Consider the following 144,179-nt stretch of genomic DNA (forward strand, 5'->3'; position numbering starts at 1 on the left):
TCCACTTTCAGCTCATCATGCAACATCACCAAAAGCAGATGTGTGACCCACAGTCCAAAGACGATTTTTAGGGACAGGGATTTGATCAGTAGGACTTGAACGCCACTCCATGTAAAGATGAGTATGCAGTGCACATTTTTCTATCCATTTTCTGTACCAATTATCCTTATCAGGGTCAGTGGAGTCTATCCCAGTTGACTTTAGATGAGAGGCAAAAGTCAATGACAAACAAAGTTAGACTTTAAATTAAGGGTTTTCAAGAGAGGTGGGCAGATACTGCCACATATTGACAGTACTGATACCTATGGTAGTATCAGTATTGGGTCATCAGTTCTCTAATTATAGTACGGTCTCGGGCTGATACTGGCACACAGGGGCATGATACTGTGCCTGATACCAGACAAACCATGTGATGATCTTATTATCACATACTATTTAATCATGAGCTTTTTATAACGTACTATTTAATCAAAAGACCATTTTGTTTATTACATATATTATATCTAAACAGTGTAAACACAATTATTGCAAAATATTTCAACAATAATATTTTATCAACAGTCTTATCTTATCAATGTCTGACAATTAAAGTTCCATTAATCAAGTTTGGGTTTTTTGGTGACTGGAAAAGCACTAGGCACTAAGCACTCATGCGCTGTTCTCTGATTGGTTGTTTCACGGGCACAATACCAGAGCAGCGCGCTCTGAGTGGACAGCTACGGGGGCTGATACTGGACATGGTATATTTTATCAGTATCACTGCCCTGGGCTTTGACACAGTATAATTTCGGCCTTTTCCCGTATCATTCATGGGCGGTTTCTAGGGTACAGGGCCAATTAATACTGTAGTATGTGATAATCTATGGTTCCACATTTCTGTAATGTCAAAAGTTCAACAGATTCACCTCAACCATTTAGGAGATGCCCATCTCTCTTGTTCCATCAATAAAAATGTGAAATTACCCATCGGACTCTGAAATCTGATGAGAAACTGGCTTAATTTGCCTAGTGTGGACCGAACTAACATGAACACTGTAATAGATGTAAATTAGTGAGGCGTTACCAAGCAGAATCAATAAAGCTCGCTGTGCTTGTTTGATTACCTCTTCAGCCAAAGAGCTGCTGTGAGCCAGATTATTGTACATGGGCCAAAAACATTTTTTTCCAATATTTTCAGAGCTTCATCTGCCATGGACAGCTGTTAATGCCATGCAGGCTCAGAATAATCCAGAGAGATGTTTCTAAGAAAGGGTCATCGGCATTATCTGTCATGCAAAGGTCACAAGCTTCAGCTCTTTTCCTCATTGACATAAATGTAAAATTAAATGCACTGAATCACCAAAATACTCCAAACAGTCACTTCTATTATGCAGTCTCTTTTTGTTATTAGCAGATCCTAGGCCTGGTGGTGCCATCAAATTGATAAAAAAGTGGTCTTTACATTCAACACAAAAAGTTGATTTGTATTTCATTGACTTTCATTCATTACATTGTTTGATAAAGCTCATAAGTTTCACATAAAACAACAAAAACAGTTGTCAATGTGTAGGTAATCTGCTTACATTAGAATCATAATTTATTTACATAAAAGATTTATGTCACACTTGTTGTGTGTCACTCTCTTATGATGGCTGTTATTTAAAAGTGAAAGAAGAAGGTTATATGCCTCAAATAGATGCATTCAAAGACACAACAAAGACAACAGCTCTGCCATGTTCAGGTGCTGCGAATCAAAATATTGACCTTGTGGCCAATAGACGATAGATTTATCCCATGGAAGGCATCTTTAAAAAGTAATTTTCTGAAAATTTCAGCGAAACTATGTACCTATAAACAAATAGAAAGCTGGGGGAACAACTGATGATTAGTTTAAATGCAGGGGCAGGTACGTAGATCCCACTCAAATTCCATGGAACTATTGATACAACCTTTGAGCCAACTTCATGACTCACTGGTAATTACCTTCGGGGCACAGTCAACAACCGCAAATTTTATGGCAAGGCAGTCTGTTGTCTCTAAATATCCTGCCAACATCCACCACTACCACACCTTAACTGCACGCAGAGTTGTTAAATTAGATAATAAACATGTTATCACACTCTTTTTTACTACTCAGTAATCCGGTTTCGGGTTTGTTACCAATGGTGCCAATTATGTCACGTGAAACTGAAAACAGGAGACCTGAGGAGCCAACAATGTTATCAGTACAAAGATGTCATTCTTCCTACATGTAGGATGAGGGAAAAATTACTTCCCTGCCTGAAGCTCATAATGTTGGCTTTTGTGCAATCAAATTAACAGGTTGCTACTTTAGTACAAAATGCTAATTTTAGTTTGGAGCCTAAAGTGACCTAATTTAGACAACATATGTCTTACATATAGTACAGGTCCTTTCATATATTATCTTGATTATACAAACTATGAAGATAATTGTGGGTTCATGTCAGCTGGGATAGGCTCCAGTATACCTCTGCAACCCAAGTGAGGGTAGGAAAATGAATGAATGAATGAACCATTGTTATCTAGCACTACCATAATCCTCTTGAATGCAATTCACCAATGTTTCCCTCAATGAATATAATCACTTTTGTGAGATATACAGTATACAGTACTGTATGAAAACAACACAAGAAAATGTGTCATCTTCATTTCCACATAATCCAGCTGAGCTAGAATGTAGCACAGCTGAAGCACAGTCTAGCGTTCGAACAGCCTGTATAGGTTATCATCTTCTCATTGATTGCCCATGATGTTAGAGGCCATAAAAACCCAAGTCAAAGCAAGTCGACTAGCACCTGTCTAATCCTGCTGAGCATAGCAGCATTGTCATTATCTATGGGTGCTTACTTGCGACGGTAATTACAACAGACCAGGATGATCCCAAACACAGATGGTGTTTGGAGACTGGGCAAATGGCAGAAAGGTAATCAGTTGGGCCCTGAAGGAGGAGAGAAGTATTTTAAAGACTGGCGCTGACTCAAGCTAAAAACACTGTACCAGTCAATGTAGTTGCCACTTTGTCAACATAGGCGAGTGTTTCTGTAGTACTGTTTGTGAGCTAGGAATAGTACTGCATTGATGCTCAGATTATTTTTGCTTGTTTACACTAAAATTATATTCAAGGCTTTTGTTCCATAATCAGATGTTTGTGCCTATCCAGACCTACTTTTACAGTATTTCGTGAATAAACAACCTGTATGCACACAAGCCTAAACAACAGGCGTACAGCTACACACTGATACAGTGTACCTCCTTTACCTCACCCATTAAGTTTTTCTGTGGTTTTGATTTACGATGGGTGTGTTGTATTGTTTGTGTAAACATTTATACGGTAGCAATAAAACTAATGTCATCAAATCAATCTCCAAACACAATTGAAAAGCCACCATAACCAGTCCAGCTTTTGCCCAAAGTCAGCTGGGATAGGATCCAGCATACACTGAGAAAACCTGAGGAGTATAAGCAGCATAGAAAATGGATGGATGGAAAAGGCAGCATTTCGAGAAATGCTGCAAACATAACACAGTAGGAATTGCCTGTGGAAAAAATTAATTCTGTGAAAGTGAAGTGTGTTCGATTCCACCCTTGGCCATCTCTGTGTGGAGTTTGCATGTTCTCCCTGTGCATGTGTGGGTTTTCTCCGGGTACTCCGGTTTCCTCCCATATTCCAAAAACATGCTAGGTTAATTGGCGACTCCAAATTGTCCATAGGTATGAATGTGAGTGTGAATGGTTGTTTGTCTATATGTGCCCTGTGATTGGCTGGCAACCAGTCCAGGGTGTACCTCGCCCGAAGACAGCTGGGATAGGCTCCAGCTCCCCCGCGACCCTCGTGAGGAAAAAGCGGTAGAAAATGAATGAATGAAAGTGAAATGTGTTACTGCAGTGCTAACTATTTTAACAAACAGTGTTGCACAAAGTTTCAAGGGGGAAGGGGTGGGGGTCCATCCACTGATACATGCAAGATAAGTCGACATTTCCGCGCTTTTTGGTACACCATTCAGGAGACTGACCCCCCATGCAAACTATCCGCATACCCTCCCATTCCAAACTGATTTCAATCCACATATGGTCAAAACCTGCTCAGGATCTGAGGACATCATAAAGTATTTTCCGCTAACTCTGTCATAACCTCCATTCAGAAAATGTTAATACACTATGTACATGTTACATTGCTAGTAAGGATCATGAAGTTTCAATCCAAACAAGCCACAATCTATGAGATCCTCTCTTGAGCTACATACTGTACACATGAATTCCATCCAAAAGCTAAAGCCCATTAGTCTGGCTCTGCTTATGTACCGAAGCTGTGCAAATTACATGATGTCAAAGTGTTGCTTCACATACACACACAGGGTAGGGTTTGTCTGGAAGACTGTTGATACAAAAACTGCCATGAGCATTTTACCTTAATGACACTTCACAAATGTTGCTGTTTAAAATAGAAAAAATGCTGATTAGAATTAAGCAGAGACACTCCCTCCCCCGTGGCACATTGAGTAAGTCTAATTTGGCCAAGAGTTTGCTGATGAAGACCATGTGATAAAATTACAAAGCCAATTCTATGTCATTTCATGTAGTGTTTTGCCCTCCAACCACTTCATACATCAATTTGATGTGTCAATGCGCCCACTGGATGTTTTATTTGGCATTCCAGCAGCATCCCCAGTGCGTCATCCAACAGGGGCCGATGCCAAGAGTTCTCCAGGTGTGGTGAAGCTGCGCATGGAGTCACAGTATATAAAAGGAATTAAATGAGAAATGCAACACAGGCGCCACCCTTCTTCTTCTTCTTCTTCTTATGCCTGAATGGGTGTGGTGGGTGTAGCAGGCAGCCCGCACAGCAGCAAGCAACATTGTTTGTAAATATTTACGCCAGATTCATTGCAGTGCTATGTTTTCTTTTCCAGCTGAGTTACAGCAACCGACCTACATACAGCATTGCCATGTCAGAGCTTAGAATGAGCCTGCAGACTCCCTCCCCTCTCCCTCCAGAGCTACACAGCTAGGTTCTGGGTTTTATGAGGGGGTGAGGGAGTGGGTTGTGCTATTTGGTCTCTACATTAGTTCACCTATATAATCTTGGTGCACTGCAGACACAAATTAGCGCTTATAATTCGTTAGTGCTAGTGACTTGTTTAATAACACTTACAGGTCGTGTTCACATGAGCTGTAAGACACCCAGACAGACGTTGGAGCACGACTGCCCTGTTTTATAAGCATGTTTTTTTTGTTGTTTTGGGAGGAGGATTCGTGGCTGGCACGGATCGAGACTCCGTTGCGTGTGGAGCAGCGCGGCAGTTGGGTGACGCAAGGCGAGCTATTAATAACTCATGAACGGGATGTTCTCGACTGAGCATTGTGGGGTCATTCGAGGACAAAACAGCGTACGTTGCCCCTCTCCACACTACGTCGTGTCGTATGCTTACGTTTTTTTAAAGGGAGACGCTGCTGCTTCAAAATCAACCCCCACTGTAGGATGGCGCGCTTCCCTGTGATTACTTCCTGCTTCTAGTGGCGGGCTTTGGGAAGCCATGCCCACACGTGAACCCGATGACATTAGAAGCACCCTCCTTCCTAGTCTGTGTCAACATACGTGACGTAAGACCACTTCATTTGCTTTTACATGTACTGAAATACAAATACATACACATACTGAAATAAAACATTGAAGTTAGGATATAAACGTTGAAACTACAAGATATAAAAGACAAGCATCCAACAAAGAAGAGTAACAAAACCAAAACAATAGCATTGCTCCAACAAAAGCTAGCAACACACGCAATAGACAGAACTCAAATTAGCAACAGGTTTGTGATGTTATTGGTTTAATTAAACACTATAAACAGATAGTAAGTGTGTCCCTGATATTGTACTTCTATAAATTTGTTCCATATAGGCAATGGCTGGCCATTATTTTTTGGCATATTTCTCAAGTGGTCAGCATCAAGCACTGTGCTTCCACCAACCAAATGTAATGGCATCTTTGTTGAATGGTCTTAGAAATGATGCCCCGACCCTTATAGCATCAGCACAACGAGTTAATGCAGCGCCTGCGGTCGTGGCGATCTAGTGAATAGCGGCCCCCTCGCCAGTGCCTGTGAGGGCTCATCCCTCCCCAGCCAGTGCAGTGATCAATGCATCCTGAATAGGGTCACCACTGACCAGTAAATGAGTGCAAAAACAAAACTGTGTCCGCTTCACTTTGCTCTTTTAGGCTGTATTGTCTGGACTGGACAAAGCCAACATGCTGTGATGAGAGGGAACAATGATGGCTGAACATAGTCTTGGCTCAGTCAGCCTCAGGTCAAGGGAATGACGTGGATTTGATCTATATGGTTCATGAACATAACTTCATGTGTACATAGTTACAGAGAGATGGCTCATCTAGTTGTTTTCTATCTATTTATGCAACATTCTCTCAATGAGTGCAGGCTACCACTTTGTTCTTTGTGGTGGCGCGCCAGAGAGGCGGTATCAAGGCGGGGGGAGGCAGGCTGGATTAACATAGGGGTGAAAAAGGCTGCCTCTGTTGTGTGGCTCAACATGGACAGCCTGGAGGCGCAGGCCGAGGGAGGATGACCACATTGAACTCGCATCTGAGAACATCACCTCCCACCAGTATGCCAACTGACCTTCATTTAGCTATGCCACGCACAACTTTTGATAGGTCGTTTCTGTCCTCATACCAGCCATCCATTTTCCATCCCTGATCCCGTCAGGAGGAAGCTGAGGCCTGTCCCAGCGGACTCCTACCAAAAGACAGAAGACGTCACACCGAAGGTCACATTAACGGCATGGTTTCTGCCGGAAAGTTTACCATATGAGCCACAACATCACCAATGACCCGTACTTGCCAGTTGTCCAACACTTCTACCAGTAGAGTTTGGAACCCTCATCTGAGCTATTCCACTGTAGAGTGTGTAGGTGGAATGACAATGCTGTTACATCTTACCAGTGCAACATATACGCCTATTCCGCTACACAGTACCTCATGTCAGCATGGCTAGTGTTAGCTGTCAAGTGTATTTGGCCAATCCGAAATCTGTAGCTCAACTATTTGTCAATATAGAGCCACAATAGACGCATACATTAGACCTATGTAAAATCAACACTCATCTACATGTAGCCTTATTATTGCATTATTGCACAAAATTAGTACACGCATGTAGAGAAACAACTCCAAATGCTTATGACACCAAAACACATTATGACTTGACTTCTACTTTATACAAAGTGTCACATTAAGCACATTTCAATAAGTTACAGACTTTGTTTGACTTTAGAAAGGTAGCAAGGATCTGTCATGATTCTCCACTAGTTGCCTGACAACACCACAAAAGAGCAACAAGTCCAGCATCATATAATACTGTATCCTGTATATATGCTAATTAGACAGCTTTAGAGTGGTAGGTGTTTTTGGACAAAGACTGGGTTACCACTCCTGGTGCTTTTTTAATTGTAATCCTTCAATGAATTCATCAATACTGAGACCTACTGAGACAATTGTTAAAAAGAAAGAAAAAAGAAAAGATTTATAATAAATCAGTAATCAGTAATTTATGTCTCAAAACTCAAAACATGTTCACTGAACCTTGTCTGTTCTTGTAGCCAGACGTTCAATGTTGTCCCAGTCAATCATCTTTGTTTGTAGGTCATGTTACGTGAGCAGAGTTTGCTGATAAGTGCTCAATCATTTTTTTTTGTAACCAGTAGATCTTGCTAGAAGGCAGCCAGACCAGACTTTGTGTCAGTAACATGTAGTTTCAACTTGTCTCAGCTCCGCGTGAGTGACTCATTGAAGACACTCAGATGACTGCTGTCGTCAACGACGCTTGATCCGGAGTTTGTTCCTCATAATCAATATGCCACCTGTGGTCAGTGAAACTTCATATGAATGGAGTTATTTGTGCTCCAAAGGTGGGCGAACGACAGGAACACGTCTCTTGTTTAATGCCGGTGCAACACAAACATCTGACTAATCCTCTTTTCTTCTTCACAGGTGAAATAGCAACTTGCTTTGTCATCATTAGTCATGGGGCCCATTGTTGGGGTGTCACTCACGATGAGTAAGCTTTGCTGAACAACAAAAGAGAGACGATGGGATAGATAAGTTACAAGATTGTAGTTTCATTGAGTCTGTAACGTCCTTATCACTGAAATAACTTGTTTCCTTTAGTTGTGTTGTATTTCTGCAAATAGAGTTACATGCAGAATAATCTTTTAAAACTATAGCTAGCTTCAGATAGAAAGCAAAGGAAATAAGAGTCAAGCCGCTGTGGCTTACATGTAACTGTACTATTGGGTCATTTTCTGTTCATAGTGATTGTGAAGTAGTATACCTAGGCTAGAAATGTCCAGGTAGAGGCAAGTACTCTCAACGCCATGTTGTCCTCAGTTCACGGTTGGGTCCACTTAAACACACACACACAAAAAAAACAGTGTATTTCTCTAAATGAGATACTTCGGTCTAACTCTGTCTTATCCTAACCCTAATTCATATCCTACCATCACAGCCAGATTCTTACAAAATACAAAGTATTAACTTTTTAAAAACCAGGCAACTCTAAAAACAATATGTCTCATCCACAAGGTTGTCTTGCACTTCTTCCATTGATGGACTTTGTTAAAGGCGATGCATTTTGGGCCCTTTTATTGAGTTGTGGACTCTTATCAAGCAGCTACAAACGATAACACACACACACACATAAAGCTTTCTAGATCTTCCAGAATCTGCACCTAATCCAGCTGTATTTCCTTGAATTTCCAAAACGGTCTGTATTAATTTATTCCACCCATGGCACGCCCACAGTGTTATTGGTCACACTCCCAAGCGCTCCGGACTACTATTGGGCTACTGCCAAACCCCACTTTCTAATTTTGTCTGTATAGGAGTTGATAATAAATGAATGAGACCTTTGGGGAGTTACTTGAAAAGAGTGGCAACGTAGGCACCGCTGGTGCTCTGGTGGTCAGGAGAACGGAGACATTAGCACTCATTGTCGGACACACTTTGTCAAAGGCACTGCTGGAGCTGTGGAGCTCAGAGTGACAAAGCTTACACTGATCATTCTTAGTTTCTATTCTTGTATTGTCCCTTAAGAAGATATATTACAATGGGTGCCAAAACGTGAGGGGTGTACTCACTTTTGTGAGATATTGTATTTCTGTAAGCAAAAGAAGACATGTAGAAGGTAATTGGTGGTCTATACCTTTAATGTCAAATCTGTTGAAGATTCTGCCAACATCTTTGGCATGTTGACAGTGTTTGTTCAGGGTTTTTTTTGTGTGTGGGTCGGCGTTTGAGTGGAAATAACTACCTTCTGTTGTGTCTATTGACCTGACTTTTCAGAAGTTACAATATATTTGTTTGGTGACCCCGGCTGTAAAAGTTGTGTTTGCGTGGTATGTAAGCGGGAAAGGATTTTATTTGTCATTGTCCACTGACTGCAGCCGTAATACTGAGCAAGCCAGCACTCTTGTACTATAGGCTAGTAAAGTGTGATTGTATGATTCTGTCGCTGCTGTTGTTTTACAGAAAGTGTCTGACCACCTACTCCAAAAAAACAAAACAACAAATTGCATTGACATTGGATAGTTGTCAGGCTGTCCTGCGCTTCAAGAAGATCTCTACCATTCCAGTGTCAGGAGGCCAATCTCCCTAAGACCTGGGTGTCACTGCCAGACAGTACTTGGATGTCAGAGAGTACAAAAGGTCCCTGGAGCCATCACAAAAACTTCAGGATTTGAAATCATCAAAAAAAAAACCAAACTTCTTCTCTGCGGTTGTATAACTGCAGTGGATTTCCTTACTCAAGTCTTTTGGTGGTGCTGCGTTCGGGAGTTGATTAACACTCAAGCAATTTCGACACAGCTCACATAACGCCCTGAGAAAGAGGAAATATACCCTTCTTGCACATGAAACACGAGAGCACCATGTTTTTTTGTGGCCAAAGAATATGTAAAATAATACAGCCAGATGGCCTTCTGAATGGCACGTCGCCTTGCTCCGGCTGAACACTGGGAACATTCTAGTACTCTGCTTTTGTGCACCGTGCTGAAAGTGTGCATTCATTCTCACAGGAGAACATCAGCTGCAGCAGAGGGGCAGGTCTGATACTCACTTTATTTGCTCCTACCTCACAAGTCTTTATATTTCCTTCAAATGAACACCGAAAGAACATTGTGTACTTTTTTAAGGTCCCTAGTCCAGACATGCTGAAATGAAAACATATTTGATAAGTGGATGGCTGTGAGTGCATGTTGCACATGGGGGTCATTTATGTGAGACCTTGCATTAGCATGAGTGATTTTATTTCCTGTCTTTGCAGCTGGTGTGGTCCTTTAAGGTTGAAACTCTGCAGTCCGATTACCTTTTGCATACGTAGACGACCTGCAAGATGTGTGATGCAATAATGACAAGATCTCACACTGCTCTGTATGTTGACTGCCTCCTCCCCCACAGTGTGCCACTTGTCTCCTCCCTGAGGATCTTCTGAAGAAGATTTTGCCTGTGCAGGCTGGCAGGCTGCATGTCAACTGGCAGAGACCCCAGAGTGTCACACAGAAAGGTCCACTGCAAGGTGGAAGAAAACAAGGTGCATAATGAACACAATATCTCACCTTGGTTTATACCAACATGAACTCCTGAATACAATATGGTGGAATTTTTACTTTTGTAGGTAAAACTACACATTGTAAGTTATTGTAAGTTATGATTATACCAGTCATCGTGTTATATGAAAGATTATTTGGTCCAGTTGCTATTGGAACCTGTTGAATTGATCCAAAGGCTGCTCAACTTCACCAAACTTTAGCTAAATCAAGAAGTAGTGTGATGTTGTTGTAGTACATTTTGTCTTTTGACTTCCTGTTCATCTTCTTTTGACTACCACCTCCTGCAAGTACGGAGATTAATCTTAAACATGAAGCTAGCAAACCCATTTATAATATTTCATGTTTGGAATTGTGTAAAATTTGCTGTCATATGTCTAGCTTTTCACAATTGCAATGTGCCATTTTGCTGAATCAGCACTTGTAGCAAATCTTACTTAGATTTCTTATGTTGTATAATTTCTGGGGATTGCTATGATATGTTGTGATGTGCTACAGACACCGTCTACAGGCATATAGTTTAAAATAACAGTTCTCTGCATCACATTTTTGCAAGAATACTCTTCTCACTGACTCACTCACTCTGACTCTTATCTCTTTTGCGACCAGCAAAAAGACCTGCGCAATAAATGGGCATGCCTTTTCTCCAATAGTGTGACACCAAAGGCACCAGTGGCAACCTGTGGTGACACTTTTAAGTTGTGCTTATGTGTGTGTGTCTGTAGGAGCCATTGGGGGGCTAAGCTGCACCCAATGAGCGCGCTGCGCGGTGACGATACAGCAGAGCAGTGCCGGTGCAGGACACGCCCCCAGCATGGAAACAGGACACGCCCCCAGCATGGATACAGGCTGCAGGGACTGGCGGTCCGAGACGCACTCACTATGCTGGAGAGAGTCTGAAGCAGCCATGGGAATTCATACTTTCAACTTTAAAGAGTTGGCGCAGTAAACGAAGACTTTTGAGTTTTTTTAATCTCTATTTCTATGGCGACGTATGCGCGTTTTTGACAGTGTCGTCTCTCACGCAGGATGTTATTCCTGATGAAACTTGGAAAGCCGGGTAAGAAGACCGCAAAGTCTCTCTGATGAGAACCACCTCCTTCTATCAGGCACACAAAGGGAACCACGGAGCAAGTTATTTTCTTCCCGCACACCCACGCCATTGTTTTCTTTTTGGATGCCATAGTGGGGGGGCTCTTTGAAAGACATCATGGATCACTTTGCAGCGGAGTGCCTTGTCTCAATGTCCAGCCGTGCGGTTGTCCACAACAGCGAGATGAAGTCGGAGAACCCCTCACCTTCCTCCAGGAACCCAGAGGACATGAAAGAACCTGTGGTGAAGGACAACTCGTCTTTGTACGTGGTGGCCAGGATCCTGGCGGATTTTAACCAGCAGACTCCCAACGATGTGCATGGCGAGCAGTCAAAAAGCAAGGAGGAGAACACGGCGAGCCTGGCGGAGGATGGGAACTGTGCCACACCTACCACCATCTCGGATCCATCGCTCAAACAAAGGGGCAAAAGATCGAGAGGTCGCAGCGAGCCAGAGTCCCCCCAGAAAAAGCACAAATGCCACTATTCTGGTTGTGAAAAAGTTTATGGCAAATCGTCGCACCTCAAGGCGCACCTCAGGACGCACACAGGTCAGTAGCACATGTGTTAAACAGTTCTTGCATTTAAGCCTGGTATCGCCGCTGTAACATTGTTCATAATTGTGTTTTGGAATTGCGTGCGCGGCCAACAAACGTACTCGATTGCTTTAATTGTTCCCTTCAAGTTGTGTGAACTTTCCTTTTTAATTTGCGCGGACGGTGGGAGCTGAAAATAGTGCCACTCCCACTCTCACAGCTCAGCTCTCCACTTGCAGCCCTCCCCTGCAAAGCCCAAGCTGCAGCGCCACTGCACACACAATGCAGACTTCCGGTCCTTGTTTTTTGTCTTGTTGTTGTGCGTATTCAGTATAAAGGCAAACTTGCGATGCGACTAGATGGTGAAAACGAGTTCATGTTACGATTATAACAGAGTACAAAAAAGTTTTGCAAGTACAATACGGATCGAGTATGACCTTGCTGCAGAAGTAGCCCCAAATGTTTGCTTTGCATTCCGCTGGATAAGCAGGGCAGGTGGTTAGAAGGGGGGCAAAGATGGAAACGGACTCGAATTGTGGGGGTTGATAAGAGATGTGTCTACCCAAAAGCTCTTTGTTGTGATGTGCCACACCCCCGCTAGACAGGCTGCCAGCTGATCTGGCCAGCAACAGACTCTACTAGCTGAGCCCAGACTGAGGAGGCTCTCCTTCCCTCCCAGCTCCTCCAAGCCCTTCCCTTTCTTTGCACACACTCCTGGAAAAAAAGGACACGTAACCCTCTGCAGCACACACTTGATGTAAAGCTGACTTATGATCCTGGCTCACAAAGGGAATTGTATTGAAAGGAAACAGCTCATTTTCACAGTCTTCTAACCCCGCCTTGCTTTGTGATCATGAATGCCAAATTGCATTTCACATGACAGCTCATGACATAGGATGTATGCAACAATAAAAAAGGCAAACATAAATAATAGTCGTTTATAGGACTAACATACCTTCACAATATCACTGATATGTGACACCAGCTCTCCTATTAATTCCCTAATCCACACGTTGTGTTTGGATCCACTCCCACAACTAGCTCTGCAATTGGCGTGTGTCTCATAATCTGTGACAATAACGAGCCTTTCCGCTCATTGGATTGGATGGTCCCAGAATGTGGGTCATCTGAGTTCAGCCTAGCAGCCTCAGCCAACCTTGCAGTGCTTTTCACACAACCAGACTCTGGCTGAGCATTCGCTCTCTCACTCACTCACTCCCCCTCACCCCCACAGGCCGGACTAGTCGAGCAAAGAGCGCATGGATGACCGTGGAGTCAGATCCAGCCTCTAATTGCAGGGAGGGGGGACACTTTTATAGCCTCTAACAAAGAGAGCCAAGTACCAGACGTTCCTACTTGTGCAAAGCGTCATTACATCTTTTGCGGTCTTTGTTTGTGTGAGTTGGCATGATGACAGGAGATGAAACCTGATCTATACTGTATGTCTCGTGCTGAAAAACTAACATTGTTCTCTGGAAATACTTAGGGTTTACACACTTTAAAGCATCTTATTTGTTAAAAGGAGCACTTGTTCAGTATTGTCAGTATTAACAGTTGTTGCAATGGCCTTTTCCCAACTACTTAGATGCGGTTTCTTAGTTTGCTGGATGACAACAAACGCCACTTAACTGACTGCCACCAAAGTTTATTAAAGGGTAGGTCATGAGCCAAGGAAGATTATGCCCTATTATAATTATGTGTAAATACAAATACAGATGCCCCGCTCGACATTGCCATGACAGGATTCAAGCATAAGCAGGTGCTGGGTATCAATGGATGTATACAGTGTGGTGCCTTTTAGGATTGTTTGGCTTTGGAGGAGGTCTATTCTATAGTGTCATCCTTCTTTGTGTGCGGCATAGTTGATTTTTGAAAAGCTTACTCTTACATATTGATCCTGTAATACTGTATAAAGTATATTGTTTCATCCTCTTGGGGTATATTAATGCTGTAGTGGCACCAGTTATACAGATAGGCTCCAAATTATGAAATTAAAGTGGCTTAGTTCGGTCTTTTAGAACTTTCTTGTGTCATTTCCAGCAAAAATATACCCCTTTAGTTAAGAAAATTAAGTTTACAGTGCCTATAAATCCCCCAACCCCCATCACTGCATCAAACACATCACTGTATGGATGCAAAAACATTCTCCATCTAAACTCAGACAAAACTAAATAATTGTCTTCAGCCCACAGAAACAAAGAGAAGGTGCCATCAGTCACCTTGAGACTCTTTCTCTAAAAGCTCATCATCAGGTTAGAAATCTAAGGGTCATAATGGACTCAGATCTGAACTTTAAATCAATCACTTAAAAACATTTGCCAAAATCACAGGAAGACTGTCCACACCAGATTTAGAGAGATGAATCCATGCTTTTGTCTCCAGCTGGCTAGAAGACTAATGGCCTTATCACTGGTCTCACTAGAAGTACAGAACATCCAGAATGCTGCTGCTCAAGTCCTGACTAGAACCAGAAAATTTGACCATATTCAACCAGTACTCAGGTCTCTGCACTGGCTTCCTCTCGCTCCGAGAATAGACTTTAAAACAGCAAATTTCATGGTCTTGCTCAAAAGTACATCTCTGATATGTTAGAGCCACGTAAACCATCTCGGGCTCTGAGAAGCTCAGGTAGTGGTCTCCTGCATGTGCCCTGAGTCAGGACTAAACATGGTGATACTGCGTTTCAGTTTTAAGCTGGCAAAATCTGGCTGCTACAATCCTCAACCTCAATCAACATTTCTATTCAACTGTGCATATGGCAATGATATGGAATTATTTATGGAATTTTGTCTCATGATTTTAGATTGATTCTGTTTTTATGGGATGATTAGTGTGAATGTGAGTGTGAATGGTTGTTTGTCTATATGTGCCCTGTGTTTGGCTGACGACCAGTCCAGGGTGTACCCTGCCTCTCGCCCAAAGACAGCTGGGATAGGCTCCAGCATGCCCGTGACCCTAGTGAGGATAAGCGGTACAGAAAATGGATGGATGAATTTTATGAAGTGCAGGGCTCTACATTAAAAACCAAAATAACTTGCCCATAGGGAATCCTTAAGGTGAGAACTACTTGCCCGAACTTGCCCCATGTAAAATGAAAAGACTGCCATAATATCATGTAATTTTTTGTGGCATCACATGAGAATCTCAAATAAATAAAATAATAAAATAAACAATACCTTACACATCGTAGTCGTAGTAAGCAGTGATATTTATAAGTTGTGCACCACAATGAAACATTATTGAATAGACACATTTGTGTACTAGTAAAGTGTTTTTAATCCAGAAAAAAATGTTCAATGGTCAAACAATAATTTGTGAAGCAAAGGTGAGAAAAATCCACAGAGAAATGGAACCGCTAGATTTTGTAGCTTGTGCAAAATCAGCACTTGGTATTGGATCTAATGGGTGGTGTTTCATTGTGACCACTTCAAATTGTCACAGCAATGTGATTCACTCACCTGTGCCATCATTTGATTTGCTGCCGCTAATAAAATACTTGTTTAGGAGGCACTGGTTCATCACTTTTTGCTGTTTCCTTCAGAATTAGACGATGTTGGCAGCGACGCCATGATTGATGTTTTCGTAGTCAAACGATCGCTGATTGGTTGATCGCGAACAATGGGTGTGGGTACAACGCGGACTGTGGATTACGGACCGCTGTCTAAATAAACGATTCTGATTGGTCCATTGCAAGGATTGCTTTGCAAATTACCACCGGAATTACGCAGTCCGTGTTTTACCAACACCCAACAAGAACCGCTTTAAAAAAAACTCTTGGCAGTATGGCATGCCAAAGTACACTTGCCCGACGGGAATATCACTGATTAGATTTACTTGCCCGAATTTTGTTTTAACTTGCCCCGGGCCATCGGTACATCGTTATTGTCGAGCCCTGAAGTGATTTTACCCGTCTTTTCTGTAAAGCACTATGAATTACCTTGCCTTGCATTGGATATTTAAACCTTTTATTACCATGAAATCATGGTATGAAGGCAACAAATGTACAGGACTTGAGGGGGTCCAAGGTTACCAGATAACATTTGTCTGATCCCCTGGTGTGGAAGGCGGGGCTTGTGTGCATCACATCCTGTAGTATATGAATCAGTCTTGTAAAGTAATCTGTTGGCATTATGATGGTAAGAAATACAGTCAGAGAACCTATGATGCTATATTGAGCTGTGTGGCTCTTTTAAGAGCAGAACATTGGCGTCTTGTGGTTGGCAAGTACACGCTGGACTCCACAAATGCCTTGTTACCATGCTCTGATTATGTCATGCAGTCCGCTGTACTACAAACAAGACGTGACCCCTGACAAGCTCATTACAAGTCAGTTCTTATTCATAAAACAACAGGCCAAGCCTTCTGCGCCCCAGCTACTAAGTGGGCTTCACAAAAGGCCATCTTGTCAGTGTGTAAGACCTCCTCAAAAGTGGTTGGCATAACTGCAGAGGAATAGGGTCAATATACCTCAAAGACAAAGTGCCTAATGGCATATTTTACAGCTGGTTTGAGGTTTTGTCTATCTGGGCCTCTTTTGTGTTCTGCTGGGGGTTCCTCTTATACAGTGCAGTGCTTGTAAAGCCTTTTTTTGGGTCCGCCCTAAAAAAAAAATAAGTGGCGCCACCTGGCAGCAGAGAATCACTGCCATTTAAAAGCATATATTCATGCTTTCTGTCTATTTCTGTACACGTGTGAAACTGTGATTAGTGGAACCTTTTCTTCTTTTTTTTTTTTTTTTACAATTCTAACAATTTCCACACAGGAAAAGGAGCAGTAAGAGATTAAATGTACTGCTTCTCTTCCAGCGGTTTTAACATTTGGCCTGTGCTGCAACACAGAGTGCACAGTGTTCCTATGTGGCCGGGATGAGGTAGCAGGGTGGAGATGGGGTTTTCCTGCACTTGCCCCAGTCTGCCCTCGTCATAAGTCAGATCTTTACTAGGGCACAAGAGGTCAGTGTATGTACCTGCCACATGGCAGGATTTCCAGCAGCCCTCCCAGCTGACCGATATTTTTCCCAAATGTTGTTGTTGGTGGCAGGCGGCAGAAGAAGTTTAGTAGTTTCCCTTTTCCTGCAAACGAGAGGCTTTAAGCAATGCCAACTATGTGGCTAAAAATAAAGACTCTCTTGCATTTATTAAAATCTGACCTATGAATTGAAATGTCACAGTGAACCAGTGCTGGTTGGGGGGTTTAAACCTGTTGACCTTCCGTTATAGACCTCTTTTTTTTACACACTTACCCCCCAAAATATCCTATTGCCAATTTGTCATACCTTAGGTTCTGCATATGACAATGAGTGGATGACCGTCATTTTCAATGGTGGTCATTAGAAAACTGGAATGACCTCATTGACCCTGAGAGATACCCGCAGCAAGGAGTAAATCACCACAGTACAGTCTGTACCAGTAACGTCTGCAAAATAATGTGACATGATAGAAGAGAAGTGCCACATATAACAATGGCACGTGTTAAAATGACCTGAAATTGAGCAAGTCAATGACAAAGAGTCATTGGACAAGAGTGTCTTCAGCTCCACATCACGTCACAGTTACACTCTCCTATTCTTTGTCAACTCGGCTGGTTTGTTGGGTTTGCAACACTGAATGTGGAACTAAACATGATTCATACGAAAATAATATTCATTCATTCATTCATTTTCCACACGAGGGTCGCGGGGAGTGCTGGAGCCTATCCCAGCTGTCTTTAGGCGAGAGTCGGGGTACACCCTGGACTGGTCGCCAGCCAATCACAGGGCACATATAGACAAACAACCATTCACACTCACATTCATACCTATGGACAATTTGGATTCGGCAATTAACCTAGCAATATTTTTGGAATGTGGGAGGAAACCTGAGTACCCGGGGAAAACCCACGCATGCACGGGGAGAACATGCAAACTCCACACAGAAATGGCCAGGGTGGAATTGAACCCTGGTCTCGAAAAGAATATATAACATTAAATTCTTAATCATCAGTATTAAGTTCTGATTCTCTACTCTGTGGGGGGCCTTTTCAACTGCATTAAATGAGTCCAAAGCCAATAGTTGCCGATGGTGCCAACTCAAATACACTGAAATTGAATAAAATGTTGGCTCATGAATGCCGTGCAGATGGATAGTATGTGTCCAGTGGAAACAAGGTGTTAGTTAATCCACTTGATGCCCAGGATGTAAATAACACCAAAGTGGAGCCGCAATTGTGCCTCTTCTAATCATGTGTTGTACAGTAAGGCATGTGTTACATGTGACATCCATATTCTAACCAGGATGTGCATTTTGGAGCTAACAGGATAGTTCTTGGCTAATGTTGGAACATAAACCCGATTTAGCTGTGATTAAGCGGCCAAGCACGCATGATGACTGCTCCTAACACAGAAAGGCCACTGTCATTCACTTGCATGGCCGTGCTGCTTTCAATTGGCTCATGTATTCTGTAGGTACTGTAGCACTCAATTATTCCTATAAAAGACACTCTGTTCTTCCCACCCAGCGGCCCCTTCCTCCAGCCTTCAGGCTGCAAAGGAAAATAGGTGCTGGGGCATGATTCCTTGTGGTGGCGAAAATACGGATGCATGCAAAAGAGCTAGGGTGGGGGTGGGGTTAGTTGTGGCATATATTCACTGTCAATGCCCCTCCACTCATGTAGGTTATTTATTCAGATGCTAATCTGATTAGCGTTTGAAGGGATGAGACCTCTGACCCAGAGGGCACCCCTGTTAGGCAATCACGGGGTCCCATCTGTGGGTTCCAGGTTCTGACTGTGTCCATTCTGTTGTATTCACAGTTACAGAAGAATGTCAAAGAGGGTATTTAGTCTTTTACATGGCTGTGTATGTTCTCTATGGAATGTAAGGTGTGTCCCCTTAATGTTGTGGTTCTAAGTCAGACCATGGCAAGGGTGTGTGTGTTTGTATGACACATTGGGGCGTGGCCTTCAGCACAAGGTGAGGAAAATTCTAGCTGCGGTTGAAGAAAGGCATTATAATTATCATTTTGCTCTTTCTGTTATAAGACTATAAATAGTGGATTTTTCTGATGCAGGATAATTATTAGAGAAAATGGACATATAAATGCATGAATATATGCTAAATATGCCAGTTGTTGGTGATATTGATATGTAAAGAACCCCTAACAGTGGGAGCGTGTAAACTCTATCAAACTTTTCTTCCACTATGAATTCCATCATGAAGGAACGTTTATAGTGAGCACTATCTCCATCTGTATCTCGTCTTATCGAGCAACGGCGAGGTCTTTCAGGGTTTCTGTGGACTCCAAGGGTGTCTGTCTCATACAAGCTCTAATGTCAGGCTCACTGCAGCGGAACGAGCCGGCTTTATGCTGCGGGCCTGGCGTTAACGGTTAATGGGGCATCCCTGCACCTGCCTCTGCGGACACACTGTAAACACGTAATAATGGTTGTAGCTGTTTGCATGTCCTTAGTTAACCAGGGTTTAAAAGAGAAACAGACTGCAGGTTGTTTCAGTATGCACTCAAGGCTGAAAGAGAGTGGCCACTCTACCTAATTGAGGCAAATTTGATGAGCTGGTCAATGCAGGCGAGGCATCCCTGACGCTCCCTTATGAGTTAAAGGCATGAAGTAATGCATAACGGCTAAGTGTATGCAGGAATCGGACGGTCGCATCGCTTTACACTGAATGTCAATATCCCCGTGCAGTACGGCTCGTGGGGAAGAGACTTACGGTTAGTACGCACAGACTGTCTGATTGAAATGCATTACAGGAGCGCTCCTCCTGCTGGGAGCCAGACTGCCGCTATTGTTCACAACCTGACAGCTATAAGGCCCACAAGGGCTGGCAGACTATTCAATGGTCCCTCTCAATAAAAGACAAAAGATAATAGATTCTCATGTTTTGGAGTCCTTGAGGTTAAGCCGTCACAAGGACCTGACCTTTTGACTCTTTGACTCTCCTGTTTGATACTGTTACTGTCACAAATATGGGCACAAGAACAGAATTAGGTTGTGATTGGCTGGCGACCAGTCCAGGGTATACACCGGCTCTTGCCCAAAGTCAACTGGGATAGGCTCCAGCATACCCCCACCATCCAAGTGAGGATAAGCGGCATAGAAAATGGATGGATGGAAAAGAATAAGGGGTGTGGAATTGAGCCACAAGGTACCACAGGGATGCAGTTCTAGCTACATTTCCACCAAGCAGTACAGTTCAGTTGGCCAGGGTATGGTAGGTGCTGATATGACCTTGCCTTTATCTTCTCCTGGTGGTGTCGTCAATCTCACAAACACTATGACATAAGCAGTGAGCACTATTTGCATAAGCAGTCCAGTCACCCCCCTTGTTTATAGCATGAATTGGTCCTAGACCCGACCGCAAGCGGTAAATTTACACGAAGTAGGATTCAATATAAAAGAAATATTTTTGTAGTTAGAACATAGAAAACATTTTATGACTGTCTAAGTGTGAGTTGTAACATTATTAAAATAACTGACTAGTTACCTTCTCCAAAAGGGGACCTATTTTTTTCCCCCACTTTTCTGACCTATAAAAGATCTCTTGGAACCCATTACAGTCAAAACACAATTTATGTGACACAGCTGTCCAGATGTCCTTTGATATTTAGAATTAAAACATCCATCCATCCATTTTGCATACACTCCACAATGTTATGACAAGCAATAAGACGCTTGGCAATTGAGCCCAAAACAACATTTGTGCTGCATTTCAGCCCAGCCACAAAATGACCAACTGACGTCATATTAGGGATGCTCTGGTTAATATAGGTGACAATGTCTTAGTAAGAATAACAGATCAGAAACTTTAAAAGAGGGGGCGTCATGCTTCAAATCTTTGTTTTTCCTCTGTTAACCAAGTCATCATTGCTTAGCACAAAAAGGTCTTCACAGGCAAGAAAGGATACTGCTGCTAGTATGCTGCCACCTAAACCAACCATTTATGACATCATGAAGAATTTATATATACATATATATTAGCATGTCTTCTAAAGTATTTTGTTTACAATCCATAGGGGTGCCACAGACGTCATTTATCTTCCCAAAGGGGTATCCAACATTTTTTACCTGGCTGTAGATGTGTGATGAGATTTTGTTTTTCACAGGCGCCCACCCGCTTCTCTTATGGCTCTGGTACTACATCTGAAACAGTAAAAATTGCTGTCGTTTACAGCAGTGTAAAAGACACTAAAGTCAGGGACCACGGTCCCAAAAGCAGTACCTTTGGAGCATAGCACTGCAGTCACAAGCCATTGGTATGTAACAAAATACAGTGATATTTTAGAGAGCTGCAAATCAAGCATTGTTGTTCCGTGTTCCACCAGTCCTTTCATCTTGCATACAGCCTGCACTTTATTAACAAAGACCTTGAGTCATTTATAAGGGAGTCACAATACACAATATTGAGTTCATGACACCGAGATAAAATTATACTTTAACATTACTTTTAAGAAATATACAATAACATGACATAGGGCTGGACAGACCTCTATCCATGCATTTTCTATCCCGCTTATTTTCACTCGGATCTCTGGTATGCTGGAGCCTATCCCAGCTGTCTTTTGGGCGAGAGGTGGGCTACACCCTGGACTGTTCGCCAGCCAATCACAGGGCACATATAGACAAACAACCATTCATACCTCTGAACAATTTGGAGCTGTTCAACTCCAAGGTAGGATGGATTGCAAGGTTTACAGTGTGCGTAAAGCACTATATGTGCATTTCCAATCCTGTCTCGCGCACTGCTACTATATTATGTGTATTATCATCATTCACAGTAGCAAGTCCATAGTTCACATTCTGATGCTGCCCTGTTCTCATGAGACAGCTTTTGTCTATCGTCACGTTTTAATCTTGCAACATCTCGTGATACCGCTAGTAATTTATTTGTTTTTATTTACCCTCAAAGGTTAGCATCTTGAGGGGTTTTGCGGTCTGAGTCAGTCATTTTAATAGATGCTTTAATAGATGGTTGTTGCCTGCTGGCAGAGTACAGTAGCTGGTTGGTCATAGTCTGCTGTGGAAGGTGCCAAGCCAGCCCCTCCACTAGAGGCAGTCTGTTATTTCTGGTTGCCTTGCTGGCTGACCATTAAAGCGCTGTGATGGGACTGAAATGCTAATGGTCTTTGGACTAACCAGTGTGGTGTCCCATCCTTCAGCTGTTTGCGTGTTAAAGTCCACGTAGGTTTAGTCTGAACCTTCCTTTGAATCTCAGATCCACTAAGAGATACTTTGTGTTGTACTCCGAGTTGATGTCATGCATTCAAGGGAACCTTTCTCTCACCCCATAAGATGTTTGCTCTCCCATGTTGGCCTCACGTGGTTGCTTTCAGCTGTGCATAGTGTGGTCTATGCCTGAGGACACTCTAGGAATGTTATCAGCTACTATTTGATATGCTGGAACGCTTTGTTGGACTAGACTGGGTTGCCGTGTTGTCGCAGAGTTCTTGTGATTGGATCTTGCACGTTTGCTTTCAAGGCTCACAGTTAACTCTTTGTGCTGCAAACCAAGGAAGGCCCGATGTCTTAAATGTAAATGCTGTGGAGGAGGGTCAGAGATAAGCTGTTTATTTACTGACCTATTGGCCTCAAAGGGAACACTTATATAACTGGAGCACCTGTGACATAATCGCATCACTTGGAGCACAAGTGTCCCCCCTTGGTAGAGGTACAGTCGGTGTGCATGATGTAACTCTTTTTACGGGTAACTGGGTCACTGTGTTCGTTTGGCAAATCTTTCCTCTGTGCTGACCCCCCCTCACCACCCCGCCCGTTAGAGCTGACACATTCTGAGAAAAACCAACCACACCCTGGATGTGGCAAACAGCCAGGGATGGGACAACAAATCAGTATGAGGCCTCTTCTACTAAGAGAAACTAGCTTCTTCTGTGCCACATTTTAATTGAAATAATATAAAATTCATCGCTAGATTAAAAAAAAATCTCTCTGCAAGAATACAAAAGTAAACCCCAAAACACCACCTGTTCTTTTGTTTAAAAAAATACACAATGGAGCTTGAAAGGAGAGAGATTTGTGTATATTCACATTGAAAGCTGTGTCATTTTCAAAAACATTAATAAAGGATTCTTGTGAATCAGAAGAAAAGTGTCCATAAAAAAGTGCCAACTATGTTGTTGTGACCTATCATGTTCATTTTCTGCGCTTTGTATTGAGTTGCGGACTCCTATAGAACAGTTACACACAATAACCTGCACAGAAAACTTTATAGATCTTCCAGATTCTGCACCGCTTTCTGTAGTGTTTGCACGGACGTCCTACTTCTAACCCAAACTGTTTCATTTACCACACCACCGGCTCTCCGCTGGGTACGCCTACTCCACTCTGATTGATCACACTCCCAAGCGCTTCCAAGGACTTCTGGATTAGTACAGGCAATCTGCAGCCCGTATAAAGAAATCTGTTTCGCATTGACGTCAGTAGAACTCAGTGGAAAACTCAGTAAACCAAGCATGCAGAACAAAAAGGCAAAACGTGTAAAAAAAATTGATTATTTTGCATATATTTTCACATAATCATGAGACAAATTGTCAGCGACTTAGGGGAAGTTAGTTACTAAGTCTTTCCTGTGCTCCTGTAATGTTTTGCTTCATAGCGGCCATGTTTTTCCAAGCAACTTTTACAGACATGTGCTTGTCAGTCGCCTAAAGGTGTGTACCACCTTTTGTGGCGATTTGGTTAAACACCCTAAAGTTACATAAAGTGGGTGTTTTTCAAAATGCTTTGAGCTGTCAATCTGGTTTGCAGGGGCCAAATTATGGGGTTTAATAACGTGCAATCATGTGGTGTATTTGTATAAAAGTAGTAGTAGTCATGTTGTCTTGTCAGGACAAGGCTTAAGTGAATATAGCTTGTTGTGACCAGTAGACCGGTAGAGTTTATAACTTCCTTTATTACCACTAAAGAGCAAAGTCAATGTTCCCTTCATCTCCCTAATGTTCCTGCCATCCCAAATTCAGTCTGAACAATGATTCATTTTCTTTCGTGGCTCACATTAAAGTTATTTTACTACTTGGCGTGAGGTGATAAAAGTGCATCAATCCTCACAAGTGACGGAGCTTTAAATAATTTGAAGCGTCACAGCAGGTTGCGTTGGATACCTGATGCTTCCACCATTGCTGCATCATGGCTGTGTAGGACTGGGCGACATCTCAGCTTAGCTCTCTGGTGTCTGCTTAAATATTAATACTATTGGATCTGTTACACTGGTTATTGAGCCTTAAGCAGCCTGCCGAGCTTAGCTCCACTTTTTAGCCACTAAGTCATTTTGTGTAGTGCCAGGTGGCGGCGCCGGCTGTTCTTCTTGCTAATAAGGTATGAAATCAGACCATCATGAGCTTCATCAATGCAAGTAGTGCCGTAAAAGCGACACTCGCTCTTACTCAGACTCAAACAACCCGTGATTATTTATTGCTTTCAATTACACACACAGAAGAGATGCTCCTATATATTGCAATGGCTGCAAATATTTGAGTGGAAATATAGACGTGAATTAGCCATCTGAGAAGTGGGAAAGGATCGAGTGGGTTCCTCTAGAGCTGAGGTGAGGCGTCAGAGGCATGGAACACAGACCGGGCTGTCTAGACTTGCTCTGTCTGTCTGCATGTTTTGTAACGATGCAGTATTATAGGGGTGGGGGTGGGTGGGAGGCTGCAGGGGGGCATGTGAACCTACTCGTGCACCAACTTCTTGTTATTCTGTAAGACCGGACTGGAATCAGGTAGCATGTGAGCAGTGTTTGATGCTGAGCAGCGACTGTTTCCATTGTGGCCTTAAGGGAAACCGCAGAAGAAAGAAAGCATTTTGGCATGCCTACTTGCATGCTCTCATTTGTCATTTTATCTTGTACACACTTCTTTGCAACTTAGCTGGCTCAAATCAGGTAAAAGAGGCAACACATGACTACTATTGTCTAATAGTGTTGGCCAGGCTGCATTCAGGCTCCATACACAATGTTTCCACATTAGAATGGAAGGAAACCACAAGATATATGGTACCATCTGGCTTTCAGTAGATTTGTGTCAAAGCCCACTTTTATTGCCCGATGAAGAAGGGGGAGGAGGGTGTCATTTTCCCATGCGCCGACTTGTAGATAGTTACGTGCTGGAAAACGGGCGGGGCGACCATCTGGAGCTGACAGGATAACAGCAATTTTTTAAAGTCACTTTTTTGCAGCCTTTTCAATTTTAGATCTTCCACAAATGCATTTGATGTTTCACCTTTTAAACACATTAAAATAAAGTGGAACTGCAAAAGATTCAACACAATCCATTCGGATTTTAAAAGAAAACAAAAAACTGTCAATTCATAAAACTTTTACGACCGTACAGGCAAATCTTTATAAAATGTTAACATTTTTAACAGTCAAACTAAAAATAAAAATATATTAATCGTCGTGTTTGTAAATCAAGAACCTCAGTTGAAGGCATCATGTGACAACTATATGCTGCTTCTGCCATTCAGTGATGAGGAATGAGATCGGGAACTTGGTGAACTTGCTTGAGTCTCTGGCTTGATACTGTATGTTAAGCTAACTTATTCAGCCATGTTCTTCATGCTATTGTGTAGTTGAATAACTGTTATTGTGTTATGTAAACAGACGCCTATTCAGCCCCTTGTTCCGTGTTTTATTGTATAGTTGAATAACTTGGCTTTCCAGGTTAAATGTCTGCTCTTGGGTCTTGAATTTTGTGAAATAGATTGCTAGATAAATGTCCAGTGCATTTTTTTTAATTAATCTGGAGTCGTTTATAGTCTGGAAAATACGGTACTGTCGTTTACTGCATGTAATTTCCTGTGTAGATTCTGTTAACACTTCCTGTTGAAGTCTGCCCTTCTTTTCAATAAGTTGTTGTGAGATATGCTGAAATCTCACGTGATGTTATGCATGACAGTGTGAATTCCAAAATTGTATGAGCTAAGGTGTCGTCTGAGAGTCTATCAGCATATCATTAGACATATGTTGGCCGTGTGTGGTCGTGCTCATGAGATTTTAACCCACAACCCTGCTATAAGTCACAATGCTGACCTGTTTGCTATAAGGAGAACACACCATTTCATAATCAGAAAGAAACATGAAGACACATCAGATAGGAACTTGCAGAGAAACAGATGGATTGTGTGTATTTGTGCTGGAATGCAAAATAAGCTGATTGTGCACATCATGTTTTGAGATCTTCTAGTTTTTGCGACTTGGGTTGTCTGTCCTTGCATCTTCAGGCTGCCATGTACTACTGTAGATACTGAAGATAAGGTTATTGCTAACTCATTTGGACAAAGGTAGATAAACCACAAGCATAAACTCTTGTTGTCAGCATTGTTTTACCTGCATGAAGTCAGCTGAGACTTTCCTGTACTTAATATTTAAAACAGAGTTGTGGTGAAATTGTAGAAATGTGTCTCATAGTCCCATAGCAGGGATTGCGGCTTATTTTCATAGCTCATTTCAATGTTATTGTAATGCTTAGTGAGACACACACGGACCAGAATTTTATTGCAGGTTTGAATTATCTCACAACACACACAATAATCCTGAAAAAAAATCCTGAAGAAAAACATGCCTTTTTATGGCTGTAACCCACATCAAGCTAAAACTCAACTCTGAACTTCCTGTCCGCCTGCCACTCAGCTTCCATAGGAACACTATGTAGCAGCACATATGAGCACAAATGGTATTTTGGGCGTGCTGGAGCCTATCCCAGCTGTCTTTGGTCGAGAGGTGGGGTACACCCTAGACTGGTCGCCAGCCAATCACAGGGCACATATAGACAAACAACCATTCACACTCACATTCATACCTATGGACAATTTGGAGTCGCCAATTAACCTAGCATGTTTTTGGAATGTGGGAGGAAACCGGAGTACCCGGAGAAAACCCACGCATGCACGGGGAGAACATGCAAACTCCACACAGAGATAGCTGAGGGTGGAATTGAACTCGGGTCTCCAAGCTGTGAGGCCTGCGCGCTAACCACTCGTCCACCATGCAGTCTTTCTTTACTCATATTATGTCTAATATATTGGTAATACGAGTATAAAGGGGACTATAGGGGTGTTATTTCATGTCTAAAGGGCTCTAATAATGTTAAGAACTGTATTTAGAAGGTTTTAATATTCAATTTGTGAATAAGGAATACTGCTTTACGGAAACTGGAACTATATTATTTCTATTTCTTTGGTGAGCTACTGGTTAGAGACCCCTGCCTTAAACTATTGTCGGATCTACTGTTTAGCCTTACTGCCTTTGTGATGTGGTCAAAAGAATATGACAGTAAACTACGATGAAATAATAGCACAGTGAAATGATGGACACATGCAGGAATATATTCATGCACAAGGACATGTTAGAAGACAAAGTGAAGTTCTTAATGCAACACATCATGCACACTCACACAATTGGGGGAAATAATTTCAATGGTATGCACCGTTATTGGCACTCATTGTGTAGAGATGCTGAGTTTGGTCAGTTGATCACAACTCAGGGGTCACGGGATTGCAACTCAGCAATTGAGGCACAATTTGGAATTTAAAACATGCTATGCATGCTAAAACATGCATCTGAGAGCAGCCACTGATATACGATATTTTGTCTGTGTCCTACAGGAGAGCGTCCGTTCCCTTGTACCTGGCCCGACTGCAGTAAGAAGTTTGCCCGTTCGGACGAGCTGGCCCGCCACTACCGCACCCACACGGGAGAAAAGAAATTTGGCTGCCCGCTTTGCGACAAGCGCTTCATGCGCAGCGATCACCTGATGAAGCACGCCCGCCGCCACTCAGATTTCCAACCCGGCATGCTCAAGAGGCCCCACAGCGGTGGAGTCGGTATCAGCCACACTGCTCGTCCCAGCTCTCTCAGCGACTACAGCCGCTCGGATGCCTCCAGCCCCACCCTCAGCCCCGCCCTCAGTCCCGCCAATTCGCCTTAAACTGAAAAAAATGAAAAAAATCGCACTTTCAGCCTCCAATGCGGCGGGTTTTTTTTTTAATCATAGTGACACTTGTGTTGCACACTTCTGTCAGCAGCAACCCTCCTTATGCTCCACCCCCTTCTTTGCTATCCCCGTGCTTGCTGTGGTATACCATACTGTACAGAACTGCTTATTGTAGTGCAATGACTTGTGTAATCTTATAAGAAGGTAATGCCTTTCCCAGATGGCAATATTTACATTCTCTACCATATGTCTGTACTTCTCTTCTAGTCAAGGCTGTAGGCTGTCTTTGCAACAACAAAACACCATTTCAAAGAAAACAACACAGCCCTGATGAGTCTTATCAAAAATCTTTCATTTTGTTTTTTATTGTTTTGTTTTGTTTTTTTAAAAAAACGGGTGAAGACAAAGCATACACACTCTTAAACAAACAAACACACACGCACACCTCAGGATTGAAGACAGTTTCTCTAATACCACAATACTTCACAAACAGACTGCACAATATACTCATCACTTTACTCCAAAGTTCAACCAGTGGTTGGATTTTTGGCCCTGCTCAGGGATGGCCTTGTTAGCTTGAACGAATGGAGAGAAACAGTCAGTCCACCTTCATATGCGTCTAGAAGTATATACGGTATATCAGCCTTACACTCAACACACTTTTGCACTCTTTGTTTTTGTCTGTAAAACATCATGTATCATCCATCCGAGCAACAATTAGTGTTTTTATTCTCATTTCAAAGCAGCCGTTCATGCAAAAAATTAACATAAAAGGGATCCCTCGCTGAAGCACACTGGAACAAAACTACCAAGTCAAGAATTTAACAAAATGAGGCCTGGAGATGATGTTTGACCTGAAAACATCCAGGAGTTCCTCCAGCATGACACCCGTCTTGCTATACGTGTCCTGTCAAGGCTGCGAGCGTGTCAGTGGAAGATATCTGCAACTTTCAGACGGGAGACATCTTGTCCTGATAGTAAAGAAAGACGAGAGGTTTATTTTATCATGACTTGAGCAGAGGAGGCTACACCCTCTTTTCCTGTTTATGCAAATGATCCAAACTGGAGGCAGTAACAGAACCTCTTTTATACCGAGATGTATAACAGGCACAGCATCAAATTCAGATATAAGACACACAAGTTGTCTTATATTTGGAGTGTAGACTGATGCAAACCAACCGTGAGGCTAAACGCTAGCTTTCAGAGCTAATGTGCTTCACTAGCAAACAACAGAGGAGGAGATCAATGAAGCAGAGTCATCAAAGAAAATGTTTCCTCAAAAAATGTTACGTAATTTTGTAGGATATTGTTGCATTGCATTTCATACAGAACATGGACACTTCAGACAGGCTGTGTGAAAGGGACATGTGCAGCAAATGTGGAGTATTCAACAAAAAACAGCTGCTTTCTAACTTCTCCAAGCAAAAACAAACATATCAGCCGGTTGTAACCCCCCCCCCCCCCACCTCGTGAGAAAGTCCACTGGTGTTTCTACACATTTCTCGATAAGTCAGGCAAAAAAAAAAAATACTTCATGCATCCATCCACGTGATCCCTTCACATCCATCCAGACTGTTGCCATGGCCACTGCCATGTCGTCCCCGCCTCGCCATGTGCATGTTAACAACTCTGGCAGGTGTATGTCCATGAATTGGGGGCCTTGTCCCTTGAGAGACAAAAACAGCCCTTACTTAGACCCACACTTAATAGACAAACCACTGAGGAGGGTGTGGGGGGGGACTTAAGTTGTGCAAGTCTGAAATTTGTGCATCAAATGAAAAAAAACTGAAGCAGGTTTGCATGCTTTCGTAATCCATACTCGGCACAAATGACCTCAGGTTCCATGTGAGTGTTTGTGGCAAACCTCTCACTGGTGTTATTACTGCTGGTCAGTGAACACCCCCTCGATACACACACACACACACACACACACACAAACCCCTACAGGCCCACCCGCCTCCTCTGATGTCTTGAAAACATCCTGCCTCACAATGTAGACTCCATCTCCCCACCCAAGGCTTTTTTTTTATAGGTGTCCTGCCCCTTTAAGAAAGCCATCCATCCATCCATCCATGTTCTCACTGTAATGAAACTACTTGAACAATTCAACGCAGAAGGCCATTGAACACCTTGTTTTCTTTTCTTGATGGGTATTTTTTAAATTTCATCTTCAGGTCATTTGTTGATTTTATTTGTATTTTTTTCCAGCGTGAATGCTGTTGATGTCAGGGTTGACAGGCGTTCCCACCTGTTTTCCCAAATTCTACTCGTGGAACGTTCTAATTGTGAGTGAAAGTTAGAAAATACAATTTGGGGAAAATTCCAGAAAATTAGTCTGTATGGTTAGCACACAGGCCTCACAGCTAGGAAACCCGAGTTTGATTCCACCCTCGGGCCTCTCTGTGAGGAGTTTGCATGTTCTCCCCGTGTGTGGGTGGGTTTTCTCCGGGTACTCCGGTTTCCTCCCACATTCCAAAAACATGCTAGGTTAATTGGTGACTCCAAATTGTCCATAGGTATGAATGTGAGTGTGAATGGTTGTTTGTCTATATGTGCCCTGTGATTGGCTGGCGACCAGTCCAGGGTGTACCCCGCCTCTCGCCCGAAGACAGCTGGGATAGGCTCCAGCACCCCCTCACCACCCTTGTGTGGATAAGCGATAGAAAATGAATGAACGAATGAGTCTGTATTTCATCCTCCAATTGGAGGGGAGTGCATATTACTGAGTTTTTTGTCTGGCATATAAAAAGCGTGTATTTTTTCTGATCATACCTCTTAAACTTTTTTTTTTGCTTTTTCCAAACACCCACGGTGTACAGTAGTTTTATGAGTAGTAGCACAAATAATCTGTGGCTTATTTGTTTCTACTTGAATGACAAAATGACAAAGAGAGTTTTTTTCTTTTTAATCTGTAAATAAATCACTGGGTTGTGTTTCATATATATATATAAAAAAAACAAAAATCACACCATGTTGTCAGAGTCCTTCACAAAAATATTGCAAAAATGAGCCACACACGATTGTGATGGTTGAAACATGCAAGGGTGATGTCAGCATCGATGAACTAACTGGTTATTATTATTATTTCCCCCCCTAAAAAAAAGGACTTGCTTCATTTTTGTACTGGCTATTAAATTGAACTGACTGATGCCTTGTGGTGTTCAAACATGAAATGACGCATTTGGAATATTCATGTCAAAAAGTACAGGGTTTGATGGATGCAACTGTGTGCCAAAACTCTGCAGACAAACATACAAGTGATAAGAGTAAATATCACACATTGTACAGTTTTTGTGTGTGTTGTGTACAGGATTTATTGTGCATATTTGATATGCTAGGTGAACTATTCTCTGCTTTTTTTTCGTTGTGTTGCTTCTTTTTTTTTTTTTTTTTTTAAATCTTATTTAATTATGATTTTAAAAGTGTTTTGTTGCTGTACATTACACAAGCGATGTTTTTCATGCTAATGAACGTCGAAGAAGCCCAACCATTCCAAAGGATTTAAAGTTGCTATCAATTTTGCTGCTTTTATGGACCCCATATTTTTTTTTTTATGTGTCGAGTTTTTAAACGTTGTGAGTCGTGCGTAAGGTACGTTCCTCATTGTTTCCCAGGTCATTCGGGCCCTCTGTGTAGCCAACTGGAAAAAGAGTCAAGGATATACAGTACAGTGGCGTTAAGACTAGTTAGTGGCGTTTGAGAGGCAGCCATTATGGGATGGCGAGAAGGAGTGTGTTACCAAAGGCTAATGAAGGGAAATGTGAATGTTGCAGTAATGCTGGGCTTGATAATGGACCTTTTTTTGTTAAATAATAATAAAAAAAAATCGTAAATATTGAGCAAAGAGGCGTGCTGCAGCATCGCCCCTTGTCTGTCCTCAGTGCAATGTCGCTCTCTTGATACCTCTTGTGCGTTTCTCCGCTGTCCATCACCATCAGTTGCCTGTTGTAGTGACTCCAAGATGCCACCCCCCCTCCCCCCTCGGCATCGCTCTAATGTAATGTGTAAATAATAACTCTTGACTCAGCTATGGCCAGTACATTCTACTATGACCTCACAGTTAACTTTCAGGTGTCTTTTTCTCGTTTGTCTATCTTTATATATATATATATATATATATATATATATGTGTGTGTGTGTGTGTGTGTTCTCTGAGCAAACCAAACCAATCACTACACTCACCAAGTATTACAGTTGTACAGTTGTACCTTGGATTCCAACCACATGTAATGTAATGTGCTGGTCTTAGCTGCTCTGCTGTACCTTTTTTATTACGGCATTATTATTTTTTTTGTACATGTTTAGACAATTCTATTGTGACCATGTCCTATGCAAATATGAAAAATAACAAGATTGTCGAATTAATGTATGTTGTCATAACTCGTATGCATGGAATAGTGAAGTTTACATTTGGAAATAAATTCATAAAATATTGCAGCTCCAACTTGTTTAGTGTCGTTTTTGTATGCATACAGAATAATGAATTACTAATTAGTACAAAAAAAACATTGGAATACATATTCTGGTCGCTAGGCATCAGTACTTTGTAAATATATGAGAAAATAAATTGCCTGAGACAGCTATGAAAAGTGGGGATTTATGTGACCTTTGGCCTCAAAGTCAGGCTCAAAGTGCACTGATTGATAGTTGAGTCAAGCTCCCTTCAAGCGAGAGGCGGGGTACACCCTGGACTGGTCGCCAGCCAATCACAGGGCACATAGTATAGACAAACAACCATTCACACTCACATTCATACCTATGGACAATTTGGAGTCGCCAATTAACCTAGCATGTTTTTGGAATGTGGGAGGAAACCGGAGTACCCGGAGAAAACCCACGCATGCACGGGGAGAACATGCAAACTCCACACAGAGATGGCCGAGGTTGGAATTGAACTCGGGTCTCCAAGCTGTGAGGCCTGCTTGCTAACCACTCGTCCACCATGCAGCCTTTCTTTACTCATATTATGTCTATTCATTTATTCATTCATTCATTTTCTACCGCTTTTTCCTCACGAGGGTCGCGGGGGTGCTGGAGCCTATCCCAGCTGTCTTCGGGCGAGAGGCGGGGTATATTATGTCTAATATATTGGTAATACGAGTATAAAGGGGACTATAGGGGTGTTATTTCATGTCTAAAGGGCTCTAATAATGTTAGGAACTGTATTTAGAAGGTTTTAATATACAATTTGTGAATCTGTGCAGTAACCACTCTTCCGGTGTGCAGCCTGAAACCTTAATCCTGATTCAATTCCTACCCTAACCCTAACTGGAAATCGAACTCTAACCCTGAAGACTAACCATAACACAAACTATAGTCCTAACACGAGCCTAAACCCTGACCTGACACTTATCCAAAGCCTTATCCCAACCTAAACCGAAGACTCAACCAGTCCCCAACCGAGTCCTAACCGAAAACCCTAACCGAAACCCTAACTCTACTCCAAAACTCTTGACCCCTGACCCCAACCTTGACCCAAAATGCCACCCTCCCACCCCTTGTGGATGATGGGGTCCTCGGCTAAGCACTTGTTCTCTGTGTTGAGAGGGGCGGTTGTGACTGTGCCAATTCGCCCCCAACTGTTGTGTTGTGTCTGCAGTGGCCCGGGAGATTTAGTTACCGTAGTTACCAAGGCAAGGCGCAGCAATAAACATATAAATAAATAAACAGCTGTCAATCGGCCCATCGGGAAAACTCCTGATGGCCACCCCTTGGATCTACACAACATTGCATTGCATTGCACCTTTGGGGGAGCACAAGATCAATGGAAAATGTTAAAAAAAAAGGATAAGTTGTTTTTGCTCTGAAATAAGGTCAGGTTGTGTACTTCCTCTTGAAAGTTGTAAAACCTGAATGTGTAAGTTGCTCTTCTAATCATTTTTCATCTCACTTATTCTGTCATTTGCTTTAAGGCTTTGTTTTCTTTCCTCTGGGGACCAACTTTGGGGGTGCTACTGCTGTCCAAATAAATATATATCGCCTCCCATTCCTCATTCAGGGTTAGATTTCATTGGTTCAAGCCGCCTTTTAGAATGATAGGAGAGAAGGGTGGCGTCCTCTCCTCCTCCGAGAAACCACGGTATTATTGTTACAACAGGAAGTACACCTTGTTCCCTCATTGCACCCATGCAAATATTTACAGTAACTGCGGGGGTATCAACAACAGGCGGGGCACCACATTGCTCTTCCTTCCTTATTGTGTTTCACACCAGACTTTGGTATTACAGCATACCACGCAGCTAAAGAAAAAGTGTGTAAGGGATCGAAGTTTGGTCCGACTGCTGCAAAATAGTGAGACAGGAAGGAAGAGGAACATTTCAAATTGTGCTTGATGAGTGTGGTGTTCACCCAGCTTGTCTCCAGGCAAGTTGGACGAGGAGACGCACGCACAAGCTGCCACAATTGGCAGCGAAGCACCATTTGGTGGGCCATCATAGCCAGGCCAATAGAGCCGTGGTCCTCAATAGGCGTCCCGCGAGCCAGAAGATTTTTCATCACTGAGCATTATCAAACTCCATACTGGAAGAGGACATTGACACAGTACTTCCTCCGCTCCCTTTGTATTGAGTTGTAGACTCCTATAGAGCAGCTACACACAATAAACCACACTGAAAGATCTTCCAGAATCTGCACCTATTTACTTGGATTTCCAAAACGGACAGTTTTAATTTATTCCACCCGCGTCCACTCCGCTGTGATTGGTCACACTTCCAAGAGCTTTTGGAATTCCAAAGTCATGACTTGCACTTGACTTTGATTAAAGTAAGGGAGACTTGTGCAGCGTCAGCCTCACTCTCCCGTCCCTCCCCATCTTAGTCCAGTGGCATGACAGTCAAGTCAAGATGGGTCGGAATGTGGTGGGTGGCCATCAACGTTTTACACTATGCTACTACCACTACTGATAATCCGACTTGTATGGTGTGTGGGTGAGGCCCATTCTCTCAGGGTCTCTTCCAGTCACGTGATGATGACACACTTTCTCCTCCGCCGTTATGTGAGCAGCAGCAGTGAGAGCATCTCCTGCAGACAGGATGTGGGGGTGGAGGAGGAGGAGGAGGAGGAGGTGGTGGTTGGACTGATTTATGTCCTCACTCACACCTTTTTGGTTCTATCTGCATCTACTACAGGCGAGGTATAACATGTGTAGATAGTTGCAGCAGTGTGGGTAGCACGAGTGCTTCTCTTGGGGTGAGTGGGCAGCAAACACACATAGAGGCTGTGTGTGTATGTGTGTATATATGTGTGTGTGTGTGTGTCCTCTCCCACCATGCCACTAGGCCACCCACTCTCAAAAGCTTAGATTTTGGAGCTTGGCACCGGCTGAGAGCGAGGCTTAGCTCTCCAAAAGGTCACGGGGGCCAGCCTGCAATGAGAAGAGAGAAGAAGGGGAGGGGTTTGGAAAAAGTGCTTCCTGTTTTAATGTCTGATAGAGCTCTTTGTTGCTCAACAGATAAGGGTCCCTCATGTGAAGGACAAGAAGATGGGAGGAGGGGAGATCGGTCCATGGTGGAAGACAATGTGCTCTGTCTCGTTTATGACACACAGACAGACAAGGATCCCGCCCACTCTCCCTCGTGTGCTAGTGTGTGACATCACGTGGATGCTTCAGTCCTTTACTGTTATTATAACAAGCTGGAGACCACAGCGTTGATCTGAGGCCCCCCTCACCACCAACCCATGACAGGAGAGTTGAACCAATGCTGTTGTCCGGTCACAAGACACTCATCACACACACACACACACACACACACACACACTGAATAGTCTCTTCTTTCTCACTACACCAACTCATCCCTGCTGTTTTTGATCATTTAAATAATAAACAGTTGACTTATTGCGGTATAAGCAATGAAGGGTATGAAAGTACACGACATACATATAAATACTGTGAAAAAAAGATTACAAATTCAATGAAAGAGTACAACTCCTTACTTTTATCCCTGTGACTGTCTTGTACACTGTAAGGGAAGTTGCAAGGGTGGGTGAAACAGGCTTATGGGGACATACTGGGATATACTGGGATATACTGGGATATAATCTGCAGAAGGTGCTGAGGTAGCGGGTACAAGATCACTTGCAGAACTAAAAAGATTGTCCCTCCCAGATCTCCCTGTAACCGTGCACACAGATCCAGGAGAACTTTGGCATTCAGTAATCTTTATCCGTTAAGACCAAAAGCGCCAATATTGGTGGGCGATGTTCAGTTTTCATTTCCGTGGTATTGACTTTTCTTTTCTTTGGTGGATTGCCGCTCGGAGAGAAAATGGAGTGTAAAAAGTGAAATAATAGGTGCTGTTATGTATAGCTGCACAGACACACTGTGTTCTTGTTCCTAATATGGTAAAGCGAGGACCACATGTATATATTAGTGGAATATGGTGCAGATAGAATTTGTTATTGACCGTGTGGAGCATCGTTTTTAATGATATGATCACCTGAATTTAGACCACTTATTTTCTAAAAAGAACATACATCACGCGTGAAACATCCAGAGATTGAGACGCCTTCTTTCAGGAGATAGTGGCAAACCTGATGTCTTCCACCAATCATTTTTCAGGTTATCATCGTAGTCGTCTGACTGCCATGCACATATGGGTGAGTATTGTTCTTCAAATGCCGTATTAAAGCTTTTTAACTGATTTTGTGGCAGTAGTTAGCAGTTTCATGTTAGCAGTTAGGTTCCACACGGCAGACGTGCTTGTTTTTTTTCTGAAGGAAAGTCATGCATGTTTCATTGTTTTACTGTTTTCTTAAATGCAATTGTGTGCAAATTTGAAACAAACCTTCTGAATCTGAAAAGTGTGACGACCACACTGTTCAAAAATGTAGCAATGTTACATTTTCTCATTTGTAAAATCAACTCAACTGTGATTAAGTCTGATTAAGCATGACTTGAACTTTAACTTGATACCTCATTCACTCATCTACTCCAAATATTAAATAAGTTAGAGCAGGGATGGGCAAACTACGGCCCGGGGGCCACATGTGGCCCACCAAGCGTTTTGAATATTTTAACTTTTAACATACAAACTGGCAACATAACTTGCAAGTCGGATGTCTTATTTAGAAAAAAAAAAAAAAAAAGAACTGTAAAATTAAATGACATAGTTTGATGTGGTCGGATGTTTAAAGTGCTCCTGAAAAAAAGGGAACAGCTGAGAACAAACAGCTGATAGTATAACACTTTTATAGATAAAATTAGACAAATAATTCAAGAAAATTTCTAAGCATAAAATAATGTGTGTGTGTGTGTGTTAAATATATGTTCTGGCCCTCTGGACAAGTTTGTTAACTGTGCCAAAATATTTGCCCACCCCTGAGTTACAGCATATTTTATCCCGTAAAATGTGCCTTCGGTCGCTATTGCTTTAACATTGAGACAAAACGGAACAAGACACTAGAGTCACTGCATTGTTAGTGAGTTAGAAAAGTCACAACCCACAGTTGAAAAACAGAAGACAGAGACACATGATGTTTGTAACAATAAACTATTATTTTTGTCATATATACATCTGTACCTAATGTGCAAATCAATAATTTAAAGTTGTGTAAAAGTCTTAAAGGAATACAAAATCATATCTTACAGTCCTAACATGGTGGGCATCCAGGAAGGGGGCTCGGGCAGGAAACAAAGAGGAGAAGGAGCGACACCGCAGTGTGGACAGGAGGAGACACAAGCGAACCTCAGTGGACATCCTTGGCCAGGACACACTTTTGTTAAGGACAGCATGGTACATTGTTATCAGCAAACAGCATCACCAGAACAAACGGCAACACAAACACGTCTTCTTTACAGTCGTCATGTTCAAATGAGCAGAAAGCACTTGGAGGCCCACTGATTGGTTAAAGCACTGATGATCACAAAAGGCTTGAGGTGCTCTGATAGCAGCAGGTGCTTCTTGAAAACATGTGGACGAAAGGACGGACACTGTCAGACCGGACAGGAACGTTTAGTGAAAGCATGACTGCGAGGCGCGTGGGAGACAGACGGGTAGGCGGGCCTACAGGGGCGGACACGTAGAAATCACACTCGGGACAAATACGCATCGGCTCTTGCTCTTACTACCCACAATTCTTCTCAGCTAAGACATTGACCAATTAGGATTATTTAACAGGCAACTGAGAGGGACACACCACAAACACTGCATATTTGAGAAGAGCTCCATTGTTCAGTGTTTGGCACAGGAAAATCTTGGAGGAAAAAAAAAAAGACACTTTTGAGAGTCTAATCGTGACTCCATCGCGGAACAGAGATACACTCAACAAATGTCACATGGCAACCTAATCCGACATTGACCTATATTGCGTATACATTAGAATTCCTGTGGTGGAAATTAGCTCCCACTGTGACAATCGTTGACAATTTACAGGACACGGTTAACCTACAGTATCTATATATTATTGGTGCATAGACAAAATTGGGAGAGAGTGGAGCAGGGAATCACCAATTTATTGCTTTCGAGGCGAATAATGCTCTCCACTTCCACTTTCCTTTGATTGCAAAAACAACTGGAAATTTGAAGACGAAGCGAGCAGAGGTATTGCATTCGAACTGATTAGCTTCAAATGCTCGGTGATACTGAAATCTTTTCTACAATGAAAAAGAAAAGCTTTCCATTGCGACATCACAAAGAGAGATGACTTTTACTCTAAAACAAGTAAAAGACTAAATTTAAAAAAAAAAAAGAAAAAGCACAATAATATGTGGCCAAAGCTGCTCACCGTGTTTGCTTCCCTCATCTTGCCTAACAAGGAACACAAGAGCATTCTGTAACAGAACAAGTCAAAGGTCTGCCATGGCGGTGTTGTGGATGGTGATGATGGCTATGCGGGCCTCTGCACTTTGCCCTCCCTCTCCCTGCGTTTCACCTCCTCCCTGTAGCAGTAGGAGCAATAGTTGTCCGTTTCGGGTCTCCCGTAGAAGGAGCAGTTGTCCCTCTTGCAGCGGCGCTGCTGAAAGCAGTACAAAGGGCTTCCAGAGCTCCGCCCTTTGGTTTTGTCTTGGTTGAGCCATGTGTGAGACGAGTTGTCCTCGTCGGCGAACTCCAGGCAGTCTTGAATGTCTCCCGCGTTGAAGCCGTTCGTGTACGTGTGGGACTTGTGTTCTGCGGGCATGTTGTAAGAGAGGGTTTCCAGGGTGTTGGCGGTGCGCACGCCCGACAAGCGAGCGGGGCTGTAGCTTTGCGACGACAGCGTGCGGTTCTGCTGCGGGTAAGTGGCACACGTTTTGAGGGTGCCCACCACGGGTTTGTAGGGGTCTTGGAAGATGGAGGGCTGCATGTTGACATCTTGGAGGTGGATCACGCTGTGCCTCTGGATGGGTGGGGTATGGCTGTAGTGGGCGGACACAGGGACGGGCCCAGGTCTCTTAGCACCAAAACTGGGAGATGAGTAAGGCGCGGGGGCGGGGTGGGGGACGTGGTGGGAGGATATCGGTGGGGTGAGTGGAGGAACTGGGAAAGAGACGTGAGGGGCTGCAGGCGTGGGACTGTTCCTGCCTTGCATCTTGAGCCCCACGGGGGGCTGCGGGGTGTAGGTGTGGTGGGTCAGGACAGGAGAGCAGCTCTCTGGGGGTGAGCTGTCCGATCGCTCCCTCTGGAAGACACTCTCGTGCTCGGGCTTCTTGGCGGCAACCTCGCTGGGAGCGGGGGGCTTCTTCTCCGCCTCCTTTCTCTTCTGTTCCTGCTCCTGGCTGAAGCGTTCCTGGGCATTGGTCAGGTAGTAGCTAATCATCTCCTCGTGGAATTGGTGTCGGTGGCTGGTGAGAAGGAGGCCCGCGAAGATGAACTTGCGCTCGCCCTGCATGGCGGCTCGCAGGATGTTGAGGCTGAGCTTGACGTCCGTGCTGTACTTCCAGTTTTCAAGACTCTTGTCCCCCGAGATCCTGCCTGTACTGTCCGTTCTGTCCGTGGGGGAGGAGCTAGCGGGTTTATCTCTATCTGTAGGCGAGGGACTTGTGGCCTTCTCCGAGGAGGTGGAGCTAGCCGACTGGCCCGACTCGTCCTTGCTCCCTTTGGTTGTCTTTGAGTCCTTCTTCTTTGTCTTTTCCGTTCCGTTCTCCCCGCTTCGACCTGAGCCAGAGTTGGATTTGTTCATTTTGCCGTGCACGAGACCCCCCAGTCCCCCCATGTTCTTCTTTAGTTTGATTCCCAGTGTTTTGCTAAAGCTACCTAGCTTGTTGGCTACAGAATCGGCCCTGTTCTTGTCTTTGTCTTTGCGCTGCTTGTCTTTGTCCTTGTCCTTGCAGGTTTTGCCAGTGTTGACGTTGGAGTTGCTGCCAACAGACTCGCGATCAGAGTCCATGGACTCGGCCAGGGACTGGACGTCTTCGCCTGCAGACGCGGTCGGAGACTCAGGCTGAGCCAGGGGAGCCTACAAGATAAAACATGAAGCAGGAATGCTTCAGTTACATTTACATAATAAAGGGGGGGGGGCACAAAATATTAAATGTGATGTTACTTATTCCTCCACCTTCTGTCATTGTTTGCATGTTATCCTCATTAAAATATGAAAACCTATAAATGTTTGGGTGGTTTTAGTTAGAGCAGACACTGTTTTTTCATCTGTGTGATTTTGACAAAGATCAGATCACATTTGATGGTGATTTTATGCAGAAATGTGAGAAATTCCAAAAGGTTCAGATACTTTTTCATACCACTGTAATTTACAATTCATTACATCTTCTCTGAAGCTAAGTTAGCCTCGACAGAGAAGGCCCAGATTTCCCAAAAAATAAACATACCCTTGTTTCAGATGGAATTCGGATCCACGTTACATTCATGTAGTTGTGCAAGAGGTTGAGTTTGGCCTCCAGAGACAAGATAAGACTGCAGAAGAAGATGGACAGGTCAAGCGCTAGTAGTCATGTACCAATAATACACACACTGGAACCTTTCAAAAACATTCTATTCACAAATTGACCAAACATTTCTGAATAATCATGTATGACATCACATAAGGCTTCAGCAGAACAACTGTCAACTCTTCTTAGCTTGACGGAAGTCAATGGAGAGACAAGCAAGCTAAGAATAAACGTGCTCCTGTCCTTTTCGTCACTCTGCACTCCCATAACATTACCGTGAATCTGAACCCGCTCGGTTACATTCTTTCAGTGCAATAGTAATTTATTGATAATTCGTAGTGTAAACAACCAGCAGTTACAGCGACACTACCCATGTGAGCTCCCCACACCATGACACAGCAGTCCAGGCATGGTGTGGGGGAGCTACTGCTGTGGCTACAGACCATAATATCTGACACCCAATGTGAAACTAACTTCAACACGGGACATCGCGGACATGTCTGCATGCTGGTGTTGCATTTTCTTCTTGCAGATGGAGGAAGTCGATTGGCAACCAGATTTGAGGCGCATTACCGCACCCAGTATGTCAGTGTGTAGCCATTTGTTACGAACCAGATTGGCTCAATCACCTGGCGGAAGCCGATATCATCTAATCTTCAAAATACAACGGATCAGCAGCCGATCTCGATCCTGAACATCGGATTGACACACCCCTATTTCTTCTTATTATTTTATAGATGATTCACACAGAAAATGGTTGGAAGTCAACCAGCATCCTTGAAGTGTAAAACAGGAGTAGTTCTTTAGTTCTTCCCCCACATCACATTTAAGTCGTGTTTTCTGCATGCATGGTTCCCATTGTGTTCGCTATGGAGGATAACTGTAACCCCCTGCCTGTCAGGAATGTGAAACAGAAAACCTTATATAAACGCCTTCCTAAACTAATAGCGGGTGTTGCTGCTCCAGTGAGGCCGTCCCTGGGAAACCCTCAGGATGACTGACGACCCTCAAAATGTGTTCTCTCTGTGGTCATGCTTTGAAGTGACCGGAGCCAGAGCTCATAATCTGACTTAAATCCCACCCCCAAACGGCACTGAAAACTTGGCAAGGAGTTTGACTTTTTCAATGCAGTGAATTTCTTTGGAAATCAGCACCTTTTTGTGTTCTTGGCTCGTGAGATGCTACTGCACGTGAAACTTACTTGGCTAGCTTGGTATTATCGTTGTCGTCCCTGCCCCACTCCCAGTCCCTGCCAGGGTCCACAGCAAAATGGAGGGCCAGCAGCTTGTGCTCCGAGTCGGTCAGAGGGATAACAGCTAGAAGAGAGGACATTGTCAGAAGATTTAGAGAAGACATTTAGATTTAGAACAGAAACTACAGAACAATGTCGGCCCTTGTTCATTGGATGAAACGTTCAGAATTTATCCCAACATTTTAACAGAAAACAAGAATCCAGAAATCTGATTCAGTGCCCTGAGAATAAAATGACATGAATGAATGAGAATTTTCACAGGCATATTCCAGAGCGACTGCACAGTAGATGAGTGGTTAGCGTGTAGGCCACACAGCTAAAAAACCCGAGTTCAATTCCACCCTCGGCTATCTCTGTGTGGAGTTTGCATGTTCTTCCCGTACATGCATTTCCACTTTTGTGGCAATTCCGCATTGTTCATAAATATGAATGTGAGTGTGAATGGTTGTTTGTATATACGTGCCCTGTGATTGGCTGGCGACCAGTCCAGGGTGTACCCCACCTCGTGCCCGAAGACAGCTGTAATAGGCTCCAGCACCCCCGCGACCCTCGTGAGGATACGCGGTAGAAAATGAATATTCCAGATTCCAGACAAAACAAGGTCGGTTTTGGTTTTCGAATTACGTACACCATCTCCATTATTGTATGGCCAACTAGTCCGTTGGATGGCATATCATTCAACGCCCAAACAAAATGGATGTTTTAGAGTTGGGACACTATAGACAGATTCCAGGCTGGGAATCTTTAAATCATCTTTATTATGTGTGTGTGGTTGATTTATTTATTTGTTATTCTCCCTCAAGAAGTCCTTGGTCAAGCGGCCATTGTGAAGTGCAGCGTTGTCCTGTTGAAACACCCAGCTGTTCCCACACAGACGAGAGCCCTCAGACATGGGTGACAACATCTGCACGTACTAAACATACACCGTTTGACAACCCTGCACCACCTGAAATGTGGTGAAGCTCCACACTATGCATTAATACAGGTCACAAGTGATGCCACAGCCAAAGAACCAAAATGGGTGTGACCATAACATAATGTAATGCTGACTTAATATCTAAACTGAGTATTATTAAGACATTAGACATTTTTTTAATGCGGCTCTTGTACTGGATCTAGTGAGATTGTGCATATGTCACCTTAATTAAATAGCATCGTGGGAAATCCGAGCAGTTGGAGAGGAAAAGCATACCTCCTAATGAGACTGAGGAAGTGAGTGGTTTTCTGACAGATGGGGGAGGGTGTACAAGTTGGTTTCATAATTGAGCACATTCAGACATAGCAGCGTGTGATAAGAGGCCAGATGATTTCATTCATCGTACACTGATAGGATCATATCCTCACAGGCAGGAAGAAGTGCTAATCACTGGACACAGAACACAAAACACCCACACCCTTGCTTCCTGTGTTGGGAGCCTCCCACTGCACGTGCACAGTGTGTTTGCGTGCATGCACTTGAGACTCCTTCTTGTTCATGTGACATATCTCCTTGGACTAGTGAGCGTGGGGAGGTTTCGGGGGTGGGGGGCAAGCTATCCACATGACAGCAGAGAGACGCAAGCTGCACAAGTTGAGAGGCTTCACACAGATGGACGATGCAGTCTCCTCCCCCTTTGCTCACTTCCTCTAACAGCCAATTGGCCGCTTCTCTCTGCAGGCTCCACATCGACACAGCAACTGCCCCCGTTGTCCCTGAAGACAGTGCGGGTCAAAGCGTTCGCAATGGCATCCTTTTTAAGTGAGCGTGTGTATGTGACAAGCGTCACAACAGTGGTGGGACAGACACCGTGATGACGCCTCTACGGCCTGGTGCAGGGTCACAGCCTCCACAAATGCATTAGCACATTTAACATGATCACTAAATTGGATCTGACAGCACTGGCCGCGTCCCTTCAAGCTGAGTAAATATATCACATGCAGTACAGCTGCCTATTAGAAATCTGGCCACAGATGTCAAGGTTGGTTTGCACCATACTTGCATGTGACACCAGCTAGCTAAAAATGGCATGTCTAATGCTTATGGCTCAAGTGTGATGAGAGACAATGTTCACAGAAATGCACAGTATGAACAGTCACAAATCTACAGGAAAATGAGCCAGCTTGCTCTCATGTTGGGGTCATGCTGCAGGCAGGGGAGGTCTGTCAGGTGGCGTCCTGGCTCCCGCAGCACAAACGCAGCTGTCCTAATTTCTCGCCTTTCTAAAGTGCTGCGTGTGCTATTGCTGCCACTTGGACTGTGGCCAAATTCCCAGATTGCCAACGGAGCTCCGGGGGACTAAAGTGTGCTGTAATGTATTTACTAGCCCTGCCGGCAGGTCCTTGAATGACCGATTCCCACAACGCATACAAGGATGACATCATAGTCCTTGGTGCACGTAACGGCCTTCTTCACCTTGCTCCCTTTGCACCCTTGCTTCATGTAGTCAGCAGAGGAGACCAAACGTGGATGTCAACTACAAGTAAACATCTGTTGGAAAGCCTGAATTGACGATCGGAGAACCTTCGATGCTCCAAAAATATCACAAAATAGAATTACCAAGATTGTAGCAAATACAGTATTTGTATTTGGATCAAATTGGTACGCAGCTATAATGAACTGAAATGTCCAGAGACTTGACCAGAGAAGCTTGCCAACAAAGGTAGGTATCTTAAAGGTGAGTGGTGCTACTTTACTTCAGCTTTATTAGATGGTTGTGAACTCCTAGTGGTATGTGGGGAATCTTAAAATGTTCAAACGTAGTCTGTATTGTCCGTTTGAATTTGGGAACAGATCAATTCAACATTATTTTCTTTTTTACATAAATTAAGGGGACTTTCCACAGTAGAACTGCTTGGAAGTCAACCAGTGTTACAGAACTTTGGAGGTTCCACTGAATGTATGTGTGTGTGTTTGTGTGGCTTTTGGTAATGCACACTCAGCATTTCAAGTGTCGTACCCCATGGTTTGTCTTGTCTGTTTTAGTCACAGCAGAGGACAAAGTGCACCAATTATAAGTTTTGATTCTGCAGCACCACTGTGACAATGTTTCCTCTGTTCAAGAACAATTTGTACTGTCTGGAAAACTTAAATTCCTGACTTTGGTCAGTGCACAGCTGCACATTTAAAGGGCCTAGTTCACCAGGAGAGTAAACAGCAGTCGCACGTTTTAAATCTGACCCAAACCTCTGGCTGCAGATTTTTAACAATGGAACCCTGGTAGTTTATTTCCACCCGTATCCCATTTGCAGCAGCACATGAAACCACAACAAGTAACGTTTTAATTCTGATTGCCATGTTGATTCAATTAAGCGGACAGCGTGGTGAGGAGAACACTTATGGGGCTTTAATAGATAGAGCAATGAAACCTACCCAGAGCTGGGTGCTTACATGGCTGTTATGTAGGTGGTCTTTATGTGTAAAAGACAGCCTTTACTTCATTCAAATAGGAGATGGAGGGATTCATGCGGGCCTGCCAAAGAAAACCTCTAATGGTTTTGAGAGCAGGGCTGGAAATAGAGTTTTCCAGTGCACCAGTTGCTCTCAGTTTGACCACAGTCGCACAGGCGGGCTAATGAAAAGGTACAGCAAGCAGCGCCTGCAGGATAGAGTTAAGAATTTGACTCCACATCGTATCAATAATGGGAACAATAAATGATAAATGATCAATGGGATGAATGTCCTGAGCATCTGTTTTGATGCCAGTCTTGTATTGATCAGAATAATGCTGACCTGAGCTGTAATGCTCCGAGACTGAATCGGCAGCACCTCTGCTGGAGACAGACAAGTAGGGCATTCCGTGTTGCCTTAACAATTATCAATTTCACTCAATCAACAGAAATCTCGCCGTTTAATATTCAAATACATACTGTAGATGTTGGTCTTCGTCACACAGCAGGTAAAGAAGCGTGTGTGATAACCTCACATGGACTTTTATAATGAAGGATACACATGAAGGCCCCTCCCTTCCTTCGAGCAGCCATGCAAGCAGCCCGAAAAGCCTCCAGTAGCAGGATGTGCCTGTGCAATTTAGAATCAAGTTACTGGGAGGGACCCTGCTTTAATCCTCCACACAGAGGGCCTGAAGAAAAGAGTTAGTATTCCAAAGCAGCCTGTGGCACCTGTACACACGCATGACCACCAACAGTGTGTGCATGAGGTTGTGGGGGGATGGGGCTGAGCGCAGGGCTACACCTGAGACATCCACACACAGTGGTCTGCCTGTCACAAGAGAGCCTTGGTTTGTTGGGGGCCCAAAGCAACCCAAGGACCCTGCCCATATGTGGTGATGTGTTACAGTTTGCTACTCTGCTCTGCCCTAATTGGCAGCGGGGGCTTTTCTGTGTGACCTTTTCCTCGGTTGACCACTTGGAAAATTGCAATATTTGACTATTTCTCATAAACATTTGAAGGCACTTCTCACAAAACCGACTAAACACAAGAATGTCCTTGCCATGTAATGTGATTCCTCACATGACTTCAGTTAAAAGTGTTTCCATAACATCCTGGAGAGACACTGCAGTTGAAATGTTCCCAGTACAGAACTTGATGTACCAGAGAGGAATAGTGCAGGCGTGCACAAAGTAGTGATGATGTTACAGCAGCTTCTGTGGACCTATGCACCATCTAGTGGACAAAACATGGAAACCCACACTGAAATCAAAATGTGGGTGCTGAGTGGGTAATGACTGTGAAGGGTTTTTGATTTGAAGTGCTGCTGGCAGTAAACGGTACTGCTGCAGGGTAAGGAACAGCAGCTTTGTAATCATGTCTGCCTGCTAGTCTGCAGCGGCCATACTCTGACTTAATAACAAGGTTGCTGTTTGTATACTGAGAATAGGCCGGCAATGAAGAAGTGGTTAGCGCGAGCGTCTGTATGCGAGAAAGAGATGACGGAGAAGTGGTTCTGGCAGGGTGCCCACTTAAATGACATGCGAGTTCCACCCACTGAGTCAGATACACAAAAGTGGCGTGACTACTCAGGCTGGTTGTCAAGGAGATCTACTCTGTTTGTCAATTAAAGGAACGCCATGTGAGGATTATTCTGACCTCAAGAATAAGCAAAGCATCCAGACAAGGAACATTGGCACCTTAACAGGCAAAACAAGAAAGAAACTCTGCACCACATACAAGACAGCACTAAAGTCACACTTTCTTTAGAAACAAACAGCAAATACTGTGTACACAGTGGTACCTCGGTTTTCATGAATTAACTCTAATAGTTCTAACAAAAACCCAACTGTACAAAAACAGTGTGGTAACAATCAGTCAATTTCATTCATTCATTCATTAATTTTCTATCGCTTATCCTCACAAGGGTCGTGGGTGCTGGAGCCTATCCCAGCTATCTTCGGGTAAGAGGCTGGGTACACCCTGGACTGGTCGCCAGCCAATCACAGGGCACATATAGACAAACAACCATTCACACTCACATTCATACCTATGGACAATTTGGAGTCGCCAATTAACCTAGCATGTTTTTGGAATGTGGGAGGAAACCGGAGTCCCCGGAGAAAACCCACGTATGCATGGGGAGAACATGCAAACTCCACAGTCAATTCCAGACATCCAAAAATCTTACCAAAAGGTAAGAATAGAAAGAATAATTATAGTTTGACATGCAGAAAATAATGAAAAATAATTATAAATGAGGATTGTTCATGTGGACTTCCTTCTTGGCGAGATGAAAATCAGTAGTGTTTCTCACCTTCTTTATCAAATTTCTGGCACTCACAACTTTCTATGGCACCATGGAGGGTTATCTCGCAAATACACTTAATAAAAAATGCATGGACAGTGTCAGCAACACCTACGATTCTTTGTTTGGGCACGCGTCTTTGTGGAACAATAGAGTACTGGGCTAATGTTATGTGCAATGTTGTACAAAAAACCGAGACAGTGCGTGAAGCAAAACTGGGGCGTATGAAAACCAAAGTTTGACTGTAGTTAAATTTCCATGTTCTGAACTCCTGTTTAGATGTTGCGAAGCTCTGCATAGATGAAATCATGTTACTGTTCTTCAAGTCACAAACGAGCCGAGACCGAATCAACAGCCTCAACACATTTATTTAATTCATAACATTACTTTGTAATTGCAGCCAATTACTTTCATTATATCCTGTTGTGAACTTTGGTAGTGTAACTTTCTTGTTTGTTAGCATTAACATTACTTTGCAAAATCTATTGCAGTTTAGAGTTCCTACTTGCAGAGTGGTAGTACACTGATTTACATGGACTTCTCTAAGATTTAATAGTCTGACATCAGGACTGTCGCACATTCACCACAGCTTACTGGGACTAAAAATTAAACTGGTTGTAAATAGTAGCAATGGGTACATTATAGCAATTTAATTTATCATATATTATGTATTGTGTACAACTAAGACAGAAACAACATCAAATTAGGCCACCCGCATAGCAGTAGAATATGGATGGATGGAATAAAATCCATAAAAAAAGTTTGAAACCAATCCATCTACTTTCTATGCCGCTTATCCTCATTAGGGTCACGGGGTATGCTGGAGCCTCCAGCTAACTTCGGACGAGAGGCGCCGTACACAAAAGTACATTTTTTACATTTTGAAGGTTATTATTATTAACACTTTGACAACGCTTTACTCTAAAATGTCAGTGAAAAAAATATATATATATTTTTGCATGTTAAGAAATGTCTGAGAGCCAGATGCAGTCATCAAGAGAGGCCATAGGTTTCCTTTTATGACTCTGTGATGGCCTCTGCCCTCTTCTATGTTGTAGTCTGCTGGGGGAGCAGCATCACAGCAGCTGACAGGAAGAGGCTGGACAAACTAATAAAGAAGACCAACTCTGTCCTGGGATGTCCTCTAGAACAGGTGGAGGAGGTGGGCAAGAGGAGGACGACAGCCAAGCTGTCCTCCATGATGAATAAAGACTCCCACTGCCTCCAACACACACTAAGGAGCTCCATTAGTGACAGGATGATACATCCAAAGTGTGTGCAGGTCTTTCCTTCCTGCAGCTGTCAGACTATAACACAAACTGCTCAAAAAATCCTGAACAAAAAAGCAAGAAACCAAGCAAATATCTAAGCGCGGTCATCAGAAATATTTTTGTGGGGGTTATGTTCATCTGGAACTCATGAGATTGACTCTGACAAGCTCCAAGTGGGATGTCTTTCTTCTGGAATGCGATTACCGGAATGCAGGGCCTGCCAAGCAGTGAAATGCATTCAATGGTTCGAGATGGAGAGACTACACAATGACTATAAGTGTAAGATCAATACATTTCTACAGAATCAATTAAAAATCAACACATAGATTTATGATTCCTAGTATTAGTATTAAATAAGAAGTGACCCTGCTGTCCACTTTCTGGCTACTCCCAGGTTCCCGCTGCCAACTGGCATCTTTTAATAATGGATCACACATAGCTCCACTGCCATTTCATACATTATTCACCTCCAGCAGGACAGGCAGACCACTTGCAATCTCCAAACTAAATCAGAAGCTAAGATTTTCATCACATTACAATTAAGGAGAAACAGACATTATAGATCTCACCAAAAATCTGCAATGATGCTTACCTTGCTCTCGTTGCTGGTCCCTCTGTTCCATGGACACCAAGGCAGAGAAGTGCGCCTGATCGTAAGCCAACACCAGTGGGGAGCAGTGACAGCGGCTTGGAGGCACCTCCAGAGGCAAGTAGAGGCCACCAAACGGAATGGGAGCAAACGCTACAAGTCAGGGCAACAACTTTAGAGTCCAACATTTTTCAGTTGTTGGAAACCTCAAGACAAGGTGCAGGCTACCTTCTCCTCCTGAATCTCTGAGCATTGTGTCGGCCACCACGACAATCGGCCTGCGGAGCACGTGGGCCAGCACAAACACATGGAACTCCTCCAGACTCTCATAGACCGGATCCTCTGAGTTATCCACCCTGCAGACAAAAACACACACAGGATTTCATGAGAATTTCCTGAGTTGGCACTGACTTTTTACAAGCAAACTAGCGGCAAAAAATACAAAATACACCAGCTAATTGCATGATTTCACCACTTAGATCTATTTCATCCGGCGCCTGCAAACAGACAGGACAACAATAAGTCCATATGTTCAGGCTCCACGTGCCTTTGAATGAAAGTGAGCGAAAGGAAGCTCAGAGGCAGAGCGCTCAGGCTTATGACCACCAGGGAACAAGGAAATGTGCAACAATTAAGTTGTTGGGCACACAAACAGCCTACGCAGCCAAATTAACTCTAATGAAGAGCCTCTTAATATGCGAATCCCACTCAACCCATATAGGGACTCTTCTCGCAGTAGGGCCATCAACCATTCCAAACCTGATTACTGTGTTAGAGCCAAGCTCAACGACAGGTTAAAATCACCGCACTAATGGAGTAAATGATGCAGTTTCAAAATGGGAGGTTGTTGATGCCTGAAATGTAACTAAAATTACACTTGAACACACGTGAGTGTGCTTACTCTGTGTTCAACACATCACACCTGCTTTGTGAGAACGGAAACAAGAAACAGTAATGATGGTTGCTGCGCGTGTAGGAGGAGGAAACCAGTTGGTTTCCGATCTGGTTAAATAAGCTTGCTTACATTCTTGTTTATGCAACAGGCAAGTCACATGTAAGTAGGAAGGGTAATGCTGGTAAGGCTGAGATGGTAAGCACCTTAATCCTCCACTAGATGGCAGAGTATAACGTCTACTGATGGTGTTTTTTTTCACATCCACATCAATTTTTAAAGGTTTCAAGCTTTGGTGAAATGCAGAACTACTATGAAACTGTAATATTTTACACATTAAAAGAGATGGTTTCAATGGGAAAAGTGGGAAAATCAATTTTTACAACTTTTCCAAACACTTTTCAGTCATGAAAATAGAAATACAACCGGTGTTTTATTTCAAATGCACTGTAGTGATATATGAAAGCAAACATTCTAAAAATAAACGATACAACTATCAACTATTTGTCCCAAATAACAAATGATGCTTGACCAACATCTTAAAGAAGTGAAAGAAGTTTGGGGTGGCTCTCACACTGGACGTCTGAGCCGGACTTCGTTATATGGGCATGCCCAGGTACAATCTGTACAAGCTGAGTGTGACCAAACACAGCGGAGTGGGCGCGCCCGGAGGTAGGCCGTGGGTGGCATATATTACAACAGAACGTTTTGGAAATCCAAGGAAATAGAGTTGTAATGGGTGCAGGGAATAGGCCTCTGTTAGGAATAAGGAACGGATGTGTACACATGCAATGGACTATTATACTACATATGCACTACATTTTTTCCACCAAATAACAAATAATGCTTGATCAACATCATAAAAACCCTGCTACCATCCAGTTCTGCTGTGGACCAAATTCAGAAGTAGCATTGTTTTAAGGCATCACTGTGGGAGAAACACACATGCGAGACACCTTACCCTCCATTTGTGTTGCCGTTTTTGCTGAGATGTGTGCGAGGCTCGCTGGAGGCCAACTTAAGCAACTCGTTCCACTCCCGCTCCCACTCCTCCTCGGTGTACACCAGGCCTGACTGCACAAGCAACATAACTGTGGTGAACACATGCTCGCCTACACACTATTCCTTTTATCATTTAGTGTCACTATTTCCAACCAAGTGCTTTGCTCAACCTGCAGCTACTGATGAAAAAGCCTCACACTAAAGTAGTGCTACTAATACTAGAAGGTTCTAAGATTTTCAGCGATGTGGACACTCCTGCCAACCTCCTTGTTCTGTTGGGTTTGCTGCCACCTCCACCTCCGCTTAAGAGCATCTCTCTCAGCCCCACTCTTCATCATGGTGTACAAGGACTTCCTCAACATCAGGTCTCTGTCATGGAATCCCCACATTCCTGATGGAGATACATACATGCTATTATTACAATATGTAGTCATTTGATGCCAATATGCATAAACCACTGCATTTAGAAGGCCCAGATGAAACACAAGTGTGTCCCCAGGAATTAAACTATCAAACCATAAACTTCAAAAGACTGCGATCACCTTTTAATACATCTAACATCCACGGCAATGTTGTCAGCTAATGCCACAACACAGTTCTTCCATTTTAATTCATGCCAAACGTACTGTGCATGCTCACCTAAAGAAGCAGCATGGAGGAGGCAGTTTCCGTCCCCAGTGGTAGCCAAAGGAAGCAGTTTCTTACAGCTGGTGCACATGGTGGACCACCAGTTTAGACGACCTACACAAACATATACAGTATGCAATATAAGACATGTAAAAACAGCACAGAAAACATCCAGAAAAAGGTTGGATGACCTACTATGGAACAATTGTTGTACTGTATGTATAGGTGTAATTTACTCCTACTGAAGCCAATGTGCTGAAACAGACGGACTTCATGACTTTAATATACTTAAATGTGACGGCATTAGTATACGTCAAGTTTGCACAATCTCTGCACACAACGGATTCTGTGTGCTTGCTGTGTTGGGTTAAGTGTAGAGGTGAAATCAATGTGCTGCAGGTAAAAAACAGCTTCAAAATGAGTTCAAGGACAAGACATTCATCCTAGTATGTAAATGATCTTTTATATCCTGTAATAAAACCCCCAATTGTTCCGTCTCACTTTGTTTAATGATGTTAAATAATTCCTTGCTATGCTAAATATTCTTCAAATGGGCTCACAGCCCCTCCAGCCTGTGTTCCTCAGGGTGAGATGGGAATTTTGACAGCTCTGAGCTTTAAGTGAAATGACTGCATCATTTATTTAACAACAGTGTACAGATGAGCCTAGCAGTCATTAACCTTTCTAGGACATGAGTATATTGTTGTTGGTTTTTAGGGGGGGGGCATTTTACCATTTGCCAACATCTCAATTGTTCCTTCTTGACTGATTGGTTTGCTGAAATTAATTTAATACATTTTGTTAGTGTGGAGGTCAATATACAATATCAACAACAATCCCCGTTTGATCCTCTGTAGTCAGTTGTGGGGTTAAAATAACAAGAACTGGAGGCGATGGTGTCACAAACTTTAGAGTCTGTAGGGAGATGAGAAACTTTACTTGCTAGTTTCCCGACAAGTTCAAAGCTTAAGCCGGAAGAGGAATCCTCGGGGATCCCAAAAGCTTTACCCAGATGTCTCAGTATTACTCTCAAACAGAGCTGTCACCCTTTGGCCCATCTGCATACAGACTTTGTGGCGTGTACACCAATCTGTCCAAACAAGTGTAAACAGTAACAGCACTGACCAGCTTGCTCCAGGGCCATCATGGTGGACTGCTCTATCAGGTCTCTCTCTATGAAGGTCCTGAAGTCCTCGCTGTACACGCTGAGGTCTGGCAGCTGGAATGTGTAGATGGGCATCTCAAGAGGGAAGTGCTCATTGGTACACTCGTTGGCCACCTGTAGCCTCGCCAGGGAGACAATAGCGGAGCTGGCGTGGGAGATCCCCCGGGACAGACGCTTCTCTAAAAAGGAAAATGGAGACAGACGTGAATGGATGAAGAGGAAACATATTGTGGTTGTTCCGTTCCACCGTATTCTCTTGTGAATTTATGCAATATTAGGCAGTATATCACGTTCGAACTGAACTATTTTCCACCATCACAGTGCCTACAGTGCAAGCTATGCAAACCCCTGCTTTATAAATAAATAAATAAATACACTCCCAAATAAAGGCACTACGGTGGACATGCTGATGATATTTTCACATCTTTTCAGCATAGTTTAGAGTGTAACAGTTTAAATTAATTATGAATAGCATTTCCTCAAATAGAGACTGTTGATATATACTGTATTTACTTTACGTATTAACTGCAGAGAAGACTAAGCCTCCATTTGTGACAAAACATTTACTAGAGAGGGGTCCTTTCTTTGTACAAATATAATAATAATGTATTATAGTATAGTGTCAAGTATAATAGTGATGCTTGCTAAAATAAGAGTTATTTATGTCTAAAATGTGTAAAAGTAGTTACATTATTACATTGAAAATGCAGAGAAATGTGGTAAAATGGACAGGCAGACTCAAATGAACTAATTTGAAGGTGTGTACATAAAACATTGTGGAGCAAGCCAGAAGGATGAAGATCTTCTCATAACATGACAGCCACTGGAATATCGTTTGGGTACCACTTCTTCTGAGAGGTTGTTTTGAAGTGCTGCTGTTTTGGTTAACAATCATATGAAATATGAAACAAAATGAGTGCAATATGTTTGTCTACCTTGTGCATTGTCATCCTGCTTCTGCACACACGGCCTATCGATCTTGCTGACATGAGTTGGCGTGTCACGCGCCTCCGGCTGTTTGTAGTAGCGGCCCTCGTTGAACACCTGCGGCAGGTTGGCAGTGTGGACCTGCCTGAGCTCTTCATAATCATTTAGAGCAGCACTGAGGTCCCAGTTTTTACCTGTGGGCCATACAATAATAATGAACAAACATTCTACCCATTGCAAAGAAATTATGATGACGATGTAAAACTGATTTTTCAGCAATGTAGTGTATTTGAGGTTCCCAAATTTGATTTTCACCAATTCGAATGTTCCCACAGATGTGTGACAACATGGAAATTATTGAACATAGCTTACTAAACACTGCTACCTTGGAGATACATAAAATGTAATGTATTAAGTGCATGTTGTGATGATTTCTTATTTTGTTTGCCGTCAACTTATTTTTTCACTCATCAATGTTTGCTTCAGCATTTGTTTTTGAGCTGTTTGCTGCAGATGGAATGTTTCAATAGCTAGTAAATATGACTAATTGATACTGGTAAGATGTTTTATAAACACAGAAAAAGTATTTTTTTTCATATTTTTGGTATTCTAACACTTTATGTCCATGTACACTATGTACCCTGTGTATACTAATGCTCTTATATCACATATTGGCTTACATCGGCTTTTTTCAGCCCCTAATATGAGCCACAAAAATACAATATTGACAGTTGATCAAGAAAATGTACTCAAACTGCCCATCCTAACAAAAATGTAAACTAGTCCAGTTTTATTTGTACTATTGTTCCACTATACTTTAATAAACAAAAAATAAACAATACATGTAGTAGTTCATATAGAGAGCAAATAAATATGGTGTTTTTGTGAGGAACATGCTTCATCTTCAACAAGCAGAGTGAAAGATTGAGGTTGGGTAGGGTCAGACTCGTGAAGATGCTGCAGTGAGACAGATCCATTAACAGAGTGACAGCAATATCCTGATGCGTGGGAGGAACTTGAGAGTGCACACACTCTTGTTAAGACTCACTTGTGTGTGAACAAGTGTTTATGAAACTCAAAACATTAAAATCAAAATCAAGCTTTCCTCAAATAACAAGAAAATGCAGCTATCATCGACTTGAGCTTGGCTTTGGATTTAGTGTAATCACTCTCACAGAGTTCTTTGTGGAAGGAAGCAGGCAGCTGATTTCGGAGAGAAAGCTGTAACGCCCAGTCTGCTCGAACACATGTAGTGAAGCATAGTGCTGCATTTAGCCGCTAAATAGGTAGATAGAGTTTTTACCCTCAGAAAACGCAGCTTCAAGGAGAGTGATAGTGTGTCGAATAAAGGATACTGATATATCCGATAATACCTGCTTCTATAATTCTTGCAGTGGAAGATATTCAGAGAGTGTGCTATAGGCTTGTAACCTGACCATGTGTGTTGGCCTGTTAATGGACTCCTATGAGGGGAAGTTGGGCTACTTCCATTAGATGACCAGACGTGATAGTGCAGTAGCAGCAGTACCAAAAATCCACTGAACCCCTACCGGAGGTATAACAAGTCGTACTTGGTATCAAAATGTTCGTTAGAACCTCTACTTTTCAGAACTGGTGTTGTACTTTGAAAAAGTTGTGTATAACATAGTCAATTAACCCCTTTATTGCCGAAACACGCAAAAAAACGACACTTCCTCATACCTTCAATTTATTCAACCCAGGCACTATAAAACTTTGTTTGATGCCACTACAATGCTATTTCTTTATTAACAGAGGTCTGTGGATATCATCTGGACATCAGTGGTGGTGTAAAAATCCCAAGGGGGGTAGTCTGGGGCCCCAAAATGGGGATTTTAGCCCCTTTTTCTACTTTTTCTTCAGGAAAACACCCCTTGTGAGCCCAATTTCAACTCAGATAAGGAGTGTTTGGTATCAAAATGTTCGTTGGAACCTCTTCTTTTCAGAACTGGTGTTGTACTTTGAGAAAAATTTGTGTAACATGGTCAATTAACCCCTTTATTTCAGAAACACATTAAAAACGAAACTTCCGTACACCTTCAATTTCTTCGACCCAGTCACTATAAAACTTTGTTTGATACCACTACAAGACTATTTCTTTATTAGTAGAGGTCTGTGGATATCATCTGGACATCAGTGGTGGTGTAAAAATCCCAAGGGGGGTAGTCTGGGGCCCCAAAATTGGGATTTTAGCCCCTTTTTCTACTTTTTCTTCAGGAAAACACCCCTTGTGAGCCCAATTTCAACTCAGATAAGGAGTGTTTGGTATCAAAATGTTCGTTGGAACCTCTTCTTTTCAGAACTGGTGTTGTACCTTGCTAGCAAGCTTGAAGAACGTTGCCAGAAGGAAACAGTTCTGAAATCAGAAGCCTACACACGAACTGCATACATAATTGATGGAATGAGTCTTGTACAAAGTGTGAATGAAACACACTTCCAGACATTCGATGATTTGGGACAGATCATCTTGAAAAGACTGACCAGACTATTGAAAAATCCAGACTTGCATATTGAAGTCGAAACGGTGGTCTTTGACCGTTATGATGTAGATGCAAGCTTGAACATCAAGGGAGGAGAAAGACAACGACGTGGGGACAGTCATGAACATAGAGCTTCCCACAAGGTAATTGGGAATAGGAAAGTTCCTAACTACAAACAGTTTCTCAAGTCCGGAAAGAATAAAGCAGAACTGATATATTTTCTTAGTCAATATATAGAGGCGAGAGCACCTGACATGATTGCACCAGACAAAACACTGGTGATTGCTGGGGGTTACCCGAACCCAGAGACAGTGAAACAAATATCTGCTGAAGGACCTTGTACGATGGAGAACCTGGCTTCGACACAAGCTGAAGCCGACACAAGAATTGTGTTACATGCAACACACTCAGCTTCCTTTCCACGGACCATCGTCAGATGCGATGACACTGATGTCCTTGTGTTGCTGTTGCATTATCAGAGTGGAGGAATGTTGAGTCGGGAGGTCTACATGCACGCAGGTCATGCCGGAAAATTCACCACAAAAGAGAGATTCATTCCAGTGACTAAGATTGCTGAAGAAGTAGGGCCATTACTCTGCTCCATTTTGCCAGCAATGCACGCCCTTTCAGGATGTGACACTACTAGCGGATTTTTCAAAATAGGGAAACGAACTGCATTCAATGCGCTTCAAAAGCATCAAGATGAGTTGAAAGGCCTTTCTGAATTCAACAGTCCTGGACCAGAGGTGGGAATGGATTCTGCAAGAAAATTCGGTATCCTCATTTACAAAGGTCGTAAGGACAGACATTGCAAAACTTTGGATGAATTGCGTCTCATCCACTCATCAACAACCGACAAGCCAGTGGTGTCACTCCCTCCTACAGAGGATGCTTTTCAACAGCACGCACTCCGGGCAAAATATCAGACCATGGTATGGTGCAGCAGCCACATAGCAAAACCTGAAGTTGGGGACCCCTGTGCATATGGCTGGACCAAGAGTGGAGAAAACCTTGTGTGCATTCGAACTTTGAAGGAATCGGCTCCCAGTGATCTGAGGAACCTCACTCATCTGTACTGTCAAGATTCAAGCTGTATTGATGGAGCGAAATGTCCATGTCCCCAGGTTGGACTTCCGTGCATCGAAGCATGCAAATGCAGTGACTGCCCGAATACTGTCCGTGTTGAGCAAGATAATGGGGATGGGGATGGGGATGGCAGAAGCGATGAAAACTAGCATTGGTCTCATTGGTCAATATTTGGTAGCAGGCACTTTTTTACTGGTAAAGAAAATACTGCTAAGCTGTTTCAAACAGGTAAACGAGTTTTGAAGTGACCTTCAGAGTCCGAGTACAGTTACAAATTCACTGGTGTTTGCAACAGGATCTTTTTCCCGAAAAAAAGTAGAAAAAAGGGGCTAAGATAAAAGTTTTGGGGGCCCAAGACTAGCCCCCTGGGATTTTTACTGCACCACTGGTGTACAGATTGTTTCTTCAGACATTTGCTAAAAAGAAATAAAGCACTTTATCGAGATCAAACAAAGTTTTATAGTGACTGGGTCGAAGAAATTGAAGGTGTACGGAAGTTTCGTTTTTAATGTGTTTCTGAAATAAAGGGGTTAATTGACCATGTTACACAAATTTTTCTCAAAGTACAACACCAGTTCTGAAAAGAAGAGGTTCCAACGAACATTTTGATACCAAACACTCCTTATCTGAGTTGAAATTGGGCTCACAAGGGGTGTTTTCCTGAAGAAAAAGTAGAAAAAGGGGCTAAAATCCCCATTTTGGGGCCCCAGACTACCCCCCTTGGGATTTTTACACCACCACTGATGTCCAGATGATATCCACAGACCTCTGTTAATAAAGAAATAGCATTGTAGTGGCATCAAACAAAGTTTTATAGTGACTGGGTTGAATAAATTGAAGGTATGAGGAAGTGTCGTTTTTTTGCGTGTTTCGGCAATAAAGGGGTTAATTGACTATGTTATACACAACTTTTTCAAAGTACAACACCAGTTCTGAAAAGTAGAGGTTCTAACGAACATTTTGATACCAAGTACGACTTGTTATACCTCCGGTAGGGGTATCTCGAAAACTAGAGCACTTTTTGGCCACCTGCTACTCCCCTATGAGGCTTCTACACTGAACTGAACATGAAACTTGGCACCGCTGACCGCTGTCTCTTTAGCCAATCAATGCAAAACTGATTGAGTGAGCGTCTCTCAGAGGTGATCAAAACCTGTGATTGCTACGCAAAGGGCCTGAAGCACTGCTGCTAATGCATGGTCCCTAAATGCATCCGCACGCAAGCTCTCAATGGAGACAACAACTCTCTGCTTCATTTGAAATGGCTGTCATCAGCGAAAAGAAGCATAGACAAATTATTAACATGGTTACTAACATCCATTAGCAACATATTAGCATGATCTTATTCATGCAGGAATTTACTGACTATTTATGGCACCACTAAAAACATTTTGATGGACAAACAATATAAAAAGGTGTACTGTGTTGTACGCAATTCCACCTTGAGACTTGGACTCATTTTTCTTATGCATTGTCCATCAACTTGCCATAGCAATGCGTGTCATTTATATGAAAGCTTGAAGACTAGTAGTTGAAGCACTGTTTGCGTTCTGTTTACGCATTAACTACTACATGTCTTACACGAGACAGAGGGTGAAGCATATGATCACTTTCTAAATATTTACATGAAGCTCTACGACAATCACTATACAAACAAGTACCAATACGAGTTTATAATAAGAAAAAAAGTATTTTTAAGTTTTCCCATAAGGCATTGCATCTGAGCAAGGCATTCATTCAGTGGCACTGCCACTGCTCTCAGTGTGGGTAAATTCTAAAGCTAATATTTTATATAATGGGTTTGGAATTCAAGTGAAATGTATTTATCTAATACCTTACTTGTGGTACCCACCCACTACCTTTCCGGTGAAAGCATAGCCTCTCTTTGACTATGTCACATTTTTTACCGGTGTGACAGTCTGATTATATTTTTAGTCAGACTGGACAATGGCAACTCCCTATTCACAGAGACACAAATACTGTATTTGTCCCTGTACAAAAGACATTCTGTATATGATCACAACGTCTTTCTTGAATTTATATTTACTCAGGACACTGGCGCCAATCTCACTAACCAGGCCCATAATTCTGTTGGCTTGTGAACTTTTGCACTCCAGTGTTTTGTTTTGTTCAATGTGGCTAAGTGAGTTAAGCTTACATGCCAGTCGCGCTCGGCTCTTCAATGCGACCCAGTGAACGGACACAAAGCTGCCTCTTGGGAGAGCTCTCATAAAAACGTCACCATGGCTTCTAAATCAGCGGTCTGGCTCTCTGTTGTGAACCCCTGTCTTCCCCTCCCTTCCTTTTGTGTCCTTTCTGCTCCTTTTTCCACCTCATTTCCTCTCCCCACTCCTAATCTCAGAACCCAGCCAACATCAGGGAACAGGCGATCAAACGGATCACCCAACCCTTGTTAGTTATTGTCAGTTGTGTCTTACCTTCCAGCAGGTCTCTTGCCAGACCCGGTTCTGCCCCAGTGGACCGAACAAAGTCTGACAGGACCGCATCCATGTCCAGAGTCATGTGATCATGTGTGTGCGCTGCCCAAGGTGCAGCGGAGGCCTTGGTGGACGCCAGCCTTCACGTTCTCATCTGATGAAGAAATAATGAGAAAAGACTCATGTGAAACCTTGTTAGATATCAACTTTAAATGAGTTGGGGGTCAAACGAGTGCGAACGGTGCTCCTCCTCATCTTACTCACAGTCATAACAAAACACCCAGTCTCACAGATATAATATCAACAGAGCCACAGCCAGAGGTCGTAACCAGGACACACCTGCCTGTCTGCAAAGCCTTTGGCCCACTGCCTGTAATCACAACAATGCTAACTCTCTTCCTGCCTCTGTGCACTCCTGGCTGTGATCTTAAACTACATCACCGCTCTGCTTACGAGGAGAGCATGTTTTCATCCTAGAAACAGAGCCACCAATCTCTCATGGTCAATAGTCTTGCTAGGTCACAAACAACGCTATTGAGAAGCGTTCCCTCCCTTGTTTCACGGAATGAATGACTTCATGCATAACTTTCATTCCTGTAGAAAACACGATGTGGGGGGGGGGGGTGTCAGAGAGCAGTTCAGAGCATCGGTAGCAAAGAAACAAACACCCACAGGTTTGCAGCAACAACAACAGTGAGCTTTTGTGTGCAGAGCAGAGGCTGCTCAAGCTTTGACCCAGGAGGAGCTCTTCCTGGAGGGGCTGCTGCCTGCATTGGACGACAATCACTGTGCCACCGTACGCATAAAAAAGCACAGTGTGACATTTTGACCTACCGAGACAGAATCAGTTTGGCTTTAAAATGTCCTCTCAATTATCTCACATGAACAACAAGAGATGCTTGTATGATACTGGAAATAGGAGAATAACACACAAGTTATTACTGTATGTTTAGCAAGCAACATATTTGAGCGTGTTATCTCGCACACAGAAACACAATAAAAATGGTCATATTTGTAAAAGGCAAATATAATATCTATGTAGTTCGATCAGTGTTTGTTGTGGCATGCGATAAATCAGCCTACATTGCACAAAATCCCAGTGATGTTCTTGAGGGACAAAACATAGAAAGAGCTAACTATTCGAAGTAACCTTGTCTTTTCCTTTAAGAGCGGCCATGTTCACATTAATGCCCCCACTGTGGGAGGTTACTGTGACTCAGAAACAGACTACATCTTCCACTTCTGACATGAAAACAGCGCGGGTGGGAGTCATTTGGTTAAACCATTTTGCTTGTCATACAGACATTCAGAGATGTCGACTAAAAAATGAAGGGGACAAAAGAAACATGCTACTCCTACTGTTAAATTTAGCGGTAAGACTTAAAATTCCCAGTCATTCAGTTTGAAGATAGGTATATACAGGTTGGTTTTTGATATGTTTCTCAGTAGTATTCCACTCAAAGCAGGGATTAATGCTATACAACCAAGAAGAAAACATGGAGAGCTGCCTTAACACTTAAAATAGAACATTACAACAACCACTATGCTTTGAGCTTTCCAAAGCTATGAGTGTGATATTATGTGATGCGATATTCAAATGAGAGGGGGGAGGTACATTGAAAATGGTATTAAAAGTCCTGGTTCCTCACTTACCATTAGACAGGCTGGGATGACATTGAAAGCAAGGTGTTCATTTCATCATTTATTTATTTACTAGATTAGGCGTATTGTGAAGGTCTATTTAATATTGTGCCTCGTATCATATGAACTGTATTCACATTTCTACTAGATTTATCTCATAGGTTGTGTGTCTTTAACTGAGACAAGAATTCATGTAGATGATTTATCGGAAATAAAACAAAAAAATATCACCATACATACTATACACTTAAAGAATATAATGGCTGTCAGTGATGGAAAAAAGAGTTGTAGAGATCAAACTTACCTTTTGTATTTTTGCTAAGGTTTGTTGAGAAGCCATCAGATGACCGAGTGTGGGGACCAGACAAAGTTCTAGTCCACGGCTTCACATGCGGCAAAGACAGTCGGGACACAGCAAACCCTGAAATACATACAACAACACAGGAAACAATAAACCTCCAACATGCTCACACTGTTGTAAGGCACATTACAGTTGTATCATCATTAGTGTCAAATGAGTGTTCTTTTAAGTCACCATCATTTGAGTCATACTGGAGAAAAGGGAGTTTCAATGCCTTATGTGTCACGTTGCTTGTTAGCTGCTGCGGCATTACAGTGAAGCACTTCCTTGCTTCTTCTGAGATGATCAAAAACATTTCTTTATAAAAATGTATAGTACACCGCAGAAATATATTTGGTGCACAAGTTAAGATTCACTCCATAAAATGTACACATGCGTGAGAAAACAAAGCAAACCTGATTGAAAAGTGCAATGCCATCGCCATCTTTGCTTATACACAACAATGTGTCAACATGCTGATGCTGCTGAAGGCACAGAGGGTCACTGTTTGTTTGGATGTTATCTTTCAGTGAACAACAGAGGTCATGTGGCATGTTTAGAAAAACACACTTATTGGTTGAGACATATTTGTAGTGGAAGGAAGAATTCAGGAACTATTCAAGCATTGAGCAGTTAACTAAATGTCTTTGTTCTTCCTCAGTGTAGTTTTCTTTTTGTAAAAGTATTGATAATTTATTGGAGTGCGTCATAAAATGAAAACTGCCGCTGAGCAGGTACTAGGTTCTATTTTGCTAATACAAAAGCACTTTTTATGGTTTAAGGAGCAATCTAGACAACTACCTCACACAAACAAACAAACACAAAAATATGTCAACACAAGTGACATTGGGAAGTGAAAAAGGAGGTACGATCACATACTCATTAACAGAGAATGTTTTATCATTCATAGTCTGCAGCATTTGTACATGAAAAAAACCTGTCAAATTAAATGTCATTATTTCATGTGGTGTGATGTAGTCACAAGCACAGGGACACCAGCACATCTAGCATTATCTTTTACAGATAAAACAAGACAAACAATTCCAGGTGGACCGTTATCAAATCCGACCCAATGACAATTATTTCGGCCCCCTGAAACAAAATGCTTACCCACCGCTGGCATACACTATGAGAAACATCGACTAATTACAGAAACTTTGACATGACCTAATAGCTTTTACATCATTGTCATTAAGCATCCTGGAAAAGATTGCCCTCAGAATCAATGTGATTCTTGCTTTGACAGCAATAATCCCTGTTGAAAGCGATCATTATCATTCCTACTTTCTTGCCAGCATGCCATTGTCTTCTCAAAAGCAGACTGACAAATAATGTTGACAAACTGCAACATAAATTGACAAAATTTTACTGCAGGCTTTATCTTTACTCCTGTGGTTCAAATACAAGCACTTGGGTTCAGGACCACTGGGGAAAAATGACCTTGCCTCCAATTAGTGTTCTCCTCTTATCTGCTTTCTGCTGAGGAGTCCATACATTAGCAACTGCATTAAATCATGTATTATTCACCACAGTGCGGCCACAAAATTGCCACATCGTTTACATATCATCCACAGACTTGTGAGGACTGAGCTTTGAGTCATGCAGGGCTCCACCAAGGCTCATTTGTATTGTCAATAGTAAAAGTAAAGACACTGAACTCGCAAATGATGGAGGACAGGAAACAGAAATGACCGTACTTGTACCACCCATGACCACGTGCTGCTTCAGCTACATGACACTACCGCCTCTACAAAATGAATACTCTCCTGTAAAAAAGCAATCAGCCATTAGGAGAGGAAGGATTTGACTTTTCCTGAGGTGTCCTGCTGTTTTGTCATGAATGTAGATGTACTGCATATATGTGGCCATTATAGCCTAGCGCTGTGAGTTAAGAGTCACCCACGTGCAAGGCAGATATGCTGCAGGTGGGAGGTGAACTGTACTCACACTTGCACTCCTTCGTCTCCATCATCGGAAGATACATGCATGTCAAGGTTTATATTTATAGCATAAATTTGGTAAATGTTACATTTAAGTTTCTTGCATCATTTTACTGGTCCTACAGCATTTTTTTTTAAAGAGAAAACAGATGAAACACATTCAGAAGATGGTTTCTTTTGTATGAGCTCCATAAAATATAGTAATTGGCCAGTGTACTGACAAAAAAAAATGCAACATCCCATTCTGTCTCTAAAAAGCACACAAATCCAGAGGTCTTGGTTAAATGATAATACAATACCAAGTGACAATAAATAGATTTCAGCATTGTCTTCCAGCCACAGGCAAGTTTGAATCTGTGGCACAGAATTTCCACGATCAAAGGTCAAAATGGATAGCATAATTTTTTTTTTTTTTTTAAATAGGTGTACACACGTGGCCTCATGAAAACACGTCACCATCTTCCAAACACCTGTTTTTTCCCTTCGGGGGGAAATGACTGTGCAGTAGTCACAGACAGCTGCTTATCGGTTCTCGGCCAGAGGGTATCTTCTGGAAAATGCAGAAATTGGGAGGCCACAGTCATTTTGATCAATTTGCAAACATCATTACACAGGCGGAATGTGGCTGCCCTCTTTTTATAACTCCTGGGCTTTTAAGTCTAGACTCCCATGCTTTGGATGCTGTGTGAGAAATGCTGCAGCAAGCAATAATGTCACTTTACACGTTGCCAGCGCAGCATGTGCATGGAGCTGGGAATTGTTGTTAGAACATGAATATTAAAGGTATGTTTCAATCTGTGTTGCAAAGAATACATACTAGTGACAATAGGAAGACAAAAGCAATGCTCATCTACACTACAAGCAAACACAGAAGCCAACATTTGTTACATGTGACCTTCTGGCCGAGTCAATTCTTCAGCTCAGCTGTGTGTACAGCGTTTGGCCAAAACAAAATGTGGTTGCTGAGGGACACAGCAAAAGATCATAACCCCTTTAAATGTCATTCCACCCCAGATCTGCTATCACTGCAACCAAAACCTGCTCTCTCGTTTTGGACCTTTCCAACAGAGTGTCACAAGCACACAGCTGAGGCTAAAAGTGAATTCTCTCTAAAGCAAAATCGTATTCCCCCTCGTAAGTTGAAAAACTGAGAAAAAACACACAAATGAGTCCGTAAAATTTAAAAAGCCAAAAAGCTAGTGAGCTTTCTTTTTTGCCAGCTTATCCAGTTTATGCTGAGGGGGGTTTTCCTCACGAGTGCTGAACACAGGATTCTAAAAAGTTCTCACCAGTTCACCTGAAACCCAAACTGACACTTCACGTTTTCCTGTCCGGGTTGGTTGGGTCCTTTGAGCATGTTCTCATTAAAATTTGATCGGATTTTGTCCACAAGTCAATGCAAATTGACAAGTTAACAAACAACAATGGATGAGAACAAGGATTTCCCGTAACTTATCTGATGGGGGAAAGTAGACTCTGTGGATTATAATACAGCAGCGTCCAGAGTTAAGACAACATCAACAGGATAAAATAAATGTTCAGTCAAGTCATTAAATACTACTTCTCTAATTTATTAGGAAAAGACAGTGTACGTAGATGATAGAGGCTGTTGAAGGCCCTGTTGAACCAAACTAATTTCTAATGTCCTCTCAATTGTTTCAACAGTTGACAGACAAGGGTGCGGTATTACTGCAGTTGAAAAAAGGGCACAGTTACCGCCCATGCTCGTTAAGCTTTCATTCTTCTGTTTGTCAAGAATTGGATGAGACACCCGCAGAGAGCTGAACATTTGTTTTCTCATCTTAAGACCTTGAGTGAGCAACAGCTGAGCAACTGATTTTAACCTGCTTTTCCTTTATAGGGCCTCCTTCAGGAGAATTGAAAGTGCCAGACAAAATGGAGAGCTTCCAACAGGGCTCTTTTCGCAAAGAAAAGGAGGTCTGACCTCCTTTTCAGAGTGAAAGAAAATGACCTACACTGTGGGTTTTCATGAATCTGAATTGAGCCACCGAGGATATACTGTGCAACTGTGTTCTGTTTGATTTGGAAAAATGTCCCCTTGCTGTTGAATTGAGGGAAGACAGAGGATTGCTTTGCCAGTTTGGTGCTTATGGAGAAAATGCTCCATAGGCGGATGTCTCCTGCAGCTAACCAGTTTCCAGACTGACTGACAAGGGGGAGGCAAATATTAACAAAACAATAAAAAACTAAAACTTTTGACAACAAGTAACAATGAGTGTGGAAAGTTATTGTGAATAGAAACTGTCAGATTCGTTGCAGTTTGGACTCCAATTTTAGAATTGCACAACCTCAAGGGATTGGATTTTTACTGTACAGCGTTGGACCTTTTGTAATGCATCTTAAAATGCTATTATGGAAAAGCCTCAAGAATACAACCAGCTTTGGCTGGCATGGACTTTCTTTTTCCTTTTGATAGATCATCATTGGTGACAATGTAGGGTTAATTAGAATGCCATAAACCATTAACTGCTTTACATAATAATAGCAAAGATCAACCCCATACAGTACAGCAATGCAACCTTTAATTAGGTTCTGCACATTGCTGGGACACTATTCCATGATAAATATCATACTAAAGCCTGTTATGAAGTAATCAAAATGTCAAAGCCACACGGGCAGCGAGGGTACATGAAACTCTGGTTAAGCACAGCCTTCTCTCATTAAAACTACATACCATCTGTTAAAATCCATGTTACAGCAGACAAATGTGGCTTTCAAGGTGTAAGCACCATCTGCATTAATGCAAAAACTTCATATTTCAAACAGCCTCAGTGTGACTGAATAATAATGCAGCATGCCTTAAAACAGTGTTTCTCAAATAGTAGACAAAATGTAGGTTTATACAAAGAGTTCTTCACAAGCAAACTAATTTGTATGCTACATAGTCAAACTTGAAATAACGCATGTGTGAATAATGACCTGCACCACCCAGCTGCATTTTCATTATTCATTTCATCAGTTCATCATATAAATGGACCAGCCAGGACACCTTTGATGATTTGTTTCCTACTTGGTTTGTTTTCTTTTCACACAGCATACTATAAACACAAGTCAAAAGCATCACAATAAACCATGTGAGGATAGTTTGTGCTGTCATTGGTCAGCAGCTGTTGAAAGAATGTGAACAGGAAGAAGTTTTCATTTACAAACTAGTAAATGAACAGCGCTAATCAATATAACAGAGTTATACGTATAGTGAGAGTAACAATTATGTCCTGTCAGAAAACAGTAGCTACATGATACGACTATGGACCGCATATATGCAAATCAGAGATATGTAAGTCTCCCACATTGATGGACTACCAATACCGTAAGTACCCCATTTAGGGTCGAACCTGATTCTTTTGCCAGTTGAAGAACATCCAGGTCCAAATGTTTTTAATGAACTCCAATGATACTTAAGGGTATATTGTTCTACAATATAGGCTATAACTTTATGGTGTTCCCCACTAAATTTAGTACACACATTTAGGAGACTGGGATGCACGAGTTTGTCAAATTTGCACATTAGTGGAAAAACATGACCAACATCAACCAAAAGGTCTTTGGAGGTGCACGGGCCGGACTTGGCAAGTTATTTCCTATATATCACTGATTGTTTGCCTAAAGATTACAAAACTTGGAGTCTGGAATCTGTATTGGATGTATGCTTGCATGTCTTTCAAAGCACTTTGAGCACAACTCATAGTGGGCAACACCAATGTCATTTAGTATCATGTGAACAAATTAAGACCAGTTTCATGTTATGTTGCTTACTACTATTTTAAATATAATCTGAGAGCCAAACATTGTGAGACAAGCCCCTCCGTGGCCTCTCGATGACCTCACTGTTTACATTCTGGCAGACACTTGAATTTGCCTCCCCACCTGGAGAAATGAGTGAGGCACAGGGTCCACTTTAAAGTATTGTTGTGGCTGAACGGTGATTACATGATGCTCTTGACTCATTTGATCTTAAATGAAGGTCTAAACTTTGCTGAGTTCCTACATGGCAGTCAGATGCTTTTTATTCAGAAAACCAATAAAGTTTTTTTTTTTACAATTACATCTCATAATAGGGGGATTCTCTGCTGAGGTCAGTGGGTAGTTGGCATGCGTCTTTGTAAAGGAATTCCACTGGGTATCTGCCGTGAGTGATATGAAAGCTCCGGCTGAATTCAACACTGACCATTATCTCTTGTTCTCGGGATTTTCTACAGTAAATGTCATTGACAGGAACTGAATTCACCGTGCCATGCACCCTCTCTTGTTTCATATTGAGCCTTCTGTGCAAGACGGCATGGCACAGCTTAGCTTGGCACCCACAGGCCCCGCTTGGCTCTGTTCTAGCCTTGTCCAAATCAGCAGACCTCTTCATCAAAAGCAGGTGATAGGTTGTAAACAAAACAGCAACACTGACTGACAGATTTGTCTGTTTGAGAGTTAGGACATAGAGATGTGTAATGTTGCAAAAACGATACAAGGTTGCAAAATATAGTGCAGTGAATGTGTTGAATTAGCGGCTTCGTCATACCTTGAGATACTCATTGATGACAGAAACCATAAACCAGGCCACTGATTGAAGAAATGTAAAAGGACCAGTTTATAAAGTAGTATTTACGTATTTCTATATTACAACATGCTGCTGATCAATGTATATCACAAAAAGTGCTATTGATCTTCTATATATGTGTGGCTCCACATTCCAGTTCAGTGAGCTAATGCTTTAGTGCTTTGAAAAAGGGCCACCATCCCTAAAATACAACTGTCACATGTCCATGTTACATTGCTACTGTACATCACAAAAAGCTCAATTTGACTAAGCGCACAGAGCCTCGCATCCATGTCTACAGCCCGCAGGTCTCCACGATCACTCGTCGAAACGTGTGCGCAGGTTTGATCCCCAAGCCTAAAATAAAAGCTAAAGTTGAATGCATCGAGGTACGTAGACGCATATAAAGACAGGTGCACCTGTCCGCAGTGCTAACCTATTGTGCTCAGCAGCCGTATAGCTCGGCCTGTCGAGACGTGATGGGAAACCCCCCCTCCCCTCCAAAAATTAAAACCCAGTGCCTCTTACCGTTCTGTCGTCAGTCATTGCTCCCCATTGTAACGTTTTCAGTCCAGACCTCTTGACGAACCGTTAATTCCTGGCTGGCCGTCTCCCTCCCACCTCTCTTGGTCTTTCTCTCTCACAGTTGCTCATCCCCATGTCATATTCCTCCGCTGCAGCAGAGCCTAAGCCACACCCCCTCCGGCTGCCGTGTGACGTAAGCCACCGGTCGGCCTGGAAGTGGAGAGCACGCACGTACGCAACCGTGAGCAGGACCCGGAAGCCCACGAGAGGCCGCTGTAGTGCCTGACTAAAAAGCTAATCTCAATTTTGGACTTCCCTGCAAAACAATACAGCGGGTATGTTGTGACACAATCATGATGGCTTTTATACAGTGTAAAATTATGAAAAATATATCTTTCTTTGTAAACACACTACAATACCTTATTTTGAAAAATTGTTTATGAATAAACGCTGATGGCAGGCCATAGCTAGCCTCCCAGAGTAGTCATATGTGAACGAGTATATGAACGATATATATATTTTTTAAATTAGAACAATGTATCCCTCTTTAATTTTTATACAAAAACGCCTTTTAACCTTACTCTTCTCGCTTTTCTCCGTTTGTAGCTCACGTTGTATTCGTTTCTGAGTTACTAAACCACAGAATCACACTACTAACATTTGTAAATCACAATAAACCAAGTCCGACCTAGATAGGGAAAGATAGGTCAGCTGATTACACACGCACAGATTTTGAATGCATACATGCAGTATATAAATATGCTAAATGTTTTTTCTTTTAATATAATCTACGCGTATTGTCCACTTCCCACTGAATGAACAGGTCTGGCAAGTTTACGGTATTGGTGGGCCTGTGTTTGTGTGTGGGCGTGCGTGTGTGCGTGCGTGTGTGTGTGTGCGTGAGTGAGCGAGTGAGTGAGTGAGTCAGTGCTTCACTTGCGGCATGCACTGCGTCGGTGGGAGTCGGTCAGCAGCACTGCCCTGTCTTCCCCACTTGATGTTGCACGTAAATCCCACCTGACACAGCTATGAGGTCCGTCTTCGTCTTCCTCTTTTTCTCAGGTGCGATCCAGCTCATTTTCCTCCTGTGTTGCTGTGTTTCTCTTGCTGGCTGCAAAGCATCACTGCCTTGCCCAAGTGGACAGTTTCTGCTGAAGAGGCAATGTGTCCTCTGCCATCCCACCTGCTCCGAGTGCCAGGGACATGAGCTGTTTGAATGTACTACCTGTGGAGTGGGTGAGTAAGGATGCCCTGCTTGCAACACAGCAAAGTTTGATTGAACAATGAAAAAGCATATGGGATGGGACTCACACTTTTTTACAATGAGAAGTTACATCCTTGTTGAAGCCTTTCTACTCATGTCTTTAACTGTTTTATGATTGGTTCTTATAGTTCCTTCTGTTTGACTTTATATAGAATAAAGAAAGATATAGATGAGAACATTCCTGTCGGATGTATTCGAGATGTAATGGTTGACCAGTAGAAGCATACCAAAGTAGTTTGTGGTTTAACATTTACCCTTAAAACAATGAAAGGTGCCCTTTCTAGCACTGCGGTACCATTGAAATTCTTAAAAAATGTAGGTGTGATCATTTTTCTCCAGCTTTTTCGGTGTAATCTAATCTTGTTAGAATAGGCTCTTTGTTAATCTGAGGGAAAGGAGAAAAAAATATCCCCTTTGGCTAGAATTACCTGTGCAGTTCACTGGGTTTAACCTCTCTGCCTCACACACATTTGTGGGGTTGTCTTGTGTGCATTCTGAATATATCTGTGTGCAAATCATATTGCAGTATTGTTGTAGGTGTAATATACTGTGCAGCACTTTGATAACAGCTTGTTGTTTGTCAAAGAGCATTAAAATCAAGATCGTTAACATTCTTTGCAATGTATTGTTATGTTGTCATCACAAGTGTTTGTGTGGAGGAATATCAATTGCTCGCTTTTTAAGTTAAAGCTGTGACCAGGCTGCCTCTCATTGCTTCAGGTGTCGCTGCATGGCCAACAGAAAATATGAGCAACTAGGAGCAAGCAAAATTTTAGATTCTTTGTTAGTGCGACACTATACTTGTGTGCAATATTTCTATATTAACCTGAATATAGTAAATATTCAGAAAGCTTTTGGGACGTGTAAACACTTTTTTCCAATTCAGGGTAATTTTCCAGTTATTAAAAAGTGATTCCGATCCGAGGCATATGTCGGTATAAATTTGATAAATAATCTCAAAAAGTGCACTTGACCAGAATATTAAGTTATTGTGTCGCTGAGTTGCTTTTGTGTAGCAAAAGGACTGTGGTACTGAACGGTGACGAAGACATCCTTAAAGACACATTACGGAGTGCATTGGTGGCCATGATTATTGGAACAGTAATAGTTTTCTATGAGTATCTGTAAAAACATAAAGAAGCAAAAGCCTGGAATCAGCCTAGAGGTAACTAAGCATCCCATGACAGAAAAGGTAAACACATTACCATTATTACTGTGCAATTATGAATAGCAAATTGATTAGTCACAACACGATACAGGCAACTTGCAAATTTGTATAGCGCCAAGGTAACAGAAGCATGAGGACACAACCTGTGTCTTCTACATCATGCAGCATAGTTTGTCAAAGAAGGCCCGAGTCATATAAAAGTTTTATTTAGCCACCAAAACAACAAAATGTAACATGAGGACAACACCGGGCCCAGCTTTTTCCTAGAAAAAAAAGATACATTTTTGTTTTGTTTCGACATTATGGCATTACCACCAATATTTGGAAAATATAAACTGGACTATTGTTATTGCTTGTTGATGCAAACACATTTTGTATTTAAGAAAATAATAATACATAAACATACCAATATACAATATATAGGACAATATACATCTGCAGGTTTAAATATTACACGTGGAGTACTACAGGGGTCAATACTGGGACCAAAACTGTTCAACTTGTATATCAATGACATCAGTAACGTGACAAAAGACTTAAAGTTGGTATTATTTGCAGATAATTTTGTGGTTATGATGTTGGATTAATTGTATCAAAGGCTTTTGTCAGATCATAAATACTGCAATACTATAAAAACATGGGTTACTGTTGCGGGCATTACCCAAGCCAAGCTAAAACTCCACTTTGAACCCCGGACATCACTTCCTGTCTGCCCATCACTCAGCTCCAAACACAAGTATGAGTCTTATTTATGTTTGAAATGGCAATTTTACTCCTTCTATATTCAGAATATTGGGTAATATTGGGTGTAAAGGTGACGATGCAGGCGTTAGTTTATGTCTAGGGGACTCTTATAATGTTGGTTTGATGAATGATGACATCAGGAACATTAGTGGTTAGGCTATTTGTATATGCATTGCCGTGCATAAACTGGTACATTTTCAAGGTGGTGCTTGCACGAATGAAGACATTCCTATTGTAGTAAATTATAAAGTGGCTTACTTGATTATTTTATGGCTTTAAAAAAATCAAGCTTCTGTGTTCCACTGACATCTCACATTTGAAAAACAGAGAACCTCTTTTCATCAACAACATTTTCGGGAAAGGGATTCCATGTAGAGACTTCTTCTGGTTAATGGTATTGTCCTTGGAGAACAAAATGGTTTGAAAATTGGATGAAAACAGGTGTGTTCTTTTCCTTCTGCTCAGATGAAGATGGACAGGAACGTTTCCTCCACCAAGGTCGCTGTCGGACACACTGCCCGCGGGGACTGTATCCTGACAGGGGTCACTATGCCTGCCTGCCCTGCATGGCCAATTGTGAACTCTGCACAGATGGCAACATATGTGCAAAATGTCGAGAACACTACAAACTCCATAACGGTTTCTGCCAAACTGTGCTCTGTGACATAGGTAAATGGGAAGTGGAATCTTTTGTCCAGTTAAGTGTTAGAACCTGTAACATGCAACTCAAAAATGATATATGGGAGGTCATTAAAAATGTTAAAGATGTTAAAATGTATGTGTCTGTGTTCCAGGACAGGTTCAGGATCCTGATACAGGCGAGTGTATTGACTGTGAAATAGGCTGCAAAACATGTTCCGCAGGTAAAAGTCACTCATACTTTGACCATCTAATGTAGTATTGGTGCATAGGAGGGCATTTATGTCTATTAAAAGCTTGTTTGTAACATTGCTCAGAACATCTACTGTTGGATTTTCTGAAGAAACTCTTATTCATCATCCTTCCCTTTTATTTTTCACAGAAAAGCCTGAGATTTGCAACAGCTGTGCCGAAGGTTATTTTCTGTGAGTTTTTTGTTCCTTTCATTTTATCTTTGAATGACTGACAGTTTAGTTTCCCTTAAATGCCCCTCTTTCATAATGAAGGTGTTTTCGGAAATTACTCTGGTTATTTAACATTTTTAGACTTTTAAGATCAAATGGAAAGACGTTGAAGCTTTGCTAAGCTCTGGCAGTGTGATGTCGATGGCTGAACATATTTTTCATATCTAAAGTTACCTTCAGTTTCATTTCCGGTTCTATGGTTATCATCACTCCTTTCCTGTTTCCCATCAGCGTATCCTTCTATGGTTGCATCACAAAAAAAGCATGAAAAGTTAAAGTAAAACTAATAAATAAATACAGAGTTTATCATTTAATGCCCAGTGAGCTGAAGTCATAGGAAGCATCAGAAATGTCACTTCAGGTTTGCTCAGAAATAACAACCCCTTTAAAATGACTGTGTCACAAATGAAGTGGTACTATATACAATATTTCCAACTTGTTTTCAACATTTTCAATGTTTTAATCCCCACTAAAATGTCACACGTTCACTTTGGATCACTGGTTAGAGAGTTTAAACAGACCTCCGATTGTGTGCTTCTCCCCCACTTTCTGGTATCATGTGAGTCAGGTTACCTTCTATTCAGAAAGAGACACTGTTACCTGAGCCAATGTGGAGCTTAGAGGCAATGCTTTGATTCAAAGAAATAATAATAGTAGGTTTATGCAAAGAGAGCGAGGGAGCTGTTGTGTTAATGTCAGGTGCGCCAACTTGACGTCACCAATTGTATGTCACAGCAGCAGGTGATTGTAAAGTAAAAGACACTTATTTTACTTCAGTACTTCGTCTAAAATCCAATTATTTGAATGTAAGGCCTTAACATGTCTAAAATTCTTAAAAATCTGGCCCCTGATTGATTCATCAAAAACAGATGGAGAATGTCCTATGGGGTATATTGTAATTGTTTTTTCTATTGTGATGTAAAGCACTAATGTAAAAGTAATGAGTGTTTCAGTAGCCTCACTTTGAAAAACCATGATGGATACTTGGTATTTGTTGACATTTACTCTCCCCTCCAAGGAAATAAGAAATGACTTTAGATAACACCCAACAGGTTTGTTTTAATGCCTGACGCTTAGCTTCATGGTGCACCTCCAGCATGTTTTACGTAACGTACATGCACACAGAAAAGACGACATGTTGCTTTGGTAATGCTGTTGTGCCGTGGAGGAATGGAGAGTTTAATATTTGCACAGAGGGATCCTTAAACATCCCGCAGTTTCTCAAGTGGTGCGTTTCCCGAGACAGCTATTGTTGCGTGACTTGATGGATGCTGAGTCGCGCCTCCAGCTGTTCCCCCTCAAACAACTAGTGCATCTTAGTGTCACGGCAACGCCACTAGAGATTGTGGCCTGACCTGCCAGTGGTCAGACTTTCATCAGGGGAAGTTGGAACAGACTGAGAGGATTAGTGGATTGTGGCTGTTGAGCTTGTTGCCGTTTAGAATTTATCTTTTTAGGACTAAAGTAGAACCTACAACTAGTATTTTATGGAAAGATATGCATCAAATGTCAATCAAAACTCCACTTCAAACCATCATTATGCGTCCCATGAGATGTCAGTAAATCTCATGAGACTTCAGTTTAGGGGGCATTTTAAGGATTAAAATGCAGGGTATCGTGATTGTCACTAAAGCATACTAGTAGTGATAGCATCATTGAAAACTGTATGATAACTATAGAACAAAAAAAAAGGGTCTGGCTACTCATTACATGATAAGCAATACAATAAAATAAGTCATATGAATTACATACACACATTGACATTACCAGGCAGATCCTAACATATATAATAATAATATACGCCACACATGTACCTATTAATTCTAGGAATGCCTAGACAGGAAAGCAGCAGGGATGAGGATGCTGACGTTCACATTGGGAGTGACCAGGATGGATAGGATCAGGAACGAGTACATCAGAGGGACATTGCATGTTAGAGGCCTTGGAGATAAAGTCAGAGAGACCAGACTGAGATGGTTCGGACATGTCCAGAGGAGAGATAGTGAATAGTAGGAGGCGTAGAGGAAGACCAAAGAGGAGGTTTATGGATGTAGTGAAGGAGGACATGAGGGTAGTTGGTGTGAGAGAGACTGATGCAGAAGACAGGGTTGGATGGAGGAGATTGATTTGCTGTTGCGACCCGTGAAGGGAAAAGCCAAAGGACAGGGAGGACAGGTTAATGATTCCCTTTTGCAAATAAAATGCCAATTCATTATATGTATTAAGACGAAAGAAAATAGAAGTGCTATCAGATGGGAGGAAAAAACTATTGGAAATTCTACTGCCAACAAACAACTGCAGGTGTGGATGTTTTTATCTTTTCTCCGGTGTCATTTCATCTCGCTTTACGTGGGCGGCAACTGCCTGTATCAACATTCATCTTCTATTGTGTCACTTTGAAAGGCCCATTTAAAATGTCACAATAGGCCAACATATTGGCTTTTAAAATTGTGTCAATAATTCATTGAGGAGTTTTGCGCACATAGACTATATGCTTGGATTCGGACAACTTCTTATTGAGTATGAGTACACATTGTGATTGGTATTAATCTTTGGTTGTTTATTAACTTTTTCGCTCACAGTTTCAGACACCAGTGTCGCAAACACTGCCCCAGGAGCACATATGAAGACTGGGGCCGGGGCGTGTGTTTGCCCTGCCCCACACCGTGCACAGACTGCAGGAGTGATGCACGTTGTCTTGCCTGTCAGACTGATTACTTCTTAAATGGTACCATGTTATTCTCTTATTACTATGTTTCTGATGTCTATACAGCATTATACTGTCTTTACATCCAATCACTGTGTACATGGGCATAATAACGTGACACTCATGGGTCTTCATTTGTATTGCAAATCATGTTGGTGTGCACAAATGTGAAACGTGATATGCAAACCAGAATTTAAAGTTAGGTTGTCTTCACTATCACCAACTGATAAATGCAGTCCATAGCAGGAAAGGTAAAATGTCACTTACATTAAAATTATTGAAAATGATCCATATGGGAAACTGCTAATAAAAGTCTATAAATGAATAAAATATGTATTTCCAATGCAGATCAATTAAAAAATGTCAGTTGTCTCTACCCTGTTAGGAGACAATTGCGTTCGACAGTGCCCTCAACAAACCTTCAGTGACACCACCGGATGGCGCTGCGAGTCTTGCCACAGCTCCTGCCAGACATGCCATGGGCCTCGGTCAACAGACTGTGACCTTTGCCTTGCGGGGAACGCTCCTCTATATGGCCAGTGCCCTCTGGCGAGCTGCCCATTGGGGCACTTCTTTGATGGTAAGGCTTATTTATAGCCATTAATGTGGCTAATCTTCCCTCTACGTATAGATGTTACTATTTGAGGAAAGTACCAGTCATACGAGATTACGTTCGACCCGGGTTCATTCTTTGATGGTTGGTGTCTTCATGGAGAACACTCAAGCAGAGTGGAGGCTTGCTCCTGGCGCAGGTTTGAATCCTCTTGAGAGACCTCTGCGTTCAAGGCACACCCACATGCTCACCCAAGAGCCGTTTTAGTGGCGCAGTTCCAGAAAGCTTAACTCCTGCTCCCACATTGATCTCTGAAGCACCAATGATGTCATTATCAACGATGCGATTAATCTGAAGAACCTTGGCGCTTGACGAGAGCATTTTATTTACATCATATGTATATACATATCTCACAAAAGTGATCACATTTCAGCAAGGAATTTCATCACAGGGGTGTACTGTTTGTATTTGTGAGATGTATGCACATATAAATTCCATTTCCTGTCTCATATTCCAGCTGAATATGCTAAATGTCACACATGTGACATATCCTGCAAGACCTGCTTTGGTCCACAAGCACTGGATTGTTCCTCTTGTTTTCAAGGTATTAAGCATCTTCTGCCATGCAGTTCATTTCCCAGCATTATGTCACTCACTAACCAATGCGGTGTCCCAGGCTACTTCCTGGACCAGGAAAGTTCTTGTGTGTTGCAGTGTCCCCGCGGCTCCTACGCTAACTCCGCCACTCAGCTGTGCGAGAACTGCTCACCTAACTGCGAGGCCTGCGTGGGTTCCAGCGATAACTGCATCAGCTGCTCCAAAGGCAGCTTTAAGCTCTTTCTCCACCAGGGGAGGTGCTGGTCAAATTGCCCAGAGTAAGCTGCAAAAACACTTTTATCATTGCCTCGCATGCCAGTTCCCTAGACATTATGTGTTGTTGAGTAACAATGCCAAAGAAAGATACTGCCTGAGGACTACGATCCCACATATCATGAAAACTTACTGCTCATTGGCTATGAGCGGTATGAGGATCACATCAAATGTGATTGGACACAGTGCTGTGAGAATTGATACAACAGTAACATTAGTCTTTGATTGAGTAATAATCTGTTAAGAAACTGCTGGTTTGCATGTAAATCTTTAGACTCCATATCGAAGAGAAGATGTCTTTCACAGTATTTTTATAGGACAACCGAGTGAATCTTGTGTTCCTCCAGGGGTTACTTCGAGACAACAGAGGGGTCATGTGATGCCTGTGACGCTTCCTGCCTCACATGTGATGGTGCCAGTACAAAGTGTCTGTCCTGTGCTGATGGCTACTACTTGGAGGGCGGCGTGTGCACACTCAATTGCTCACTGGGCACTTACCCTGCCGACGATGGCACCTGCAGGCGCTGCCCCCTTCATTGTGATGTTTGCTCCGATGACAGGACCTGTTATAGTGAGTTCCAAAGAAAAAATACACCTTTATGTTATTAAACCCAAAACTTACCACCTCCCTTCTATATTCCTCCAGAGTGTAGTTTCTTATACCTGATGATAAATGGTGCATGTAAGGCTAATTGTCCCGTGGGCTACTTTGAGGACATTGAGGTGGGACGCTGCGGACGATGCCACCCGACTTGTGGCAGCTGTTCTGGACCTTTGGCAGATGACTGTGAGAGTTGCTCCACATTTAGTCCGAAACTCTATAAGGGCACGTGTTCAAAAGACTGCCCAGCAGGCACTTATTACGAGGATGCAGCTGCAGAGTGTCAAGGTAAGCCTTGTGTGTGTTTTGCTTAATATGCAAATTCATATGCTTATTCATTCATTCATTTTCTACCGCTTATCATCACGAGTGTTGCGTGGGTGCTGTAGCCTATCCCAGCTGACTTTGGACGGGAGGCGGGGTACACCCTGGATTGGTCACCAGCCAATCACAGGGCACATATCGACAAACAACCATTCACACTCACATTCATACCTATGGACAATTTGGAGTCACCAATTAACCTAGCATGTTTTTGGAATGTGGGAGGAAACCGGAGTATACCCGGAAAAAACCAATGCATGCACGGGGAGAACATGCAAACTCCACACAGAGATGGCCAAGGCTGGAATTGAACGAGCTGTGAGGCCTGCGCGCTAACCACTCGTCTGCCATGCAGCCCCACTGTGGAATTTTCAAAGGCAAAATGGCCCACACATTGTACAATTGGGTGTTTTCTGGAAAAAAAAATACTTAAAACAAAACAAATTCAGAATAATTTTTCCTTTTAGCGTTTTTTGTTTTGACAGACATGCACTTATTAATTCTAATACTACTAAAACGCCAGTATGTGAGTGTTGCTTTGCAAACACTTTCCTCTCTCCTTTTCATTCATCTATTTAATTTATTGTAGATGTAGAGTTAGCATGTTGGTCACAGAGTCAGGAGATCGGGAAGACCTGGGTATGAATTTTCGTGTGTTGTTCTCCTCATGTGTGTGGGTTTTCTCCGGGTACTCCGGTTTCCTCCCACATTCCAAAAACATGCTAGGTTAATTGGCGACTCCCGAATTGTCCATAGGTATGAATGTGAGTGTGAATGGTTGTTTGTCTATATGTGCCCTGTGATTGGCTGGCGACCAGTCCAGGGTGTACCCTGCCTCTTGCCCGAAGACAGCTGGGATAGGCTCCAGCACAACCCTGTGACCCTAATGAGCATATGGATGAATGGATATATGTAAGTACTTTAATTATATACAACATCCATCCATCATGTCATCCAAAAACAATAACTTTATTTTGTGGTACAGCTTTTATACAAACCCTCACATGTTGCTGAATGACTGTGACTGTTTATGTCCAGAGTGCCACCAGACCTGCGCAAGCTGCTCCGGACCAGACCCAAACCAGTGCACCCAGTGCGAAAGGGGTCTTGTGTTGGATCCAAACACACTCCTATGTGGGGTGACCGGCGATAGCGACTGCCCACCGAAGACCTTCCTGCACGATGACCAGTTCACCTGCATGGGCTGCCATCACCACTGCTACTCCTGCGAGGGGCCTAACAGAGATGAATGCCTGACATGTGACATCCCCACATACCTCCACAGTGAGTTTGAAGTCATCGGATATTATGCCAGTAGATGTCAGCATTGAACCATAGAGATCTTTTTTTGTGACTCTTAAAATAACTTTTTCTTCTTGTCAATTTGTATGCAGTATGTACAAGAATGTGACATTTTATCAGATACAAATCTAGTTTGGCTCCAAAAGAAGAAGCATATATTACGTGTGTGTATTTGCAGACAGGACTTGCATGAAGGAGTGTCCGGCTGGTACATACACAACGAGGCAGGAGGCAGACGGAACACAGCTGGGGTTCTGTTTACCGTGCGACCGCGTGTGCGCCACCTGTACAGGGGTGTCGCCCAAAGACTGCGTCACGTGTGCCCCTGGTTACTTGCGACTCCTTCATCTGTGTGTCAGCCATTGTCCCACAGGGTATGACAATGGATGCATTGTCATTTTTTCCCAATTTGTTGACTCTTTTTATTGTCTGTTTGCTTTCTCCTCCCTGGAATTGACTTACTAAGGTCAACATGTCTACAATGAATGTGGCTTTCTTAGTATGAATCATTAACAGTACAATTATGATCTTAATTTCACCAAAATGTAGGCATGCTTCATTATGTACACTTCTACACAACCCATTGAGAGCCAATGTAAAAAGAGTGTAAAATAATCAAATATTCTGCCATTTCATAGTAATTGTGCTCAATTTTATTGACAATATCAGACAAGTGTTAATTTTTATGGACTCGAGTCAAAATTCTGATGACTATGGACTATATTCTTTTCGATAAGGTACTACCAAGATGGCACCCACTGTGAGAAATGCGACCGCTCCTGCCAGATGTGCACAGGTCCGGGTCCCGATTCCTGCCGAATTTGTCTCCCTCCTCTTCTTGAGCTGCAGGGTACCAAGTTGTGTGTGGAGCGTTGCCCACAACGCTTCTACCGACTGGGTGATGTGTGCAAGCAGTGTCACATCAGTTGTCACACCTGCACAGGTATCACTCAACACGAAATTGGAGTGAAAAGTTAAAGTCAATCTTATGTGCTGTGCTGTGTGTCAATATTTGGCGGCTGCTTTCACAGTTATCCTTACCAGATGATGTGTGTGTGTTTGTTTGTTTGGCAGACGCCTCCCCTCAGAGCTGTGTAACATGCGACAAAGGCAGCACACTGAAGGACAAAGTCTGCTATCCACGCTGTGAGGAGGGGAAGTACTTTACTGAAGAGGTGTGCCGCTGTTCACATAAACACTGACGCTAACAGTATGATGCTATCGCATCTTTATTAAACTTAGCGAACTTACACTTGTAGGGCAAGGAGCCACATTTGATACTAGATTATTCACTAGGCAGCAATATTTATAAACAATGTAAGGCTGCAGTTGTATTCGCTAATGTGATGATTGATGGATATGAATTGGAGATGAATATGATGGTATTGACTATACCGTATCTCTGCAGGCAACCTGTGCGCCGTGTGACAGCTCGTGCAAACACTGCAGTGGTCCCAGACCTGACCAGTGTCTTATTTGTCACCAAGATTCTGGCCTTCACGTCGTGGAGAGCCGCTGTGCCCGCTGCTGTCAGGCAGGAGGCAACCATTCACACTGCTGTGTTTGTGACAGCCGCTCAGGTACTCCCGCCATTTTCATAAGCAATACTTTGACATTCATACACTACTAAAGTTTTTTTTGCTTATTAGCTCTGTGTATGGAGACCCCCCAACTCAAGTCAGGAGACGAGCTGGTAACAGACATGAACATGTCGTCAAGAGTCCTCAAACACACTTCATCCGCCGCGCCTATCGCCCTACTAGCGGTGCTGGCTTTGGCGTTACTGGTTTTTGCATTGTTGAAGGCCCGAGCCAGGAAAAGGCTTTGCTGGAAGCAGAGTTACGAGAGACTGAGTGGAAATGCAAATATGCCGCATGGTGTGCCTGAACCGGACAGCGGGGACGAGGTGGACGTGGTGTACACCAGTAGAGGCGGCTCAGTGTATCGGCGCTACAGTTTTATCCACGAGCAGGACGCCAATGCAGATCATGTGGACGAGAGCACTCGTCTCAACCAGTCCTAGGCAAGACCCATGAAAGGGCACCTGGGGACCTGCTGAAACAACCGAAAAACACTAATAAGTACACCGGGTCAGTAGATGGCAAGACTGACAGTAAAAGGAGTTTCAGTAGTTTAACAGTCAAATGTAACATTTTATGTTTGTTGCTATTTGAATTATAATGTGAATGACTTTTCTTAAGTTGACAATATATACACTATTTATTTTTAACGCTGCTGTCCCATGGCGGCAACACACTTGCAGTTCCAAACCACAACACTGCCTCCACCATGCTTGACTTCAGGCAAGACATCATTATCTTGTGTTGGCAGCTATAAACTTGGTATATTCAGGTTTCATCGCTGTAGTACTGTTCATTGAGAAGCTATACTGTAACAAAAATGGTGGACGAGTGGTTATCTACGGTTTCCTCCCACATTCCAAAAACATGCTAGGTTAATTGGTGACTCCAAATTGTCCATAGGTATGAATGTGAGTGTGAATGGTTGTTTGTCTATATGTGCTCTGTGATTGGCTGGTGACCAGTCCAGGGTGTACCCCATCTCTCGCTTGAAGGCAGCTGGGATCAGCTCCAGCATACCCCTAGGTCCTCTAGTGAGGATAAGCGGAATAGAAAACGAATGGATGGTTCATGTGCTGTGCAGTCAGACGACTAAGATGGCTGATTAAGATGATCAAACACTCTTTCAAGAGGATTAAAAAATGTCTTCCAAGTCGGCAATTTGTGTAATAGTCAAAGAAAGCATCGTCAACATCATTATTTGTTTCATTTTACTCACGAGGGATTCCATGTAACTCATTTACAGCGACCATATATATTATATTCTATTGGCAAGATCCTCATCCATATTGTAACTAATTTGTCTGACAAAAAAGAAAGGAACGCTGCCAAACATCAACTAAGATGTGAAGCATGTTTAAAAAAAGTGAAATAATAATAATTTACACTACAACACTCATCCATGTGTAAAGTGTGGAGTTCATCATAGTAGTATTGCTACTGCTCTTCGTATCGGCATTTGAATCGATCCGCCCACACCAATATCCCTGGTGTATAAATCAGACACACCTCCTGAGAGTCCACTAATAAATACGCTGTGGTGTCCAATGTGAACCCATCGAGGAGCTCTCCTTGTCTGCAATGAACAAGAGAAGAGTCTTTGACAGGTTCCTCAAAGGCCGACGACTGCTTAAGATTCTGTCCCTCATCCCCATGGCTCTTCTCGGGTTGTTCATCATCTGGAAGCCCGACATCCCAGTGCCACAACAGCTCTCCGCTGACCTGCCAGCCTGTTCCGCTATCCTCACAGCAGACCTGGAGAACCACAAGGAGCACTTGGAGGTTCTTCTGTCTTCCGTGCACAGACGTGTTTTGTTATCTGAGGACTTCTACATGAACATGACTCAGGAGTGTGGAGCCTACGTTGCCCAGAGAGGCTACTTCATGGTTTCACTCAGTGAGGAGGAGAGGGATTTCCCCATCGCGTACTCCATGGTGATCCACGACCAGATCGAGATGTTCGAGCGCCTCCTGCGGGCCGTTTACGCTCCCCAGAACGTCTACTGCGTGCACGTGGACCGGAAATCCACAACGAAGTTCCACGTGGCCGTGGAAGCCATCGTTTCCTGCTTTGAGAACGTATTCATAGCTGGTAAGTTGGAGAGTGTGGTCTACGCTTCGTGGTCTCGAGTACAGGCAGATTTGAACTGCATGGAAAGTCTGTTAAAGTCACACGTGAAGTGGAGGTACCTGCTCAACACCTGTGGTACAGATTTCCCTATTAAAACCAACAGGGAGATAGTGCAAGGGCTGAAGGCCCTCCATGGAAGGAACAGCATGGAAACGGAAGCCACCAACGACTACAAGAAGCAGCGTTGGCAGTATCACTACAACATCTCCGACTCCATCACCAGGACCGATGTGAAGAAGAGCCCGCCACCCATTACAAGCCCCATGTTCTCTGGGAACGCGTATTTTGTGGTCACCAGGGCCTTTGTGGAACATGTGCTGCAGGACAACGAGGTCAGGGCCCTGCTGGAGTGGGAGAAGGACACCTACAGTCCAGATGAGCACCTGTGGGCTACTTTGCAGCGGATGACCTCTGTGCCAGGAGCCATGCCCGCCAACGCAAAGTATGACGTGTCGGACATGCAGGCCATGGCTCGGGTGGTCAAGTGGAGCTATTTAGCAGGAGATGTGAGAAAAGGGGCACCGTATGATCCATGCACTGGGGTGAATAGAAGAGCTGTTTGTGTGTATGGGGTTGGGGACCTGCAGTGGCTCCTTAGACAACAACACCTCCTGGCTAATAAGTTTGATCCACTGGTGGATGACATTGTCATTAGATGCTTGGAGGCTATTCTCTATTTTAAAGCTTTAGGCACAGGATAATATACGATTAGATACTTTAGATGCCTTCACAAACTACTCACAAATGAGTGCAGCTACCAATGTATTTATGCAAATATATCTTAGCATAATAACCACAGTTTCTCATTCTTGTCTCTGGCCGTCCAGTTTAATGGCTTTTGTTACATGTGTACATTTGTCTCTTATTAGTCAGATTACACAAGTGGCATCCTATGTCCCCAATTTGTCAGGAAAAAACATTAAAATATATATTTAGAATTGTCCTCTTTAAGCATCTTGAACAAATGTGTAACCAACATGTTGTTCAGCACTTTTACAATGAAGTGTAGTGCCATCTAGTGGGCACTGGGTATAATAAATACTGTACCCACTACCATAGCACTTTGTTTTTTAAGTAAAATTGTAAAACTGTCAAGATAATAAAATATGCTCAATAGCGGAGTAAATGGTGACCGAAACACTTTGTTTGACTTGCTGATTGTGAAAGTGTTGTCCTGCCACATGAAAAAAAAAAAAACTTTTCCCAGGACAATAAAATAAAGGTGGGGTCAGAGACCTAAAATGCATTTTAAAAATCAAGAGCAACCATAAAAATATATTACTTTTGTCACCTTTTGAATATAAATATCTAAATGTAATAAAGCAGTACATGCATCAATCATTGATCTGTAACAGAGTGCCTTCAACACTAACAAGGAAACAAGCTCATTCTTACATAGAGGGGCAGTAAATAAAAGGATTAAGAACCTTTCTGTGTGGAGAAGACGTTTGCCACAAGAAGTAAAAATGTTCCACAATATGTAACAGGCAGCATGGGTTCAACAAGGCACTTTTCCAGTCACATCACCCAAAAACACAAGAAACAAAAAAAAAAGTGGCAGCGGTTTGAACATTCATCGTTCTCTTGCTCCATTTCTCAGAGGTCACTCGGGGATGGCAGCGGCGGCCGTCTCTACTTTTCCATGCACACCCTGGTCAATCCTGCGCATACAGACGGGTATCAGTATGAATGTAACGACACAAATATTTCTATTGATGTCTGGTTTAATTCACATACTGCTGTTTAACATTAAAAGTCATGTAAGTCAAGTGGTGGGATGAGAGAACAATGTACTTAGTAGGCCCAATAGAACCATTGTTAATGTAATATATATTTGTCACTTCAGAAGGTGAATCCGAAATGTAGTAATTTCATACAACATGAACTATTTCTAACTTTTTTTTCCATGTAGGAAACCCAAAATGTAATGACTATTGTGAAAAACTTCATAGTTGGAAAGTCATTATTTCACACTTTTTTTTTTTTTTTTTTTAAACTCAACACACTTGCAAATGTTTCCCGAGCCTTAAAATGGTGTCAGTCTGGGTCGGTAGGATACACAATCATGGAGGAAAACCGTCTGTTCCCAGAGTGCTGTATCCAAGCAGATTCATAGAAAGTTGAGTGGAGGGCAAAGGTGCACCAGCAAATAGGGAACCAGAGCCTTGAGGCGGTAAAATCCATTGAAGAATTTGGGGTTGCTAATCAAGGACTGGACCGATGGTGGCGTAAACGAAACAATCAACTACGCACAGGCAGGTGAATCCTGGATTGGCTATGCATGTTGCGTTCCTCGTGTCACGCCAAAAACACCATCAGAAGTGGAAAAGAACTGTTTAGTGGTCCTCTTTCAGAAGTCATGTTTAAGCCGATTAATTATAGTTTTCAAATTAAGTCATTATTAACACATTTACGTTTTCTCCAAACGCAACGCCTGGTATTCACTCTAAAGAGTTACATTTTTGTCTCATCAGACCAGAGAATTTTGTTTCTCATGGTCTGAGTCCTTCAGAGTCCATCCACAACATTACTTGTCACAGCCAAGTTGTTCTGTTTTCTGAGTGCTAAAAATCTTTTTACACTTAGATGGAAGTTGAATAAAACTAAAAAGGTGAAAAGTGCAAGTCATTTTCGCATCACGCATAGCTAAGATTTTTATTGTCATGTTTGTCATGAAGAATGGTGCCAAACGTCAACTACAAGTTAGGATTTTTATGTCCTAGTATATTATCATTGCTCAACTTATTTTTATTCTATATTATGATTTTTATACTATATTATTATGACAGTTGAGAATGTTAAAATCTAACTTCAAACATTGCCAGTATAGTCAACAAGGTTTTTATGATGGTGACAGTTTGACTCTGGAACAGATTTATTCCCTGTGGTGATCTATGCATCCATCCATCCATCTTCTATGTCGCTTATCCACACTGACTTCGGGCGAGAGGCCGGTTTCACCCTGCACTGGTCGCCAGCCAATCACAGGGCACATATAGACAAACAACCATTCACACTCACATTCATACCTATGGACAATTTGGAGTCACCAATTAACCTAACATCTTTTGGAATGTGGGAGGAAACCGGAGTACCCGGAGAAAACCCACACACGCACGGAGAGAACATGCAAAATCCACACAGAGAAATACAGTAGTGTTGTTGGATGCAGATACACAAAAAATGCTAGGGTAACCATTTACTTTATACACAGTTTCCTGTGTAACCCTACTGTATTGATTACATAGGTCTTACCTGCAAGTCCAGCGCTTTAGTCTAAATGCTCAGTAAGATTCACATGTTTGTACTTAAAAGACATTTATAGCAGCAGTGCAACATTGTGGCATTTAGAAATATGTGTACTTAATACGCTACAGTGTTCAAGCATCCGCTCTTAAATGTCAAATTAAAAACCAAAACCAAAAGAACAGCTTTCACTCCAATGTGCATATTACTTCAAAGCGCACAGACTTGTGACCATTAGATTTGTGGTAAGTCATGCAAACAAGCTGTGAAGGCTCAAATCAGTGAAGGGGAGGAGGAGGAACAATGTGAGCACGCGGTTATCGTGCAAACCACACAACTACGGTGACGATGTCGGGCTAATTCCTGGTTGTCCCACCCATTTCAGTTATGAAAACAGGAATTCACTTACCAAATATCAAAAAAATCCCATTGTAATCCTTTTATCAAAGAAAACAAACATGCAAATAATCATCAATACAGGGAGACACTTCAAATTAAGCCACATATTACATAAACATGTCATTTGCTGATGGAAAGAGTTACGGGTTTTGGTACAAATGCAATAGACATAAAACATTAACAAGAGACAGAGTGGGGTGTGCTAGGGTGCTCTCTAAGGCTCAGCATATTTTTGTTAGTTTTGTGAAAAGCAAAGTGGTGACACCAAGTCCTGGGTAAAAAATGCATAATACCTTTTACGGCTTTTCCTATTTTTTTCCTCGTCAAACCTTAAGAAGGGGTAGGGAAATTAAGTTTAATAGAAAAAAAAGCAACCAAACACTCAAAGCTATTTCATACACATGGTCACAAGAAGATAAGATGACAAAAGATTTGAGCACGTTTTGAAGACTGCATGTTGGCTGACCTTGCAAGGTATGAAAACTAGCTACCTTGGTCTGAAAAACTGTTTAGACAGATTTGACAATTTTCATAGCCTGAGATTGTGTTACTTTGAGATGACACTGCAAGCACATTTGATCTAGCCTCCACTGCCATGCTTTTGGGCGATTAAGGCTGTAAATATACATCATTTTAATGGTGGGATAATTACATCACAGACTGTGATTTGTGGTGGTTGTATGAAAAGGAGCAAAGATACTCACAGCTTGATACAATCTGGTATGGACACGTACTCCATTGGAACCAACTCTGCAAGGTCTGTCAGGCTGTACACGTATTTGATTTTCTGACTAAATTTGGAGCTGTAAGAAAAAGTATTGTTAAAATCAACTCATTCATATAGAAGGTGTACTCTGTCTCTTCCATTCAAATCATTCAAGCTACCTAATGAAAGGCTTTGTGAGTGCCAACACGGTGCGAATGAACCAAGAGGGATGGACAATTATCAATGACTTTAGGTTCTTCCTTAACCTGGAAAACAGGAAGTGGTAAGACTTTATACACATCCATTTAAGACACCATGTTGATATTTAATAGTTTTATAGTGACACTCACCTCCTGTCAATCTGCTGATAACACTTTCTGAGCCAGCCGACGGTTGGCATCTTTTTCCGAGAGGTTGCCCCATTGAGATAGACAATCATGTAGTTCTCTGCCACCAAAAGCTCCAGTGTGCCGATAACATACCTTCAAGAGTTTCATTCCATTAGCCGAGGTTATAAAATGTTCTCTCACAAGGTATGCAAAGACTTACTTGAATAAATTGTCCATGATGTATCTGTAATTTGGTTGACTGCTCTCAGGCATGAAGCACACGGCAAAAACAATTATGGCATTCAAGCCGTCTCCGTAGTAACCTGGGGACCAAGGAATACAACCACTATCAAACCTTTATTATATACATCTATATTATCTAGATCTCGCGTCACAAGCTCTCACTAGATTAAAACGTGACAGAATTTCTCGTTCACAAAATAAAAAGTCTCATCGCAGGAGGCTCAAGGCCTGGGAGGATAAATTTATCACACAAAGAGGCAGGAAGAGTTCACTCTCTGCATTGGTTTCAACGCTTTGATGCATTTGTGCCACAGAAAAACAGCATGTCTTTGTCAAACATCTTATTCCTGTGTTGCCATGAATACAGCTGTGCACTAAAACCATCTGCATTCCAGTTATGTTCAGTAATGACGCCGTAGTCTGCCTACGGAATATCATCCCACAGCAGTGTGTGACTACATTTTGTATGTAAATAAGACTTATTTATGCAATCAACCCAAGAACACGACATGTGCTGTTGTTGAGATGTGTCCTCTACACTGACCTCCATGGCTTATAACCCGCTTGTAGGGCTCAATGGCCGTCATGTCTACCCTGTGCTCCTGGTCTCCGATGCGAAACACCCGCCAGCGTCTGCCCTCCTCCCTTTCCTCTGAAGCAGAGTACTGCTGGACTGACTCTACGCCCTTCTCTAGTAGTTCTGTAGATTTGGGCTTGGGGAGATCATCTGGGAGAGGAAAAGGGGACACAAAATAGTTATTCTGTATTTTGTATACCTGGTTTGATTAAATAATCACTCAAACATTTGTTGATAGACTGATCATTGTGGTAAGCATGCTGCATCTGAATTATAAAATACTGCATTTCCTCAAACAGTGGCATGGATTGTGTAGTTCCTGAATTGCAGAGAGCCCCCCCACCCCTTTTTTTTTAAAGCTGAAACATTAAACAACTAAAACACATTAATTGTATTATTTGCTTGGTTACTTCAAAACATCAAAACTAAGTAACAAGACTAACTACTAAGAGAAAAAAAGAAACAAACAGTAAACATGGACCAACACCACATTGTAGGGTCTGCTCAAGCAGATGATGCATTACTTTATGAGGAAATGCAGTAAATCATTTCATTTACAACCTGCACCTCTCACATTCTTCTATGCATTGATACAGAGTGGATGATCTTGGCATGCTATGGTGAAATAACAGAAATGGACATGCTTCAGACAGCCAAAAATCATCAACAGCAACAATTTACCTTCACAATTTAAATATTTTAGAGATTAAGTATCAGATCATTAGTCATATTTATATTTTCTGCTCCACTTGTACTTTACAAGTACACAAATAACTCAATCTGAGCATACAAGTTTTCTATTTGTCTTAATAATTCATTCTATTTAATCTATCTGTTAAACTGCACATTTTGACCAACTACAAGGCACACCAGTGCAATAATCAAGCTGTCCAAATAGCATCTTGATATGCCATGCCTGTGAGGTGGATGAATTATGAATCATGAACAAACATTTACACCAGTGGTCACCAACCTTTTTGCGCCCAAGATTCCTGATTTCGACCAACCTTGTTGGTTCTTGGCGTCAACATTTCCGTGTTTTTTCATTGTGACTTTTGCTTTATTTTAAATTTTGTGTCGACAGCGATGCAATGACAAATCAGCCAGAGGCCGCGGATGGCCCCTGGGCGCACTTTGGGCATCCCTACTTTTCTGAATTTTAGTCGGGATCCGGCTTGAGTCCTCGGCTCCATCAGCAAATTGCAACTCTATTTGCCTTGTTGGCTCAGTGTTGTGGGTGAGCGATGGTGGTTGAGGAGAGAGCTGGTCAACTGCATTAGCCCTAAAGAGCTGTTTTTTTTGGAAGTGCACGTCTATGGAGTTATATTTGTGCCTTGATTTTGAGGTAGCAAAGGAAAGTTTGAGCCACATTAACATGCAATAACTACTGTTGTCCTTGAAGAAACTGTGGCTCATACACAGTGACTAAATAAGGCTTTCAGTTTTTACTTATTTTATGGTGTTTTCCTAAAAAGTAGTAGATTTCAGAAAAGGGGGAAAAACGTCATGCAAAAAAAATAATTATGGAAAAAATATATTTAAAAGCCAATGATTAAAAAATATATATTATTATTGATCTGGACAACAAGGTTTAATTGACCATAAATGAGGGAGGAACTGTCCGAGAGACCTTACCACGAGCAAGAGAGAAACCTGTCGCTGGCCTGCAGCCTGTTTCCAGACAGGCAATGGAAACAATCCTTCCACGTGAAAAAGCGGAAGGCAGCAGTGTGGAAAGACAAAAACAACACAGCAAATTTTAACTAACACCTCAGGCAGTCTGCTGCCTTCCCAAAACCTGTAGAACCAAGGAAGGAACACACTATATGGACAGAAAACGTGAAGTCTCAATTGTCAATTAAATGTTGTACAAACAGTTACCCTTGTCAGTGTAAAGGCCAGGTGACCCAGTACTTTAGTACATATTCAGTATGACCAGGAAATCAGTGCATGTACATTGCAACACTTCAGGTTGAATAGTGACCAAGCATCTTAACATAGCAAAGTTGACCGAGCAGGGCACTGCAAACACTATTTGTTGTAAGAGGCCCTTACCTTCCCATTCAAACTCATTGCTGTTGTCAGAAGGTGTGTCCATGTCATCCAAATCTAACTCTGTACTTTCATCCAACTCATCAGAAAGAATGGAACCTTCACTGCGGTCGAGAGTGAGACTAATGTCCGGAGCCGTGAGCTTCTTCTTCTCCTTCTTGCCATGGTTCACTGCATAGCCTATATAGAAGATGCAGAATATTGATCATTATGTCACATTATTTTCCTAGAATGACTCTCCAGTCTTGGGGAAGTGAACGGAAAATGTATTGTAAAGTTCAGTGAGGGTTTAGCAAAAGTGATATGCAAAATTTTCATTTTCAAGTGTTCTCCTTTGTGTCATGTGCAACTACCACTTCTGATAACATTATACACAGCATGCACAGAGTAGCCATGTTAGGTACATCTGCAAAATCAGATTATCCAAAGCCTGAACTGTATCTAAAGTGTCTACATTTAATAGCAATTCAAACTGAGAAATGTTACTTTTGTAAAGGCTCTTGTACAGGATAGCCCTGCCAATTGTGCAGGTGTACCTAATGAAGGGAACTTCAGTGTCTCTTCCTCTGTGTTTATCCCCTTCAATCACATATTATCAGAATTTTCAATCAACAACAAGTGGATGTATCATCTATGTTCACTACTGTTTTCATTACCAGCGTCTCCCTCTTCAGATGCACCAGCAAATAACTCTTCATCAAGCTCCTCTTCCTCAGGCAGAGGCCTAACAAACAAAGTGATCAGATTAGCTCTGGGTAGCTATTGATTTCTGCAGTGCAGATCCGTGAGCCTCATCCGCACATGCCCTCCAACAAAGTAAGTGTTTGTAATACTACCGTGGAAAGTCTTCATCCTGCCACTCTTCCTTAAGCTCAACTCCTTCCATCCTTAATCGGGCCTCTGTCGTGGCGACTGATTCCTGGCGCTCCAGGCTGGATAGTAAAACAAACAACATCATACAAAATGTTTGTTTTACAATACCATAGACATAATCACTTAACAATGACAGACTGGTATAAACCATTGTGGACTAATATTGGCTGAAGGTTGATGTGACAGAAAGTAATTGTGCCCTCATTTAGTTCCCCACATTTTGTATCGAGAACACAAATGGCACTTAATTCAGTATGTTTCCATGCACTAATTGAGCCCGATTACTGAAACAATTTGGTTTCTAAATTTTTCACACCTCGGAATGACATCTGTGTGTACCTCCACTGTGATTAATAGCCATATGCAGTGGACCTCCCAAAACGCTAAATGGTGCTTAAAATTCTTTCTAAATGTTTGGCTTTTCCGGTTGACATATTCCATCACAATTTATTTGCAATGCCTCAACATTTATTCACAAAATGCCACCATTTAGTCACAGCCGGGAGCCCCGAGCTCTGCATATGTTCATGTTTAGTTGGTTGTTGTTCTGATATACTGTAAAATAATCAGCATCATTGTCTTGTCAATAATGTAAATAACACTTCATACATTGCCTTATCTGAGATTTGCCCTTTGACTGTGACAAAATCAGCTCCACCTAACAGGCTAGAACATTAACAAAACTTCTTTCCTCGGTGCATCGATTTCACATTGCACATTTAGCGTATGCTATTTCCGTCAATAACAACAGCGTAGATGCAACGATAACATTTACAATGTCCGCTTTCCTTGGGATGGCTGTGTGATCCAGCACAAGTTGTGTACTTCAGTCATGTGTCAGCATCTTGTTCAGTCTTCGTAGCGAAATTGAGACCTAGGTATCGACTCCTCTGTCTGTGAGTGACGCTGACTAGAATAGCTAGCATCATTAAAATCGTGTTAGTCTGCCAGGTATAGTTTTTTATGTTAGCTGCTCCAATAACAACATTGCTGTAGCTTAGTTAATATACAAATCCGTTATGTAAATGGAACATAAGCGTCAAAACACGTATTTCCAATGTTTCCCATATTTTCTCTGAGCTGCATCCTTTGATTTATTGGTGCAAAAGTCATTGCTGATGTGAGTTTTCTAGTACGTAAACTGTTAGAATTTACAACTTGCTACCTAATCAGATCACTAGCTACCTTGAAAAGCTTATAAGCTTGTATTTAAAAGGCTTAGTTTCCCGAAACCACAAGGCTCCCTTCGCTAATGATGACCATTTGCATGATTCCTGTACAGAGCTGCCTTTGATGCAGTAATCACATATATGAGTGTTATTTGCATGCTCAGACACAGAAACATGCTGGGCATTTTGGTACTCCTCAACCTTTCAGTGTATGTGGTTTAACCCGTGGAGCTTACATATGTAACTAATCCGTAAATAGCATACAACATTGAGGGTGGTACAGGAATCATCAGATTTAAAGGAAAACTGCACTTCTTTTTGTTTTTCTTTTGTTTTTAAAATTTTAGCTATCATCTACAATCCTTACATGACACATAAACACATTCTCTTTTCTGAGCATTCTAAAGCTATAGAAACAGATAAAAAGCGACAGCTCATTACTGCACATAACAGAAACCTATGCCTAGGCTGCCTACAAAGGCGATCTTAGCACACCTCCAAAAACCTCAGTTCTATATACACGCTATGACCTTGTAGTATCAGGCATATTTATGACAGTATTTTGGCATATTGTGGGCCTCTTCAACATTACCCTGACTTCCTTCCTTGATTTCACATAGCAACACAGAAACGAACACTAAACTTAGCATCTATCTATCTTCCACTGCAGACGCCCATGTCAGATATTAATTTGACAATGCTTTGACATTTTGAAACTTTTTTTTTCTTTTTGGCACCGTTTACTGAAACCACTAGTTTGCATATCGTAGCGTGAGGAACTTGTAAAAAAAAAACAATTTTAAGAAAAGGGTTACGTTGAGTGCTGACTATCATGAATAAATAGTTGCTAATGCCTGATCTTCAAAGATTTTGACTTGTAATGCCTAGAAAAACGGATTCTGCTTCTGTATCTGAAGAAAGAAAATCATCATCGCTCTCTAAATAAATGGATACACTGTAAGAAAAAGTCTATGCTTTAATAAAGCATAATAATGAAAAGAACTGTAATGAAGTGCAAATGAAGTGCAGAATGAACGATTTGTAGCAGCCGATGCGCATGAAAAATGTGATTGTGACTGGGTTTCACATAACACGCACATCTTATCCTAGTGCAGCTGACAACAGAGAAGCACAAGATGTTACTCCAACAGAGCAACATTTGGCCAACTCTCTGCGGCCAAAGTAGAGTGGATATGGATGTCAACAACATGTATACATCCATCCCAATGTCTAGCAGGAATAACACCACCACACCTGTCATTATCATAAAAGTTCAACAACAGGAAAAACAAGACAGCATAGCTAAGGCAGAAACGTAAGCTGAAGGAAACAAATTTCTATGTCAATGAGCATCTCACAAAAAGCAATGCCGACATAGCCAAAAAGGCACACGACTTACAGAAGCAGGGTAAAATTCACAGTACTAAAATAAAATCTACATCAAGATAAGTGGGGGACCAGAGAAAGCCAAAATACTTTTAAAAGACATCAAAGAACTGGCCAAATTTTGAAGATTGCATCATGTCGACTACAAGGAAATTAAAGACGCAACTCACAAAGACTTGATGCAGCTTAAAATCAACATCCTCAGTAGCCACGGTTACATGAGCAGTTTTTCGTCTTTCCGAATGGAATATTTCTGAATGACTTTTCCAAAAACAATGTGTACAAGGAAAAGAATAGCCCAATCTCTGGTCTACAGCTATAATCAAACAGAATAGTCAATGGGGGCATGCGCAGTAAAACGCAAACATCAACAACACATGAGCGTTTGGAAAAGCATGCCAAGATGTCAGTAAGTCAATCCACATTTCTTGTACTAATATTCTCTATAGCAGGCTGCCACGTACTGGGCTAATGCAGTGTTGATTCATAACTAGCTTGATTATGGCAAGCTAGCTAGGTGGGTTGGATTGCAGCATCACAACAAATCTTAGGTTTGGGTTTTCACCACAACCACCTTTGCCTGATGTTTGCCTCGTTAGGAATTGTAAACCAATTTTTAAGTTTACAAATAAATTGTAAGCTTTCCCTCACACCCAAAGAAACACTTCCTTGGGGACATTGCTAACACCAGAAACAGAGCTTGGGGGAGGGCTGACAGCGTATCTGGCCATATACACCCATATAAGGAAGCCCGGCACTTTATGATGTCACAAAGCGTCCGCGTTAGAAAAAACTCTCTTAAACTGACAAACATAAAACATATGGTCATGCCACAGCATCCCAATAGGATTCAGGTCAGGACTTTGAGTAGACCCCTCCAAAGACTTTATTTTGTGTTTATTCAGCCATTCAAAGGTGGACTTGCTGGTGTGTTTTGGATCACTGTCCTGCTGCAGAACCCAAGTTGGTTTCAGCTTAAGGACACCAACAGATGGCCAGACAATCTCCTTCAGGAGTTTTTGGTAGACAGCAGAATGCATGGTTCCATTTTTCACAGCAAGTCTTCCAGGTCCTGAAGCAAAAAAACTGCCCCAGACCATCACACTACAACCACCATACTTTGCTGTTGGTATGATGTTTTTTTTCTGAAATGCGGCACCAGATGTAATGGGACACACCTTCCAAAAAGTTCACCTGCGGTCTCGTCAGACCACAGAGTATTTTGAAACACAGGGCCAGGTAGGTTTGATAGTTTTCCCCTTATATTTAATTTTTTTTGGATGATCCGAACGGTTTAAGTGTGGCAAACAAAAACTAAATTAGGAAGGGGGCAAACACTTTATCCACACCACTGTATACCAATCTTAAGTGGCAAGCTACCTGTTAATAAAGCAGATGTCCTTCAGTGTGCCTCAATACTTCACCACCATGTTTGGATGTGTACCTAATGAAATGGATTTATTCCAACATACCTTCCAATGGGTTCAGGTGCAGCATCAGATTTCTGTCTACTGTCAACAGTCGTCCTTTCCTGTGAGCTGTTTGTTTTGGTTAGACTCTCCTCAAGTGCCTCCTCGCCATTTTCCACTGTGGACGCTGTGCTGTGTTGCAGTTCGTCCAGTTCCTCCTCTTCAACTTCTCCAGACACCCCAGAAGACGACGGGCTGGACGTCCGCCTGGGTGTGCCAAAATCTGGACGACTATTGTTCAAATTCATGTCATTTCCACCCTTCAGAGCCGCTTCACTTTCTATCACATCTGAGGCCATAAATTCAAACTCTTATCACCCAGTTGAGGCGAGAAACACCACTTTATAACGTAAATTATATCAGTCACACAGCATACATATGACACAACTCCTTTAGTAGTTTGTGCTTAGCATGCTAGCTTTAGCACGCCGAATAGCTCGCTTTGTTGTCGTTGACAACTAGCTCATTACCCACTCACTACATATCGTCTCAAACAAACTGTACCGAACGACGCACCGGTTGAAAAAAAGGTTAATCGAAAACCCCAAATATGTTACGGAAAGTGCAGTGGGGGTTTAAAAACAGTCAGAGCTTTGCCTAAGTAACACTGCGTAATGATCCCACTTGTCGGCTCCTTTCCTTCCTTCCGCTAAACTACTAACACTAGTGAACTCCCAGCGTACGTAACTGACGTAAAATACGTCTACGTGTGTAGTGACGTCATCAACCCGCAGTTACATAAAAAATGTCGCCTTCCAATACCAAAAAGATCCGCTCTGGCGACTCCGTAATCAGGAAAAAGTCAAAAGAAACAAACAAAAAACAACTCTAACTCTAACCTAACTTGCTACCACTTGCTAACATGCAGTTTCTCTGCCTTAGTTAACAACGAAGAACGCTGATAGCTGTCGCCGACGTATCCTGTACGTATATTCATGAATACAAATTCCAATTAATTTTCTTATTCTGTGGAATAATAAACAAAACACTTCAAAAGGTTTTGTGAATTCCTGCTGATAAAAAAAGAAAGTTGAATACAGCAATAACCTCTTTAGTGTTCGCCACATGTATAATTCAAAATTGCTGTAACTAATAACAATATAAAACAATACTGCAAAACAATTTGTTACAAAAAGCCTAAATGTTCAGTATAATTAGGTGTTCTTCTTGAGTACTGCTATAACCGTAATCAAAATCAATGACCCATTTGAGTAACCCGTTTTTAGTTAGACATTTCCCCAGGCGGTGTTGCATCATATTTTAATTAAAGCAGTTTGTGTTTCACTTGCACTGATTGACAAATCATAATTCACGTTCTATCTTTTTATATCCAATATAAATAACCCTTTGGATAATTATACATGTCCCCAGGAGGATTTGATCAGATTTTTGTGTAGCTTCCAAACCTTTGCCACTAGGTGGAAGCAAATGCACACTGAACTGTTATATATTGGTTTCAGCAGTAACCAAAAAGCCTTACATTGAGTCTTAAATATAATAACACATTTATTAGAGATTAGGAAATCTTCAAGGTCAAATTGTTATCAGCTTTTGTCCATAATTGAATTTTGCAATTTCTGTGATAATACTCTCATTTTATGCAGCAATGTTTTATTTTTAACAGCATCCAACAATGCACTGACTGAACATGATTTTCATTAGACTAATTCCCCTTCTAGATCCCACGGTTGAAAATGGAAACATATCACATAATGATGATGATTCTTCTTTAATTCCTTCTCTATGTTCGTGATCATGTTCAACATCATCCGGTGTAATTTGTAATTAACACGTTGCTATTTACTCTGTTGGATCATTAGGCCTCATCACAAAAGGATAATCCAGTCAAATGGACAGTTTATGCTTCTCATCTGTCGTGGTGCTAATTGTTAATGAGTCATGGCACAATTACCCAACAAAAGAAGACAAATGTTTTCGCTTTAGCTGAGATAAATCTGTCTGCCAGAGTAGCTATGATGCATACAACACACAATATATCATAGATTATTCCATGAGAGAGGACATTTGTAGTATGTCATTATTTTATTTTTTCACAGTCAGTCACATATAGTTTTTCACTGTTGATTTACAAACCTACAGAGACTACCAGGCGTGTATGTAATGGTGTCCCTATATTTGTGTAAATGTGTCTTTATATATTACGCAACACTTAGTAACACATAGTACTGGATGTATTTTGGATATACGTATGTCATCCAAAAAAATCATATAAAATCATATAAATCATATAAAAATCATATAAAATCATAGATGATAACAAAAGGGTGGAGCATTTTGAAGGTGAATCATCCTTTGATGCCATAGTGACATACACTGTAATACATTGCTGAATTTGTTATTTATCTAGATCCTCACTGAATCATAATAGATTCATCGTCAGTGGAAATAAATGTAGTATAGTCTAAACCTGCTAATTATGTTTGTACTTGTATTCACTATTTTACTGTGTCAGTATTTGAAAAGGATTAAAGAGGAAAAGAATTGTTGTGGCAGCATCACCAAATTATCTAAATATTGAATAGAAGTTATTCTTTATTATACTATGAAGTCTTGAATGCTCTTTAAAATCCACTGTAAACGTCAGCTTTACAGGTACCATATTTACTGCGCTTTAGTTCTAACATCTACAGCAAGTATAGTGTCACATGTCATAGCACACGTAATTATAGCCATGTCGTCGCACCACATGTTTTTCCCATTTATTGAGATGCGGCGTTTATTTATTCAAGTGGATGACACACCCAGAGATTAATTTGTATCCAAGATCTATCATAGCAGAGGAAATTGGAATGTCGAGGAAAGTTGTAATAATTGATTATTGCATGCTAGAACCAGCTTCTGTCTTTGTCAAACTACAGTGCAGTAATATTGCTCCTGTCCTTGTATGTTAAAAATCCACTTAAGCGTGCTAGTTGGTTTGAATAATAAAAGTGAAAGAGTCCAATGTGGGATATGGGTTCCCCTTTTTAAAAAAATAAGGCAAGAACTCTGGATCTGTATGCTAACGCCGCAGCGCTATCATCCCCTTCCTTTCATGATGAAAAGAGGAAGGAACGTTGGGATCTGAGGTGGACGCCATAACCAAAGCAGTCATTAGGAAGATTCTCCAACCAATTTCCATAAATGCGGTAGCGGGAAGTATTTAGGCAAGTCGAAGTATATCACTAATGAGATGAGACAAAAAGGATTCATGTGCATGTTTTATCTGATCTTCTTTCTGAGTGTAGATGAATAATTATTTATGATTGTAGAGGCCTAAAAAAGAAGATAGCGAGGGGGGGAAAGAGTGGTAAAAAATTTAAAGGAGGAGAAGTTAAATGAATATTTTAGGGAAGATGAAATATTTAAAGGAAACAAATGAGCAAAACATTTAAAATGGCATGATAAATACAAGAAAATGCTATTAAGATGACCTTCATGATTTGTGCTGCAGTAGCCTAGAGGACTGGAATGACTGTTTTTGAAAATGCTGCGACAATGCATATGTAACCGAGGGCTGACCTCGGAGCTGAGCAATATTGGCCTTTGATTCACTGTCGTTTGTGTTGCCACTACACGGCAGACACGTGTTTCATTGACCTCCTGCTGCTTTAGCTTAGGGTCGGCGGGAAAAAGATCACACATGATGACATAAATTGCAAACATGGTTGCTGTTAATTTCTCCAGAGACAGTCTGCATTCCTCTCATTCTTCCCAGTGCACTTTGTGAATCTTACCTTCCGTCACAAGAAATTAAGAAACAAATATCTTCATCTGTATGAGTGTTGGATCATTTGTTTTCCAAATGTGAAAATAATTAAATCAGCAAACAAATAATTAATCAAGTCAATGAGAACAATTATCTCAAAGATGCCTCTGAGACTGGGATATGTATGCTGAACAGATTAATTATCCTGCTAAAGATAATTGAGTGCAGCTTGATATTTGGCTGTGTCCTCTCAACATGCTCTTACCTCCTTTGTTACCCACAAGAATAGTGTTAATAGTATGTGGCCATACCTGCATGAGCTAATAAAGCCGTTTTATTACGACACAAGGGATGTTTTAAGAGTTTTAGCTTTGCAGTCATGGTGGTCCCCAGCTACGTTATTACTGGAGCATAATGAACAACCTCAGAACTCCAGCTAAACTTCACGAACCTTTGGAGTTACAATATATTGTAATCTTCATGTAATGGCCTGTTAAATGTATTAAAATGTAGCAGTGACCCTTGATCGCTGATCCAAGTTCAACTTTGTAAGGGATGCAGTCTCCTGCCCTCGCTAACCTGTGGGCGGACCATTACTTACTTCTGAGCCAGACAGACATCATTACCCTCGTGAATGATGGGAAGGCAGCCCGATCCCAACAGCTTTATTTCCTCGCTCAGCTTGGCCGATGCAAGCTATCACATCCCGTTAACAATTCCATGGCTCCACCGTAAAGATAAGCTCTCTCAATCAGCGCCGTCTGTTTCGCTCACTAACTGAAGGGCCATCGTTCATTGCTCGGTGAAACTAGAGACCCCCACCTTGCACCCTTCCAATATTCACTTGTGATTGACACCAGTTAGGCAATTCAGGTATAATTCCACAACAGCTTTAGGTATTATTTTCAATTAAAACTGACCCTTGAATAACCCAAATTTAAATAAATGTGCTCAAATATTGTATTATTTCCTGTGGAATTGATCAAATACTGACTCAAATGAAGTCACAGGCATTGACATTTTAATCAGTGAACAGAAGAAGCCAGCTGCCACTGTCAGACCCGATGAAGGTCATTGCAAACCGCTAAGCATCCGCTTGCCATCACATTCAATCGTTACATCCTAATGACTCGTTTACACGTGAGATCTGGTTGATATTTCATGTGTAAGCACACATTCAAGTCAAGGCCTTTTATTCTATTAACCTGTCCCGCCCGTACTAGATCCTTCGTGGTATCATTCCCGTGTGACTTAGCCCTTTGATAAATATGCTTTTAGGTCAGGCTAATTAATGTATTCAGCTGTGATTTTCCTCACTTGTCACCCACACTTTAACCTCGTCACCAAGGAACTCAAATTAAAGGTCCTCTGAGATGGCGTCTGCGAGCCATGGCGACATGACGTGCCGCACAGGCTCATCATATCTCATCTTGAGGTTCTCTGAAATATGTTTGTGCTCAAATTAAATTAGAGCGCATCACTGTTATGCGGTGTTGACATATTCCGAGCAAATACACTTTAGTTATTAGGCCTTGTCTTCTCGACACTTTCTCTGTTTGATAACCCCACAAGGTTTTTTGTAGCTGTTTTGAAAACAAAATCATTTGCTCTGTAATTAGATTCTGATAGCTCAAGAGACTACATTCTCTATTTGTCAAGTAAAAAACTGATAATAAAACAACTGTGCAGTCGGATTAACAGTGGTATCGCCAAGCAAAGCAAATGCATCCTGCTTGTGTTGAGGCAGCATATTTGAAAGCCTCCCTAGTTCACTCAAGTACCTTGCCCACATTAATTGAACCTATTCAGCATTTTGAAATGTACCCCTCAGTATTTCCTTTTACTGCCTGCATAATTGCCGTTTGCAGCCATTTGTAGGTTAAATGAATGGGAGGCAGTCATCAGTTTAGGCTTATTTAAATCCACTTAACAAGAGGAAGAGTCATATTACAATATAGTAAGGTATGCATTTGATCCAGTTACATTATAACTTTTTAACACTTCACCATGTTTGCAGACCGACATTAAGAGGCCAGTTGTTACTGTGAAATGTTACAGTGTGGCTGGAGAAGAATGGCTCCAAGCTATGGTTTTTGTTGTCTGTTTCTATGGTACCCAGTCCTGGGGTGCCTTGCTACTATTGCGGGGTCTTTACAAACAGTAACATTTCAAGGCAACACTGGTTCCAATTGGCTGCTGAATGTTATTGTGATGATTTTGTTATTTTCTCAGGAGCGACAAACAAATTAGCCGGCAGAAAATATGTAGATAGATGTAGGTAGATGTAAATACCGCACACTGCAGTGCTGCTTCGTAAGTCACTATAATAAATGTTTAGGAACACAGTTTTGACACTACTTTTCCATGCATTAAAAAAATCTGAATTATTGCATGAATTTGGTTGGAATCAGCTTTATAAAAAAGTAACAGCATGTAAACATCAGCTAGGTCGTGTTTGGCTGTTTAAGGATCAAATTAACACATGCAGACTGTGCGATAAAAAGAAAACACGTCCATCTTACTTGGACAATGTGTACCTACATTTTCACAGTTTACAGTACCACAAATGCATGGGATTTTGCATTTTTTTTTTAAATGTATTTGTTTCCATGGTTTAAATGATGGCACTAACCAAAATGTTCGAACTATTTCTCAACTTTGGTTTGTCACCAAGAAGTATAAAAATATGAAAACAGGATAGTGCTTGTATTGTGAAGGCTGTTGCTAATAGAGATGGACATCCCGTCCTTTATTTCCACCCAACATTCACAAGCATCCCGAAACCCTCGGTTACATCGGCTTGAGACAGACATAGTAATTTATTGTTTGACTTCTCTGATTCTGACTGCTTAGAGGAAGTCCGACGTAGTACATCAAAGATGTAGCAATGGGGTATATCTAAACCATGAATATGGAGGTGTTTAATCATGTTGGTTGTGCACCCTCCTTTGGATATCATTGTGTTACCAATGTTGCACTGACACGACAGCTCTTTTTAACAAAATTAAGCCAAACTTTTTAGCTGCTCCTTTGTTGTTGATGCTTACCGGCTTTGCCTTAGTTAGTTTTGGTCTATTTCTTCAAACCAGGAATGAGTGCATCGAAAGGGATAATTCTGAGAGAATCGCAATGCTCGTCCCAGCAATCGGGAACCTGTACTTTTATACTTCAAAATGCCTTCAATAAGTACATGAAGTATATTGAGAGGCAGGGATCGTCATTTGTTGACCAGACTGCTTCTACGAATGTAGCATTTTCGTTCTTTACCTACATAGCTAATTTGTTTGAGAGGCACTATGTGTACCTCTCAAGCCTGTCTAGTCTAGTCTGGTTTGGTCAGTGATGGAATTCGAGAGAGGAGGTGTAAATGGAGACTTCAAATAGTGAAGTGTAATAAATAGAGATACCGAACTATTTCAGGACTGACTGTTTTTAGTGCATGTCATACGTTTGCTGTACCACAGAGCAAAAGCATTTTATTTTGTTGACCCTACAAATGTAATTATTGCAATTATCTATGACCGTTTAAGTGTATTACGCTACCAAAGACTCAATGGCCCACGTTTTTAATAAGTACTACTTAGTTTGTCTTAACAAGTTCACTTTAAGGACAAGACCGGCACACTATTTGTCAGTCAAGACTTTGTGTAGTTTTTAAATGAAACTTTTTTTGATTTTAGCTATCAAACATGTTTTGCACATCTGTCAAGTCATCACAAAGGTAGAAATCATTCCAAATCAAAGATTGATCAACCCCTCTGCCAACACGAGCGTTTGAAGCCTCCTTTTAATTGTCAGGTATCGTCCGAGCCTACTAGTAACTGTCAGCACAAGCTGTTTACTTCCAGTGAGTGATGAGACAAAAGAAAACTTACAATTACTCTTTCTGTCATTTTTTTCATGTTAAATGTTTAAGTTTCCAGCCACACAAAACAATAAATATCGTGCACCAAAGACTCTATTTCCGACACTTTGGTTTCAAGGCTTCGAAAATAATTTATCTGCTATTACAGCCACAGCGTAACTACAAAAAAAATACTTCCACGTCTTTTAAAAAAGATGAAATATTTTCCCCTCTATGTAATTTTCCTCTCTGTATTTTGAGAGTTACTGACCTAAAAAGGTTGATCAAAGACTGTTGGAACTCTACAGCCTGCAGCAACCAATAAATTGGTCCATTCGATGTTTTGCACTGACAAATTATTCTCCAGAGCACTAACATTCTTGGTAGCAACTCAATTAGCAGGAGACAGACGTAGCAAGAATTCACGTTTATGTTCCACAGACATTTCAATATTTTATAATATCAGTGAACATTGGTGTGGTCCCTTTTATGTCATACCAATCCTGTGTATTTGCGAGTGATGGTTGTTGTTGTTTTTTTGCGGTGGGAATCACAAACACACATTCTCAGGTCTTTAGGCTTCTATACAATGTCGGCTTGGCTCGGAGCTTCTATATACTTTAATTGTACTGTTAAAAGCCAATATTTTCTATTACGACTGAGCGGAGACTGAACTATGTCTGTGTCAATGTCAAGAGCGATATCGACGAAAGAAAGGACACACAATCATGTTTTTGTCAAGCTGTCTGATTTTCTCCCAAATAGCTGTTGTTATTTGATCATATATTTTAAATGTAGTACAGTGAGACTACCGATTGGTTACCATGTGAAAGAAAACAGGAAACATACACTAATAATGTCATGTCCCCTCCACGACGCTTTAATCTGTGTGTCTATTGTCTATGCTTTTGATATTAATGCCTTGCACTAGTGGTGACCTTCTGCATAAAAACATATGGTTAACGGTGATAACTCTCCCTGCTGTTCAAACACCACTTATCCCACAAAGAAGACAAACTGAAGGCAGCAGAGTTTGAATTGGCCAAAAAGGGTTATTGAAAAATAGCCCATTTTTTTAGGATGCCCTGAAAGTGAGCCTAAATTACTTTTTATAGATTACAGTATTAACTGTCCAAATATATACATGCTTACATTTGGGGAAAGAAAATCAATTATTAACAGCTAAATCCATTGAGCTATTATGCACTGTTAATGTAGCTCTTAAACAACCAACTCCCACACACTCCGAGTTTGCATGTGGCAGCAGCAACAAAACACATGGTCTCTCTTTCTGTTATGCAAATATGAAATGGGAACCTCAGCACAATAACAGCTTTATAGTCTCACTGTACACTCGGCCAAAAGACGGTGTCTGAGAATGCTGCATAATTAACTGGCAGCCAAATGTTCCCCCGAGTCATTGCTTTATTAACAAAGCAACGGAGCCCTTTTTAATTGGCCATTTCATTGGAAACCCAATTAAAGTAGATAACATCAGACACATTGATCAAGAATATGATGGCATATTCTCTTAAATTTGTACCTTTTTATGGCATATGTTCGAGACAAATGACACGAGCTGTATTGTCCTCTGGTGTATAAAATGTTTGAACATGCAAGCAAAACAGGAGGAATTTACTGTTTACGTAATTACTGGTAAGTGGAAGGAAGTATTGGATATAATGCAAAACTGCATACATTTTTGTGTCCATTTTTAGTTTCATATTCACATTTTAACTTCTCATTTACAGATATTCAGATGTAGACATATTTTATAGTTAATCCTTAGGGGTCGGATAAAATAACAAGTTTTTTAAATATTGGACTTGGGCGCACACATTACCCCCATAAGTCAAATCCTCAATCCAAATATTTGGCAAGTATTAAAATGTGCCTTTGCATAAGACCAACGCTTGTAGTTTTTGAAAATTTGCAACTAAGCAACATTTTATGTGACAAAAAATAGTGGAGACATCAAGCACAATATACTGCATTGTCTGCAATACAAACAGAAAACTACATACATACAAAACACAAACATAATTCAGACAAAGCAAACCGTGGAACTATCTCATCCAATTAATGAATCTTGTAAGAAACCCATATAGTTTTAATTGAATTTTCTATGTATTTTTTCGTTTACCATTTTTATTGTTAATTATGTCTACTGTATTTTCTGTTTTTCAACAGCCGTTTGTCACCCTGGAAATTTATTTGAAATATATGACATATTTGTCCTATGTTTACTTTTGTCTAAATTTGTAAAAATCAGCCGAAAAAACAGCCATCAAAATAAAAGCAAACCAGTACTACATACACATTTAAGCCCCACATTCAGTTCACATGTTTCAGTCAGAAAACTGGCTTGCAACATGTTTCTTAAAGTAGCTCTTTTTCATTCGAAAAGTCAAATATGTCATTAGCTATACGCTAACCTGGCTGCTTAAGTAAATACGTCACATCAGGATGTTATCATTGGCTGGGCGGTGTTCACCATTGTGTTATATGTTGTTACTGCTTGTTGTCCCCCATCACTCACGGAGTTGCTTTGTAAAATGTAATTTTAATGTAAAATTAAGGTTTAGGTCATTTACAGTTCAGGTTGGATTTTATTTTGTGCATTGATGTGAGCTGAGGTGTCTGGAGCTGCGTGGTACCCAGTCCTGGGGTGCCTTGCTACTATTGCGGGGTCTTTACAAACAGTAACATTTCAAGGCAACACTGGTTCCAATTGGCTGCTGAATGTTATTGTGATGATTTTGTTATTTTCTCAGGAGCGACAAACAAATTAGCCGGCAGAAAATATGTAGATAGATGTAGGTAGATGTAAATACCGCACACTGCAGTGCTGCTTCGTAAGTCACTATAATAAATGTTTAGGAACACAGTTTTGACACTACTTTTCCATGCATTAAAAAAATCTGAATTATTGCATGAATTTGGTTGGAATCAGCTTTATAAAAAAGTAACAGCATGTAAACATCAGCTAGGTCGTGTTTGGCTGTTTAAGGATCAAATTAACACATGCAGACTGTGCGATAAAAAGAAAACACGTCCATCTTACTTGGACAATGTGTACCTACATTTTCACAGTTTACAGTACCACAAATGCATGGGATTTTGCATTTTTTTTTTAAATGTATTTGTTTCCATGGTTTAAATGATGGCACTAACCAAAATGTTCGAACTATTTCTCAACTTTGGTTTGTCACCAAGAAGTATAAAAATATGAAAACAGGATAGTGCTTGTATTGTGAAGGCTGTTGCTAATAGAGATGGACATCCCGTCCTTTATTTCCACCCAACATTCACAAGCATCCCGAAACCCTCGGTTACATCGGCTTGAGACAGACATAGTAATTTATTGTTTGACTTCTCTGATTCTGACTGCTTAGAGGAAGTCCGACGTAGTACATCAAAGATGTAGCAATGGGGTATATCTAAACCATGAATATGGAGGTGTTTAATCATGTTGGTTGTGCACCCTCCTTTGGATATCATTGTGTTACCAATGTTGCACTGACACGACAGCTCTTTTTAACAAAATTAAGCCAAACTTTTTAGCTGCTCCTTTGTTGTTGATGCTTACCGGCTTTGCCTTAGTTAGTTTTGGTCTATTTCTTCAAACCAGGAATGAGTGCATCGAAAGGGATAATTCTGAGAGAATCGCAATGCTCGTCCCAGCAATCGGGAACCTGTACTTTTATACTTCAAAATGCCTTCAATAAGTACATGAAGTATATTGAGAGGCAGGGATCGTCATTTGTTGACCAGACTGCTTCTACGAATGTAGCATTTTCGTTCTTTACCTACATAGCTAATTTGTTTGAGAGGCACTATGTGTACCTCTCAAGCCTGTCTAGTCTAGTCTGGTTTGGTCAGTGATGGAATTCGAGAGAGGAGGTGTAAATGGAGACTTCAAATAGTGAAGTGTAATAAATAGAGATACCGAACTATTTCAGGACTGACTGTTTTTAGTGCATGTCATACGTTTGCTGTACCACAGAGCAAAAGCATTTTATTTTGTTGACCCTACAAATGTAATTATTGCAATTATCTATGACCGTTTAAGTGTATTACGCTACCAAAGACTCAATGGCCCACGTTTTTAATAAGTACTACTTAGTTTGTCTTAACAAGTTCACTTTAAGGACAAGACCGGCACACTATTTGTCAGTCAAGACTTTGTGTAGTTTTTAAATGAAACTTTTTTTGATTTTAGCTATCAAACATGTTTTGCACATCTGTCAAGTCATCACAAAGGTAGAAATCATTCCAAATCAAAGATTGATCAACCCCTCTGCCAACACGAGCGTTTGAAGCCTCCTTTTAATTGTCAGGTATCGTCCGAGCCTACTAGTAACTGTCAGCACAAGCTGTTTACTTCCAGTGAGTGATGAGACAAAAGAAAACTTACAATTACTCTTTCTGTCATTTTTTTCATGTTAAATGTTTAAGTTTCCAGCCACACAAAACAATAAATATCGTGCACCAAAGACTCTATTTCCGACACTTTGGTTTCAAGGCTTCGAAAATAATTTATCTGCTATTACAGCCACAGCGTAACTACAAAAAAAATACTTCCACGTCTTTTAAAAAAGATGAAATATTTTCCCCTCTATGTAATTTTCCTCTCTGTATTTTGAGAGTTACTGACCTAAAAAGGTTGATCAAAGACTGTTGGAACTCTACAGCCTATCTCATCCAATTAATGAATCTTGTAAGAAACCCATATAGTTTTAATTGAATTTTCTATGTATTTTTTCGTTTACCATTTTTATTGTTAATTATGTCTACTGTATTTTCTGTTTTTCAACAGCCGTTTGTCACCCTGGAAATTTATTTGAAATATATGACATATTTGTCCTATGTTTACTTTTGTCTAAATTTGTAAAAATCAGCCGAAAAAACAGCCATCAAAATAAAAGCAAACCAGTACTACATACACATTTAAGCCCCACATTCAGTTCACATGTTTCAGTCAGAAAACTGGCTTGCAACATGTTTCTTAAAGTAGCTCTTTTTCATTCGAAAAGTCAAATATGTCATTAGCTATACGCTAACCTGGCTGCTTAAGTAAATACGTCACATCAGGATGTTATCATTGGCTGGGCGGTGTTCACCATTGTGTTATATGTTGTTACTGCTTGTTGTCCCCCATCACTCACGGAGTTGCTTTGTAAAATGTAATTTTAATGTAAAATTAAGGTTTAGGTCATTTACAGTTCAGGTTGGATTTTATTTTGTGCATTGATGTGAGCTGAGGTGTCTGGAGCTGCGTGTGATTGCACAGGCGGGCACCATAGAGGGAACATTGGCCTACGACACATTTGACCAATGCAGTCATGTCTGTAGGAAAAAGGAAGCCAGTCACTCACATAGCAAGAAACTCCCAAAACAGGACGATGTGGGTTATGAGACGTATTTGTAATTAAATCAGATCAAAATGCATAAAGGTAAGCCCTAGTCCCTTCATGAAGAGAGGCTCATACTATCATAAAGCTTTCAACAAGATGAGTTGTTGTGAGGGCACTAAACAGTTCTGTCACCTTTGAAAGAAACAGGGTGGTATTGATTTCCGCCACAGGCAAGCACCACCTGGACAGCTGGCTTTAACCACAGACCTCTTCCACAATGGCTCATTAGCATCGTGCCAAAGATGGATGGCGACTTTCTGCACGGATTGGTAGCCGCCGTTGAATGAGCCAGGCAAAGGCTTTTCCTATGGTCCCTTGTCCTGCCCGCTGACCTGCTCCTGCGGGTCTTAGTTAACATTCAGGGGTCCCTGACCTGGAACACGGGCTTGGCAGCCGAACCAAGGTCCCATCCTCCCTAAAGAAATTAGAGGTGGTAAACTTCCAGGAACTACTCGCTAACCTTCCCCAGACCATGTAAATGTAATAGATGCACCTGATTTCCTTGCTCCTCCTTTGCACACCCTCTATGTCTTGCTGTCAGCAAAGATGGCAGATTGTGTCCAATTTGTGTGTATTTGACCGCTCAAAAGTGACAAATGATGGCTCGGACTAAACGAAGGTTACATTTAAACACAGCACAGGTCAGTGGGGTAGCAGGCGTAAAGCTAAATCATTGTCAGGGAAACTAATGATGCAACATTATAAGACAACAGGCCACCGTGAAAGATAAAGTGCAGGATGTCATGTGGCTACTATAATCAACCACTGTCTATTTCAAGCCTACATTCATCTTGATTTTGCATAGACATATTCTAGTCATTTGGAATGGAAACTGGAATAAATAGCTTTGCGTGTACAGCCATCCTTTTGTGTTACCACAATGTCAGAGCGTGCCGCTCATTCACACTTGAAAAGCAATGATCATTTATAAGCAGTTGGCCAAAATACACACCACTTGGGCTGGAGAACAAATATTTTAACTCTTTGTGTCTTAATATCCATTCCACCTGCTGCCGCCATTTGAAAAACACACAGGAAGTCTGGAGAAAACAAACAGAAAGAGCCTGGGAACCCAAGCACGAGTTGTGGCATCTTGACAAGTCTTAAGTAATTCTTACAAGAACAAACACCCCTAGGCTCATTTGCTTCATTGCTTTAGTCAAAACATAATATATATACAGCCAGTAGGCTTCCAGGGAGACCCAATAAAATAGCACCCAAGTCTATTGTTCCTGCATAGCATCATTTTGGATTAGAAAGGATGTGAAAGAAATGTTTTTAAATTTTTTATATTGATTTGTAAACAGTAGGACAGGACAGAATGGAACAAAAGTTTGCTTTTCGCTGTGTCCATATTTTTTCAGCACCAAGAGAAGCATGTGGCTGCTTGTAACGAGTTTTAGTGTGACCTAACTCCACGTAGCTGGCGGTTATGTGGACACGGTGTGTGTCTGGGAAGCTCAAGGACGCTTCACACTCCCAGATTAAACAACACTCACTCTCTGTCAAATGCCTATAGCTCCCAAAACTGCCAAGCCAGAGGAAAATGGGCCCCCGCACGACCCTCTCTGTGGGTGACAGGATAAAATACAGAACAGTTGCGCCTGAAGGAAAAGCGGGATAACAAAACTATCTTTAATCTCTGTCCCTTCAAGGCACTTTCAACACCTGTTATTCTTGACAGCAATGCAAGGGAGGCCAGCTTGCAGATTCATTTTGAGCCAGGTAATTATTGCACTAATTATTCACTCTTGTGTTGGATGATTACTCGTCCTCGTGCAGGTGAAACTCGTCTTTTTTGCACACCAGCTGAGGCCAAAGCAGCTCGTTGAAACAGTTGTTCCACTCCCTTTTCCCCTCGCAGATATTTGACCCCTTGCCATGTTTCCAATCTGTACAGTCGAGGGAAGGGAAGAGAAAAACAGTTGAAAATTTTTAATTGCTCATCGGAAACACAAGCGAGTGAAAGGCACAAGTTTGGCCATCTGCTCACCATGAATGCAAGCATAAACTTACTGTCTTAACAGTCTGTGTGGTCTCATCTACTCTGCACGATGGATCTATTGGGACATTGACACTGTAGAGTTGTCGTTAGGCTCTCTTTTGCAACAATGAAATATTATTTCACTTCAATTAATCAGCGCTTGTAGTATTTTTGTTTTTTTTCACATTCATCAATAATTAATGAATCAAGATATATTCTTTTCATTTAAGGGGACGCATTCATAATGAGACCTAGGGGGCCCAAAAGCCTCTAAGACAAATATCTGTGCTCTTTGACTAGATTTAATTCACTTAGCAGAAATACAACATCAAATAGTAAGCCTCTATTACTGATCTTTCTTGTTAAAAATTAATATCATGAATATTCTACATGGCCATATGAAAACAATTATTCTGATACTATGAAGATAACAAAAATCCATTATTTCACTCACATGGTACATTCCATATGTCATAAACAGACACGTTTTTAGGCTGGTCCTTATAATGTGAAATGTCACCTCAACAGAACATATTTGATCTGTGGGGCAACATAACAGAGCGATACGGTGGATCAGACGGGGATCAGTGAAAATAGACCTTTCGTTTATGTCTGGATCAAACTCTCATCATAGCGGAATTTACTAGCATTTGGTCCTTACAAGATTCTCTAACTAGATTCTCAATGTTTGCTATTGTCAACAAATCCCAATAGGCCAAAGCTGTGTCAGTCTGTTTCCTGGTTGTTCCTCAAGCCTGTAGGGATCTGTCTTTTATCAAAAATGTTTTAGTCTTTACAAAACCAATTATTAACCAAACTCATTTCAGTAAGTTGTAAGTAAGCAATAGGGGGTGTTTTTGCGGCCGTATGAATGTAATTGGAAGAATATACATACTTAAGTTTCAAGTTAAATTATACAGTATTACTCCGTTATTTTAGATCAAAGTGCTTCATGGGTTTTTAAGTACCTACCTAAAGACTAGAACACAATAAAACCGTACCAAACGGAAACCCCATCCCATCCTACACAGAATGGAAATATGATTTTGATCTGATAACACTCCAAAAACTCAAATGGCAACCAAATTCCTTTAGGAAGTTGTTGAAACAAATTAAATTCTTTGCCAGACCTCCTAAAGGTCAGCTCTTCCCTTGCAGGAGAAATAAAAATGCCATGTTGCACCGTGTCGGTTGATTGCTTTACTCTCTAGGCAATGTCAATTTTGTGGAAGTACTCGCGGATTATGTCGGTAGGACGTCAAGGGCCCTTGTAGAAGCTGCGATCTTGTCTCAGCCAAGGGTCCGAAAGCCCATGTCTATTACCAGACACCCCAAGGACAGATGTTTTAGGCTTTGGGGGGTGATGGAGAATAATAGCACATTAGATTCCTAATGTCTCTCGCATGCGGGACTCTGGGGAGGCGGAACTCCTGGGTAATCCAAATTCATCTCTCGTTTTCTCTCTGTCCCCCTCTTCCTCTCATTTCTTCTGTTTCTTTGCTTGAACCACAGCTATGTCGTCGTCTGCCTCTTGGGGTGTCCAATCGTAGCCTGGAGCAAGAAGCAACGCAGTCCATTTATCAAATGTGTGGCCCTCTACAGTCAGGGATGAGATGCTGTGGACTAATGAACCCAATGTATGGTAAGAACATGTGTGTGCCAAGTTGATGTGCATACAGGAAAAAAAAACATACTTGGTAGGAGTTAGTAAAAAAAACAAGTAAAATCACAAAACTGATATCCATTGTTGTCATTGTTTTCTGATCAACTATACAGTTCAAAACGCGCCTTCTAACTATTACTATACCATAAACAACATGTTCCCGATCTCGGAATGTGTGGCCAACATGCTAACCACTAGCTTATGAAATTTGACTGTATATTTAATGTATGCCTCTGCTGAATGGATAGAAAATTGTTATATTCCAAAATACAATTTATAACAAAAGACAAGAATTCAGATCCTAACTCTTACTCAACGTGTTTAATTATGCCTCAAATAATATCTCTTTGATAAGTATCAATAGTGGAAAAAAATAACTTAAAAATACTGGAATGAGATTTCAAGTCTCACCCGACAAAAATAAATAGAAAGTAATAACAATAATGATAACAACAAAAACAACAATGCAGGTCAGGATGTGAAAAAAGGACGTCCTTGGAAAATTTTATTTGGTCACCCAGCGTGCCCAAACATTGCTGCAAATGTCCTCCGGGCTACACTTTGGACACCATAGCCCCATGCTGTTCCCTTTTACACAGCACCTCTGTGCTGTTCACACAGAACAACAACCTCAGAAAAAGGCAGCTATAAGAAATAAGCCGCCCGAAAAGGGGGCTTATGTATTTTGAATGAAAACATTAGCATTCTCTTGAGTAGTGTAGTGTACAAAACACATGCTTGCAATACCAAAATCTTTTCCGCCTCACCACCAGCATGGAGTCTCCCACCCCCTCCTCCTCCAAAGCCATACCAAGGGTACACCTTGATGAGCAAGGAGGGAGGCTAATTCAGTCCTCAGGCTTAATTAATCCAATGTCTTCTTTGATGTATGACTCACAATTTGTGCTGCAAGAGCAGGTATTGTCTGCCGATAGAGCCGTCGAGCAGTATGTTGTCATCACAGGAGAAAGTTATGACTGGGGCATGAGGGAATGTTTACATTATTACGACCCAGTAAAAAGTCTTACACACTTTACACATTCCAAGACTGGATGTAGTTAAAAAATAATTGTAAAAATTATTGAAAAAATAGACTTGTGTAATGGCCCCTTTGTTTCCTTTGTCACAGGTTAAGAATATCACAAAATAATTTATCATTAGTGCTTTTTGGAGCCCAGCCATTGGGTACCAAGCATGTGACACTGCAGTTTAATTTGCATAAATGGCCATGAGGGTCACTAAATGATTGTGTGGACTGGTGAAACAAAGCTTTCATAAGAAATGTACAAAATGACCGTATGCTTTTTAACGTTTAACAACAGAAAATTAGTTTATTGACTAGCGGGTGTTGGAGTTGTCCTGTAACTGCGTTATTTTACAGGCAAGGTTTTATTTTGAACTAATAACTTTGGAAGACCAGGATCAAGTGACATTAATACCCAAAGGGTGTCATACATTCCAATGCTTTCTCCATTATGGTCCAGTTCTGGATTCATTTCTGTAGTTTTTTTCTGTTATGCCTGCCCGTTGTGTTGTTTTTCTTAAATAAAAAAATAGTAGGTTGTATCTAGGGATGCTCCAATAGATTGGCCTCCGATTAATATCGTCCGATTTCTGTAAAAACATTAAATCGGCATAAATGCCTTTTTTAAAAAAAAACAATCGCTATGCGGCAGCATGACAGCACAAACATGACATGAATGTGCATTTGGGCTGTGTCATGTAGGGTTGACAGCACCTGTATTGACCCTGTAAAAAAATCAATAAATAAATCAATGGATGTAAAAAAAAAATCACTGTCAAGTATGTTTGATCATTCCCTTGTCAAACCTTTGACTTCTCTTGTATCTTTCTGTAGTCGCTTTGCCTAGCTTTCCGAAGGTAGAATTATCCCCCTAGCTTTTCGTTTTTGGACTCCAAATATGATATTTTGTTTTTGAAACAAACAAGCAATGCGGTTAGTTTGGAGCTTGTTTTTCTCTTGCAGGGAAGTGTATATTACATCCATCGGGTATATACTGAATTTTTCAAGTGTCTATTAGTGTCATTAAACTGTTCGGGTATGTCTTGTCCTCCAAACTCTATTTGGGTATTGTTGTTTAATGAACATTAACTATTGGCCAGGGACCCTTGGAAGCGTCTAATGATGGCCCTTGCCAATAGCACTGAGCAGTATTGGCCGATCTCTCTCATGAATGGTTGTTATCGGAATCAGCACCATAGAACACTGATAGGAGCATCCTTAGTTGTATCTCAATTTCTGCTGTACCACTTTTGATAAGAGGTATCATGAGCTTGAATCTGTGACTATAGTTCAAGTACCAAATAACTTTGGAAAGGCATCAGTGTTCAGCAACAGTTTGTCTGTTAGTCCAGCTGAATACCGGCCCATGTTTACAAAACAGCCCAGTGTGAAATGTTGTTGACAGATTAAAATATTTTTCTTTTGCTGGTAAGGAATCAAGAACTCCAACAACTTGTGCCCGATGTTTGCATTGTTGGGAATTGTAGAGAAATGTCTCTTTACCTTACACACGAAGAAGCACTTCCCGGGAGCCGTTGCTAACAACGTAAACACAGAAACATAAGGAATCCCGCCTATGTGTGACATCACAAATGCCCTCTCATACCCCGCGTTTTCAGCCATCTCAGGCTTATTTCAGGGATCACCTCCAAATGCGCAAACCTCATTAACTTAAACTTTGGCATTGTTTAACACGAGAATAATTCTAACTACATTTCTAGGTCAGAAAAGTGGAAAAAACCACAATAGGTCCCCTTTAAGAAAACACAATTTCTCCTTAAAATGCATTGTAATGCAATTGTCCTACAAATATGGAGTTTGATTTACAATAGCAAACAGGCTCCTGTGGCGTGTTTATTCCATAGTATGATTATTGAGTGGTAAATGCTCTCCAAATCATGAATCACTTCACCACTTCCTCTGAGATTTGGGACTGTTTTTGCCCCCATGTTTTATGAATCCTCTTGTCACGGAGGGTTCTGTTTTTAAGTATGCATTGTCCTAACAGAGGTGGCACTTAAAACTAACGATGTCATAAATTTTTCTGGCTAATATGGCACGTGTAAAGGGAGCGTTGGTGGGTGGGGTGAAGGTCTGGTGATTTGAGAGGAGGGATGATGAGATTCGGTGGCCTAGCCCAAGCAATGAACTTGATTAAACTAATCTCATCTCTATCAAAGCATCCCTCTGATCCCCCTTGTCCCATTATTCATGGCAATGGGATAATTACACTGAGAAGCACGGGGTCAGACAGCTAGAACTGTGACGCGGGCCCTCAGACCCTGGGCTATGTGCTGCCTCAACTGTGCCGCCTGTTCATTTTAAAGACAGATTAATTATGGTCAATGGGATGGTTCACATCTGTCACTCTTAGTGAGGAAAAATGGAAATGATTCCTCTGAAGATGATAAAGGACGTATATTAAGTCATCTGCCGGTTGGAGGTTCAATAGAGCTGAATAGGGCTCTCGCATTTTAATTTTGACATTTGTCAGAATAATGTGGGAAACAGCAGGGGTAGTTCTAATAGCTTTATTGTATAATCGCTGTCCTGGAAAACACACAACCTTATATGTAATGACACCTGATTCTGATATATGCTGTCAATTTTACATAAACATATACTCTATATGGACATATGTGAATTCCCTTTACTTCATAATTCCACATAAATGTATGCACTTAATTAAGCCTGTGTGCAATGACCATTTATCTCATTTAGTCATGAAAATCTAATAGGACATGTAAGAAGATTCTTTGGAGAAAATCTGCTTACATGTAAATATGCATTTTATGTTCTCCTTCATTAATGAACTGAGATATGTTTATCTTTAAATGTTATTACTTGCATTGTACCTATAATTCTATGTGACCAAGCATTCTATTTAAGTATGCAAATTAAATCGTAAACATAATAATATGTATATGTTTATGCAAATGAGGTGTGCTTCAATGTATTAAACAGAGGGCCCGGCAGGGTACTTACAAATATTTTCCTTTTTAAGTAAATGTTTTCTAATTAATAAGACATAAATAATTGAGTAATGCAATATTTATGTAATCAACTCAGAGGTGTTTATGGTACGTCTGCAATCTTTCCAGGCACTTACATTTGCTGCTTCTGAGTGCTTTTCTACATATGGCGAGTTCAATAAAACAACAAGTGGGGGCTTCTTAAAAATAAATATAACCCCTGAACAGCTTCATGGTGCAGAGTGTATTTAAACTGCAGTTTGTATTTATTTGGTGGCTGTGTTCGACCTTTTAATTTTTATGAAGAGATGCAGTTAGGGGTGATTTCAATAGCGTCCTGTAGACCATTATGGTTTGCAGACACACGCACACACTGCCAAGCATACATCCCAAGGGAGGATGAACAGACAAGAGTAACAGACAACCAGTCAATGTAATTATCTCCTGGAGTGGTGTGTGTGTGTGTGTGTGTGTATTTATGGTGCTGTGGTTGTCGCTGTGGCCCTTGCTTGTCTCTGCAGGTTGTTTTTTCACCGTTCCAGTGATTGGGTTGCTCGCAGTGGTGTTTTTCCTCCCATTCAGCCTTTTAATGCTGTCCCCAAGGGCTTACTTTGCAATCACTGACAACTGACCACACCACTTCAAACTAACAAGATTATTTAGCTGCACAGTCCACAAGCTTTCCTATCACCCTCTGCTAAGACAAAGATCATGTTGTTTGTATTATTAGGAGCTAGATCCAAATCTGCCCCCCCCCCCCCCTTCCCCCCAAGAATGTGCATTGCTGGATGAATTCGTAGGCAATTTGTTGCAGTTTTCTTCCTCTGGGTCTCAACACTGTATTGAATTCTAACTTTTCCTTTCTTTGGGTGTCAATATTGAATTGTAATTGCATATTAATTTATCATCCCCCTCCTTCAGCATTAAGTCTTTCTGTTTGGGTTTTAATTAATGCACTAATCATACATATTTATTGCTTTATTATTTAGTACTTTTCGCTAGAACCATAATTTTACCTTGGCTGTTGCCAGTTTTCACTTTAATGTAATCTAACATAATATATTACCACTCTTTCATCCACTGTAAGTCAGGGGTCTCCAACCAGTAGTTCATGGTAGCTCCTAAGCACTTTTCAAGTAGCTCTGTAAAGGGCTTATTCATTTATTATTAACTCCTATACCGACAAAATTTGAAAGTAGGGTTCGGCAGTAGTCCTGAAGTCTTCAGGAGTGTTTGGGAGTGTGACCAATCACACTGGAGTGGGCATGCCCAGAGGTGGGCCATAGGGGGGAATAAATTAAAACAGACCGTTTTGGAAATCCCAGGAAATAAATCTGGAATAGGTGCCGATTCTGGAAGATCTACATAGCTTCTTGTGTGGGTTATGGTGTGTAGCTGCTCTATAGGAGACCACAACTCAATACAAAGGACCGAAAATGAGCATGATAGGTCCCCTTTAAAATATGACTGAAAAACAACCACAAGTTTCACTACTTTCTAATTTTCCATTTTTGCTTTCTTATTGTTTTTGTGCCATACTGACCCCTTAACCAAGTGTGGATGTTCACCTTCCTTGTTACAGTTGTAGCTTGTCACTTGCTCCATTGTTTACACTCAGCTTTGAGCACCTCTTTGCTACGGAACAACCGAAGATCCCTGCGGGGATGCGGAGGAGGAGAGGCTGCATAGCGAGAGTGAACAGCCAAAAAAATGATATAAAGTTTGCTGTATAAAGACAGTATCAACCATGTTTACCATCTGTTGTCATAGGCAATGCGAGAAGGAAGCGCTAAACCGGCTGCAGAGAGGCGACAGTACGTGCATGTGATTGGTTCCCTGCCAGTGATGTCACATCCAAGATGGTGTTGATTCAGAAAACTAATTGGGGGCGTGTCAGTTCACTTAATTTCACTCCTGTTGCATAATTGTTTATTTATCCATGACAGCAGTATGACAAAAGTGTTTTATTAAGTGAGTACTTTCATTTAATTGTTATTTTTCAAACTTTTTTGGTGTCATGAGCACTTAAAAGTCGCAATGTATTCAATAGCTCGAAAGTTTGTGCTGCATAATATTATGGCAGGATTTTAAGTCACTTAATTTTACAGCTTTATAAGCTCCTTTTTTGGCTGGCTAAGTATGCATTAGGTGTTTTTCCTTGAATCATATCTTAAGTAAATCATCATGTCTTGTGAGCTTGGCTATTAACAGCAGTGTCCTTTCATTCCCTTTTCATTCTCTAGACTCCTGATTTACACATTTTAAAACCTTGGCCATATCCCTTACCTTCCAAGGAGATAGTGTAATTAAATTTGTACTTTTTACAAGTCGTACTCGATAAATCTGAATAAATTAACAAGGCATTACGAAGACTGCTACATTAAATTTGCATAGTGTGTTTAATGAATATGCAAGTGCAAGTGAAAAGGTCTGCTACTGTGAACTCTTGAAATTAGCATAACTACTTCCAGCATGTTTCTTAAATAATGCTCTCATTTGCACATCACTGAGTTGGCTAATTCTAACTTCAGTCAGTGTGGCCTCATAATTAAGACTCCCGCTTTAATTTTTAATGAAGTTTACGTTACATCAATCCTGACAGTAATGAGAGGGACATGGAAACAAAAAGGGTGCTAATAATTAAATTCACCAGCCAGTTTGTGGCACAGTAATTCCTGAGGAGAAATTACATGGCTAATTATTAATTTGCTATTCATCCCATTCCGTGGATAGACTCGCATAACGGCTTGTCTTGGTGCCAGTTATGCTGAGATGCAAAATGCCTTTTCGCTGCCCCCAATGACTGGGAGGTCTCACATGGATTTTTAGTGCACAATTAATCATGTTGGCACTCACGATTAAATGCTTTTTATTGGTGCCCATTTATTAGGCCGTATTACCTGAGTTGGTTTAGCGCCTGTTGAAGTCTGTCACTGGTAGGACATAAACAGGGTAATGATTGAATAACGGGTCTCATATGGGAGCAATTCACCACACTGCATCAGAAGATTTTTTTTTTAATTTTGGGGAATGAGTACAGTCTTCCTTTAAAGTAATGGCTGTTAAATTTTAGCTTCATCTAAAATGTACAACGCATAAACAAAGCAGTTGCATTTTGCCGCTTTTAAACATATTACATTTCCATTCATTTTATTTGATGCAGTATATTCAGACAAAATATATTTGCTCACGTTTAATTACATACTATATAACTTGCTGAGGAGTGTTCACCAATAATGAAATGTTAAAATTCCAAGTGGCCTCTCAAGCCTTGGGGCTTGGGGGGGGTGGGGGTGGGGGTGGGGGTGTCTTGACAAGAGTTTGGAGTCCGTGGCACACACCCAAGCTTTCCTCCCTGAAAGAGATAAATTGGGTGACAGCTGTTCAACAATGACAAGCACTAATAGAAACACATTTTAACAAAGGTCCAAAACAAGCTGCAGTAATCATATCCATACCAAAACATATCCCATAAAAACAACATTTGCATATCCCATTCAGACCAGCATGCTCTGCTAAACTAAGCTACTAGCTTCTATTTGAAAGGAGTTTCGGCTTTTTGACATGTTTTGCGCGGGAGGGGATGGGTTATTGTTCTTGTTGTCATGATGACGGCTTTGCATTCACATTATGTCAACTTAGTCGAAACCCTTGAGTTTAAAATGTAAAGTCAATAGTAATGCGACTCTATAAATATATAGACTCTATAAATAGATGGATATCACTTAAATTCCAACAGCTGATGTCATGTTTTTATTTTTTTTAGACTACAAGCTAGTTGAAACGGAATCAACAGTGCCTCTGCTGGTGCCAAGTAGCCACACTCTGTTGCTTCAATAGCTTCAAGATAATTATCAACAATTAATTCCACAAATCGACCAAATTCTTTACAAACAGTACATCAATTATTAAAGTATGCCTTTGACTAGTTGAACACTTGTGCTTGTCCTCGTTTTTCAAAGACATATTTTCAAAAAGGCACATCATATACAGTGAATCTTCAGTACTAAAGACTTAGAATTGTTTATTGTGTTCTTATGACACACAGTGAAATGTACCATCCATCACATACTATTGTACCATGTCCATGTTTTGACAATCATGATGAAAGCGATATGCACCCCTGTGAGTTTGATAGCAATATTACTTTTTGAAAACTTGTCATGAAATCAAGCTCTTCCAATTGCCTTTATCTTCACTGCGACATTATACCCTCTCAGAAGAACCTCATCTTCCTTGTTGTCACAACAACAGCCCATTCTACGGAAAGTTAATTATTTGGGATTGTAATAGCCTTGGTTTAGGCAGGGGAACAGAGCATTTCCCATGCTGATGAGAATGTTAATACACATTTGCAGGCAGCCTACAGTTGTTGTGACCAATAGGGATGTTTCCTGATATGTGGTAGTACTTGACATTTCATAGAATTTCTCCTCTTGCTTTCCATCAGTTCATTATAATCGACTATTTCTTAACTCCAGATCAAATTTGTTTGACAGAAATGTAATTACATTCCTTTGTGTGCGTGCCGTGGCCCTTGTGTATTCCCTGACTATAATTCAAATGCTTTGCTAGCGCTGAAGTACTTGCTCCTGAACAGGTCAGAGTCAATAGCATTAGTTTCAAGTGTGGTCTCTTAAGGGCCTATACTAATCAACATCACAGTTCATCTGCTGTGTTGCCGCTACCCTTCAATGACACATGCCCTATACCAAATGCAGCTTCAAGTGTCCTTTATCAACAAGATTTCAGACACATAAATACATATTCTTCTCTCTGCATTCGCCATGCTCTCCTCAATCCTCGGCTGCTTGCCGTGTGGGGTTGCATCTCCACTCTGACATTGCAGTCTGGCAGAGAGTAATGATGCTTTGGATGTGTATCGACTCTGTTTCTTAGATGTACAAATATTCAAGCTTTAATTAATACAACAAAATCCTTGTTTCCCGTGCCCTTTTCATTAGTTGTGGATTAACAGGACCTTTATGTTTTCCTCACTGCAGCTTAGGTTAGCCCCCCCTATTACTAAACAAATGAATTAGTGCCTGGAAATGTGTCATGCATATTACCTATCAGCAGAGGAACAGTGAGCTGGCCAGGCATGAAGGAGCAGGGCGACATTGCTTATTTGGGTTTCTCTGCAAAGCCCTTTTGTGTTGTTGTGAGGCTTGTTTGTTGCTTTGCCATGTAAATTAGTCTTACAGCAGCATGATTCTCAGGCCAATTAATACATATCAATAAAAATGACACATATTACAGTATTAGTCATTGAATTAGTGACAGCGACCTTGTCGTGTAACAGTCAAAAAGTAAGCAGAATTAAACCGAAGCATCTGATGAGATCCGGTTCCTGTTTTCATAATATTTTTGTGCAAAAATCACCCAGGGGATACCTTGGATTCATAGTCTGCTGAGATTTGATACACAAGTCACTTGTATTAGTTTGTATTTATTTGTTTTGTGTTAATTATATATATATATATTACTTGAGAGCTCAACATGGGTTAACACTTTAATTTTGATGAAGTTATGACATTTTTCCTCTCATCGAGTCAAAAGTTACAGTCACAATACACATTTTATTGGACAATATACATCATAAACAACTGGAAGATGCCTATGTAGTTGTCTACAGCCATGTATTGCATGTATGCTGACCAAATCATCATTTAATTTCTTAAATAGTACCCTCTGTTCTAATAAATAGTGATTGAAAGTACAAGCTGAGGAGAGGAAAGTGTGCGCTTCTCTGCTTAGGTTTCTGCTCCCGTAACCGACAGATAAATGGAAGAAGATGGATGAATGCTCTTATAAACGCCATGCCCCAATTAATCACCTGCTGCATCAACTGTATTAAATAAATGTGTCACCTTAAAGGAAAACTGCACTTTGTTTTTAATTTTGCCCATCATTCACAATCCTCATGTGAAACAAGAACACATAGTTCTTTCTCTTCTACAGAGAGAAAACAAATTAGTATGAGCTAGCTAACTATGCACGTCATTGACATCTACTTATTTTGGCACTAAAGACCTAACAAAAATACACCAATAGTGTTCCATTTACATAACGGACTTGCATATTAACCAATTTACAGTGATATTTTACCAGCTAACACGAAAAACTATATTTATCGGAGTAATGCGACGCCTCGCTAGCCGCTCGTCTCAGTGTCACTCACAGATGGAACAGACAGAAGAGTGGATTTTGCGACAAAGACTCTATGCTGCTGTTGTTGACAGAAGTAGTGTAAGCTCCGGGGATAAATCCATGTGCCTAGGAAGGAATCTTCAGTAATGTTTTAAATCATCAAAATATGGCAAGACACTAAGTTTTAGATGCATCCATCCATCCATTTTCTATGACGCTTAAACAGCTTAAAAAGCTAGGTTAATTGGCGACTCCAAATTGTCCATAGGTATGAATGCGAGTGTGAATGGTTGTTTGTCTATATGTGCCCTGTGATTGGAAGGCGACTAGTTCAGGGTGTACTCTCCTCTCACACAAAGACAGCTGGGATAGGCTCCAGCATACCCGCAACCCTAGTGAGGATAAGAGGCATAGAAAATTACATGGACGAATGGCCACTAGGTGTCAGGAATACATTGATTAGGCAAAAGTGCTAGCGTGCGAGTCTACGTAATGTTTTATTTATGTCTACACTGCCTTATATTAATGAAACAAAGCAAAATTTTTGCTTAAATGTTCAAAGTAAACCAAAAAATAAACATACGCTAACTGAGGTTCCAGTGCATATTGCTTTTAGTGTAGCTTGTTGGCCATGTTTGTGTAGTATGTTGTAACAGCACTAATGGTGTGTGTATGAAACATGAAACATTTGCTGAAAGCACATCCATAAACGTCACTTAGCACCCCACTTTTTATGTTTCTATAAAATCACATTGTGTAGTTTGCTTCTCTTTTACGACGATAACTGGATGTCCGGACATTAATTTCATTTGAAAACTTTCCCGCAATAAACAAAAAAATAATAATATGACCTTCCCTGTGGGTGTCTCCACCATCAGACGTACATTTTTGTTTATGAGTGTCACAAACATCTTCATATTGTTATTATTATTATGTATTGTGTTGTTCTGGTCTTTGGCTTGGGCTAGCCATCCTTGGAGACTAAGCATTTCCCCCATGTATTAGATGAAAGACGGCAAGAAAATGCCCCTTATTTGGTCCCAGTTGGTTAAGTGTGTTCCGATCACTTCCAAGGTCTGGATGAACATGAGTCGCACAAAGGACCGTGCCTTGTAACCACACAGGCGCACAATAAAAAAAAAAAGGATTTGCCTGATGCCTTAAACCCCCAAAGGAGAGATGTGTTACTGGAGAGGTCTAATGAACAGCAATGTCGACTAAATGAACCCAAAGCTTTTTCATTATTTTGAATAATTCCAGGTAAACATCCAAGTAACCAGTGACCTGCTTTCTACCAGTAATACTCATTTCCTCTGTGATGAAAAGATAATAGAAAAGTGAGAGCAACAGAGACGAGAGGTTGAAGGTTAAACCTACAACTTTGACCCACAGGGGTCAAAATGTAAGTGACCCTCTTTATCAATCCATTTAGTGATCTTCACTTCTTATGTCACTTTTGATGTGTCTTACATCATCAGTTCACAACAGTTATGCTTTATCCTTCCATTAATATTATTTCATCCTGTGATACTCTTCCTCATTGGAGCTCAAAGCCCTCCATCTAATTTTTATCTTCTGCAAAATGTAACGCTTTGTTATTGAGCTTAATTCATATCTTCTTTTTTCTCCCCTCCCTCCTTTGCATAATAGGCCTTTTTATCTCCCTGCTTCACGGTGAAAGTTCACTCTCCTGTTGAGATTATTGTTAATATATTATGATCGAAATGTGGCTTGGTATTGCATTATTCGCTCATTTCCTGCGACATAGCCGAAGATCTCCATAATTGTTGTTCGTGTGAAACATAGTATAGTAATGAGGGCCTCATGCATTTTCCTTTCTATGTTGAAATGGACTCTTGTCATATTGTTATTCTGTTTTTCTCCTTATCTTCTTCCTGTCTCTCTTTCGCCATCCTCTTTGCCTCCCTTCTGTTATCTGTCAGCAGCTAACTATCATGTGTAGTTTAATAGGATGATTTGTTGTTAGGCAGACGTGTGTCAGAATAAGCCAGTGGAAAAAAGCTAAATGATGAAATGAGCATGCGGAGCGGCGCTGTCTTGTCTGTAATGAATAGTGCCGGGGTCGGGAGGCGTGTGGTGCAGTAGGGGGGCTCTGTTTTTGGTTCCAGTCGACAGCACAAACATGGACCTCAGGTAGTGTGCTCATCAGTCCTGCTGTTTCTCACCATATGGAGTCAATGATCTGGGAGAGCCCAACACACACATTACACACACACACACACACACGCTTGTGCTCAGATAGATAGATTTTTAATAAATTTATTTGATTGTTTTGAAGAGAAGATCGCTTATATTGCAATTTATTTGAGTAATGGAATAATGTCCGATTGTTCTGACCACCTGTTTCCGTGCCGATGTTTTATGAACAGAGTAATGATGCCCAGGGGTAAAGCTGTTACATGGATATAAATTAATGTAGTATGTCTGAAGTCATATTGTTGTTTTTTAGTCTACAAAGTAGTTAAGACTGAATCAACAGTGTCTCTGCTGGTTGCAGCCAAGTTACACACTCTATTTTTCCTCCATTGCTTCCAGACTGGATATAGCAACAATTCCACACAATGAACTGAATTCCTAACAATTGATTAGTCAAATACTATGTCCATCATAATCCTCGATGAATAGATAGATTATTATTATTTACCTGACGGCTGTAATGTAACTAAATGAAATAACCCAAATATTATAAACAGTTTTGAGGCACTGTAAATAGTAAACTGAATATATAATTAGGGATGCAACTAACAATTATTTCAATAACCGATTAATCGGGCAATTATGTTTTTGATTAATTGATTAATCTGATTTTGTAAAAAAAAAATGTATTTCCGCTTCTTTATTCAATAAGTACACAAGCACTAGGTTGCCCCTTGAATAAGTGTTTGTCAAATGTACACAATAATACAATCACAATCATCTTATTTAATCTAAAGCGTATTGTTTCAAATAATGCACTGGAAAGAATGATTTTTTGAGTTATACATGTAAACCACTTGAGAAAACTCTAAGTAATGTGTTTATTAAATAATCATTTGCAATTGTAATATGCTTGCTTAGTATTAATTAGTACATTTGGTAACCTGTTTTTGTTATGTACATTGAATAATGATACTTTAGTAACAGTAACGTAAATAGGATCAAAACCTACTAAGAAGTTCATAGGTAATGTCAGAGGCACTCATGAGGGCCCTCTGGTGGCCCGCCAGGCATGGCTGCAGCACACTCATGGCTGCCATTGGCCATTGAAATGCTTGCTGTTGTTTGGCATTTTAAACTCACATTTGTCTTCCATCCATCATCCATTTTCTATGCCGCTTATCCTCACTAGGGTTGCAAGTATGCCGGAGCCTATCCCAGCTGTCTTTGGGCGAGAGGCGGGTACACCCCGGACTGGTGGCCAGCCAATCACAGGGCACATATAGACAAACAACCATTCACACTCACATTCATACCTATGGACAATTTGGAGTCGCCAATTAACCTAGCATGTTTTTGGAATGTGGGAGGAAACTGGAGTACCCGGAGAAAACCCACACATGCAAGGGGAGAACATGCAAAGTGGAGACGCCAAGCGGCGAATCGAACCTAAGTCTTTCCGATCCCCGATCTCCTGACTACTGAACCCAAATACCTATGCATTTTTACATGATGTTTTAGAAACAAAAGCAATGTGTTAATAAATGATACTTAAGATGTTTTCTAAAATAAATCTTAAGACACAAGTATACCGTATACTTGAGTGAGTTAGTTCATATGAGAATGACCCTTGTGATATTTGCTTAGATTGTCTGTGTGGAAAAAGTTAACTTTTTTTTTTTCAAAGTAAATGTCACTCCAGATTTATTTTCAATATGGATTAATTGTTTAATCCATAAATTGACCAAATTAATATGAATCAAACATGTCTGTCATGTTTGTGTGACTATATTGTATTGTCTAAAACACAAAGATAATACATCTGCTTTCATGGCTGAATAAGGACATTTAAAAAAAACTTCACATTTGAGAGGTTGAAATCAGAAGGTATTTATATATTTAAAAAAATGATGAATTGATTACTAAAACAGTTGTCAATTAATTGTCGATCAATTAATTGATTAATTGTTGCAGCTCTTGCTCTCTCTCTCTATATATATAACAATGTAAGAATATAGCCTGTATAATAGTATTGTACTGCATATGGTATATGATAGTATAGTATAGTAGTTGTAGTAGAACACATAATATTCATTCATTCATTAATTTTCTACTGCTTATCCTCAGAGAGTCGCGGGGTGCTGGAGCCTATCCCAGCTGTCTTCGGGCGAGAGGCGGGGTACACCCTGGACTGGTCGCCAGCCAATCACAGGTCACATATGCATACTATTATTTTTGTTTTTAAATTAAAGTATAGTTTTTATGTCCATTTTTACTAATATTTAATTGGATGAAAAGGCACACAAGACAAATTGAATTGGACGTTCCCGCCTCTGCACAATTGAGATATCTGTTACAGATGATGTACCGTATAATGAATGCCTAATTTATGTAATTAGACCATTAAGCATAATCCGAGCATATGCTGTGGAAGCCCGGAGGTCTTTTTCCAGGTACTCCCTCTGATGTCACCCTACCCAAACAACTAATGGAGTGGGACGAAGAACACTCATACTCCGGTTTCATTACATATAACAGAAGAAAAAAATGTAGCTTTAATAGCGACGCACAGTTGAAAAGATGCTTTTGTGCAGAGCTCTTCTTCTCCCTGTGAATATATTTAGCTTGTGAAGATGGCCTTTAAGAAGTGTTAGTGTCCCGTCATGTCGGTTAATTCTGGCATTGAGGGACTCCTTATGAGGGTCCTCCGTCTGCTAATTAATTGTCATTCTGCTGAATATTCATACTTTAGCATCAGAGCGTCCTTAATTGCACCGTAAAACATCTCCGGGGGGCTGAAATCACCACGGACTTAATTAGAAGCGCGGACCTATTGGTTGGTTGGAGAGACTTGGAAATTGTTTTTTGCTTAATGCACAGGCCATGACAAATCTCTTTAAATCCTCACACCCAGCTAAAATAAAACGTTTACACATGTTTTAATTGCAATTAAAATGGGCGTGTTTGCTGTGTAAAAAATATTGAAATTGAACAGAGGCTCACGCATTCATTAAGATTTTTTTTTATTAGTATCACAAATAAAAATTAAAGTTACAAGAACAAATACTACGCACGACAAAAACATCCTGATATATTAATTATTTTCCGCACATAACACATTAAATAAAAGTTGTTTTAGCCCTTAGTGTTTCCATTAAAAAGAAAAGTGTTTTTCTCCACCCACCCACCATTGCGTGGCTCTGGGTGGCAGCATATTTCAACTGGCTTCGGTGTGTGACAATATTGTTTGGCTATCATTCGCTGCTTTGGGGATGAATGGCATCTATCCTTTTTTAACAACATTTGTTTCCTATTGTGTTCCGGGGGGCACAGCAGAGGAGGGCAGACGTGTGAAAGTGGCTGTTTGATTCTCTTTTTCATCCCCATGACCTCGGCTTTTGTGTCTCGTCACCCTGGGAATGTCACGCCTCACTACTCTACTTTAAGATGTTTCAGAGAGTGCCCTTTGTTTTCCATCCTCGCTTTAAAAAAAATTAAAAAAAACTCGCACAAAATTGCTTAGAAAGGATACTTCAGACTGAGGCACGGTTCACAAGTGCAATGCAATTTGGCTTATCCCGACCTTTGTTCGGCTTTTTCTACAAATGACCAAACGTAGTGCAGACTTGATCTACTGCTCCTTGAACTCAGCAGTTTGGGGAGCAGCTAAGGAGAACCTATTCACAATCAGAGTCATGGTGGTATTTCACTATGCACACTGGACACGGACAAAGGCCCAATACCGATACCCCCCATCACAATCCAAATAAATAATTAGGCAAATGTGTAAAAGGAATCTTGTGTAAGTAACGTCTTTAGTAGCATTTGCAGGAAATGTGCGTCAATTCCAAATGCGATTAATTTTTATGTGCATGAATTAAACAAAAATAAAAGCCAATGTAATATGTTTTTATACGTGAATGAATGGGTGTCAAAAGTTGTTTATCCATGGCGATGTGTTGTCATTATCCCCACTTCCTTTTGCACAAAACCTTTTGGGCTGAACATTAATAGGAACTGACAGGTGTTAAAAGCCACTCTGCGGGGGGAAGAGGGGAAGACCCCCCCTAAAAAAACCACCCGGTACTTTTTTAAAGAGATATTTTATCAGATTCGTCTTGCAAAATTTGGTTATATTTAACTATATTTCAAATGTATCTCCTTTTGGTTTTCTTTTTGTTCCAAATGTCCCCCGCAGTGCGATTCTATTCTGTAATTCGTCAGACTGGTGATGGGGTGCATTGTGGATTTATTTGGGTGGTGGTATGAGAGGGAAGGCGGGATGGAGGGCAAGCAGGGCTGAGGTTTTGGAATTAGCATAAATTATGAGCAAATCTTCGTGTGCGTGTGTGTGGTCTTCTCCATTGCAAACCCTCCAAGCGGAAAGGTGGCCCTGCATGGCCAAAAAAGAAAGAGAAAAGGGAGGAGGAAAAAAAGGCTTGAATAGCAGTCGCTCAAAATAGGCTTCCCATTTGGTTTTCACATTCAGATAATTGACTTATGGATATTTTATACAGTTTTCCACCACACCATCTTCAAGGGTTTATTTGCATTCCTGAAGTACTTTTCAGTCTCCTTTACATAAACACAATGGCGCTGATTATCTCATGAAGTTGCAGTTTGAACAGCATCGTTTGCATTGTGTGGCAATGTTTTCATATCGTCCATTTGCTGAATGCACGTCATAAAAAATACATGCAAAAATATGTATGATTTTAACAATATTTAACATAAATTTCTGCACATTGTGGAACATTAAATATACACTATTTTTTATCAAAAACATTTTATTTTGCTATCCTGACAATTGTGTTGATATTAAATATACAATTGTGAGAATATATTTAAGAATATATTTAAATAAAGCCTGAAGAATACGCGCGCGTCTGCACTTACAAGAAAATAAACAAATGCCATTCCTAATGTGATGTTACTGTCAAATATTTGTGCAAGTGTCAAGCATGAGCGCATACCTCCACACACTGAGTGCCATCGCAGTTCAATTCCGGTTGCCGAGCCTTTTCACCCCTTTTTCTGTCTTCAAATGGAAATGATTTCCATTGGCCCAAGGTGTCCATGTAAATAGGTGTAAATGAAACCAGATTATGCCTTCCTCCTCCTCCTCCCTCTCCACCTCCTCCTCCTCCTCCTCCTCCTCCTCCCATGGCAATTGTCATGTGATAGCAAAGAGGTGGCACATTAATGGAAGCTCCTCGGCGGGGGTCTTTTCTGCTCATGTCACTACATAAAACTATCAGATGGTTCGAGGAGGGCCATGGAGGCGTCATTCACTTAGTCCAGGACTCCTCAATGAAGTCTAGCGAGCTCCTTTAGCGGGTCCAGCTATAGGAAAAAGACGTCCAAACAAGCGGTTCCTCTCCATAGATGTACTGGCTCTTCACAGGCGCACAGGCCGGGAAAGCAACTCCTGCATGAAGAAACTCCCACCGAGGAATTAAGGGTGACTACCTTTTTTTTGTTTTGCTTTCTGGTGACATTTATCAAGGATGCCTCGTCCGGGGAGAAACACGTACAGCGACCAGAAGCCTCCATATTCGTACATCTCTCTCACCGCCATGGCCATCCAGAGCTGCCCGGAGAAGATGCTCCCCCTCAGTGAAATCTACAAGTTCATCATGGATCGCTTCCCTTACTATAGAGAAAACACGCAGCGGTGGCAGAACTCGCTTAGACACAACTTATCCTTCAACGACTGCTTCATCAAGATCCCACGGCGTCCAGACCAGCCGGGCAAAGGCAGCTTTTGGGCGCTTCACCCCAGCTGCGGAGACATGTTCGAGAACGGCAGCTTCCTGAGGCGCCGTAAGCGCTTCAAGGTGCTCGGCGCCTCCGACCACCTGGCTCCGAGCAAGCAGTCAGACGCCGCCCACTACCTCCAGCAGCAGGCCAAGCTGAGGCTCAGCGCCCTGCAGGCGGCCACCGGCACGCACCTGCCCCAGATGTCCACCTACAACCTGGGGGTGTCCCAGACCTCCACCTTCAAGCACCCCTTCGCCATCGAGAACATCATTGCGAGAGAGTACAAAGTCCCAGGAAGCTTGGCCTTCTCCACCATGCAGTCCATGTCTGCAGGCTACCCGCTGCACAACCAGCTCACCACGGCCTGGCCGCACATGTACAACAGCGGCGTGATGGACACGGCGGCACCCATCTCCATGGCACCCAGCGACTACAGTGCCTACGGTGTGCCCATCAAGTCCCTGTGCCACGGGGCGCAGACTCTACCCGCCATCCCGGTGCCCATCAAGCCCACGCCGACTTCAATGGCAGGCTTCTCGGCGCTACCCCCGCACCTGCCCGCCTTCCTGTCCAACTCGCCCCAGTCTCTGAGCCCGACCTCTCCACAGACTGCCACCAGCCAAAGCAGCCCCGCCACCCCCAGCGAGACGCTCACCAGCCCGGCCACCCTCCAGTCGGTGGCCGTGCACTGACCTGCTGGACCCCCCATAGCTCCCAACGAACTGCTGGTACCGAACCCAAAGTTTATATATCTGTGTCGTCGGACTCTATTCAAGGCGAGTTGCATATTGATTCACTTGTGTATATGTTGAATGTGTCGCTTTAAATCGTGTCCTAAAAATTCCAGCACAAAATCTTGCAGTATTGCGCTTCAACAAAAAAAATATAAATTATTATTTGAAAGTTCCTACTGACTTTAACGTGTTGAAGGGAAAGTTTGTTTAAGGCCATTTTTGAAGGTTTTCTGTTTTATACTCGCAAAACTTTTGCACACTTTATGTGACCACCGTGACGTCATAAAAGTGAACTCTAAAGATGAGATGGATGAGGGTATATGCCAAATAGGTTACACTTCCCTGGGAGAAAAAAATAGAAAGAGATTAAATCTTTCCAATATTAAAACAGTCTTTTTGTGAGACGTGCTCAAAAAAATGCAAGATGTGAATATTGCAAATAACTGATACCGAAATGTTGTAAAATGCACTTTTTAGTTTTAGATATCTATTTTCCAGAAAAAAAGATGTTCTGTGAAGCATTTAATTTAAAAGGCTGTGGTGACCACGTGGATCAGTTGCTGTAAATTTGTACTTTTTTTTTTAAAGGTGAAGCATGCATTCTAAACAAAAATGTGTTGTTACTGTTCATGTTGTTCATGTTCTGTTTTATTTTCGTTTGTTCGTTTCTGCAAGCATGTGCGCGTTTGAAAAGTGCAGACATTCTGCAAGGAATTGGAAAAAAAATGGTCATCCAAATATTTTCTCATTAAAAGTGAAGTAAACAATCAAAAAGATGGTTCGGATTATTTTATTAAAATATAACAAAATACTCTAAATCGAAAGTCCGTGTTAATTTATCGAGGTCTGCCATAATGATCTTTTATCGATCATAACCGTGGTTAACACAGTTATGTGGTTATTCTAACCTGCGTGATTTGAGTGTGAGACTTTCCTCGAAGCAGACAGACGTGATTTGTGCTCTCCATTAGAATGCATGGTGCACCCATGCCATGGCCACAGAGCAGACAAGTGTGCTCATTCATCAACCTGCAAAAAAAAGTCCAACAATAAACATTTCGACAAGCAAAACATGCAATTTTCATATCAAATTTGCATTCTTTTTAACGCAGCTGTAATTTCAAAATTAACAGTAATGATGCGCACATATTTTTTTTCCTGCACCTGCACTTGCGCACACTTAAACAATTTTAAATGACTTATCACAAAACACGTTCTACATTTAAATTGATTTTTTTTTACCCCTGTGTTATTTTAAATAAACTCAATGGAGCGTCAGTCCATCTGAGGGTATTAAACGAATACATTCCGTCACTTTATGCAATGGACTAGATCAAATAAAGGCGATCGGGCCACTTCATTCTGCCTCATTCACTCGGATTGAAAGTGCAAAGAATAGCAAACTTCAACTGGGCCACCAATGTAGATTTAGCCTTTTTTTCAGCAAGACAAAAAGACTGATTTTTTTCACAAACACATTGCTGACTGGGGAACTAGGAAACGAGCTGCGAGACCCTTTTGGAATTTAAATCTGTACCCCTCCCCCATGGACTGTTTGTACAACAGTGTCACTTTTTTTCTCCCCTCACTTTTGTGTTGTGTGTGCAACATTAAGTCCTGATTGATTGTTGATATTGGAGCTGCAACAATATACTACAAGCTTTTTTTGGCTTAAAAAAGAGGCAAATTAATTGAAATTTAAAAATAGAAATACAGTACTAAAAAATATTTTATTTGTGTTTACGACTAACACTGATTTTTTTTGTAAAACCAAACAATTGAATCAAAAATATAAATGTTTTACACTCAAAATATTAATTTGTGAATATTAAAAATAATTAGATTTTGATGCCAATATTGGGGCAGTTTCATCAGTTTGTCAATCAGCATAACACACCTCAATATTTGTCACTAAGGACAAAAAGTAATTTATTTAAAAAGACTTAAATATGTTGTATAGAGTGAACAAAAAATCTACTTTTCTGAAATAAACTTTCTCATTTAATTTAAAAAAACAGGCCCAAAAAGTTTTAGATACAATTAGAACCAAAATTACTTTTCGACTCATTTTAACTTTCTCATCTTGTATTTATCCTGCTGCAAATTTTAATCTGATAATTCCTCACCGGCGTCTAATGTGTGTTGACATTGTCCTTGCTGCTCCACTATATTCCACTTGGACAACGACGAAGGTCATCACCAGCACGGGATGAAATATAGACCATTTGCAAAAACCCTGTTGTAGTTTAATTAAAATAATTCATTAAAGTGGAGGCCTTAGGTAATTAGTATGTATAATTTATGATTTGCCTAATGCATGCAGGCAGTGGCCTCTGCAATAAACTCAAGTTAACCTCGAGTATAGGGGAACTGATACAGACGGGGCTGTTGTTATTTACTATGTGTTTATTGTTTGGCTATTTGTCAAGAGGATGTGAGTGTTTCATAAAACCTTCCCGTTGTCTGGCTCTTGCCAAGACTTTATTTGTTTATGGGTTTATCTTGTGGATTTGAAAGGAAATCTGTCAGATTTGTTATAAAGGAGACATACTAGGTATTACTCCCCTCTATCCCCCCCCCCCCCCCCCAACATACTGTACATTACCATCATTTTGCTGGTCACTGGAGTTGAAGAACAGTTCACGCTTGATGCTGACAGAATGAGGACATACACAAACAGCGGCAGGTATCGCCTTCAACTTTCCACAGCGTGCTGTCAGCTCAGACTTTTAGTGAAAAAGGCAAAAGTAATCACACACGGACCAAACTCATCTATTATCTCGACAAATGTGTCAAGTTTTTTGCAGGACTTTGACATTTTCAAACATGCCCGCTGGCTGTTTTGTTTAATTCTTGCACAGTTAAAAAAAACTTAACCAAATATTTTCCCATGGAACTGTGTTGCACTGTAAACAGATGGTTTGTACTCATATGATAGCTATACTAGAACAGGCACTTTCTCATGATCGCATGTAACCAAATTCTACATTTCATCACAACATTTTTGCTGCACATCAGCTTTTTATTTTATTTGACGACATAAAAATGACCGGAGACGGAACACTCACCATCAGCGAGGGTTGACTCATCCGTGGTTCCTGTAAACTAAATACATTACATGGCAGTGTGGGAGGGCAAAGGGCAGGTAGTGGGCAGCCGGGAAGAGATACAAGGCTGGGCGGCAGCTTTCGAGGGCTGGCTCAGCCAAACACCCGTGTGTGCATGAAATTAGAGTGTCAACATCTGATTCATGCTGCTGGCTAGTGACTGTGAAACAAATTATGTCAGCGGGTGGCAAAATTCCACTGCAGCCACTGCAGCTCCAACAGACAGTGGACATCATAAGAGACTGACCGAGTGGACATTCTTCCAAAAAACATTATTCGAAAGACAGTGACATTTCAGATGACACGAACAAAACCTGATTGTTTGGTTTTGTTATGGCCCCTTTATTAGGGGTGTCACAAGACACCCAACATGAGATTGGATCAATGAGGATGAGATCTTTTTTTTTCTAGGTACATTATGCCACGTTATTTTCCAACGTTTGCTGTGTTTTTTGTTCATTCTATTTCCAAAATGAGCCAAGTTCCACAGATGACCCCTGGGCCACACTTTGGACACTTGAGGTGGAAGGCGAGGAGTGTGTCCAAGCTTGTATTTAATTGTCGAATAAATGCATATGCAAGAAACAATTCCTGTCTTTCACTTTTATTGCACACCGCCACTCACTAAATATAGTAATTATGTCACTACATTTTCAACACGGATCTCTTCTACAGATGAAATGTGTTATGAAGCAAATTTAGGGTCTCCACAATACCATTATTGACATCACTATATTGACAGTTACTATGGTACCCATTATGTCATTGTATGGTCATATCACTTTGTACTTCAGTGCATGAAAAAAGAAAAAACCCAAACAAAAAAAATTACTTAAACTATATTGGGAAAGCAGGAATTGAACAAATGTAACAGTTACTGGGTAGGATTTAATAAGCTTTGCTTCTTCCTACTCCTTTTGGACATGTGGAACTGTGAACTGATTATGTGATGCACTCAATAGTAATCTGATGCATGTTCTAATGAAATAAAACCATTACCATTACCATTATTGATGATGGAAGACACCAATTTAACCCTTTATTTTCCAATACATTGTCACCAACACACCTGACATTGATTTTTGCTAGCTTGGAGCATTAGTAACTAACTTCCACCAGCAAAACTGCGGAAACTGTTCAAGTCAGATGAAAAAACATGTCACACGTCACTTATTGACACTGATACTGGGGACACCAAAGTAGCTTGGATTGCAAGGTGTGCGTAAAGCACACTGCCATATTCATATTGCTGTATAATAATTCATAGTAGAAATGCCATAGTTCACAGTCTGATTGGCTTCAGACTGGGGTGCCACCAGGAATTCTCGACCCCATCGGAAAAAAGAAAATCACTTTTATTCTTTTTATAAATACAGTACCTATTTTGGAAGGCTCTTTCCCGCTATATGGTGATTCATATTAGGTAAGTGTTACATTATTTTTTACCCCAGAGTTCAGAGGTTATGCATTTGTTTGCTTGGACCGAACACAAAATCTGCCTGTTTAATTCCAATACGTCATATTTTTTAATTTTCATGATAGCATGCTTCAGGAAATATACAGTGCCTATCCTGCTTCTGACGTCTTGCACTTCAGATTTGATGCATGTCTTAGCCAAAGGTAATAATTTAAAAAAATATTGTTTTACTGGGAAAGCAGTGTTTTTCTTAGTGTGACGAAGATGCTACTTGATGTCATCAAAGCTCTGAACTGAAGTGAACTTTTCAGAAATTGAAATGAATTTCACACAAGTGATATATGATCAATCGACGGGGGGCACGGGCCTATATTTGCATTTTGAGTTGATATGTGTATGGAACGCCATCCTACTACACCTCATGTGTGGGTCGGGCAAGTTGAGGCAAGGTGAGACCAAGAACCAACAGAACGCCATCCATCAAAGTTCAGGCTCCAGCCTTGTCAACCTGCAGCTATTACATCTGACTTGTCTCTCACATGTCTGCTTCTTTTTCATTATTTAGTACTGCGTTCAAATGAGCGACATGTAAGCGTCCTAGTTCTGTTAACAGGCGAGGTGGTGCACGCCTGTGAAGGGCGTGTCTGTTGTTGGCACCACACTTTGACCAAATGCTTGTTCATGCAGAACCCGAATGTGGGAAGCCAGTTGAGACAAACAAGCGGCGTTAATGAAGGTACTTAACAGATTTGACACAACAGTGTTTTTCCTTCTCAAGTGTTTTATCTGTGAGGCGTCAGAGCTGTAACAGATTCTGTGGATTTTAGCAGCCCGCTGTTTCCCCTTTCAAACAAGCGTTGAGAAGCTAATTCATCACCCTTCCTTCGGATCTTATCATAGCCTCTGCGGCCGTAAACCAACACTTGCGCGGGACTTCAAAGGTGTGTTGGGTTGCAGAGGTGATAAGGGGCCTTCATCCACTCGGGGCCAGTTCCTCGCAGAAATGCGTTGGAGCTGATTAGTGGGAGTTACGCAGCGAAAGCCCTGTGGGCCAGCAGCTGGGAGAACGAGGTGTGAGTTTTGACAGCTCCTGTTTCTCCCCTCTGGATAAGTTGCTGGGTCAGGGTGTCCTCTGAGGGGCCGGGCGGTCGCCGTGCTGGATAGGAAGTCAGCGGTAATTGCCATTCAGCCAGTGGGACAGAAGAAGAGGCTGCAATAATCAGCCTAGAACAGACTCAATTTCCTCTTTTGTCTTTGTGTGTGAGAAGGCATCCCACCTACTTTCGTACTGCCTGATAGCATCTTGTAAAAGATTCCTTGCTTCTTTTTGCCACGCACTTGGAAGCCTTCATTGGGAGGAGGCCCAGATGGCTGTTTGTTATTGCATAACAAGGCTGCATTGTTTTGTTAATGTAACTTCATCTGTCTTTGATACAATCTCATGTTGTCATGGCCGGTGTGAAAATCCCTATTAAGTGCATGATCCAAGCGCTGCGCTCATTGTGATTGTGATTATCTGCTGTATTGAAATTCCACTTTGTTCCTTTGTCTCTTTGTTAGCCAACACAATGTGGGGTTAATTAGCAGCCACCAGTAACCTCTGCGTTCCTGCATCCTTCATCACAGCTGAAGTGTACTCTTTACTGGGAGAAACTAGGGCCGCTGGCACTAACAAGACCAAACACAAGACCCGGGCCAATTGAAAGCAAGCAGAATACAAACACTAACGCAACTTAATCCTTTTCAGGCTACACAAACCCTGCAATGTCTCAACGGTAATTGTTTCTTCACTTCATTAATGACACTCACCATGGATTTTTTTTTCTTCTCAGAAGCCACACAAGGCACTGACATAGTGCATGTCCATGCCGACAAAGTAACACACATACTGATGACAATATTGTTTGTTGGGATGGATCTGACAAATCACATAAGTAAAACTGTAAATGCTGTAATCATAGCTCGGGTTTTGGAAGGCAATAACTAAACCTTCAAAACAGATCTTAACTTTAATAATGTTTTGGAGTGCATGAAAAAATGGAAAGCTCTCTTTGAACCTGATTGCTGTGGGTTCCATCCTCATCCACCTCAAATCTGAGTGGTAGACTCCCAAAAATTGCACCTGCGCTGAGACGGAGGAGCCGTCAAGACTCAGGGCGGTCCTCGATCCAAATTAAAGCCCTTACCACAAAACTGCCATTTAGACTTTGCCAGGGAGCATCAAAGTATGAATATTTTCATTTAAGAATCGATCTTAGCCTGTAAATAGTTCATATCGGAGGTATTGATATTCTGTGCGAAACTCAACACTGTGTTCTTTATAGCCTTGTTCGTACACACACTTCACCTTTCGCGGAAAAAAATAGTTCCCCAAAGTGTATTATTCATTAGTAATTTGGATGGTAACACGTATTGTGGACAGGAGGCCATATTTCTGATTTTGAATCAGTATCACTTTCATTATTGTTTGAATTTTGATGAAAAAACAGATAAATAACCAAGATATACTCTGAAGTTCACACTGGGTGTCTAGGCTGACGTCAGCTCATTTCTATATCCACCCATTTTCTACCGCCTATCCTCACAAGGGTCACAGGGGTGATGGAGCCTATCCCAGCTGTCTTCGGGCGAAAGGCGAAGACCCTGGACTGGTCACCAGCCAATCACAGGGCACATATAGACAAACAAACAATCACACTCACATTCATACCTATGGACAATTTGGAGTCGCCAATTAACCTAGCATGTTTTTGGAATGTGGGAGGAAACCCACGCATGCACGGGGAGAACATGCAAACTCCACACCGAGATGCCAGAGGGTGGAATCAAACTCGGGTCTCCTAGCTGTGTGGCATGCATGCTAACCACTCGAACATCGTGCAGCCTCATTTTGATATCATCTTCCTTAATTCAATTTCAGTTACATTGTGTGTGGTCTACGCTGTTTACACTCGAAATATGTAATGTTTTGTCACAATCTGCTAAAAGTACATACTTGATATATGTATGGCCAGTATAAACTTTAACAGTAAAGTTTAAACAGTACTTAAACAGTACATACCAAAGAATACATACAATGTCATGTTAAAATTCAAAATTACCATAAAATGGCGATACGTGTTTTTCATCAAACAGGGACCACATTAAGATCTATTAACTGGCCAGGTTAATCGGAAATACTAATAAATGCATAGTAGATGATTACTATATGCGTATTATTTCAAGTGGGAGCGCGACGCAACATCTTCAATATTGCCTTCCGCCACATCAGATGGGCCGGTTCCCTGGTGGTCTAATTTATGTTAAGTCACAAACCTCCCCTATGGCTGTTTTGAGATGTTCAGAATGGAGACTGTGCTCCAGGTTTATGCCAGTGCCACAATCCCCTGTGTAATTGTTCTCTATGGGAAAAGCATCTCAGTGAAACCATCTGCAAGTCCATGGGGCAGTTTCCGAAGAATGAGTGGACTTCTTAGGGGGTTCCCGCTTCAATCCAGTTTCTCTTGTGAAGCAAGTAATTAATTCAAATCTCAGGAAGTCAATGGCTGCCCGGATCAGAGGCACGTAGCATGCAGCTGCTGATACCTCTGTATACGCTGCTTGTCTACTCAGGAAGTCACCGGACTTAGAGAAAAAAAAAAAGACAAGACAACAATGGGTGCATGCACCCACACAGGTGTTAGATAACACCAAATTTAAACTGTTATTTTTGTGCACCGTGTTGGCACAGTGCACTTGTTGCTAATCTTTATTGTGATTGGGATGTTAATGGGCAATACGCTTGGGAATTTGGCTTCTTTCTCTATGATGCAAGGTACTGTCCGGTTCCTATAGGTATTATTATTGTTCAAAAACAATTATTAATATGTCTGTAAAGTAAAGTTACCGGTTTTAGAAAGTAGTTACCAAAGTTTGATAAAACTATACGGCTATTTTTGTGATGATGCAGAGAAAAATCAGTCACTCCTTTCATTTTTATACTTTTTGGAGGCGGTCATTAAATTCGTTAGTGCTGAATGATGAAACACAATGTAAGAGCCAAAAGCGGCACTTTAAGAATCATCTCCCTTCTCTGTCTGTGACCTGCAAAGTGGAACACAAGAGACTTTCAAGTTTGTTTGAGCTTAAACTTATTTCACAATTATTTGAAGGTGCACACTTCTGGGGTGTGAAATCATATGGCCTTTGGTGGTAAGGGGTGGGGGGTGTGATTCACATGGTAGTAAACTTCCCCTTCTCACTCCCCTCGAGACGGGGCAGGGCCCGGGCTAAATGCCTGGCTGGGCTCTTCCCTAAAGCTCATTGTTATCTGGCCCTTGGAGGAAGCCACTGCTGTGCTTCCAGCCTGTCTCTGACAACAAGTGTAAATAAGGATCTAAATAGCAAACAGAGGAATGCAAGCTTCCGTGTCGCTCTGAACGTCACAGGGCAATGCTTCAGCCTTACGTCGGCCAACCTTTAATGGCTCTGTCAAAGGAGAGCGCAATGCTCGGCTAATTTCTTTACTCAGACGTCGTTTGATTGCACTGCTGACAACAATTGAACGGGAACAATCTGGGAGTTTCTTTTTTGGCTGTTGTCAATGAAGTGACAAGCCATTTTATCAGAACATCTGCTCAATTTATCAACAATAAAAATGCAAAATATTGAGCGAAACAGAGATAACCTAGCGACAAGCTGCAACAGGCTCTAACAGCTAAAATACTGTAAGTTCCTTCAACAGTGCAGAGTCACTCTTCAAAGTTACTAATCCTTGCCCCCACGGTGACAAATAAACTATATTTATCATTATCACTGGAGGGGGATGAGGAACGCCATGCTACCTGCTAAGCGAGCATGAATGTAAATGTAAAGCTGGCATTAATGTTAGTGTTGGAGCGGAGAGTAACCAGTTATAAACAGGACCTTTGCAAGAAGATTTGTATGAGAAATTTCCCCTTGTGGGACAAAAAAAGGAATATCTTATCTTATGAGTCTCGAGAGAAAAATATAGCCACATATGCACAGGGCAATTACTTTGTAAGGCACATGTCCCAATACTGGACATGATGTATTACGTGTTGACATTACAGAATGCATGTTTTATACTGAAATGGCAAAGAAAATTTTAAAAAAAGCTATATTCCAGAGGGAATATCTGACACCACATAAAAATCTTAATGAAACTTTGCTGGTAACCTTTGTTCAAATTGTGAAACTAGCATTACAAGTTTAATATATAATAATAATATTCATTCATTTTCTACCGCTTACCCTCACAAGGGTCGCAGGGGTGCTGGAGCCTATCCCAGCTGTCTTCTGGTGAGAGGCGGTGTACATCCTGGACTGGCCGCCAGCCAATCACAGGGCACATATAGACAAACAACCATTCACACTCACATTCATACCTATGGACAATTTGGAGTCGCCAATTAACCTAGCATGTTTTTGGAATGTGGGAGGAAACCGGAGTACCCGGAGAAAACTCACACACTCACAGGGAGAAAATGCAAACTCCAAAAAAAAAATGAATCGGAATAAATCAACTACAGGTCACATATGACCAAACAGATCAGAAATGACCTGCAGTGTGAACATAGCCACTGATATATTATGTAATATTCAGTACTTAATAATCAACATATTAATGCAATTTTTGCATACTTTACTAGACCTCTCAATAAACACTTGCAGGCTGGATGTGTTTTCTTCCCTAGAGAAGTGGTTAAACAACTTTATTGACATTTCCACTGTGACCAAATGGAAGCCATGTCAACAAGTTTTTCTCCCACTTGACCCCTGACAGTCAGGAGTCCATGCTCCCCTTTGCGTTGGAGTGTGTGTTGTGCAGTGTGATGGAGGGTCCTCCAGAATATCAGCATAGAGTTATGAGACCACCTCCCGCTTATACGCCCTCTCTTGTTGGCGAGGGTGTGCTGGAAGGGGCTTGCCCTCGTGGCCACAAATCAGCAGGGAAAGCAGGCTCGTATCTTCAAAGGGTGGGCTACCACCCCACCCCGCACACATGATTTACAGCCCCCACAGAGACAAAGTTAGGCACGGCCACTGTCTTTGCACCTGGGCCTTTATCAAGCAACCAGGATGAGCTCTTTGCAGAGGACATTCAAATGTACAAGGAGCAGATTAGGCTGACTCAATCTTCTTTCGCTAGGAGAAAGAAAGAGGAGCGGGTGACTTCAAAAAGCCTTCTTTTCCCTCTGCTTCTTAAACGAGTGAAAGGCTTCGTGAGCGAACACAGCCTTGTGTATTCAAAGTGCTAATTCACAACTTATTCTTCTAATACACTCATGAAGCACTTTTAATTGTGTTAGTTCGCATTCCAAAGGCATGTTTGTAGCTTTTAATTGGGGTCCCTTTGAAATCATTGAAATGCATGACTTGTGAGGCCAACTTAAACAGTTCTCATGTGCTTGGCTGGGAGGCGGAATTTGCATTCCCGGGCCCGGGTGCTGCTCAAATAGAGGCTATTACACTAATGACGCTCCACTCTTCAAATGCAATGCATGCTTGTCATAGTTGTCATTTCAAGGATGAGCATGGATGTTGGCTCAGTGGCGTGATTTGTGTGTTTTGACCCTTGTGATTGTTTTTCTTTTTTATGGAATAAAAAAAATACACTATATTTATTTCATAAAAGAACATGCATAACAAAGAATTTGTCTATTTTGAAGATTATTGTCTCTTCCCACATTTTTTTTTTTACTGTGGAAGACCTCAATTAAAACTGGGAAGGATGCAAAAAACAGAAAAAGCTTTGCAGCAGACTAATGGGGGGGCGACGGTGTCTTTCTCCATCAAAGCACATGTCCACACTGTGTTCAAACACATTGGCAAGTCTCAGTTACTTTTTCAGATAAACTTCTTTCTCCCTGAATGAATTCTTTCATTGGCCTTTTCTGCCGTCCTCGCTTGAATCATCCTTTAATCCAGAGAAAAGGAGCCCAGGACTGGCTGTCATTTAGCGCTGCCACTGCCAGGACTGCTGGCTTAAATAAAGTCAGTGTAGCATGAATCTCATTCTGTGTGGATGTATGGCCCCGGGATGCTGAATGTTGCGTCTGGAGAGCCAGTCCTCCTACTAAACCTCCGTGCGAATGCCTGGCGACTGCACAGTTACCCACAGTAAAAAAAGACCACCCACTTAGGGTTGAGAGGGGATTTGAAGGAGCTCCCCCTGCCTGCCCATTCCTCTTCCAAGTCTTTCTGATGATAGTGTTTGCAGCCAATATTGTTACTCTTTAGCTCTGAAAGTGAGGATTCAACTCCTTATAGGATTGCATGTAGAGGTATGTGCACTTTGGCAGCAACTTTACATTCCATGTCTACTCATTATGCAAAGAAAAACTTAATCAAATATTGTATTTCATGCTTTTTAAAACAAAACATATAATAACAAGCTTAAAGTAGCACAGCCAGTATTTCCAGGTTTGGGGACCCCAAAAATATTTGAAAGCATGATTGAAAGTGGTTTTAAAAAATTTCTGCAGTTCACACATCACCAAATGACGGTCCTCGGCCAGATCCCATTGATGGCCCTTTACCGACCCATGACTAATTCAAGTGAATGGGAAATATAAGAATAACATACGTATAATCATATACGTCACTGTTACGTAACAGCAAACGCAGGTGATGTCACTCAAAATAAGGCAATTAAATCGTTACTCGTCGGGTGAATGAGAACCATGGCTTTCTCAAAAATAAGAAAAGTTGAGAAAACTGAATATTTAAAAGTGAATGGATGCATCAAAATGTGTTCTTCCAGAATGCAGTGCCAAACCACTGTGTCTCATATGCTCTGAAACTGTAAGATCGTTGACTTGATTCAGTACATTTTTCATCTAAATAGTATACATGCAAAAATGTTGTGTTGCTGCTGGATGTTTATATCTGAGTGATACTTTAAGTTTGTTATCTTCTTCATAAGAGTACGGTTAAAGATGACAATGGACAAAGCAACTCACCTCGAGTTCTGTTCTTCGCAGTGATCATTTCACTGATGACTGCTTGGAATGCTTTACAAGAACTTTACATGCTTTA

At 41.4% G+C, this 144,179-nt stretch overlaps 6 protein-coding genes and 1 long non-coding RNA gene across 12 annotated transcripts; 5 read left to right on the top strand and 2 right to left on the bottom strand.

Annotated features, from left to right (window-relative positions):
- The first annotated feature begins 4,789 nt into the window (after nt 1-4,789).
- Nucleotides 4,790-8,188, top strand: LOC144898244 (uncharacterized). Its single transcript, XR_013627141.1, has 3 exons — nt 4,790-5,601; nt 7,781-7,920; nt 8,003-8,188. It is a non-coding gene; the product is annotated as an uncharacterized LOC144898244 (long non-coding RNA).
- A 554-nt stretch (nt 8,189-8,742) lies between these two features.
- Nucleotides 8,743-31,567, top strand: klf13 (Kruppel like factor 13). The gene is made up of 3 exons (XM_058075591.2): nt 8,743-10,598; nt 11,340-12,257; nt 27,855-31,567. Exons 2-3 carry the CDS (start codon nt 11,825-11,827, stop codon nt 28,175-28,177), a joined length of 756 nt encoding a protein of 251 aa, XP_057931574.1. The 5' UTR covers nt 8,743-10,598; nt 11,340-11,824; the 3' UTR covers nt 28,178-31,567.
- Nucleotides 31,568-38,617: 7,050 nt separating this feature from the next.
- otud7a (OTU deubiquitinase 7A) lies at nt 38,618-69,650 on the bottom strand. Its single transcript, XM_058074999.2, has 13 exons — nt 69,409-69,650; nt 62,353-62,469; nt 60,408-60,561; nt 54,394-54,579; nt 53,419-53,637; nt 52,306-52,407; nt 51,930-52,057; nt 51,626-51,738; nt 50,001-50,128; nt 49,776-49,925; nt 42,187-42,301; nt 40,926-41,010; nt 38,618-40,555 (listed from the first exon to the last, which is right to left on the bottom strand). Exons 3-13 carry the CDS (start codon nt 60,490-60,492, stop codon nt 39,008-39,010), a joined length of 2,859 nt encoding a protein of 952 aa, XP_057930982.2. The 5' UTR covers nt 60,493-60,561; nt 62,353-62,469; nt 69,409-69,650; the 3' UTR covers nt 38,618-39,007.
- Nucleotides 69,651-69,664: 14 nt separating this feature from the next.
- On the top strand, nt 69,665-83,111 carry LOC131130891 (cysteine repeat modular protein 2). 3 transcript variants are annotated; one of them, XM_078789447.1, is made up of 16 exons: nt 69,665-69,740; nt 70,468-70,641; nt 73,047-73,250; nt 73,376-73,444; nt 73,603-73,645; nt 76,267-76,412; nt 76,777-76,971; nt 77,462-77,819; nt 78,162-78,385; nt 78,461-78,703; nt 79,778-80,023; nt 80,220-80,415; nt 80,779-80,984; nt 81,116-81,216; nt 81,450-81,621; nt 81,691-83,111. In XM_078789447.1, exons 3-16 carry the CDS (start codon nt 73,148-73,150, stop codon nt 82,062-82,064), a joined length of 2,676 nt encoding a protein of 891 aa, XP_078645573.1. In that variant the 5' UTR covers nt 69,665-69,740; nt 70,468-70,641; nt 73,047-73,147; the 3' UTR covers nt 82,065-83,111. The 3 variants fall into 3 exon arrangements, with proteins under 3 accessions (XP_078645573.1, XP_057930980.2, XP_078645567.1); XM_058074997.2 differs by lacking the exon at nt 69,665-69,740 and having other exon boundaries at nt 70,356-70,641; nt 77,462-77,548; nt 77,621-77,819; XM_078789441.1 differs by lacking the exon at nt 69,665-69,740 and having other exon boundaries at nt 70,356-70,641.
- A 28-nt stretch (nt 83,112-83,139) lies between these two features.
- gcnt3 (glucosaminyl (N-acetyl) transferase 3, mucin type) lies at nt 83,140-84,505 on the top strand. Its single transcript, XM_058076157.2, has one exon. The coding sequence runs from the start codon at nt 83,203-83,205 to the stop codon at nt 84,451-84,453; it is 1,251 nt and encodes a 416-aa protein (XP_057932140.2). The 5' UTR covers nt 83,140-83,202; the 3' UTR covers nt 84,454-84,505.
- A 7-nt stretch (nt 84,506-84,512) lies between these two features.
- On the bottom strand, nt 84,513-96,889 carry bnip2 (BCL2 interacting protein 2). 4 transcript variants are annotated; one of them, XM_058075003.2, is made up of 12 exons: nt 96,205-96,888; nt 92,141-92,236; nt 91,961-92,028; nt 91,308-91,484; nt 89,220-89,402; nt 88,653-88,755; nt 88,454-88,585; nt 88,283-88,369; nt 88,102-88,200; nt 87,691-87,726; nt 87,408-87,435; nt 84,513-85,413 (listed from the first exon to the last, which is right to left on the bottom strand). In XM_058075003.2, the coding sequence occupies exons 1-11, from the start codon at nt 96,498-96,500 to the stop codon at nt 87,414-87,416; spliced, it is 1,299 nt and encodes a 432-aa protein (XP_057930986.2). In that variant the 5' UTR covers nt 96,501-96,888; the 3' UTR covers nt 84,513-85,413; nt 87,408-87,413. The 4 variants fall into 4 exon arrangements, with proteins under 4 accessions (XP_057930986.2, XP_057930987.2, XP_057930984.2 ...); XM_058075004.2 differs by lacking the exon at nt 87,691-87,726; XM_058075001.2 differs by lacking the exon at nt 87,408-87,435 and having other exon boundaries at nt 84,515-85,413; nt 96,205-96,889.
- A 33,458-nt stretch (nt 96,890-130,347) lies between these two features.
- foxb1a (forkhead box B1a) lies at nt 130,348-135,310 on the top strand. The gene has a single exon (XM_058075593.2). It carries the CDS (start codon nt 130,629-130,631, stop codon nt 131,571-131,573), a length of 945 nt encoding a protein of 314 aa, XP_057931576.1. The 5' UTR covers nt 130,348-130,628; the 3' UTR covers nt 131,574-135,310.
- Nucleotides 135,311-144,179: the final 8,869 nt, after the last annotated feature.

Source organism: Doryrhamphus excisus, linkage group LG1 (assembly GCF_037039965.1).
Source record: "Doryrhamphus excisus strain RoL-2023G ecotype Guam linkage group LG1, RoL_Dexc_Guam_v1.1, whole genome shotgun sequence".
NCBI lineage: Eukaryota > Metazoa > Chordata > Actinopteri > Syngnathiformes > Syngnathidae > Doryrhamphus > Doryrhamphus excisus.

Bases quoted from the DNA above. Each gene is read 5' to 3' on its own strand.
- klf13 (XM_058075591.2), top strand. From the start codon at position 11,825: ATGGATCACTTTGCAGCGGAGTGCCTTGTCTCAATGTCCAGCCGTGCG. The intron at 12,258-27,854 runs GTCAGTAGCACA...TGTGTCCTACAG, and splicing joins GCACCTCAGGACGCACACAG to GAGAGCGTCCGTTCCCTTGT.
- otud7a (XM_058074999.2), bottom strand. From the start codon at position 60,492: ATGACTCTGGACATGGATGCGGTCCTGTCAGACTTTGTTCGGTCCACT. The intron at 51,739-51,929 runs GTTGGCAGGAGT...TTGCTTGTGCAG, and splicing joins AAACCCAACAGAACAAGGAG to TCAGGCCTGGTGTACACCGA. The intron at 42,302-49,775 runs GTAAGCATCATT...CCTCTCTTCTAG, and splicing joins GGACCAGCAACGAGAGCAAG to CTGTTATCCCTCTGACCGAC.
- LOC131130891 (XM_078789441.1), top strand. From the start codon at position 70,434: ATGAGGTCCGTCTTCGTCTTCCTCTTTTTCTCAGGTGCGATCCAGCTC. The intron at 73,251-73,375 runs GTAAATGGGAAG...TCTGTGTTCCAG, and splicing joins AACTGTGCTCTGTGACATAG to GACAGGTTCAGGATCCTGAT. The intron at 78,386-78,460 runs GTGAGTTCCAAA...ATATTCCTCCAG, and splicing joins CGATGACAGGACCTGTTATA to AGTGTAGTTTCTTATACCTG.
- gcnt3 (XM_058076157.2), top strand. From the start codon at position 83,203: ATGAACAAGAGAAGAGTCTTTGACAGGTTCCTCAAAGGCCGACGACTG.
- bnip2 (XM_058075001.2), bottom strand. From the start codon at position 96,500: ATGGCCTCAGATGTGATAGAAAGTGAAGCGGCTCTGAAGGGTGGAAAT. The intron at 89,403-91,307 runs GTAAGGGCCTCT...TTCCTCTCCCAG, and splicing joins CAATGAGTTTGAATGGGAAG to ATGATCTCCCCAAGCCCAAA. The intron at 87,727-88,101 runs GTGAGTATCTTT...CCCCTTCTTAAG, and splicing joins ATACCAGATTGTATCAAGCT to GTTTGACGAGGAAAAAAATA.
- foxb1a (XM_058075593.2), top strand. From the start codon at position 130,629: ATGCCTCGTCCGGGGAGAAACACGTACAGCGACCAGAAGCCTCCATAT.